This window comes from Lycorma delicatula, chromosome 8 (assembly GCF_047948215.1).
Source record: "Lycorma delicatula isolate Av1 chromosome 8, ASM4794821v1, whole genome shotgun sequence".
In the NCBI taxonomy this organism is placed as follows: Eukaryota; Metazoa; Arthropoda; class Insecta; order Hemiptera; family Fulgoridae; genus Lycorma; species Lycorma delicatula.
Window position 1 is genome coordinate 72,996,344 of NC_134462.1, and position 141,478 is coordinate 73,137,821.

General features: G+C 29.0%; 1 protein-coding gene across 5 annotated transcripts; it reads left to right on the forward strand.

Annotated features, from left to right (window-relative positions):
- The first annotated feature begins 28,525 nt into the window (after window positions 1-28,525).
- Window positions 28,526-88,627, forward strand: LOC142329348 (uncharacterized). 5 transcript variants are annotated; one of them, XR_012757475.1, is made up of 5 exons: window positions 28,526-28,682; window positions 52,737-52,892; window positions 78,947-79,313; window positions 82,447-82,602; window positions 84,960-85,115. XR_012757475.1 is itself a non-coding variant. In XM_075373845.1 (4 exons), exons 2-3 carry the CDS (start codon window positions 52,743-52,745, stop codon window positions 79,307-79,309), a joined length of 513 nt encoding a protein of 170 aa, XP_075229960.1. In that variant the 5' UTR covers window positions 28,526-28,682; window positions 52,737-52,742; the 3' UTR covers window positions 79,310-79,313; window positions 88,374-88,627. The 5 variants fall into 5 exon arrangements, 3 of the variants coding, with proteins under 3 accessions (XP_075229960.1, XP_075229959.1, XP_075229962.1); XR_012757476.1 differs by having other exon boundaries at window positions 82,452-82,602; XM_075373845.1 differs by lacking the exons at window positions 82,447-82,602; window positions 84,960-85,115 and adding an exon at window positions 88,374-88,627.
- Window positions 88,628-141,478: the final 52,851 nt, after the last annotated feature.

Sequence of the window (141,478 nt, forward strand, 5' to 3'; positions counted from 1 at the left end):
TAATTAGTGCCACAGGTGCTTTAGATGAGATACAGTCACAAGAATATTTGACTAAGACAGAAAGGATCAAATAGAAAATTAATTATCAAGGGCATCCCGCCTTTGAACATTTTTATTATTTTCCGGTTTTAAGCCTCTTTCTTTGTTATAAACAGTTAAGCGTCTTTTGCATTTCTTGGCCAGTTATCATAATTAACTTTTTCATAGTTTATTCGGACCCATTTCTTATTTTTTTTATCATGCATGTTTAATGCTCTTTTTCCAAAAATGTACCAGAATGAAAAAATAAAAAGCAAATTGTTTCGCGTAAAAATCTCTCGGTATTACTTGCTCTAGCTGAGCCTTTATTTAGTTATCTACGAGGTAAAATCTTTACCAATTTAACTAGTGAAATCAACTTTGAACTTTCTAGTAAATTTTTAGTCTTTTTTCTGGTTTTTTATTTTAGATTACTTTTTACTTTCATAAAATATTCTATTTTCTTATGGAGAGTCCGCAGAGTAAAGTGTATTTGACACTATACTGAAGGGAATTGCCGAGTTAATATCTTCTTATTTACTACGTAAAAACTTTTTTTTTCTTTTTTTTTTGGTAGAAAATGATTTTGATTTGCATGATGCAACATACAAGTAAATGCAGTTATAAAATTAATTATTCAGGAAAATGAGACAAACAGTGAAAAGTTTAAGAATACAACAAAGATTTTGATAAAAATGTCACTCGGGTAAAAAGAAATTACGTATTCCAAAACAATCTGATCTAATCTTTACGATCTCAGGAAATGGGAAGTAGAAAAAAATTTTTTTTAAATTAAAAAAAAAAATATATGTTTAAATTATTTTTAGATATCAGTAGTAAAAAGGAAATAGTTTAAACTGAAAATTAATAATAATTTTCTACGAAACTTTTATTAAATAAAACAACAATAAAAAGTAAATTGAAATAAATTTAAGAAATTATATAAAGAACTTATTATAATTAATATTTTAAATGCCCAGAACATTATTTTTATTTCATATAAATCATATTCTTTAATGTGTGATAATAATTAAACTATTTAATAAAAGGCAAGGAAAAAAGCGACATTGAAAAAAAATAATAAAAAAGAAAGACAATATGAATCCAACAGCGTTAAAGTTAATAGTTACCGAAGTTTCCAAAAGTGATTCACGAAGCCAATTTACACTCACAAATGTTGTGCCAAGATTGCGTCTAATTTAGCCACTAGACTTGAACAACTAAATTAAAACATCATCTGTAATCCACAAAAAAAATTATTATCAGAGATTACTATTGTAATGCCAACTATAGCAAAAAAATATTTAAATTAACATCGTTTAAAATTTATAATTTAGTCAAGATAAGTCATATCATATGTACTAGTACATATGATTTTACTATACATATGAAAACACTATCTAAAGTACTAACAAAACTTAAACTGAAAATTAATAAGGAGAAGACAAAGACTATGATTATAGGAAAACAAAGGAAGATACAAAGGTTAAATTAGTTAAACTCGGAATTTCAAAAAATCCTTTCTTTGTGTGCAGTAAGAAAGGAATATTTTTTAAAATTCCGAGTGAAAAGGATTAAAATTGATTTATAAATTTTTTTTTGAAACCTGGCTGTTCTTTAAATTTCTTTGTAACAAATGAAGATATCAACTTGATTTTGCTGTGTAGTAATTTTTTTTTAAATTCTCTGTAACAAATGAAGCTATCGGTTAATTGGTTTATGGTGTGTGTAATATCTAAAAGCTAGTTTTTAGATTTTTAAAACTCGACCTTGAAGGTGATAAAAAAATTTTACCTTGAAAGGTAAACAAATTTCGAACAATGACTGCAAAGATTCCCTATTTCCGACTATAAAATAAACGAGATATTCATTCGATTTGGGCTTTCAAATACTCTTCAGATAAATATTTGAAGAGTATTTGAAGGTTTTTTTACTTTAAGAGATAAATAAAAAACATAATATTTTTTTAACATAATTTTTGACGTTTTATGCTACCGCTATTGAATCAATCTTTATACTATTTGGTAACATTGTGATGATAATTTATGTTTGCAATTCTGATTATTTATTTCGCGAGCGAAGCTGCGACGGGAAATCTAAAAATCAATCAGTGGGTCCTGTACTTACTAAACCGTTGCTATGAAGAAATTACAATGCACTGATAAATTTTATAAGTTGAATTGGGTTTAAATTTTAATTATCATGATTATTCTTACAAGCATATGTTGAATGAACATTGGGGTATCCAGAGGCAGAGTCCTGATCGGCAAACATCCCCTGACCGCGATGGGAATCGCAAGTGACCATATATCGTGGGCGAAGCCGCGACGGGGATGCTAGATGTATATTTTTTAACTCATTAATTAATTCTTTAATTAAAAAATATTTAATTAATAAAATATACATCAGTTGGAATCAGACTTCATCTCCTTTTTTTTTAACTTTATTTTTTAATTTAAATATATTGATTTACTAATAATTATTAACCTCTGGCTGTAAAAATAAGTTATAAATGAAATAAAATTTAAAATACTTTTCATTTAAAAAGAAAGTGTGCATATGTAATTTAATAGGCGTACAAGGAAGTCATGTGGTATCCACATCACATTTTTTAAAAATTTTGTCCTAATCACATTTTTATAAAATTTTAATCAATTTTAAACAATTGAGATAAAAAATATTCCAATATTCTGAAGCCCAAAAAAAGTAATTTTTGTCTTACGGACGTTTCTGCGTATCTACATATGTTGCCCTCTATTTGGTCTTTTAATTGTAGATCGATTTTCTACAAACTTGATCTACAGGGGGGAGGGAAACTTGATATACCTTCGAGGGCGGAAAGGAAAGGGGGTGTTTTGGCCTAAATAAAATTTAAAATCTTTACTGGGCATTTTAGCAAAAAATGTTTCGTACATAAGTTGAATTCTTTTTTTATCAAGATTATAAGTTATCATAATTATTTAATATTCTACCCTCCTCTCAAAAAATGTGTTTATATATTTTTTTCTCTTTTTAGTTATATTTTTCTTCAGAAAAGTAATTGAGAGCATTTTCATGGATATTTTCTACATCAGTAAGCCTTCAAACCACGATAAAATTGTTCTGCCCATCCCGCCTCAATGGTCTGTGGTGACAAAAACATTTTTAAATTTATTTTAAATATAAATACATCTTACAAGTTACCCATTGCATTAAGATTTTTGTTACATTTTAAATTAAAATTAAAGATTAAAAAAATACAGATTTTTATTTTTTACATTTTTTGATTAATTTACTCACGCATACTTTATAATTGCACTTAGACCGTATCCTCTTTAGTAACTAATCAGAAAAACACAACCGGATCATTTGCTTTAATACAGATGATAAAAAATATTAATGAATAGTACATAAGGGGATTATGATATAAAACTATTATTTCCAAATTTACCTCAAAAGTCGACCACCGTATTTCACAGTACAACCCAGCACATCTATAATACAATAGAGATGTATTATAACATTAGAGATGTAAGGGCAATAACAATAGAGATAATAAATTTAGTAGTTAGAGATAATACTACATTAGTCGCTACTACTAATGTAGCGACTCGATTTGGTCGCTACAAAGTTCAATTTTTCTAATGTAAATTTTTTTTAATAAGTTCAAATCTGAGTCTTCGTTAAACGCGATTTTTTTCAGCATTTTAATAATTATTTTTCTCTCAGATTTGTCACCGCTTTTAAATCACATAATGTTTGAGATATGGAGGTCCCAAAAATCGACGTTTTAATAAACAGTAATCTCAGATTATATTTAATTTCAATCATAATCTCTTCTCTGAATAATCTATCAATTGAATTCTCTGAATAATCATAATCTTCTCTGAATCTTAAGTATCTTAAGTAATCTTAAGTAATTTTCAGTTTCAGTAAATATTATTATCTCTTAATAAATAATATATTAAATTATTTATTTGTATACTCACACACGCGCGCACAATTTTCAATTTTAATTATATACAAATACTGAAATATACTTTTCTATATAAATATAATTTTTTTCTCAGTCAAAATCTGTTATATCAAAACCTTTGCTGTATCAAATTTTACTAGATAATAAAAATATATTTTTTAAAAACTATTAATTCGAAAATTAAAATTAATTAATGCAGATTAATAAGAAAATAATAGTAAAAAAAAAAAAAAAAAAACTAACAGTATAAAAAAAAAGATGGCTTCTTTTTAAAAACAGTAGTAAAAATATTACAACTGTATAAGTTTGTACGTGTTGGTGACTGAGAGAGGGAGGAGAGTACAGAGAGAATCTGGTTCGTGTCGAAATTCATCAAACAACTGCGTATGTCAAAATGTGTGTAATGTTGATGAAAAATTTATTTGTTTATAATATTATTAGCTGTTTCCATTATATTCAGCGATGTAGAAAAAATAAACAAATCTTACATAACAATAATATTAGCTTACATTTTCTTTCTGATAATTTATTAATCTATTAAAAGTGTTATTAACGAATAACGTTGTCATACAGTAAATAATGTTTTTTTTTCTTTATATCTGTAAGCATTGTTTTAAAAATCGTATCAAATTTTGTTTATTTGATTATTTGTATTTATCGTATTCAATATATTAGATGTATTTTACGTGAATCTAGAAAACCGTTTAGAAAATAATTCTACGTGTAAACTAGGTAAGTTCTTTCAAATAATAATATTTGTAATAACATTTGGTGATTAATAAATTAGCTATCTATTTTAGAAAGATAAATTGCCTTTGTTCAGTATGAAATTTTTTTTTATTGATACTATCAAAAAGTAATGTATGAAATTTATTCTGTTTGTTCAGATTTTAAGTTATACTTCGTTCTTACATAGTAATGAGCTATTTTAACATAGTACAAAACATTTAACCGTGTTTCATTTTATAATATACTATATAAAAATACTATTTTTATTTATTTATTTTTTTTACAAAATACCAAATTGGTTTGTTAAGCAATATAAATTGTAAATTAACCCTTAGCTGACCATGATATTAAATAACTTTTTTTTAATTTTACTGATGAATATCTCTTTAGATGGACCTAATTTAAGCAGGGATATGACTTATATTAAGAATTTTAACAAATTAGCTGAAATTTAAGCCTGGTACTTACAAATAACCGTTGGGCTCTGAGATGCTATAAGGTCATATCACTCAGCCAACTTATAAGGACTAAGAAATTTTCTTTACATGTAGTGGATATTAGCTTAATAAATAGTATTATAATTTTCTTTAAACATAATATGTTGTTACACACACAATTTTGTAAATGAAATGTATAGTATTTGAACATTCCTTGCAAATTTTCCCCATTTCCGACAATGTTAAACGAGATTGAGGCTTCCAAATACTCCTTCAGATACATATCGAAAAAAGCAGTTTTCGGGATTTTTTACTAGATGTAACCACTTACAGTACAAATGAAATTTTTCTAAAATATTTGTTTTATAAAGATTATAAAAAAGATAATATTTTCTATAAAAATAATGATGTTTATTAATTAGACAATCCATTTAGCGATCGTAATGAACATTTTGAATCGGTATATCGATATTTAAAATATATATTCGTCTTTTGTGAAGACAGGAAACTAATTCATTTCTTATTCTATATTCCCTAGTTAACCTGAAAAAAGGATTTTTTATTGAAATTTTTTTTGTATTTGTTCGGTCAAGAGTTTTGTATATACATAAAATTATTGATGAACAAGTATAGAACTGTAAGATATATGTAGTCTAAAATTCTTTTTATAATTACACTCCCGCTTGTGCTAAAAAAAAAATCAGTTAAAACTGACAGTAGTTAAAACAAAGACACAAACGCTATTGTATGTAACCAATTCAAGGACAAGTATATAAAAAACTATGTAACAGAAAGGCTTGTTGTACATGACCACTGTTCCTGTCGGCAAGAGATAGAATGTAAAGAACTGGTCATAGTTAAAGATAAATCATTTATTTTAAATTTAATATTTGTTTTTGTTTTATTTGAAAAAGCGTTTATAATCGTTGAAATCAGTTTATATATTTAAAATAAAGTAACAAAAGAATCCGAATTACGTCGCTAAATTTTTTTAACTGAAGTTTTTAATTTATCGACTTTGAATATTTTTATATTTTTTTTTTACAATTAAATTTTTTAAATATTTTGGTCAAAATGGATTTTACACAGTTAAAATGAATATAACGATTTTAAAAATCGTTTATGTTTATATATGGAGTAAATTTAACGTTTAACTGCAATTTTTATTTATTTTTTCTCTTAAATTCACAGTTCAGTAAGAACGAACCCGTGTGTAATGCACTATTTTCAAAACTAAGTGTTTTATTATGGTAGAAAATAATGTAAAATAAAAAAGTTAATTAACTTTATTTTAAATAAAGGTTAGATTTAGCAATAAAAATGCATCTTGCATTCCTATTTTAATAAAAAATATTCAATTATAGATTAGGAAAAAATATACTAACATCCTATAAGAATTAATTAACAAACACTGATTTTAACTATTGTACCCATATCGTGCTAATGAAAAATTTGAGTTACAATAAATTACGAAAAAAGAAGTAATAATGTAAATTATAATACAAAAACAGATTAGAGTAAAAAAATAAAATAAAAATTCAATCGAGTTAAAGTATGTATGCTTTTTTACCATCAGATTACATTTTAAAAACAGATTTGCATTTTGTAATCTGACCGGGTAATCGACCGGGTTAGTCTAGTGGTGAACGCGTCTTCCCAAATCAGCTGATTTAGAAGTCGGGAGTACCAGCGTTTAAGTCCTACTAAAGGTATTTATTTTTATACAGATTTGAATACTAGATCGCGGATACCGGTGTTCTTTGGCGGTCGGGTTTCAATTAATCACACGTCTCAGGAGCGGTCGAACTGAGACTTTACAAGGACTACCTTCATTTACACTCACACATATCATCTTCATTCATTCTCTGAAGTAATACCCGAACGGTAATTCCCGGAGGCTAAACAGGAAAAAAAGAGTGCTGGGGGGGAGCAGAATCCAAATTGGGATTGAGGGCCCGTACCGCTTACTGAATAAATTTGGTCGATTCGTGTACTGCATTATCCGCATGGGCGGGTGATTTTAAAGGCACGTCCAAACCTTGTATTTTCCTCCAAAAAATCTCAAAAACGTCGTTTACTGGTCAATTTATTAAACAGAGTGGGAGATCGAACAGTTAGCAGTATATATATATATATATATATATATATATATATATTGTATAGCCATGAAACTTGACAATGTCAAGTTTCAGATATAAGCATTATGTCTACCTTAATAATATTTAAAACAGCTTTTGATTCTAGTTTTTTATCAGACAACCCGTTATTATTCCAAATTGCTAGTATTACGTTTGCAACATACGGTCAAGGACATTCATCGGCCCGTGAAAATTTTGGTTATCAATAGTTTGTTGATCATAGGGACAATTCATTTTAACTTTTTCACGTATATAATACCAAAAATATTCAGACTACTATTATAATTATGAAAGCCATTGTTACTAGAGTTCGTTACACGATCGGTATAATTATTATCAACCCACCGGGTTGGTCTAGCGGTGAACGTGTCTTCCCAAATCAGCTGATTTGGAAGTCGAGATTTCCAGCGTTCAAGTCCTAGTAAAGCCAGCTATTTTTACACTGAATTGAATACTAGATCGTGGATACCGGTGTTCTTTGGCGGTTGGGTTTCAATTAACCACACATCTCAGGTACGGTCGAACTGAGAATGTACAAGACTACACTTCATTCACATTCATACATATCATCCTCATTCATCCTCTGAAGTATTATCTAAACGGTAGTTACCGGAGGCTAAACAGGAAAAAAAAGAAAAAAAGTATAATTATTATCAGTAGAATTGTTATTAGTTACAATTCTGAAAGATTTGATAGAATAGACCTTAGTTTTATAGTATTGATAGATTTTACACCCTTTGTAACTCGCCGCAGCTGACGCAGGAAGCTGGAACCTGTGGTGCCTTATAACAGACTGTTATGGCACGATCTGTACCGCATTTTACAAAACGGTGCGGGTAATTGCGTAGATCTTTGGTATGGCCAAAGCGTTGGCAACGTTTGCAATAGACCGCTTATTTTTTAACATACGGAGCTTCAGAGCTTAAAATTGTATAGTTGAGAGATTTCACGTCAAAAGTTTCTTTATTATTAGATTTGGGATCCAAATCTATTAAATAAAGTGGCAGCGGTTTCTTCGTTTGACGATGTAGAACGTTAATAACGTCTCTAACCTCGTGGCCTAACTTCGTCAATTCATCAATGATTACCGATTTATCTTCCGAGTGATGCACGCCTCGCATGACCACCCTATATACTATTTCATGTTTCAAGTTTATATGTAAAATTACATAATGTTTTCAAGCATTTTTGACGTTATAATATTACATATTTCAATATCAACCGGCAGAACTTTTACCATGTGGCCAGATTTCATTGTTGTCAGTTTATATTTAATAACATTACAATTAGGAAATAATTGTGAAAGACAATTTTTCAATTCGGTTATCGCATTAACGCCTGTTACAAAAATAGGTTCAGGTTTTAATAATTCTGCACGTCTACCTATGTTGTCAGCAGTGTTTTCAAGAAGACTAAATTTATTTGATGTAGAACAGCAAAAGTAGATACGCGATATTAGCCGATTGTACGCGAATATTAGGTTCAGTATAATTTGTACGTTGGCGTTTTTTTTGCCGCTGGAATTTCATCCTTCTGCCGACTAACATTTTCGTTTTGTATGCGCAATATTAGTATTGCTTGTCGGGAAGGGTTTGCACTAAAATCCGTAATATCGCTTTCACTCTCTGCTCCTGAAAAGTCACTCGTGTTATCGATAATGTCGTTACTAATTAAATTACGCCGCGGCTATTGAGGGGTCCCTATCGGAACACTTTAGAAGCCGCGTATTCTATTACCTTGTAGGTTAGGGTTTACACGAGATAGTAGGTTATTATTTACATGCGATGATTCGCTGTTGCTAGGAATAACAGCTTGTAGATGGTCCGTATCAACGCTCAATAGATGGTTATGTCGCTTATTTAAAAACGACACCGAATAAAAATATTCCTTCTTGAGACAGTACTAAGATAATAATAAACAATATAGTATGTAGATAATATAGTCTACAATATAATTCCTAGTGATATTCGGTATAAGATAAATTTTCACTAGACTCGTCTGTCTTACACAAAAAACAGATGTTGCACTAAAACTGATAAAAGCCTTAGCCCGAAAAGTAAAAGTAATATTTTAAACTTGTATGAAACTTCGTATAGGCTTCTTTTCCAGTTTTTCGGGAACTTTTTTTAAGCTTATCTGTCTAGGATATAAATCTGTAAGCGGTTTACGTACTTTACCTTTATATTTTAAACTCCTACAGCAGGATATATCGCTATAGTCGGAAAAGTAAAAGACGAATAAACATTCATAAATTGTCATTTTGTACAATTCTTTGGTATACTTTATAAAAAGATTCCCTTGTAAAAATAAATATAAAGCAAAAAACTTGTTTGAGTTCGTCGAGATTCTTTTTCAATACGTTTTTTTGACTTTTGGGCTTATTTTTAGGTTACATATTTTTCAGTTTAATTATGCGGACTCATCTTGGTTTAATGAAAGTCTTTTTTTGGAGAGAGGGCTTTTTTAAAATTCAATGTTTTTGTTTTCGTTACTGAACGTAGTTTTACTGCCAAAATAATTTATATTCTCTATAAAATATCATTACAACTTTTCCTTTTTGGAAATCTTTTGCAAAAAAATTACGATGTTTGTGGTTATTCGCAAGTGTGTGATTATCGGATTAGTCGTGAATTACTGACGATAATAGCCCACGCAGACTGTTTTTCCTTAAATAAACAAAAATTATAAATAAATAAACCTTCCACAATCAGTTACAATGTACAGGTTCCTTTTCACTTCAATTTTCAAGTTTGTTAAATTAATTTTGTTGCAGAGGCTGGTGTATGTTTTTTTTCTGATTCGGTACAAAAATAAGTCTGATTTAACATTACCAGTAGTGTTAGTACTATACAAAAAATAACTAAATCGTTCAGAAAAATTAGTTAAACAAAATACTTGGAAAACCACATCTATATTCAAAAACGGCTTAGAATCCGTTTACTTATCCGGTAAAGCTAAACATTAAAGTAGAATTTTTTGTTATTTATATTATTAAATTTCATACGAATTAATTTACATACGTAGTGTCACTGCGTAAACGGAGTAAAGGATGAGTATCTCTAATAAATCAAGTGCGTATTTATTTTAATCAAAGTCGATGAAGTTGTATTAAGATAAATTTTACGCTTTAAAAAATTTTACTTTTGCCTAAAAAAAATATTTATTCTAGAGCTGTAGTTCATCGTAAAAAAGTAATAATTCTGAAGAAAAAAGAAACGGTGTATAATATTTATAAGAATGAAATTAATTCCTTATATCTCTTTTAATCGTATTTACTTAAACAGAAATACGTAGAATAATTCGTAAAATTATTTATTTATTCCCTGAGCTAATCGGTCGTAGAAAAGATATCATGTTTATAAAAAACCGTTCGTTTTAAAGTAATAATGTAAATCGATGTTTTGTCTTTTTTGTCTTTTTCTTTTACAGATTGATAGTTCAGTTAGCTTTTAAATAATACTAGTTAAAAAAATGTAATGATGGCCCTTAATCATGGTTTTATATGTATAAATATTATATGATACGATGTATTGTTTTTTTTTTTTGCAATGCTGCATTGAACAAGCTTTAAAGGTTTACCTTCGCTCAGCAAAATATTGAGGTAGTTTCTTTTGTTTCCGGTGAAACAGTAACCCAAGCTTTTCCTGAAGAGATATATAATAAATTAATAGGTAGTCTAAAGAGTATTGATTCTTATGTGGACGAGATAGCGTTAGCGTAGCCCGGAAAAAATCGAGGAAGGCCGGCAGTAAGCAGTCATGACCTAAACATCCATCACAAAACGTGTTATATTATTTGTAGAAAGCTGAATACAAAAAGAAGTCGAAGTTTGGATGACGCATGATCTGACTCGGAATACTTTTCTCGATCGAATTTCTTTCTGCGAATCTCTATTAAAACCTAACGAAAACTAGCCGTTTCTGAAGCGGTAGATTGGGTGTGGGGAAAAGTGGATAACCTACGATAACAATGTGCGAAAAAAATCGTGGTCGAAGCGAGGAGAAGTTCCACGGTCTGTGGCAAAACCCACTCTGACGACAGGAAAGGTTATGCTGTGCGTTTGGTAGAATTGGAAAGGCATCGTGCATTATTAGGTGCTGCCGCCAGGCAGTACGATAGACTCAGATTTGTACTGTCAACTATTAGCGCGATTGCAACTAGCAATTTAAAAGAAACGGCCTGAACTGGTCAACGGAAAGGGTGTCGTATACCGTGCTGACAACTCCAGCCCGCGTTCATCTTTAATGACCCGTCAAAGATTAAGAGAACTTGACTGGGAGGTTTTAATGCATCCACCGTGTATTTCGGACCGGCACCGACAGAAAATCATTTTTTTCGGTTTCTGAAGAACTCCTGGATGATGTTAACTTAGTTTCAAAAGAAGCCTATGAAAACCACATTTTTCAACAATTTTTTGATCGGAAACCACAGTAGTTCTAAAGCGATGTGATTATGGTGTTGCCGAAAAAATTACAGAAAGTCATCGCAAAAAAGTGTGAATGTAAGATCTGATAATGTTATTTTCCAATAACCATAAATGTTTTTTTTTCAATTTTAACCCCTAAAATCTCAATACTTTTTAGACAACTTAATATGACCAAATCAGAATAAATTATTTATTTAATTTATAACATTTATTCGACAACATCAACTTACCATAAGCAAATAAGATATTATCATCTAATTTTAGTGAAGAATTTAGAATTTGTATAGAACTAGCCGGTCAGGGCTCCACCCAATGAACTCCCACTGTGTTTCTCCATATTTACAATGTAGATAACCAAATGGTAAATATTATGGCCTATTTCTCTAGAACGGAAATGGCTTTTTACAAAATCCCACCATCAGAAATTGTATGATTTTCTTCTTTCTCTTACTTCAAAATAACAGTAATTTATTTACTCAGAACAAATTTTTCATTGCTAGAAACATTTTCATATGTGACAATATTATCATATAAGTTTACTTGCCTTGAAGTTCTCTTGGAACATACTCTTATAGTTGCTTTGAAGCTAAATTTTTGGGTTGTTGATAACTCTCGTTTTATTCTGGTTGGTCTTTATTTTTTAAATTATTTTTATCCTCTCTTCTTTGAATGTTTCACTGATCTTTCTAGTACTATTTTTATCAACCCTTCATCTCAAATATGTCCCAGATTATCGTTCATATTCTGAATTGTTCTGATTAAGCTTATGAAATACAAACCATTTAAAATACAATTTTAAATAAATTGTATTACCTTTAAAATATTTGAATAACAACTCCTGAGCTATCCCCCAAGAAGGTGTTGAAAATTGAAAAATTATTTCTCGTCAAAAGGTAAAGTAGTTGACAGATCCTTTATCCTGAAAGTTATTGTGTTATATCTGGAACGGGTTTTGAAGTTGTTGAGGTGTTGAGGTGAGTAATACTTGTTACTCACTCTGAATATATATATGTATATATATATATATAAAATGATAAATAATTGAAACTAAAAGATTTAAGAGTATGAAACGATGAACAAAAATTGGAGTTTCGTAAACATTAAAAAATTAAAATACTGTAAATTAAAAAAAAAAGAAAGTTTTTTTTCTTTTATAATAAATGAGGAAAAAGAAATTAATGATGTTATATAAATATAACGTATTAGTAGTATTTTTTCTCAGTAGAATGTTTTAAACTTTTTTTTTTTGTTTTGATTATTTTAAAGAGCCAAGGTTTATTTTATATCTAATATTTTTTAAGCAAGGTTATTCTGATACCTTTCTAATACATCACAACAAAAGACAAAACACACATATACGCGCGCGCGCATATACATACAAATACAAAGAAGTAAAAGCTATTTTAAACGGCTGTATCAATCATCATGCTGCGAGAGAACATAACACCTAAACATCTTTGTCTCTCGTAAAACTCTTTTACCCTTTATAATAACTGCAAAATTGTTTTTGTTAAGAATAACACGTAATTGTAATAATAAATGAACAAGGGTAAATATTTATTAACAAATAGATTTATTAACGATTAAAAATGTTCAGTATTATTAAAAAATAAAGGTACAAGCAAGTTTAAATTTAAAAAAAAACTGTTTTTTAATACTGTTTTTAAAACTAATAAATGACATGAATAACACAAGTTATTACAATGAATAACACATGTATATCTCATATTCAATGAGTTTGAAGATAAATGCTTTTCTTCATAACAACGATATAAAATAAGAACAAGGTCTTACATACTTTCAAATATCTTCCTGTTCATTTATAGAATTACATTTTATTGCTGAAATTTATCATAAAACCAAAGAAAATATTAATTTTGACGATTTTTTAATCCAACTTGATTATACGTAAGCGTGAAATAAATAAAAAAAAAAATAAAAATATGTCGCATTAACTCTCAAATAACTAATCATTCTTATTATTTATCCAGTTTATAAATCTGTTTAATCCAGTTTATTTTTAACTGTTTATAAATCAGTGGTATTTCAATTAATTTTTCAATCCATTATTTTTCTAACAATGGTTATTATAGTCACAAGTATTTTCCTGGGCGCAAATCGTAGTGTCGTTATCAACGTCCGTACACAATATTACTACAGTAAACAATTAAAAATTAACTTAAAAATTAAACATATGTAAAACGCCTATGCCGTATGCTAATTCCAGAATAAAACCACCATAAAAGACAATATAAAAAATCTAACATAAAACAACAAAATTGACGTGTGACATACAGCAAACGACATAAATGGGGAAATAGTATGACATTCGAAAACATTTTCATATCGTTCTCTAAAATATTTCGGATGTTAATCCAAAATTTAAATTTACGACGCACATAGCAAACACAGTCCAAAAGTATGTGGTGTATCGTCAGTTAGCAGTCGCAGCGAATATAAAAAGGAGCATCGGTCCGGGTCATGAGATGACCATTAGTGAGTCTAGTGTGCCCTATTTGCAAACGGCAAATAATAATCTTCTCTCGTCGGTTACTCCTGGATGAAGAGCCCCACGGTGACATAGCGTCCTTAACTGGACGAAGTTTATTGTCGGTAGTAGCATTTCACTCACTTTGCTTCTCATCATGAACCACCCTCTTCAGAAAACAGACAAAATCTTCAGAAACAACAAGATTAGTGAAAGGAGGCTGCAAACAGTCTCTTTTGCCACACAATCAGCAAGCTCATTGCCTGAAATTCCAACAAGGCTGGGGATCCATAAGCTTTCCAAGTTCACTCACGCTAGTGTTACGCTGAGTCATTTCAGAAATAAAAGGCTGTATATAACGGACAACAGGGTGACTGGAGTACATGTCACTAATTGGCTGCAAGACACTCATGGAACTTGAACGGACAAGTACGTGTCGATATGATGGACTAAATTTATGTAAGGCCTTAAAATAAACATATAGCTCCGCGATGAAAACACTGACAATGCTGGGAAGGCCAAAATTTATGTCCTGTTACCAAACACAAAAGCATAACCAACAGAATTATCGTGTTTAGAGCCGTCTGTATAAACTACAGTATCAGGATTCATGCTATTTAAAATAATATAAATTTTTCTTGCAAGATAATTGGATTCGTGTACTTTGTATTATTTCGACAAAACCTAAATAATAATTTACCAGATAAGGCCGCTAAGAGGGGTAATAACATTGAGTAACAGGAATAACTGAAGGTAACTGTATATTAAGAAAAAATAAAAGCGCTGAGCTCTAATGACAAGAGGGACAGTAAATCTCGGCTGTTCCTTATATCGATTAACATACTGGTTGGAGAACACCTCGACAAAGATCGGATGATTTGGTTGCGCTTTAATGTGAGTTACATAGGAGTAAATAATTTGGTTTCGTTTATACCAAAGAGAAGGCACACCACTGTCCACTAGTAGACTTATATATATGGACACACCACTGTCCATATATATCGACTAGTAGTTGATATATATGGATTATATATCGAGCATCCTAAGAGCAGTGGTCCATGCGAACGAATAGCTCACGCAGCTGTAGTCCAAGCGGGTACGGACCAGAGTTCTGCAGAAACATAACGTACATACTTGATCGCTTCCCAACTAGTATTAAATAAAATGTTCAGCATGTCTAGCATTTTTAGATATATTACCTTCAGCTGCTTTTAGTAGCGCTTTCATATGGAAGGTTCTGGGTTCTGGGTTCGAATAAATTTACTTAAATGAATAAATAAGTATAAAGAAGAAAAATGTTATTAACATTGTCATTTCTCTCATTGTTTGTTGTTTTTTTTTTTTCTATAAATTTCTATTTATTATCTACTTAACTATTATTTTTTAATAGATCGGAGAAAAATATTTCGTATGTTTTCATTACCTGAAATAATATCAATTTTTAATATGACAGTCCATGTATATCCCAACCCCGTAGGGGGAAGACACCCACCTTGTAACGTTACCGGTCGCTACATCAGCCCCTCCATTCCAAACCCTGAAGGGCTTTACCGGAGGTCATCTTTAGACCCTCTAACTGATTACATCTCACAGTCATCAGCCAGGCCTCGGTCGGGATGCCATCGATGTAAATGCCTCGACAGACATTTGCATCAGTAAAATACATATCAAATTTCGCCTTCACGTAGGCCTCACACGGACATCTTCACATCCAACCTAACATATTCCCTCAAACTAACTAACCGAAAACGCGGAAACGCGGAAACGCGAACCCCGCGCCTAGTCCAGATTTGACAACACCATTCGTGACTGTAAATGCCTCAGAAAACGAATGACTTTAAAGTTAAACACAGTGCTACACTCATACCAATTAAAATTATGTCTTACGCAACATAGAAATTCAGACCTACACCCAAAAAAGTCGACCAATTTAGGTCAACTAGCAAGGGGAACGTAACGGACATTTCGGTCCGCGCAGGAGCCGGGGACAAACCCCGCACCCCCACCCGGTCCCATCATGGTGTCTCGCGTAGCATTACCAAGTCACGATCAGGATCGCCACCGGTGGAAGGAAGCCACGTCGCCGGTCGCATGAGTACCATACCCCGGCAGCGCAGCAATTCTCACCAGCAGGAGCCCCTAATCGAATCACAAACAATACCATATAATCGTGGCACGATGCCAATACTCCTACCTCCAACCAATCCAATGCCCAAGCCGGAACCCTAGCTACCCGGGATCCTACCACGATCGAGTACCTCGATTAAACTCCCTCTGCAGACCTACACACCGCAAGGGCGCGAAGAAACCACTATGGACCATTCCTCGCGGGTCATTCAGTTGATACAGAGATCCAGAAAGGAATGCATTCTCTCAAGTTCCCTAACAGCTCGTGAACGTTCGACCTCGTATCGGGGACAGACATAGAGGACATGGTCCACTGTATCATCAGTCCCGCAATCCGGGCATTGACTCGAATCTACCAAACAATAACTAGCCAAACTTGCCCGAAAGGAACCATGCCCGGAGAGAAACTGTGTGACATACCAATTGGGGGAGAACCATCTAATCGCACCTAATTCACACCTACACCCAGATAAGTCGATATCAATTTCTATTTATTTTTGTTTTGTGGGATAATAACCAGATGTAGTCACTCAAAAAATTCAAACAGTAGCCTACAATGTTACTTTAAAATAAATGAAAAAACTAATTTTAAAGAAAAACTGAAGAAAGAATAGTCGTCATATTATTACTATGGAAAATGCATATCCCAAATCTAGGAAGTTGTACTATACATAAAAACGGAAAACCAGCATTATGGGTGGGGGGGGGGGGGGTTGTAATGGAATACTACAAACTTAGAATAAAAGGAAATAATAACTTAGAATAAAAGAATAAATAAAACCTGAATGATTGTATGAGTAAAAATCGTTATTAGAAAAAAAAAAGTTAAATATGTAAGCAATAATAAACTTACAAAAAAATGGAAACTTACGTAAACTGGAAGTAATCAGGGAGTATAAGGATTCAACAAAAAACGAAAAGGAATAACAAAGATATTAAATCCAGACAAAACGTCTAACTGACTAAGAATTTGCGAAGTACGTCAGTTTTGGCAACATCATTACTTAAAATACCGCTGTGATAGTTTGTAATTCCGTTGAAATATCGCGTGGCGTACACAATCAAGAATGTAACGAACCGTTACACAACAGTTACCCAATTAACATATTAGAATCAACATAAGACTGAAATGCCAATACGTTAACCTGGTGTACCCCAAACGCTATGACCAGATTTCTGTGAATTAACGTAATTGTTTATAATATTAAAAATATTAATGTATATTTTAATAATAAATAAGATTAAATTAATATATATATTATAAATGTAGCATATATATTCAAAATAGTTTAAATAAACTATTTAAATAAATTAAAATATTCTATTATGATGTAAACTGAACTTTTCCGGTATTTGTAAAAAAATAATAATCTTTAAAAAATGTAATGATTTGTTGTTACAGTGTAGAATCACCACGAATATAATTCTGTGTAACAGATTAAAATAATGCTATTATATCTTTTCAGATGAGATTTAAACTTAATCACTCGCTTCAAATAAAGGTAGAAAATTGGGAGTGAACTTAATTTACTTCTCAATCACTTTTAATCTATGCAATTTTACTTCTTTACTGAAAATTCTCCTTCAAAATTAATGGAAAATTAAAAATTTTGAATTAATATCTAAATGAACAAGTCTTATCATTTACGTGTCCCCTTTAGTTAAATTATATTGCAATTTTTTGATACCTCAAGATTTTCCAGTAATCTAATCAATTATTATAGTTAATTAGTAATCAGTTTTATAAGTTACAGAGACCTATTTAGATGCTAATCCGTTCTGTGGAGAGAGTTAAAGTTAAGGTTAGAATTTTGTGGACAAAGATTAGGGATAAATTACCTAGGTACGGCAATATTTAACATCATCTCGTAGGATACTTGGCTGACTTTAACGGAAATAAAAATTTTAATTAAACGGCTGATTCCCAATCCGACTCTTGACTACTATTAAGGTTAGTTTATGGTTTACTCTTCTCTCCATAAAACTGTAACTCTAACCCTAACCTCTCTTCACGAAACGGATTAGCATCTGAATAGGTCGCCGTAACTCACAAAACTGATTGCAACTGACTAGTACTGATAACTCGGTGCGGATTTTGACTTTGTACGGATCACCCGTACAAAGTTAACCTGCTTTCTGACATTTAGATCTTGTGTTCTCCTGATCCTAAGCATATCTACTATGATATAGTAAAGTATGAAAAAAATTGAAGTTGATCAAGTAATTGCTCAGAATCATCCTTTTATTCCCTTGTTTCGTTAAAGTTTATGAAAGCTTCATTAACAAGGGAAATAATAATTTAATTTTTTTTTGGGTTATACGGACATCGACTTCTAAGGTCATTCATTACTCCTCGTCACATTCATTAAAAATAGGTTTAAATCACCATCAGGTTCGTCATATGTGTAAAAGGCCCTTAAATTTTATTTTAAAACACTAAAACGCAACACAAAATATTTGGGCACATACATACATTAACGCTAAGAAAACTTACAGGGTGTAAAAGTCCCTGATATTAAAAATTAAAAAATAAATAGAACACAAAATTATAAATGAACAAGATCGGCCTCGCAATACCAATATTAATACCAATATTAATTTTCTTATAAACATGTTAATAGTCCACTGGCGTGCAGATACGCAACTATTTTTTCTTCATTTCCATTTTGGAAATCAGCTGCAATACCTTTTTTAGACCGATACACTTTCTCAAGTCCTCATATATGGCACACTCTTTCATTAGATGCTTGACTGTAAGTGCTTTATTACAAACACTGCACGTTGTTCAGGCAATTTGTCATCAAAATAGGCTGTATTTGAAAATCCTTACCTACCGATTGATCTTTTGTCCATGCGTTAGGGGTGATGAGGGAAGCTTAACCCAGATTTTTAACATCCTCCTCCCATAGTTTTTTGAAAAACACAAAAAGTTTTTGAAATGCGTTTTTCTCTGAATCTATGCATTTTAGAGAAAAGTTTTACAAACAAAAATATAGAGGACATTCTCCTCTACAATTAATGTCTTTGAAGTTATGCCGTATTATTTGAAATTAAAATACTAGGTGGCGCTGAAGTTTAAAAAACGTTTTATTCGGTTTTTTTCACCAAAAAAAATTGTTTTTCGTCTGTGTTGCATTTGGAAAAGTTGTTAATCTCAAAAAAACAGACAACTTTTATTCAAACAATTTTCTTGTACGACTTAGCATTCCAGAGTTATAGCGGTACAATGGCAACGCAGCGGTCCTATTGTTACTGTAGCCGGGGAGATCGGCATTGTTTAGCGACTAGACAGGTTTCGAACACGTACCCAATTCACAACATTTTCACAATTTCACAAGCTACAGCTCCAAAACGGTAAGTCGTACAAGAAAATTGTTTGAATAAAAGTTGTCTGTTTTTTTGAGATTAACAACTTTTCCAAATACAATGCAGACGAAAAACAATTTTTTCCGGTGAAAAAACCGAAAAAACACATTTTTTACAACTTCAGCGCCACCTAGTGTTTCAATTTCAAATTATACGGCATAATTTCAACGACATTAATTGTAGAGGAAAATGTCTTCTACATTCTTTGTTTGAAAAACTTTTCTCTAAAATGCATATATTCAGAGAAAAACGCATTTCAAAAACATTTTGAGTTTTTCAAAAATCTATGGGAGGGGGATGTTAAAAATCTGGAGTTAAGCTACCCTCATCACCCCTAACATATGGAAAAAACATCAATCGTTAGGTAAGGATTTTCAAATAAAAATACAAATTGACTGTACTATTGGTCTTTCTTCGCCGGTTAACAAATATGAAGTTGTTATTCGCGTGTGACCGATCCTAAGTCTGGTCACCGCCACTTGTTTTCGGCAAGGCAGCTTCACATTGCTCTTCCATTTATGTGGAGAAGTTTTAACTAAGTTTAGTTTGGTATTTAATCTTCTCCAATCATATAATGTAACTGTTATAACCAGTAATTTAAATTATTTTAATGCTATGTTATTTTAAATAAAGGCTAGGATTTCTATTCTTTTTAAAAACTGTTATTTCTTCAGTTCTATCAGATCGATTTTAATAGTTTTATATTCAAAAAATTGTTGTATATATTCTTCAAAAATTTTAAAACTGTTGTTAAACAATTTTTTGATTTGTTAAACAACTCTTAAACTTGATGTTTCTTGTAAAACCAACCAGACAAACAGCTTACTTTCTTAACCAATGAAGATATACAATTGGGGACCTCTTTTAGTCAATTTCCTGACGTAGAAGATTAGAAAATTTTGCATCTAAATATGTGAAATCCTAAAAGTTTATCGCACACTTTCTTCAATTTATCTTCAACTGGTAATGACCGACGATTTTTTATTCCTATTTATAAAATTAATTGTCCTTCGAAAACTGTACCCCATCTACTTCTTCCCACACTCATCAGTCCCCCACAATTTCAGACTAGGGTCCCCACATTCCAGCTAAGCCAGCACATATAGAGTAATTTCTTTATTTACTTCGGTAAAAAATATGGCGAATAAAGACCATAAAATAATTTTTCAGATAACGTATCTGATTTGCCTGTTTTGAAAACAACCTTATACATCATAATAAAAATGATTTGCTAAAAAAAAAATTGTAGAATCACATGATTAGGAATCACTTTCCCTAGGAGAATTACCATTTGCAGACGGTTCCTCATTCTCCATTTTATAAAAGTACTGCCAACACAGTTTTGCTAGAACCCAAATGTTTCTTTTCGTGCAACGGGCTTTATTGTTTATTAAATAATATTATTATTACACCATATTGTGTTTAATTAGTAGCTAATAACCATCAGTAACTTAACTAACGTTATTTTTGTTGACATTCCTTTTTATTTTCATCTGTCAAAATAACACGTTAAGCAGGGTAATTAACTAAAGAATATGGTGAGATAGGAGAGATAAAATAAAATATGACATGACTGATGAACAGCAGGTGCCATAAATGAAACATCGCACGCGCTTAACACTCTGCGGTAGATAACAAGTCTGCCAACAGTCTGCTAGACGTAATATTAAAACAAAAGGAGTTATTACAGTAAATTAAAATTCATATGATTGATGAGATATGGTTCTACAACGTTTCTATGAAAATGCACAATTTAATGCGTCACAGCATATCTCATTTATAAATAAACCAATATTAAATTGCGCTTAAAAAAATAATTATATTCTCTGGTTTTCTTCACATGTTTAAATGGAAAAAAAAATTAACAATAAAATATTTACTTATGAAATTTTGATTGGTGTAAGATATTTAATACTATCTATTATGAGGGGCGTTTCAAGAATTTCTCCATTTGAAGTCACCTAATTAAATCATTAATTTATTTATTTTTATTATAAATATTTTGTCTTACGCTGTTACACTTAAGAATTTACATAATTGATGGTAGTTTAGTTTTTTTTTAAAGACCTACATAAAACTGCTTCAATTTACTCCCTCTATGTCAAATAACTAAAACAAAGAAAACAGGAAAAAAAACTAAAAAGTGAAACATTGAAATGAACTTTTTAAATTCTTCCTTACATTATGGTCTTTTAAAACAACCTTTTAATTTCGCGACACCTCTAAAATTTCGAATTAAACAAAAGGATTGAAAAAATTGTTTTTCAATTTTTAATTCATTTATTGAAATTTTTTTTTCAATGCTTTTATTTACAGTCGCATCAGTATTTAGTCATTAGCGACTAAAGTAGCACTATCACGTAGTGCTACATAAAACAACAAAAATAAACAATAAAGAGAGAGAAACAATAAGGATTAAATATAGACAAGTAACAACAACAAATACAAACTAAAATACATAAATCAGACAAATACCATTAAATCGTATTTTTCATCCCACTGTTAGTGGAATTAGTTTTATTTTCATTAAAAGAAAAAGATTTTTTATAAATGTTAATTTAAAATACTATTAGGCCTAGAAAAATATACTGCTCTCATAAAAAAAAAAACCCGTTAGTAAGAATTATGAGAAACCAGGAGTTGATAAAAATGAAAAAAGGAATACGGATAAACGACGTTAAGTAAATTACTAAAAGGCATCTAAAATCGGGGATATATTTGTAGGTAGATTTCATAAGAAAGCTACCTATTGTAATGGATACCATGATTCGACTTCCGGAAAATTTCGACATACCTTCGCGTTTCACATCCTCCAGACCCCAAAACCAGCGTCAGTTCAAAAGTTTATATATATATATATTTCACTTTCTTGGGGAAACGATAACTGCCGTAATTTTGCGCCAGTCACTTTCAAATTGATACATAAAATATAACGACCCAAAATCTCGGTCGAGTACGTTAATGGGCAAAATCGGACCATGAGGGTGGAAATTGGGGGCTTTTTCGAAAAAACAAAATATCGCTATAACATTTTATTAACTAAAATATTGAATTTATTTAAGGTTCCTACTATTTTTTGGATAAGGGCCTAAAACTTATGTAAATAAAGTTTTTTGATATCATTGGCCCAGAGTATGGAACAAGTGCGGTTCAATGACAAAAAAAAACTTACCTCCCTTAAAGAGCACAGTATCGAATCGGTTTAAAGTGGTCGTTAGTCCTCTAAAAATTATCTAAAACATTTGTCGGAAACATTTTTTGATATGACCAACCCTCACGGCAAGGGATAACCAAAATATTTCTGGAATTGTAAGACGATGAGGCTTATGGTATGCTAAACATGTGAAACTTTTTTTCACATGCAACCACCTGTCGTATTGAGTAAATTTGAAATTTTTCTTAACTTAAGGTGGAAATCTTTTTTATTCCTTATTTAGCACCGGTGAAATCTACCTCCGCCTTCCGGCATGCCGAAAGGGATTTCTTTTTACTTCAAATTTTCAAAATAATTTTTTTGAATTTTTGCAAGAGATATATTAAACATCAAAATAAAATAACGTTACATATCGGTTATGTTACAAAATTCAACACCAACCCCTGATTACGACAAAATAATGAAAAATATATTTGTTTATGTAGGAAACGTTATTCTTTCTTTAGAAAAATGTTTTGCTTAGTTTATTTGGAAAAACCTTAATGCGATACCAGAAGAGGAATTTCTGCCACGAAATGAAGAATAACCATTGAAATCGGTTTATTTGGTGAAGCACACGGCTAAAAAATACATAAAACTTAAATATAGATGAAATTGGAAATCTTCTCTTTAATAAGAATTAATTAAAAATAAACAGAGGAACACCCTAATAATAAAAAATAAAAGTAAAGTGTCTATTAGAAGTTTCAACAGTAGAACTTTTTTTAAATATTTTTAAACATGTTTTTAAAATATTTTTTATATCGATTAAACTTTTCAACTACAATCTGATGTCCAGATAAAACCAGATACCTTTTTTGAAAAGGATCTTATAGGTTCATACAATAATATTAATACATAAACTAATCTTTATAAGTAAAATGGGAAACTTATTTAAATTATATCCTCCCATGACATAAATTTATTTACTTATTTGTTAATTGAAGAACGTTCTGCAATAATATTTTGAAACATATACAGACAACCCAAAACACTATTTTTTGTAGTTCTATTAAAACAAAAAAAAAAAAAACGTATGCCATCCAAGTATACAATTATATAAATCATTTAAGGTTCGTACACAGTCAAACAATTATTCACAATATCTGCTGTGTTGCAATTTGTTGAGGATAATAATATAGAATATTTAAATAATTTGTTGGTAAATCCAAAAAGTAAGAAAATTCTTAGCTGGAAACAAAGTCTATTTTTAGGAACTATATTAATGCTACACCACCGTAAAATCTTAGATTTGTTTTTCCCCTTCTTCCTCGGACCGGATCCTGCAGTTAAGTATTACAAAACTCAAGGGAGTGTCCTTTACTCTAACAGGCCTTCACGTCTCGGCCCGCCGGTCGGATCTCACTTTGCGCCCGCCTCAAACCCCCAAAGTAGGATCCGCCAGGCCCGGCTATGCCGTCCCTGGGTTCCCCCTCCAGGAGCCGGGACTCGGTCTTTATGCTAATGCATCTAACGGGGACACCTCGAATGGGGCATCCCCACCGGGATTTGGTCTTTTTTGCTCGGGAGTGCGAGAGTCCTCGTGCCTCATCGCTACCGCCCACTCGTGCAAGTACGTGCGAACGGCAGCTCCGCAGAGGGCTGTCCCTCATCCCCGAGTCCTCCCCGATCTTTCTCCTGAAGAACCCTCGCCGCGAATCCTGCAATGGTATCAAAACTCTTGGGGCTCCGTAACATGGTGGCGATGATGTTCTCTACGCTGAGCGGTCCGGTAATCGCCGAGCAAGCTAGGCGGTAATCGTACTACTGCGGGCACCGGAACACAACGTGCTCTGGGGTATCAGGGTCGCCGTAGTAAGGGCAGTAAGGGTCATCCGCCCCTTAGATTAGATATCCATAAGGTAACTTTCAAAATTAATCAGAAGAATTATCTCACTCCTTAATATATAAATAATTCTAAGAAATTTAATTTTAATAAACAACATTAAAAGATATGAAAATTTCTTTAAAAGGGATTTGTTATATTTATTATTATTTTTTTTAATCTTAAGACTTAATTGTGTTATTATGATCGTTATATTGCGTTGTTATTTATTTGATTTTATTATTTTGTTGTTTATGGTTAGTTTATCATTTGATTTCATATTTTCATCTCTATTTAACGTTCTATAAATCTAATATCGCCAGAAAATAGATCTACTTTGAATCCTTTTCTAAGCGCGGACTGTACCCAGTTAGAGAAGTAATCTCTTTACTCTAATTTGATTGGTTTTATTATATAGTTGCACTTATATTATTACATTCTTAATTTTTATGAATTTTCTTATAAATAAGGAATAACTTGAATTAAAAAATTCATAACAAATATATTACACAATAATTAATTGTCAATATCGAAATTTTAACATAATTCACAGAAAATTCATGTGGCAGAAGATGATCCCGTAATACGTTAGTGATTATGTCGAAAAAAGTTTTATTTATTTATTTTTATCCAAATAAAATATTTTACAAAAAACGAAAGATATAATTAGACGTATACATACATCTTATACATAAAGCCGAAAGTTTCTTTGTTTGTTTATTTATTTGTTTGTTCTCTCATCACGCGAGTATAAACCAACCGATTGCTTGCAAGAAATTTGCAGGATACAGTCGTGTTTTAGACCATAGACCGAGGCCCTAGCCCCTTTGGGGATGAAGTAATAAATTAAACATTTTCATCAAAGAAAATAACAATTAATCCTTTTAGTTCATTATAATACTTCCGTCATCATAGCAACAGAAATAAGAAATGAAATTTTAGTCGTCAAAGGATTCTGTTACCATTCTTACTATTCTTACTTACTCCATTTATTCTTACTTACATACTATTATTATTATATATAATATTATATATTATTGCATATTATTATTCTTACTTACTATTCTGTCATTTGTAATTTAATTTCCCTTTCAGGTTTCTATAATGCCTGAATACTATATAATTATTAATTATCTGAATTGTCTTCACAATCATGAGGGTAACGAACACTGCGGAGAACCAGGGGACGGAACTTTCTGGCTAGACGGGAATGGCGACCGAAGCTAGTTCTGCGGGAAGGGCAAGCGAAGCTAGCTCTGCGGGAAGGGCAAGCGAATCAAGCTCTGCAACCCTGTGGTAGGACCCAAGTCGCTGGAGACCCCGGGATTCGCCTGGGCCAACCTAAACCCGGGGTCCAGGGGCCAGAGCCCCCTGGCTAGACGGTTGAGAAGTGAGCCCTGACCGGCTAGAAAATATATATACATACGCTGGGAATCCAAAAATAACGGGAATTGTATTTTGGTGGAGGATAGTAAGATCGTAGTTCGTGCTTCTGCTCTTGGAAAAATCTACGCAGAACCCTTTCGAGTCACGAGGTGACGCCGTCCAAAGAGAAACTATGGAAGCAAGATGAATTTTTAACGTTATTTTCCGATTTCGGCGAAAACGTGATCGCTGAAAATCGTGAGTAATACGCAACCGTCAATTTTTCTTTTCTTTTAATAAAAACAAGATAGAGACTCTTGAAATAACTCAGAAACCCTAATAAAAATCTGCAATGAGCATAAAAAGTATTTACAAGTGGTTTTTACGCTTAAACCAAGGAGAATTGTAACTGAAGATCACCAGCGATCTGGGTGTCCGACAAAGTTCAAATCATCGAAAATTAAAAAAAAAAATCATCGTGACAATGTCAATGAAGATCGTCGACAAACCAAAAATTCTACTTGGAAACCCTAAAAATATTGCTAGTTTATAAAAGGAAAAATGGCCGAATTTGTGGCGAATAGGTAACTGGTTTTTCCATCACATCGCTCTCGCTCAAACCACGCTCACTGTGCAGTAAATTTTGAAAAGAAACGGAATGACCTCTTTGCCTCATCCTCTGAATTTGTTCGATCTCACTCCCTAGGTCTTCGCGTTATTTTCAATAATCAAAAGGGACTTCAAGGGAAAGCGATTTGGCATGGTGGTGAAACAAAAAACAGCTAATGCCTTTCAAGGCATAACAAGTGAATAGTTCATAAACCGTTTTGAGTATTAAGAAAAAAAATTTGAGCAATTTTTGGGTGTAATAGAAAGTAAGTAAGTAAGTAAGTAAGTAAGTAAGTAAGTAAGTAAGTATAATAGAAAGTAATAGATTAAATTTTTAAATGTAAAAATAAATCCACGATTTAAAAAAAAAAAACTTCAGTAGACCTGCTTATAAGACCTAATAAGGGTTTAAAGGAATTTTAAATATTATTGGATAATTTAAAAAAAAATAATAATAACTTTGTTGATAGTTAACAGATTGCAATTTTAATAATAAAATTTATTATTAAATGTCGATAATAAATTTTGAAATATTTAGCTAAAAAACTCTAAAATCTTATTTTTATGTACGAAAGTTAAATATAATTGGATAATTTAAAAAAAATAATAATTTTGTTGATAGTTAACAGATTGCAATTTTAATAATAAAATTTATTATTAAATGTCGATAATAAATTTTTTTTTAACTAAAATCATTTTTTTTAGCTAAACTAAAATCATATTTTTATGTACGAAAGTTTTACAAGAAAAGTTATAATAGCTTTCGTTGAAAGACATCCTTTCCTAATTTTTTTTAAAGGAAAACAATGTTAATTTTTACAATGAATTATACCCTGAGAAATTTTTTCTGCGATTAATCTTTTAATGAAAAAACGTTTTTCTGCTTCTATACCCCATTTTATAGCCCATTTAAGGGATATGCATAAGACTGAACGAACTTCATCACAGCACACAATACTTTCTACAGTTGAAAAATCTACCATTGTTTCTTCGTAACTTTTCTAGAATAATAGCAACAAAACTTATCCTAAATAAATATTATATCTTTTTTGTTTTATCCTGCGAGTCATGACTGTATTTTTTTAAAACTAAACACTGAGTTTGTTGGGTCTTATTGATCCTGTGAAAATTTTGATAGAATTTCAAGAATTTGGCTCTGGAAAATCATTTTACCCTGGTAAAAATCTTGTATAACATATTTTATTCAACCTGTTTATATAATAATCTCCATTTTTAGGAAAACTGTGGGTGTAATGGCCACATCAATTTCCATTATTTAATGCGTTTACTTAAACAAGTACCCGTTTTCAAGATACAGAAATAAATGAATGATTGTGCAAACGTGGGGTATGCTCTAATATGTCAGAGCTAAGGTGAGAATATAGAAAAAGATCGTATTACTAAATATGACAGATTGAATGTCCGATCTACAGATATTGCTCTGTATTTCTGCAAAAAAATTATTGGCCACTGCCTAAAAAAACATCAATAAATAGTATTCTAAAAAAAAAAAAATTAAAATTTCATAAACCGTTTTTAAGAGATTTGAAATTTTGTTTAATATTATTTTTATCTAGACTTAAAACTAGTTAACATATAAGAATTAATTGACATAAAATAATTTGGCATAATAAGAACAGATACGAAGAAATGTATTCATAATCTATATATATATATAAACTAGACATATCTGTTCCAGAAAATTAGTAGACGATGAATGATATAATATTAAAAAAAAATTCTGATCAATAATTTTTAATCGATAACGAATGTAGACTTCACATAAAAATTCTTTGTTGGCCAGTTACGGTTACCATGTTTGTATGCCAGCAAATAGCACCTGAAAGGGTAAAAAATAAAGCGGTGTGTTTAAATTAAAACAATGGAGGAGATCCCCTCCACCGGTACCTTTAGGTAAAGAGTAGACGGAAAGGTTGTTCGGTAGTGCGATAACTTAGTTGGGATTACAGCGTTTGTGCCAGGAACTACAAGCAACAACTTGAATTGTAAGTAACCCAATAATATTGATATCGTATCAATTTATCATAATCATGCAATAAATTTTTTATTTTTAATAATATTTTAATTAATATCTTCATAATTAAAACAATAATAAGCATTAAGTAATTTTCAAGTAAAATACAAACAAGTAATTATAAAATTTGAAGATTAAAAAGTGTCGTAACCATTTTAAATAAAAGTTATAAATTAGGACCTATAAATATTATAATCTTCTGAAGCTAAAAAAACAACTAAAATAGATTTCTGATAATTTATTTTCATTCTACACAGTTTGCCAATGTATATTATTTACGTACAATTCCGTATTTTTCAATTTCATTTAAAACATTTTTCAGAATAACTTTAAAACTATTACTCATCGATAATATAAAGAAAAATAAAATTAATGAACATTACATAATTAAAAGACAATAAATAATATTATAATTAATATTTTTAGTTTTACACAAAAATTAAAAATGAAATATTAAAATTTTATATTATTTAAATATCCCCAAAATTTAAAACATAAATTTAAAAAAAATGTTAAAATAAACAAAATAGAAATCTTTGTAGCATTTTAGAAACTTTTTTACGTGATTTATTACTTCCCAATTCCACCAACTTGGTTTAGTGGTAAACTCGTCGTTGTAAATCAGTTAATTTCTAAGTTAAGAAGAATTCTCAGATTAAAATCCTAGTAAAATTTAGTTGCTTTTATACAGATTTGAACACTAGATCGTGGATACCGGTTTTCTTTGGTGATTTGGTTTCAGTTTCAGGAATGATTGGCCTGAATTTGTTCAAGACTACACGTTTAACAAAAGATTACAGTTACATTACACTGATAAATTCACTAATAACTTTATCTGTTGATGCGTTTATAAATAAAAATATTTTTAACAGAAATGTATAACAATTAAAAAAAAAAAAAAAATGAAATCAATTCCATCAAATAATTTTTGTGTTACCTGAAGAAATAGTAAAATTAAAAGCAAAAAATGGCATACAACTTGATATACTTTTTCAAAAAAAAAAAAAACAATGTAAAAATATATTTTTTATAAATAGATTAAACAACAGTATATTTTTAAAATTATAACTTAATTTTTTTCATGTCCTCAATTTTTTTATGCATACTTTAAAAAAAAATTAAAAATACATTAATATTTATTTGAATTTAGATGGAAAAAGAATTTACAATTTAAATTTTTGAAAATAATAAATTTTCCTTATTAAAAAAAATTGAATTTTATAAAATTCACCCTAAAATTTATGATGTAATTCATTAGTAAAGCACAAATCTGGATAATGTACAACAATATGAATGAATAATGTCCAATAATTTATATTATACCTCTATGAACATTTTAGAGGTGAGAAAGAGGACATATTAATGATGTGTGCATGATTTGTTTTTTTTATTTTTATTTTATTGTAACTTCGTGGTGTTATAGGAAAAAGAATGCTTGCCTCTTTACATCAAAAGTCTCTAATGATGATCTTTGTAGTATGAGACTTAAAAATAAGTAACTAAAAAATAAATTTTATCGTACTTATCAGAATATTTATTTTAAATAATACAAAATTTTAATGCAAAAAAAATTAAAATGGATTAATTGCTAAAAAGTTTAAATAATTTACCTCTAATTATTAATAATTTATTATTAGTAATTAGACTGTATTGTGAATAAATGACAACAGCCTTAAGTCGGCTCCTATATAAACGGTACCTATAATATTGTAAAAATTCGGCTGGCTACCTAGGGATTTAGTATTTGATATGGGTTTATTGTTTTTATTTTGGCTTTATTTGGTTTTACTTTTATTAAATGATTTTATATTCTTTCATTTTGTAGTGTACTACTCTCCCCTAAATCATTTATGATGCTACAGAATGATTAAATTGTATATTAGAAATTATTAATTACACAGGACGAAAAACTCATAATTAAAAAAATTAATATCTATATGACACATTTGAATATCATATTAGCACCTACATAAATCAATTTTTAATACATTTAGTCATTTAAGATATTCACTTAATTACTTGCATAAAAATTAGAAAAATAATTAGTTAACTTCACCGCATTAATTTTAACAGTAACCCACCGGGTTGGTCTAGTGGTTAAACTCGTCATCGTAAATTAGCTGAAATCGAAAGTTCTAAAGTTTAAATCCTAATAAACGTAGTTGCTTTTATTCACATTTGAATACTAAATCGTGGATACCGGTGTTCTATGGTGGTTGGGGTTTTATTAACCACAAGTCTCAGGAATGGTCGGCCTGAGTCTGTTCAAGACTACACGTTTATCGGTACATTTACATTATACTCCAGTTGCTAATGACTTTATGTTTTGATGCGACTATAAATTTAAAAAAAAAATAAAAAAATAAAACCATTTTTAAAAAAATATATATTAAACAATAAATCTTTAATTTAATTATATATTTTTTACAGTTACTAACTTGATAAAAATTTGTTATAATATTAAGTAAGATTCAACTAGTACAGAAATAAAACCATAACTGATACATAACATTTAATGATAATAGCATATATTTTAATAATAAGGTATTTTACTGATGCAATTTAGTGGAATACAATGGATTGACAATATCCTTCTCTTATAATAATAAATCGTCTGAATTATTTGTTTTCCCTAAGCGAATTCGTTTTATCATTGCCAAACAAGATAAAGAAAAACACGCAGTAAAATACTTTTTGAAAAACTTTTTCTTGAAAATTAAATATCTATAATCTGTTACCACAGAACAATGAATTGATTTGAAGGAAATAAAGCTCAATTTTATTAACTTCTCTATTCCGTTTCATCCGAGTTGAAATCTATAACAGCTGCCGATGGATGATAATTAAATGGATTGTTTTTTGTAGCGTGTGAAAAAATGCTATACCTGACGGGGACTCAAACCCAGAACCTCCATATGAAAGACAGAGACACTACTTCTTTGCCATAGAGATCAGCTTGAAATAACTAAAATCAAATTATTATTTTTGTACTAAAGATATAACTCGCAAAACATTTTTCGATACAAAAAAAACGACTGTTCAATAAAATTTACATTATATAATGATTGAAATTGTAAAAATATATCGCCCAGAGAATAATTTATTATAAAATTTACCCCAAAAAAAAAATAAAAGCGTTTTTGCTTTATTTTTGTTTTTAAATATATGTTCATAGTTTTCTATTAAACTTGGATGAAAATTCATACTCACAAATTTCCTTTAAGAAGGGCTTTAAGGATTAGATAAATCCTTAGATCTACAAATCAATCTTAGGAGCATCTCTATTCAGATTGTCTTAAATCATTGATAATAATAATTATTATTTAAAATGTAAAACACGATTTTATTCTAATAAGGAAAATCCACCAATATTTTTCGGTATATTCCATCAAAATTAATTCCTAAAGACTGTTAGGAATAAAACTTCTACACAAAAAAAAAAAATAGAATCACATAAAAATCATAAAATATAAATAGGTGTTACCCCGCTATAACGCGGTTATTGCGTGACTTACGTGACACCCGCGTTAATAGGTTAACCGCGTTATTTCGAGAAGTAAATTTTAAATCACAAAGAGATCAGTTAAAAAATAGGTAAAAAATCAAGCAATAATAGTTTAATAGAAAATGCCAATGCAGTATAATGTGTCTTACATATAAACTAAAGTACGGAAGATACGATATTTTTTCTTTGAATATATATTATTTTTTAAAATAAGAAGTTATTATTTTTTTGTTTCGCGGTTGTATGTTTCTTCTTTATAATAGTTGACTTTACATTTTGTAAATGCAATAAATGACGATCATCACCATCACTTTGTTGCTCCATCCATGTTATTACACTATTTATATTTTCCAGAACGTCTTTTATTGAAGGTATAGACCTCTCCATAACAGCGACCTCTGCAAAACTTTCCTCTTCCTCCTCCGACAAATTATCGTTAGATTGTAGGTGGAAGTTTACAATTTCTTCGTAGGTCATATAATGGCCAATGGATGTTTGATTATCTTCTTGAACCTACTCATTGAGATCTCTTACAGACAATTCTTGCTCGGTTGAATTCCAGTGCGCGTTCGTCAGTAAAAATATGAACAATTCCTGTTTCAATGTCTTATGTATTACTCTGTGACAATACCGACCAATAATTTTTAATTGTAATAGAATTTACATTGTTTCATGCTGTTCCAGCGCTGTATACAACATTTTTTAATGACACAGTTTTAAGAAATTCTGTTACTTGTAATTCTGAGTTAACGATAGCGGTTAGTAGCTCTCGTCAGTAATAAGCTTTAAATGCTCGAATCACTCATCGATCTAATGGTTGGATCAAAGATGTGGTGCTCTTGGGTAAAAACATTCCGATTACTTTCCCATCTTTAGATTTCAGAAAGTCAGTAGGCGGCGGATGAGCAGGGAAATTGACAAGAAGCTTTTTCTTCCGATTTTCGAACTCGTAAAATAATTTTTAACACAAGGCACAAATTCGTCGTTAAACCACATTATAAAAAAATCCAAGCATTTTTACTATTTTTAAAAATAACCGCTAATGGATTCATATTAACGTGTTTGAAGCTACGTGGGCTGGCATTCTTGCCAGTGAGCATAGGTTTCAATTTATGATTTCCTGAATTATTGGCACACAAAATAAAAGTTACCCTTTCTTTGTTCATTTTCATACTAGAGTTATTTGGTTCACGCTTTGTAGCTAATGTTTTTGTTGGCAATAGTTTATAATATAATGCAGTTTCATCACAATTATAAAACTGTTTTCGTCACTGAAGTTATTTTCTTCTATAACTGATTGTAACATTGTTTCTGAAAAATGTTCGGCTGACGTCGCACCTACTGAACAAGATACTCCTTCGATATTTATCATGACGGACCTATACCATGACGGACTTTCCATCGCAATAACCAACCAGTAGAAGCACCGAATATTTCTCCATTGTTAATTTGTTCATAAAATTTAGTGTCTGAGCTTGAGTATTGGTCCTCCTTCACTCCGTTTTTGCAAAAACCAAAGGTACATACACTCATCTACATTAACATCACGGAGTCTAACATTTTTGCAATCAAGTTCGACTGTTTCATCAACCGAATCACAGTTGATCACAGAATAACCGAATCACAGAAGATAAACACAGTTTATCTTTTTCTTTTACCCAACCACGTATAGTACTTTCAGGCACACCGAATTCCCAGGATAAACTGGCTTTCGAACGACCTGCCTTAACCTTTTCAATAATTTCTAATTTTCCTTTACAAAATACGTTTTTCGTTTAGACGACATGATAGGCAAATACGAACGAAAATAAATACTACAAAATCGAATAAATTAACCGATGTAATAAAACTTAACGATACTGATAAACACAATAAAAGCAGCTCGGAATAAATCACAATACGTAATAATATTCAGATACCGTATACTGTGCCTTGTACAGGCAGCACGTTGATGGTCTTATCGCTGTTACAAGAAATGAGTCATATGCAGTATATCATAAAAATTTCTCCTATTACTATATTAAAATCATTGTTTAGTTTTATTGAATCATGTTTTTGGGAATTCCAAGGCTTTAAAATTGGTCGTGACTAATTGACTGATGTTTTTATTAGAAGCGTATTGTTGACAATTTTAAAGGATTTATGGTGGGTTTTACATCAATATCGAATACACTGGTAGGGTGACTAGCATTTCTTTATCCTATTTTATTTTTTCAGATATTCAGATATTTTTTGGGGGACAGGTTATAATCCGCGTTGTATCTGTATCTGCGGTATACCGAGCCATGTTATAGCGGGGCTGTACTGTAATATATAACAAAAAACAATATAAACAGTATGTAACAAAATAAACTGAATAACAAACACATGAAAAAAAAGATTAGTCGATTTCAAATAATAATTTTAAAAAATGCAATAGAAAAACGAAGAAAATAAATATATGAAAAATAATGTAATATTATACAACAAAACATTACGAGTGATTATTTTACGTTTTTATTTTTTTAATTTTTTTACCTGATTTCATCACATATATTTGAAGCTTGTGCATGGGATATGGAGATGTAATTTCGTAAAAAAAATGAAAAAATACCATGCCTGATTGGGATTCGAACGGGAAACTTCCAATGAAAGGCGAAGCGCTACCACCTCGTCCTTATTCAGGCGTTAATATCATTTTATGAAATAATTTATTGTATTTAAATATATGTTGCAGTTTAATTTTAGAACCATTAATTTTATTTTACTGAAAATTTACAATGGAAATATTTTATCATTAGAAGAGAGACTAAAAAATACTTTAAACATATGGTGACAGTGGAACCCTCTATTAACTTAAAAATTATACATTGCCATTCTTACTTATCTCTAAATTAATCAGACAATGGTAACAGAACAAAGTGTTAATCTTGTAAAAATTTGGAATAAATTTTAAATAAATATTTTCTTTTTAAACCTAAAGTTGGGGTTTTGACCTTTACGTGAAAGCTTGAATTTTAATTTTTTTGACGTCAACTTTCGTCGGAAATCGCAATAATACCATTTTTCAACCCCCTAAATTAATCCTTCATCACCATCGCTCACGAATTTATTTTTTTACGTTTCATGAATGAGGAAAACTAAAGATTATAAATTTTTTCGAACTTTTAGTCTAAATTTTTTTTTTTAATCTAATTTTGACCGCCAGAAGTTTTCATACGTATGAAAACGTAGAAAAGGTTTCCATTTACATGAAACATATAGTTATATTAAAATTTCGTAACGAAGAAACGTATCCTTATGTAAAAAAAAACCTCAAAACAAAATCCAGTAAAATATCATTATTATGTAAAACTTTAAGCAGCATCGATGCTTTATCTGTTTAAATATTAAAAGATCGAGTACATCATTTTTATAAGTTATAAAGATGAAATATTTTACATCGAATAAATTTTAATTTATTTGTACATAAGAACTAGTAAAAATAAAAAAATGGGATAGTAGTTTACTGTTGAACTAAAATAACAATAACCGTAATACTTGAGAATTACATAATTATTTATATCTAAATAGGAAATTATATGATTTTACCGTTTTGTTCGTTTAAAACTTTAGTTCTGAATCGATTTTAAAATTGTTTTATTTACTACCATACTTACCTATATTAAACTGTATAGAAAATATCATTGGCCAAGTGGTAAGGGTGCCCTATTTTACAACGTAAGTTTTCTAGTGATAATATCTTTACTGCTGATAAAATCACGTTCTATACAATGTAACTATATAATTCCCAAGAATGAAATTTAACGTAAGAAATTTTATTTTAGAATATCATTCATAGTCCAACCAAATTCCACTTACAGAAAAAAAAATTATTACCTGGACTTTTATAAGTGGAAATGGTTAAGGGGCTTATAATAAACGTAAAAAAATAAATGCGTGAACGGAGATGGTGGAGCGGTGATTTGAGTGGTTGGGGGTTTAAAAAAAAAATTTCAAATACAAAAGTTGTAGATAATGCAAAAATCTACAACTTTTGTAGAGGTCACTTTTTAAAATAACCTCAAAATTTCCGAGAAAAATACGAAAAATATTTTATTTTTTTATTTTTAAATTCCGCAAAAATAATTTAATTTTAACGAAACTTGGTGAAAGTATACCTTCTGTCATCTTAAATAACCACAAATTTGTTTGACGTCAACCTTCGCCGGAAATCGCAATAATACCATTTTTCATCCCTTTTCAACCCCCCAAATCAAAACTCTACCACCCCCCGCCCACGCATTTATTTTGTTTATTATAAGTTTATAAAAAGCGTTTTACGTTTATTATAAACCTATTTACCATTTCCACTAATAAAAGTCCAGGTAAAAACTTTTTTTCCCTCTAAATGAGTTATTTCGATCGGTCTATAAAAAGCGTGATATTTCTATAAACGAGATATCGGTTGTTATTTATTGAAAATTTAATTTCTCTTTAATATATAAGTAAATAAACGAACAATGTTTTCCGTAAAAAAATTCAAAGTAATGTGAAATATAATTGATAATAGATATACCTGGTTAGAAAACGTATTTTTAACAAAGAAGCTATTTCAAGATATCATTATGTAAACTTTGTTTTATAAATTATTTTGGAAAAAATATATAGATAAATTTGTCAATAACACTCCATCATTAGTATAAAAGCTAAGCTATTTATTAGTTGTATAATTCCCCGCTCCGCCGGTCGTGTCTTGATTATCAAAATAAGATTTAAGCATTAAAATTCCCAAATTCTGAAAAAAAAATTTTTTATTAATTTTAGGAGCTTCCTTATTCTGTGGGGAAAACTTAGTGATCTCTTAAAAGAGCATTGTTTAAAAATAATGAAAAAATAAATTATAATTTTTATGAAAGTAGTGAAAAAATTGCTCTTTTTTGGGTCCGGAATATAATATAGGTGCCAATGTTACTTAAATTTTTATAACCCTTTAAGTAATGAAGAAAAATATAGAAAAAAGCTCGCACAATTTTGCGCAAGACCAATTTTTCGTTATTTTATTTTGTCTCCTTTTGCCCCGTTCAAACACATACCCAGTCATCATTGATCCAAAAAAGAGGTTACACTACCTGATTATACCGAACATAATTACTAACACTAGATACCGCAGAAAAAAAAAGTTCAACTCAGCGAATCTTCATCAAATTTTCACATCCATAAGTTCAGATAGAATACTACTGCATAACAATATTTCAACAAAATTGATCAAGTAGTTTTGAAGAGTTTTAGCTCACAAAATTTTATACATAGATCTTTAAATAAATAAATATATAAGGAAACCAAAATTTAAATGAATAGTATTTTCTTATTCCTCATAGTTCAAATTGTAAAGAAAATTCGTTTTCACTTCCCCCATGCGACAGAAAGTAATACCAAACTTTTCTTTGAAAAGTCGATAAAAAAAATATCTTTAATAATAAAAAAATCTTGTATAGTTCTCCGCGATAAGAAATCATCAAATTAACCCCTTATATAACGCCTTAAAAATTCCAGTAAGACCTCATTTCACCGTAGGAACTGAAATCCGGATGAAATTCATAGATTATGAGAAGGGATAAAAATTAAAAACCATTAAATTCGTCCATATTTTTTAACTTCCGAAATTAATATAACATGAGTAAATCTCTTACTAAATTTCATAAGCGAATTGATAATATAAATAGATAAGATCTCTCATTAAGATAATATCCTGAGAATTTGGCACTTGCTCTGTAGAATGCGGTAAATCCCTTTGTAAAAAAGATAAGTTTTTTAAAATGTATTATAGAAATATTTTTTTTCTTTTATTAATTCGGAAACCTACCAAGTAAGTAGTAATTAAGCTAATTATACTTTCTTTTTTTTTTTAATCAACCACATCAAATTTTCATGAACAATTAATATTATTTAGAATAATTTATTGTAACGGTTAATTCGTCACTGATTAATGCAATTTTATCGGATTGATGCGATTTGAAACGAAGCCAAAATTTCAACATAAGAGCTTTTAAAAGATGTATTACTATTACACAAAGTTCCAAATACATTCCTGCTAACGTTAATTAATTATCAGCGTAGCCAAGCAATTAATTTCTTTTTTACCTTTTAATTTTATTCCTAATTAAGGTATATATTTTGCTAATGATATACATATTTTTAGAATATCTGAATAGTAGATTAATCTACGTCAAGTTTCAAATAATAATTTATTTGGCGTTTCAAAGTAGTTCAGATAATAAATACAAAGTAATTTATATGTGTTTAATGATTATTCAGGCAAAAGAACTGATAGAATATTCATTTTATGTTATTTAATACAAAAAGAAAACAATACATTTCTAATGTTAAACAACCATCATCAGTAATTATAAAGAAATTAGAAAATGGAAAATTTGACAACAAAGTTGTTATACTTTCCTAGCATTATTTATTTATTCTTATATAGTAGAAAAATAATGATACATGATGAGTCGAAGTCTTTCATCGGCTCCCCCACCCCCAACATAGCTTCTAAAGTGTATTTTTGGGTCACTTGTACTTTGCTTAGGAAGACAACTGAAAAATTTGAATAAAAGATATGCCATAAAAAAAGACAATTTTTTCGGTTTTTGGGGAACGGGAGAATTTGGAGACAATTTTTTTTAGATGATGAGATGTACTCATGAACTGAGTGTAATATAAATTGCGGCTATATTTACAAAATCTTGAGAAAATTGACTCCAAAAAAATATCTACTTCACCATGTGAAGATACTTACCCCAAAACTTTACCAACAAATTGGCCTGTGTATTACTCTGCGCGAAATTTTATCAAAATTTGCTGATCCAATCAAATGCTATTAAGTTTCAAATACATAAAAAAAGTTTATACGTACGAACGAATATCAGCCACCTATTTTTACTTCAAATAAAGAGAATACTATGTAACAAACTAGATCTGCGACTAAGGAAAAAACTTTCAAAATGTTTTGTTTGGAGTGTGGCTCTTTAAGGGGTAGAGACATGGACTATTAAGAAGGGAGAGGAGAGAAGATTGGAGGCCTTTGAAAGGTGAGTTTGGAGGAGGATGGAAAAGATCAGCTGGAAGGAGAGAGTTCGGAATGAGGAGGAGGTGCTTCGTAGAGTAGGAGAAGAGAGGGCGATTATTGAATTAATAAAAAAAAGAAAATCCAGTTGGTTGGGACACTGGCTGATACGTGAATGCCTGTTGGTGACGACATTGGAAGGACTTGTAACGGGAAGGCAGGCAAGAGGTCGGAGACGAATGAAAATCATAGACAATATAAAAAAGAGGAAGTTACTGTAAAATGAAACGGATGGCACAGAATCGAGCAGAATGGAGGGCGGCCATGTGAAAACCTGCCTTTGGGCAGAACATTTATTATTATTATTTTTACTTCCTTGTACGAACTAAAGGAAGTATTGTAATCGCAAAAAATGAAGGTTTTCAGATTTCAACGGAAATATTTATTTTAACCATCCCTGAATCCATTTTGACTAGTTTCGGCATGACGTCTGTACGTACGTACATATCTCGAATAACTCAAAAACGATTAGCTGTAGAATGTTGAAATTTTGGATTTAGAATATCAGTAATATGTACTTGTGCACCTCTCATTTTGATTGCAATTGACTGAACCAAAAGTGTCCAAAAAGTCCAAAATCCAAATTCTTTTTGGATTTTTGACTTTTTCTTAACTGCAGTAATAAGCCCCCATTAAGAGCTTTTCAACGATATATCATAAGTGGTACTTATTTCATTGGTTCCAGAGTTATAGACCAATAGAATTTTAATTAATGAAATATTTGGATTTTACAAGAAGGCACATCGATTTGAATCCGACTTCGTTTCCTTTTTTTTAACTTTTTTTAAATTTAAATATATTGATTTATCAATAATTATTAACCTCTGATTGTAAAAAATTTAATTATATAATAACAATAAAAAAAAATATATGAAAAAATATCAGAAGTAATTAGTGAAATAAATTTTTAAGAAATTTTAAAATATGTACTTTTAAAAATATGTATATGTAATTTAATAGGCGGCGCACAAGGTGTCCATATCAGATTTTTTTGGGGGGTGCCTGCATCATGAAACGTCGAGAAATGAAAAAACCCATACCCGATTTTTTGACTAATTATCTTACTTTCCTTCTTTTACCATACCTCTAGAATTAAGAAACCAGGAAAGTAAAAAAATTATAATTAAAAAAATTCATTTGTCAAACAATACCGAAAAAATTTATATAAAATTCTTTTAGATTTAAAAGAAAAACGTTTTTCTTCAGTTCAACTAGAAAGCAGCAATATAAATTCCAATGTAGTCAATATCACTCGTAATGTACCCCGAAACTGTTCCGCCCCCCAATCTAAATAAAATAAGATAAAATTTTATGTACGCAGAATAATAGAAGAATCTTTCAACCATCTAAGAAATTTCTCTTAATTTTAAATTTACTTTATCATATATAAACATCTAATATTTATATAGAATGTTTCTAAGATGATGGGCTGGCTATACTTTTTCGGATTCTAGTTGTAAAACCAAACAAAAAATATCCTTAGAAAAAATTGCAATTTCTCCTTCGTTCTCCTGTCCGCCATTTTATATAATAATTTATATCTCAAGTTTGGAGAGACGAATCCCATTAATATTTGGTAAGCCTCTTGGTAATGAAGTTTTAAAATTAGCAAAAAAATAAGGACTTAAAAAATATCTTCGCAAATTACAAAATGGCGGCCATGTTTATTTTTCAATCCGTCATATCTCCATAAATATTAGTTTTATCAAAATTTATGTTTTGGTAAAATACAATAGCTTTTATTTTGAACAAAATAATATTTTATTTTTGAAATTCTGTTAAAAAATAGCCGAGTTATGGCAGAAAATTGATGTACTTATGCGTCTGTTTTCATGTCCTCCACTTTACGTTCAACTCGATGAAATATTAATCGTTTTTATTTATTGTTAATTCTAGTATTGTAAATTAGTATCAAATTATGTTATAATTTTCTCTCAATAATAAACCGTAACGTATTCTCGGAAAAACTAATGTTTCGCTTTTTAAGTATAACAGTTACTTCGCATAACATCTATTTAGTAACAATTAAAAACTTGTTATGTTGGATTCTAAGCTGTATTTTTTCGATTTCATAAAATATATTAACAGAGAAATCCTTGGAGATCTAGGTTTAATTATGAGGATTACAATACATTTTCGTAACATCGATGCATAGATGTTATTTTTTAAGTCTCTTGTAAGGAATTATCTGAAATATAATATTATTATCGGTAACAGCGAGTGTGCCTAAGAAACTGCGTTTGTTAAGGTTTAATAGGATTCTCAATTGCATACCTTATAAATTTAACACTTTTATTATAATGGTAAAAAAATTACCCGTGGACAATTTTTTCTTCTTAAAAAAACAGAAGAACCTGTTTGATCTTAATTACAGATTTACATAAATATGTAATTAAGAGTAGTGTTCGTCACAGCTTCTATGGCACTGCGAAATCATAGATTGTTACGTGACTCTATCGATTGAAAAATTGTACCGGTACAAAACTTTACCTCTGTGATCGTTGTGTCAAGATAGATTTGACCAAATCGAATAAGGAAAATGTAAAAAAAAAAAAAAATACATCTTATTGAAATATTTAAGGATTGATTTCTGTTTCTTGTATTAGTAAAACCCATTTCATTCATTTAATTATCGAACACTCATTCTGTATGGTTAAAGTTTTTATTTTAGATTTTGTGTCCCATTCCTCACAATAAGCGTATTATATAGCAAGGTTAACTGGCTGTTCTTTGCCTAAAAAAAAAAAAAATTATTCCATTGTTAATAAAATAATTTTCTTAATTACCTAATTTGTTCTTATTAGAACCACTTTTAAATAATTATTTCAATTCCTTCTCTTTTTGAGGTTATAGCTAGATATAATATTAGCATTTAATTAAAGCAATCTAATTAAATGAAATAAAATAAACTCACCTTGAAATTTTTTATAAATATTATTCAAATAAAAATAATTAAATTCATTTTGCAAGGTTGGCAATTAATAAATAAGCTTTATAAAAGATCTATATAAAAGTTCTGCCAAAATAATCTAATCTATATTGATTATTTTAGGCCTATATTTAGTTTATCAAGGGTAAATAATAAAGATGTACTTTGGCAGGTACATACGAGTATATTGTTTATTGAAATCCCTTAGTTTTTTTTTTTTAATCAGAAATTCATTTTGATAACTGCAGGCTTTCTTGGATATGAAAGACATTAAATTTCAACAGAAATTTTTAAATTTTACGGTAGTCATCTTAAAACATAAACTTTCAATCTAATAAAGTTACTTAAAATATCACTTTATTTATCATATAATTTATATATATATTTTTATTTATAATAAAAACGAAAAATAAATGATGCATATATCTATCAATCCAGATACTATCAACAAACTTTAACAAAACTATCTAAAAATTGAAGCTTAATTAGAAGAAATTGTTTTTTAAACGAAGTAAAAAAGAAGGTTCTCAATTTGACCTTTTTTATGTGCTTATTTAACCCTTAATTTTTACTAAACGCACACATTACGATTTTATTTTGATTTTGTAAAAGGGATTCCTCTGAAAGGCTTGTATTTTTTTTTCAAAATAACTTAAATAGAAAATTTTTTTTACGAAAAATTACAAGATCTATCTGTAGACAAAGGAAATATTTTTTTTTCGTTCTCGATACTTATTACTGGATTTTTGAAGCGTAATGATATCCATTGATATTCAATGTATTTTCATCCGAAATTATAAGAAAATTCATTGGAAAATTTAAAACAAAATACTTTAAATCTAGTAGTATCGTCATTTCTCTACATTTTTTCTTATTTTTTCAAGATGCTAAATTTATAATTTTTTGTAGTATTCGAACGAGTTTTTTTTCTGCATTTTTTTTTTAACCTCCGGGACCATCGTTAGGTATTGCTTCAGAGGATGAAACGATTGATTTGTAGCGTGTATGAAAATGCCATGCCTGACCGGTACATAATACATTTAATGTTATTTAAGCTTACCCCACATTTTAAATTAAAATTAAATTTTAAAAAATCCAGTACAAAGTAAAATAATAATTAATTTTTTACTTCTTTTTTAAATTTTGATTTTGTACTCTGAACGAAGGGAAAGTTAATGTTTGTTATTATTTAATTTGGTACAAGATATCAATAAGTTTAAATTTAAAGAAGTATTATAGAAAAAAAATGATTTCATTCCCAGTTTATTTTTTAAAGTCGTTTTAATCTTTTAAAGTTTAAAAAACGTTTTTAAAACAATATTTTAGTACTAATATTTGGGAAGTAAACATTAAAAAATAATAATAAAGCAATATTACCCAAAAAAAAATTCACAAGAAAATAAAACTTTATGAAATGTAAAAAAACTTGATTTGAACACCACATAACTTCCTTGTATGCCTATTAAATTATATATATTTTCAATATATTTACGTTTTTTATTACATTTTTTCATTTTTTTTTTTTTTTTTTTGTTACTGAATTATTATTTATTATAATATTTTTTTTTTTTACAATCACAGGTTAATAATTATTAATAAATCAATAATATATTTAAATTAAAAAAAGAAGTTAAAAAAAGGAAATGAAGTCGGGTTCTGGCCGATGTGCCTTCCCCTTATAAAATTCAAATATTTCATTAATTAAAATTCTATTGGGTTATAACTCTGGAACCAATGAAATAAGTATCACTTACATGTAGTTGAAAAGCTGTCAATGAGGGCTTATTAGTGCAGTTAACAAAAAGTCCAAAAGCCATTTTGTTTTTATTTTGGGCTTTTTTTGGACCCTTTTGGTTCAGTTGATTGCGATCAAAAGGGAAGGGGACAATTAGATAACAGCCCTAAATCCTACGGCTGATCGTTTTTGAGTTATGTGAGATACATATGTACATACATACGTACAGACGTCACGCCGAAAGTAGTAAAAATGGATTCAGGGAAGGTCAAAACGGATATTTCCGTTGAAATCTGAAAACCAAAATTTTTCGCGATTGCAATACTTCCTTGTACTACAAGGAAGTAAAAATCTTTACAAAAATCTAAACAAAGAAGTAGAAAGGCTGCTGGCATTTACAATGTGAGCATGGAAGAGGTTAGAGAAGATTAAACAGATGTGTGAAAAATAATATTATGAAATAATGAACAAGAATAAAAGCTTAATCAGAATAATTCAGAATATGAAAGATATTAAATTGGGACACATGAAAGAAGGCTTGATGAAAACAGAACTGGAAAGATCAGTGAAATATACAGAGAATACAGGGTAAAAATTATAAAAAAGACGATCTAAAAGGAAATGCGAGTTATTAAGAAGCCAAAGATTTAGCTTAAAAGGAGTATGTTCCAAGAAAACTTAAAGACAGGCAAACTTATATGAACATATCGTCCAAACTTTTGGATAAATTACTTGAATAATGAAAAAACCTATTGAGAGTAAATAAATTATAATTATGAAATAAGAATAAAACCATGCAATTTCTGATGGCAGAATTCTGTAAAATCTCATATCCACTCTAGAGAAATGGGCCATAATAGTTACAATGCACTGAATATAATTTTAAAGATATTACTTTTTTACATACGCCATGTTTTATTGTGGAGGAATTGAGCGCTGCCACAAACGGTTAATCTTAAATGGTAAATTAGAAGTATGATTTTTATACTTGCATTATTTGGTAAAATATAAATCCAGCATATAAATCTGACAATTTTGTAGTAATTGTTATGTTGGCACCACTGTCAATGAGAAGGCGGGAGTGTTGTACATCGACGGGTCTATTCATGCTATTTCAGTAGCCAGTATGTCGTGGTCGGTTGAACAACGAGCGTTTGTGATTGAAGTCTATTTTAAAAATAATGACTCGGTTATTGTAACACAGCGTTTATTTCGCAGACATTTCAATTTAAATCGACACGCATCTGTTCCTAGTAGGAATATGATATTGATGTGGATGAAGAATTTTAGGAACACATCGTCTGCTTTAAAAATGAAACTAACAGGACGAAAACGGATTGTGAGAACGCCTGAAAACATTAACGCTGTAAGGTTAGCTGTTACGCCGTCTCCACGACGTTCAGCAGCGAGACATGCTGCTGCGCTAGCTATTTCTGATCGAAGTGTACGACGAATTCTTCACGCCGACCTGAAATTCCATCCGTGTAAGATGATATTAGTGTAGCAACTTAATGGAAATGATTGGGCGTCTCAAAGCAGCTTGCGAGGTCATCCTTGAAAATGTCCACCAGGATGCCATTATTCTTTTAAGTGACGAGGTATATTTTCATCTGTCAGGATTTGTGAATAAACAAAATTATCGTTATTGGGCTTCGCATAATCTACGGAAAATTCTTGAAAAATCACTTCACAGTCAATATGTTACAGTGTGGTGTGCGGTTTCAAAGTTTGGCATAATTGGCCCATATTTTTTTGAGGAGTTAAATCGCAGAGTAACAGTAACATCTCATCGATACGTAAATATGTTGAATGAATTTCTGCAACCGAAACTGAATGACTTTCAAGGACATGAAATTTCGTTTCAACAGGATGGTGCCACCGCCCATACGGCGAGAATCGCAATGGATGTTCTGCGAGAAACCTTTCCTAGTAGTTTGATTTCCCGATTTGGCGACATTCCTTGGCCAGCGCGTTCACCTGATCTGGCTGTTTGTGATTTTTTTCTGTGGGGGTATCTCAAATATAAAGTATTCAGTAGTCGACCACAGTCAATTGCAGAATTCAAGGAGGTCATTCAACGAGAAATTGAAGCGGTTCCACAAGTGATGACTGAGCGAGCAATGTCAAATTTTAGAATGAGGTTAAGTGAGTGTGTGAGGAGTAATGGAAAACATTTGGACGACATAATATTCAAATAAAAAAAATCTATGTAAGTAATTCACTATAAATTGCAAAAACTGATTTTTAATTTGATATATTAAATGTTTTAATAGTAAGAAACACAGTTTAATTATTATCCCTCAAAAATTTTGAGGTTTATATGCCGGACCCTTCTTTCATACGCCCATGCATTCAAACTTTGTTAGTAATCATAATATTTCCTGAAATTCACTCGTATTACAATATTAGGTATTAGGCAATTCCAAACTATTGATAATGATTATTAGGTAAAACACAAAATATCTCTTGAAAATATAAAGAAAGTGTGGTAATTTTTGAAAATTGTAAATTTTATAAGGAAAATATGAAGCCAAAATTAGATAAATGACTGGATCTTTTCAGTTAATATGTAACATTTCTTATAAAACTAAGTATAAATAAAATGAATTTAAATATTTTAATGAAATTAAGCTACAAGTCTTCAGAATAAAATGTTTTTATTTAAAAATAAAACAGCACATGACCTCCTTAGACGCCTATTAAATTGCATATACCCATTTTCTGCTGCACTTCATTTAAATTTATTTCATTTGAAAGTGAGATGCGATCCTCCAATTCTTTAATAAAGTGAACAATACACAATTTCATTGTGGTAGACACCACATTGCATCAAATTTTTTTGTGGTGTCCGTATCAGCAGTTTATATTACTTTATATATTAATTTTGTTTCACGTCGCTCAACTAGTTATGTGGTGTAAGTGAGAACGTGTGGATCCGGAACCATGCACACATCGCTTCGAATCCGACTTCATATACATATATTATTTTTTTATTTATTTAAATATATTGATTTATTAATAATTATTAACCTCTGTCAAATTTTTAGAATTAAAATGAAAAATACAAAAAAAAAAATATTTCACTTTTTAGTGAAATAATTAATTATTTTTTTTTTTGTTATTGAATTATTATTTATTGTAAAAATCTTTTTACAATCAGAGGTTAATAATTATTAATAAATTAATATATTTAAATTAAAAAAATATTTAAGAAAAATATAAGTATATGAATTCGGATTCGACCAATGTGCCTTCCCTTTGTAAGATCCAAATATTTCATTAATTAAACTTTCATTTGGCTATAAATCTGGAACCAATGAAGATAAGTACCACTTATAATATATCGTTGAAAAGCTCTCAATGAGGGCTTATTACTTCAGTTAAGAAAAAGTCCAAAATTCAAGGTTTTTTGGATTTTGGGCTTTTTTGGTTTCAATCCAAAAAAGCCCAAATGGGAAAAAGCCCATTTTGGGCTTTGCCGAACCCCAAAATTGGGGTTTGGTTTCAATCAAAAGGGGAGGTGCACAGCTAGATGTTACAAAGTCCTAAATCCAAAATTTCACCATCATACGGCTAATCGATTTTGAGTTATGCGAGATACATATGTACATACGTTCAGACGTCACGTCGAAACTAGTCAAAATGGATTCTGAGTTCGAGTCCCGGAATTCAGTCATTGCGTTTTTTCATATGCTGCAAAAATTAATTTATCATTATTATCAATCGGCAGCTGTTACACGGCGACAGCTAGAATAAACGGATTACAGAGGAATTATTGCTGTTGGGCTTTCTCTTCTTTTAGTCAATTGTACATATTTAACACACACTAGATTGTAAATATTAAAAATTGTTTTAATAAAAAAATTAGTACAATAACATTTATTAAAAAAAATGTTTATCAGTGATTTTGTTAAAAATTTTCTGAGTGTTGAAAATTATGGACTTGCCAAACTCAGAATGTAAAACGAATAGCACAACGTGTATAAGTGAATTATTTGTTTTTTAAACTTGCAGATTTAGGGAAAAAACAGATTTACGCAGTCTCAAAATTAAATGAACTATATACATAAGTCTGAACGCAGATCAAATCATGTAGTATCGCGCAAAATAATAGTGGTTGCATCACATTTAAGTTATTGAAACTCAAGAACGAATAATTTTGTTATGGCAAAGTAGTTGTTTTTCTGTAATATTTTTGGTTTACGGTTCAATAAATAGATTCTAAGCACATAAGACATCTTAAATGAGAGAAGATCTCTTATTTTTTTCTTTAATAATGAAAGCGTTTCTAATTAACACAATAATTAGTTCTAGCTTTATTACTGTTTTATTTTTTCATTTTTCAAAATCTATAATTTTTAATTTAAATAATGTATCGTACTTCACAAAATATTACAAAGAAAATGATAAAAAACAAAATGTCTTATTAAAAAAATTGTAATATCCTATTAATGAATAGTTGAGCTCGCTTTAACAGGAAACTGATAAAGTTTCCCTCGGCAAATAGGTCGCGCTGTGATTGCATTTGTAACCGCTTACGTCATCGCCATGAATCTACAGATGAAAGCACAATGCGTAGAGTGATTTATTGAAACAAAATCATACACACAAGTTCGACGCAATTTTAGAACTCTGTATAACTTAGAGCTATCCTGTAGAACAAATATTCGTTCATTGTAAGATAAATTTAAAGAAACTGGTGTTTTTGAACATAAGAAGTGGGTGCAGGCAGGCTTTGAACATCAGATGAAAAAATGGAGATCATTCGTCAGTCTTTTACTCGTAGCCCTGGGAAGTCAACTCGGAGTGCAGAGCGCGAGTTAAATCTTCCGTGATCTACCATTCATGTTGTTTTAAAAAAGCTATAAAAATTGCGTTCTTATAAACTACAAATATTGCGGCATATTTCATCACAAGATCACATTCCTAGAAAGAGGAAAGAATTGAAAACGATGATTGTTACCTTAAAAAAATTATGTTCTCAGACGAGGCTATATTTCATGTGACTAGAAAAGTGAACGTTCGAAAAGAAGGGGATCAGAGAACCAGCATGTTACACTTGACCGTATTAGAGATAGCCCAAAAATTAATGTTTGGTGCGGACTGCTTTACGACCGTGTGATTGGACCTTTTTTCTTTACGGAAACGGTAGTTAACGCAAATATCTATGTGAACTTGTTAGAAGGGTTTGTTTACCCTCACCTTGAAGAATTGAATAATGAAATCATATCCCAACAAGATGGAGGACATTGGGGTTTATTAGTGCGTGAAACTTTCAACAACACATTCAAAAATAGCTAGATTGGACCTGATGGACCGATCGCTTGCCCACCTCGATCACCTGATATAACTCCATATGATATTTTCCATGGGGTTTCATCAAGGATAATGAATACAAAACTTGTGTCATCTTATTGACGACCTTAAGGAGAGGATTGTGAAGTTTTTTGATTCCATTTTGGAGGCTCCAATACGCAAGGGGAAGCATTCGGGTAAAATTAATTTTTAAAGAAATAATCCCTAAGTGGTGATAATAAATTTAAAAAAAACTTTTTTAAAATTGATTACAAATGCAAAGATAATTATAAAAAAACAAGTTTTTAATTTTCTAGAACACTAAAGAGTAAGAGCTATCAAAAAATTAAGATTTTTACATTTTGAAATATACAATGGGTAACTTTCGAGATGGATTTAAATCAAAAGAATTTTTTAAAAATAAAAATATTTTTTTCTTTTACTAAAGACCATTAGTGTAAGAAGGGCAGAAACTTTCTATAGTCGTTTGAAGGCCTATTGATCTAGAGAATATAGATCCAAAAAAAGTCCCATTAACTAATTTTTTTAAAGAAAGATATGGCTAAAAAAATAAAAATAAATAGTCATTTTTTGGGAGGGGGATAAATATTAAATAAAAAATCTGGTGATATATTAGAACATTTTTCTTACTACTCCAGTAAAGATTTGAAGTTTTCTTCGGCCAAAACACCCCCAGTCCTTCTTCCAATATTTGTAAAAAATTGGTAGATTCTTCCCAGCGAAGGTAGTACTCGTCAACCAATTAGTTAACGTTAAAAGTTAGTTGACGGGGTTCAGAGTTGTAGGACCAAATTCAGATCAACATACATAGGCACAAAAGTCCGTCTGAAAAAAAAATAGATTTTTTCGACTTCAGAGCATTAAGAAAAAAACCTTTTCGTAGATTATTTACATTCTATTTAAATTTACTTTTTTTGTTAAATTTTTTTGTCACCTAAAGACACAAAAATTAAAAAGACAAATTTTTTAACATTTTTTTTGACCTATTTAAATACTTTCCCGTTATAGCTATTACTAGTATACCAGCATATTTTGCTATAACCGGGAAAGCAAAATTATTAACTTATTGTTGTTTATAAAATTAATTTTTCACAGTTGTGTTTTCCTTCACGTACTGTACTGTTTGTAGAAATCTTTGTTCATCAAAACATCTTTGTATAAAATCTAATTAAAATTATTCGAGATATATTTACCATCACCGGTCACTGACAGAGCGTTTTATTAGTGACTGACAAAATATATCTAATAATATGTATATAATTATAAATAATCTAAATTGATGTAAAATTTTATATCATAACTGAGGTAGTAAACACAGATATGGTTAATTTTAATATTTTAAATTGATCTTTATTTAAATTTCATTAAAAAAAATATAATGAACCTAGATTGAATTTATCTTCCAACAGTAATAATTATGGAGAAAAATAACAGAAGGAATGTAAAAAAAATATTTTTATATACGAGGTCTGTTCACATTTTTTTTTTGTCTTCAGTCAATTGACTGGTTTGATGCAGCTCTCCAAGATTCCCTATCTAGTGCTAGGCGTTTCATTTCAGTATACCCTCTACATCCTACATCCCTAACAATTTGTTTTACATATTCCAAACGTGGCCTGCCTACACAATTATTTCCTTCTACCTGTCCTTCCAATATTAAAGCGACTATTCCAGGATGCCTTAGTATGTGGCCTATAAGTCTGTCTCTTCTTTTAACTATATTTTTCCAAATGCTTCTTTCTTCATCTATTTGCCGCAATACCTCTTCATTTGTCACTTTATCCACCCATCTGATTTTTAACATTCTCCAATAGCACCACATTTCAAAAGCTTCTAATCTTTTCTTCTCACTCCGATTGTCCAAGTTTCACTTCCATATAAAGCGACTCTCCAAACATATACTTTCAAAAATCTTTTCCTGACATTTAAATTAATTTATGATGTAAACAAATTATATTTCTTACTGAAGGCTCGTTTCGCTTGTGCTATTCGGCATTTTATATCGCTCCTGCTTCGTCCATCTTTAGTAATTCTACTTCCCAAATAACAAAATTCTTCTACCTCCATAATCTTTTCTCCTCCTATTTTCACATTCAGTAGTCCATCTTTGTTATTTCTACTACATTTCATTACTTTTGTTTTGTTCTTGTTTATTTTCATGCGATAGTTCTTGCGTAGGACTTCATCTATGCCGTTCATTATTTCTTCTGAATCCTTTTTACTCTCGGCTAGAATTACTATATCATCAGCAAATCGTAGCATCTTTATCTTTTCACCTTGTACTGTTACTCCGAATCTAAATTGTTCTTTAACATCATTAACTGCTAGTTCCATGTAAAGATTAAAAAGTAATGGGGGTAGGGAACATCCTTGTTGGACTCCCTTTCTTATTACGGCACCTTTCTTATGTTCTTCAATTATTACTGTTGCAGTTTGGTTCCTGTACATGTTACCAATTGTTCTTCTACTTCTGCATTTGAACCCTAATTTTTTTAAAATGGTGAAAATTTTATTCCAGTCTACGTTATCGAATGCCTTTTCTAGGTCTATAAACGCCAAGTATGTTGGTTTGTTTTTCTTTAATCTTCCTTCTACTATTAATCTGAGACCTAAAATTGCTTCCCTTGTCCCTATATTTTTCCTGAAACCAAATTTGTCTTCTCCTAACACTTCTTCCACTCTCCTCTCAATTCTTCTGTATAGAATTCTAGTTAAGATTTTTGATGCATGACTAGTTAAACTGATTGTTCTGTTCACATAATAACCGAAAATCTTTCCTTACGCGCCAACGGAGATATTTAGTGACGTGCGGTAGGAGGCATTATGTTTCGCATAATCTCCTGTGTAACCACATGTTCTTGGATTGTTAATATCTCATTTAGATTTCGTGTTATTGTTATTTGAGTGCAACGTGTTTAAGTGTTAGTAGCGATTTTTGGGATCAACGATACAACGCAAACTTTTACGTGTAACTGAGTAAAACTTTCATAGAAACGTTTCTACATTTGAAACAGGCATACGGAGATGATGCTCTACGTCACACGCAATTACGAATGGTTTTCACGATTTAAAAGTAGTTGTCAGTGAGTTGAAGATGACCCTCGACCAGGAAGGCCTTCGACTTCCAACTGATGAAAATCAACCGCATTCCGAAAATCAACGATCTGGGGTGTGCAAATCGCCGATTGACTGTCAGAGAACTTGCAGAAGACGTTAGAATCTCGATTGGATCGTTCCATGACATTTTGACTGAAAAATTGAACATGCATCAAGTTGTATAATTTACATAACTATTATACCGTATTCAACTTAACTATTACATACCATATCCAAAAATGTAACCAAAATTAACTTTAATTTATACAAGATTTATAGTAATTCAAATAATTAAAAATATAAAAATAAAATCTTAATAAAAAAATACTGAATTTTAAAAATATTGATTTTGTTTTCCAGTAAACTATGGCAGATCCTGACGCTTCATGGGAATTTGAAGAAACCCCTGAAGAACCTCCTGCAGAAGCTACTGCTGCTAAACCAGCAGGAGCAGAAGAAAAAGCACCCGCCAAAGCTGATGCATCAACCGAAGAAGAATTTCCACCTCCCCCTCAGGTAAACATGGTGCTCTTTGAATTCCAATAATTTTACATTATTATCAATTACAAATAAAGTTTAGCTTGTTAATAAAAATAAAAGTATTTTTTTTTTTTTTTAAGGAAAGAAGGTACTTCTGGGAATCCTTTTTAAGAAATATTCATCTTGTAGAAAACATTAAAATCGTATTTTTAATCAGTAAATTTTAACGTAAATCTAACTATTAACAATCACTTTTATGTAAGATAATTTCGTTGTATAATATCAGAACTAATTCTGAAGATGCATAATGGTGAAATAAAAATTAACAAATAGTTAGTGCTTCTTCTTCTTCTTCACTTCATGGGTTAGATAGATCTGCCTGTACGGGAAACCATCTTCTCTTCTATGCGGCCTCCTCTGTTTTGTAACCACATATATGCCTAATTTAATATCGGAGGCCGAACACGGTATAGCAACTTAGATGCAAACCAGCGCACAGTATACGGACGCGCTGTACAGCATCACTAACGCCGCCCAAATGACCGCGCAGTTCTCCCACCATAGCGGCGCTGCAGCCCCACCACTCTCAGGATCCAATAAAAGAACGTGCATCACGAGAGTGAATTCAATTCATCGTCGACCACCACCTGGAAAAGACCAAGAAGAAGACGGAAGAAGACAGAAGAAGTTCCCTGGCCGGCCCGCCGAGGGAGCCGCTGGACGCGGATGTTACCTTCCCGCTCCAGCTACATCTCGCCGGGCTTCAACGCCCTGGCCGGCAGAATCAGCAGCAGGAGCCGGCCCAGCGTGGGATCGCTGAGGGAGAGCCGCCTCGGCACCGCCGGCGAAGGACGACCGAAGCAGACCCGACACTGTGGGGCTCTGGGGGCCACCACTGCCACGCTGTAGTGGTGACCCAACTGCCGATGAGGGAAACCCCGGTCGGACTTCAATTAACGAGCCGCAACTCCCCGACTTCGCCGGAGACCAGCTTGCGGACCCAACAGCTCTTCTCAGAGTTAACGCAAAAAACGGTCCTTTTCAGGGCCACCACAAGGTTATCAAATAGGAACCGTCGGAACCATTCGACGACAACAGCGCTTCTCAGGGTCACCATAATAATTAGCAATTATAACGAACTGTCGAAGCCAATAGACGACAGAAACGGCCCTTTTCAGGGCCACCGTAAGTTTAGTAAGTGCCACGTGCCGTCGAAGCCATTTGGCGACAGTTTGTAATCACGGGCTAAGCGGGGCAAACGTTTATCTTCCATCCGTTCTAGATGACTGTACCAGTTCCTCATGTATGCCTTCATTTTGTCTTCGAGACTAAATATAACAAGCTCGTTTCTTTTATTTTCACTTCTTATTCTGTCATTCAATGTGCATCCCTTGACTTTTCTTAGAAACTTCATTTTAGCTACTGTTACTTGGTCTCTTTGAAAGGGACTATGTCTCACACCCGAACAGCATCACTGGTATCGCTATCATTTTATAAAACTTTAACCTAGTATCTCTGATTGTTCTATGTTTCAACACTCTGTGAATTGTCCCACAGATATTCCTAAACCTTTTTTTTTATTTTTATTTTTAACCCTCGGAACCATCGTAAGGTATTATTTCAGAGGGTGAGTAAGAATTGATTTAGATTTATTGAGGATTAATATACTTGAACCCTACCAGACAAAAACAATGCGAAAAATGATAAACATACCCTAGTACATAAGCAACAGCCTCATATATAATGATATAAGTTGCGAACCATTCGGCAGGAAATCTCTCTGGTCAGCCTACGGTATCAAAATCGTTTACATCACACCCGAATTATTTGGCGGTCAATTTATTGGAGAACACGCTCAGAGATTTTTCAAGATTGCTAAGGAACAATATTCTTGGTTTGCCTTATCGTTTCAATTAGGTGACTCTATGGTCTGGTTGTACGGAGTGCTCTTCTATTTTTCTTTTCTTTCGTTACGTTGTTATCGTTAAGTCACCAGTCGCTGGATCTGTAACTACTTAATTTTACTTCAAATATAGACCTTATTTACTTATTATTCAATTATCTTGCTGTACAGATTGTAAAATTGCTGCGTCGTTATAATAATAAAAAAAAGTAGATACTAATTATAGTAAAAAAATAAATATGATAATAACAATAAAATGTAAGAAATATATATATAATAAAGAAATAGCAAATAATTAGCAAATAATACTTTATAACAAAAATACGAAAAATCCTGTAGGACTAAGTAATAAAAACTACTAGTATACAGGTATACTAGTTTTTGTTTAATATTTCGTAAATATTAATTGTATGAAATTATTATTATTACTTTCCCGCCGAATATAGCTAGAATAGATATATTAAAGGAGAATATATGGTGGTGATTATGTCAAAAATTGGGTATAGGGTTTCTTGCAAATCTTTACGTTTTGGGGCCCAACTAGTTCATCTAGACCAAAAAACATATGTACTGTATGTGTGTCACATTGCTTTTGGTCTTATATCTCGTGATTTAAAAAACCGATTTTCTTCAAATATAGCTCAAATATTTCCATATATGGGGCATTGATCATATTAGTTTTTTTTCTTCATAATTCATTCAGGAGGTGGGAGATATGGCAAAACATTAATTTCGACTTTTTTAAGAAGCACTTTAGAAAAAAGTTCAGCATATTTGTTATCTACATTGCATACATAAATATAATTTAAAAAAAAAAAAATCAACTCCCACATCTTAAAATTGAAATATATGTCTTATGTTTTTTCTCGATTTGCTTTCGGTTTAAATATTTTAAAGAAAAAAAAAATTGGTATTTTATACATCATATATAAACCTATCAAAACGTCCGAAATTTTCCAAAATTATAAACCTCGCACCATAAAAACAAAAAAGTTTATTGAAAAATTTTACTTTCTTGTTTTAGCCTTTATTGGAGTATGCGTAAGATTTAGAGAAAGTTTTTATTTGAGCTTAACCTCTTTTTATATATACATTATTTTTTTTAATTTATACCTCACCTGTAAGAAATAAAATATTCCGCCTTTTTTGACTCTAACTCTTTCAATTTTTATTATTAAAAAAAAAATGTATTATTTTTAGTCACTTTAAGGGGGATTAAAGTAGTTTTTGTGCCTATAATATATCCTGGACCCAAAATAAGAAGTATTTTAAAAACTATTTTACACATCAATAATTTTAAACATTTTTTTTTATAAGTCTCATTTCCCTACAAAAACGTTTTAATGAATTGTTAACACAGAGTAAGAAATCCCCCAAAATCAAACAATTTTTATTTAAAATTTGGAAAATTTATGCATAAATTTTACTTTGGTAATCATTATAATCAATAAATAAAATAGCCACATTGATACGGAGGCCGCAAAATTTTTAAAAATTCGAAACATTTTTTGTTACTTATATTTAAACTTTATTAGAAAAATAAAAATAAACTTTTAATGATTTTCTGACAAAGACAAGGAAAGGTTTTGCAATGAAAAAATCCCTTTCGGTACGCCGGAAGGCGGAGTTAGATTTCATCGGTGCTAAGCAAGGGATAAAAAAGATATCCACATTAAAGTTAAGAAAAACTTTAAATTAACTCAATACGACAATGGTTGCATGCGAAAAAAGTTTCACATGTTTAGCATACGATAAGTCCCATCTTAAAATTCCAGCAACATTTTGGTCATTCCTTGCTAAAACTTCTTTCAGAAAAATGTTTTAGGTAATGTTTAGAGGACTAACGACCACTTTAAACCGATTCGATACTGTGCCTATTAAGGGAGAAATGATTTCTTTTTTGTCTTCGAAACTCCATTTTTTCCATCGCCTGGGCCAACGGTTAGCGATATCAAAAAACTTTACGTATATAAGTCCTTGTCCAAAGAATAGTAGGAACTTTAAACGAATTTGATAATTTACTTAATAAGAAAGTTGTAACGATATTTTGTTTTTTTTTTTCGAAAAAGCCTCCCTATTTCTATCCCCATGGTCCGATTTTTCCCATTAATGAACTCGACCGAGATTTTGCGAAGTTATATTTTATGTATGAATTTGAAAGTGATTGGCGCAAAATTACGACAGTTATCGTATCCACAAGAAAGTGAAATATATGTATAAACTTTTGAACTGATGGTGGTTTTGAAGTCTGGGGGATGTGAAACGCGAAGATATGTCAAAACTTTTCGGATGTTGAATCATGGTACCTATTACAATAGGTAGTTTTCTTATGTAATCTACCTTAAACTGTGCAAGGTATTGTATGACTTAACCAGCTTAGCCGGGAAAGTCATGCAATAATTTGTCAGTTTTTTATTTTATTATTATTATTATTATTATTATTATTATTTATACTTTAATACAAATTCATCAGCATTAATTACTGATTTTTGTGTAATAATTGAATTAGCCATCTTGCTTCGACTTTATATTGTATTATTATAATTCTTTTGTAATCCATTTTGAGCTCTAAAGTTAAAGAACAGTTGAGAAAAGATTAAGAGTACCGACAAATTAATCAAACTGGTTACACGACCAAAAAAAAAAAAAACTTGGATTAATATTTATTTAAATTCTTCTTTTTTTAATACATCTGTAATTTTCCCGCCCCCCGGAGCTGGACACACAATTAAGCATAAACTCAACCCACGGGGGTACCTTCGCCTCAAACTACCTCGGAAGGAGGCAAGGCCCCGCCTAGGCAGCCGGGACTCGGTCGTTTTGTATGCCATGCCTCAAATGAGTAGTTCCCAAAAGGGAAATCCCCACCGGGACTCTGTTCTTGACGCCTCGCCACTAGTAGGGAACTCCCAAAGGGATCCTCCACCGGGACTACGGTTTTACATTCCCCCCAATGGCATCTCAAAGGAGTCCCCACCCGATATTGAAGGTGGAAGACCGAAGCCTCCCACCCTTCCCGGGAGGAGCTGTGCCTCAGACACTATGACGTTACTGTGAAACCCCGCCTTGCATCCTCGACCTCCGGGCGCATGACCGTACAACTTGCAGGATACACATCGAGGCTCCTGCTTACAATCTTTACGTATATGGCCGGCCTTACCACATATTTATACTACATTTGTTATAAAAGGATGATAGATAAATTTTTTTTGTCTATTATATTTAATAATAGTAAAATAATACTCTCATTCTTAAAATTAACCTTTATACACTACTGATACACTTTAAAAAGAAATTGATCTAAAGTTATTTGTTAAACGCTACAGCTAATGATTTTTTATAACGAATATTATACACATAAAGTTACAACAGACTAAATGGTGTAGTCATTCTCACATATAATAAAAAGCATTTCATGCCAGACTTATTAAGGAAAGAAATGAGTGAAATTTCCCGTTTATAATATTCTATGAACTGAATACACTGTTCTAAGTCATTATGCCATGCTCACTGAGATACAGTTACTATTTATTTATGATATATGTTATTGACAAAAAGAAAAATGGGATAGATAGTGTAAAGTAAAAATTAATCTAATAATTTCTGTTGAAAAACAATCTAATATTACAATTGCACAGTAAGGGTTAATAATAATTTGTAAACTCAAAAAGTTAAAAAAAAATTAACCTAAATCTTAAAAAAAAAATGTCAGTAATAAATCCTTTTAAATTCTTAAATAAAAAAGTCTATTTTAAATTGTAGAAAACTGCTCAGTTTATTTAATAAAAACAGTAATAAATAAAAAAAAAAACTAGAAATATTTATTTTGGCAAATAAGAAATAAACTAAAGGTTATCTTCATTAAACCAAGGTCCTTCTATTGTATTATAAAGCCAATAATAATAAATTATTACAAATGTAATTACGAAATCTATCCTGTTTGCACATGAAACTTTTGAATTTAACACATGAAAATTTAATTTTGAACTGTTATAATATTACCAAGTCATGTGTTAGTGGTTTATAATAATAAAAATGTACAAGTCATATTTTTATTTATTTTATTTTACACAAATTATAATATTATTTATACTTAATGTCTTCATTAGCTTAATCTTACGTGTCGCAAGAATATTTATGAATAAAACTGTAATAAATAAAAAAAAAACAAATAATAAAAAAACTGTCAAAATATTACATGACTTTACCGGCTATTAGTAATAAAAATTAAAAGAGTTAAAGACAAAAAAACGAAAATAACCCTCTTCAATGAAGGCTAAGTAAGAAAAAGTTCAACAAAAATCTTTTCTGCGTTTTAGGTCCGCGGCCTATAATTAAAAAAAAAATTGTAGACATTTCTTGAAAACCCACCGGGTTGGTCTAGTGGTGATCGCGTCTTCTCAAATCAGCTGATTTGGAAGTCGAGACTTCCAACGTTCAAGTCCTAGTAAAGGCTAGTTACTAGTTACTTTTATATGGATTTGAATACTAGATCGTGGATACCGGTGTTTTTTAGTGGTTGGGTTATAGGAATCATTAGAGGCTCAGGAATGGTTAAACTACACTTCATTTGGTACAAGATTAAACTTCATTTACACTCATACATATCATCCTCTGAAGTAATACCTGAACGGTAATTCCCGGAGGATAAAAAGGAAAAAGAAAGAAGACATTTCATGACACTATACTATATACGAATTCAAACTTTCAGAAACTTTTATAAATATATATAAATAGGGAGATAGGGAAATAGGACAAAAAATTAAGTTGAAATTTTAAGAGGTGGAGTTGGAGTTTTTGAAAAAAATATTTAAATTATTTGTATATGCATTATAGATAATAAATTTGTTTTATTAAATTTTTCACTAAAACACCTCTGAGGGAAATCAAAATTTGTTTTTTCACAACATCCCCCACCCCTTCACAAATTTTGAAAAAAATTAAAATATCATTGTTCCATATATAGAAATATTTGAATCAAATTTGAAGAAAATCTGTTCAGTCAATTCTGAGATATAAGGCCAAAAGTAGTGAGACACACATACGTACACATGTACATTCATAAACAATACATAAACTTTTTTGGATCAAGATGAACTAGTTGGACCCTAAAACGTAAAGATTTGCAATAAAACTAGATTCTCCATTTCTGACATGATCACCATTCTTTCCTCTTTAATATAACTATTCTAGTTATATTCGCCGGGAAAGTAAAAATAAAACTAACTTTAAGAAAGAGCTGCAACAAATAAACAAAATAATACTTTTCGATCCTACTATAAATTTCGACTTTTAGAAGTCAGCGCCAAATTTAAAAACACATAAAAATTAAAAATAATTACTACCAATTTACTAACCATTAATTTGGCACAGCTTCAAGAGTTGATAATTAAATGATTAAAAAAGTATTATTTAATTTTTTTTAATGCAATCTTTTTCTTAAAATCGTCGTTAGTACTTTTTTTATTTAAAATTTATTCTATGTTATTTAGTTTTATAATTATTATTATTATTATTATTATTATTTTTGTTGTAATAATAACTATAACATTTATTACTATTATTTTATTTAAAAATTGAATAGTTGAAAAGAACTGATACACGTAAGAAAAAAATTTATTCGTAAAAAAATTTATTAGAAACACAAGAAAAAAATTTGCCTTTTAATAAAACTCGAAAAAAAAGGAAAAAAGAAAAACTTAGAAGAGACTGCTACCATGTGGAGAACTAAGGCTAACTGGAATGCCAGGCTATTTATTATATCTTAAGTTTTCCAATTAATTTTCTGGAATATTCGCGGGAATTTATTTTGAATATCAGAATTACATTTATCATTGCGCTACAGTAAATCAATAAATTTTTATTTTGTGTACATAAAAAATAATTTAATTCATTTATGTACTCGGTAAGATTTTTCGTTTAAATAATTTTCTAGTTAAACTATCTGAATAAAACTTACAATGAAACTACAACAAGAATTCTTTTTCAAATCTCATCAATATAGGTTCATCTTGTGTAAGGCTTGAAGGAGGTAATTAAAAATAATTACTATTTTATTAAGTCAATATTAATTTATTTGTATGTAAATATACCGGGTGATTCAAAAAGGATGTCACAAATTTAAAAGCATATAAAAATCCAGTCAGATTAACTGGATATTACAGATTCGGTTGAGGTCTCATTTCATAGCATAACACATCCGTTATCACCAGAATTTTAAAAAATGTATAAATTTAGTGGTGCGGAACGTGCTCGCTGTGCGTTTGTTTCACGGTTTTCAGTAGTCAGCAACTGAATTTCAACGTAATTTTCGTAGAGTACGGAGGGAACCTCCTAGTAGGCGTACAGTTTACTCTTGGCACCAAACCTTTGTTGAGACAGGTTGTTCTGTTAAATGTATAAAATCACTATGACGCCCATTTGTCCCTGAACCAGCTGTGGAATAACTAAGAGAAACCTTTCCACGTAGGAAGAAGAAATCAACTCATCGTGCGTTATGTGAGACCGGCATTACACCAACGACTATTTGGCGCGTAGTACGTAAACGAATGCACTTTTTTTCTTGTTTACCTAACGGAAAACAATACCTAACGGTACCACCGTTAGGTATTGTTTTAAAAATGCGATGAGAACGTTTTTTAGCTTGTGTAAAAATGCCATGCCTGACCGGGATTCAAACCCGCAACCTCCAGATGAACGACCGAGACGCTACCACTCGCGCCACGGAGTCCGGTAAACGATTTCACTTGAAGCCATACAAACTAACCGTGGTTCAACACATTACAGATGACAACAAAGTTGCTCGGCTGCAATTTTATGCGGAAATGAAGGATAGAATTGCAGACAACGATACACTTATAGACAAGATAATTTATAGTGATGAGTCAACGTTTCACATCAATGTCAAGGTGATCACCCATAACTGCCGAATGTGGGGTAAAGAAAGCTCTCGTGAAACTTTACAATACATTCCTCATAGCCATAAGGTCAATGTTTTTTGTGCCCTAAGCGAACAAAATTGTATGGACCGTTCTTCTTCCAGGAGGTAACCGTAAATGGTAGTGTTTATTTGCACATGCTTCAAAATTGTCTAATTTCTCAGTTAGACGATGGTAACCAAGATCGACACCATTAATACCAATAATACGCGGAGAGATTCCAGCAAGACCTAGAATTTCGAGATTTTCTTGATATTCGATTCCTAGGACAAGTTTATAAGTACACATGTAAAGAAAATAAACCGATTAGATGGTTGCGTTTGATTTTCATTTAAAAGTTTTTTCTTACGTAGATCTGTTGAAAACAAATAAAAGCAAATTGTTTTCAAATGATAAAAGACGATTCCTATATTTAATTTTTAACGTAACCATAGGTGAAAACCCTTTTTACAGAGGTAAAACATGCTAAAGGAATTAAATTTCAATGCTTCTGCGATTAAATTTTCATATTCACTTGGACAAGCAAGCCAAAACATAACTAATCTTCAAAAGTGAATTGTATTTGTAACGTTTATCGGTAGACATTTTGATGAACTGGTCGTGAATTTTAACCGGTAACTTAGCAACGTTTCCACTAAATGGATTTGGTATCCTTCTCTTTGAGAAATCATTTTTATCTTCCGGAAAATACTCTGCCAACTGGATTTTTAGCCCACACAAATGCATCTTAATGCTATCCAGAATGTGGTGAATAATAGTGTCTTCTTAGTCCAAATTTTTCTCAATATAATCGGAAGCGAGTGGAAACATATCAGATTATTTGCTTTGAAGGTGACTAATCCAGATATCAAGTATTTTAATGAAAACATGAATTTTGTCTGTCATTAATAAAGTTTTTTATCACGTCCTTGTAAACTCACATTCAAATCGTTTAAATGCAAAAATACATCAGCTAAGTAAGCCAACAGCAATATCTACTCATAATCTGTAAAAATATTGAGAATGACATTTATTTATCCTAAAAAAATATTAATTCATCTCACAATTCAAATAACCGGGTTAAAACTTTCCCCCGCGATAACTATCTGACTTCTGTGTGGAAAAGAAGAATTTTTTCCTTTTCGCCCATTTTGTCGCATAATTTGGCAAATAGTCTATTCTGTAATTTCGAATTTTAATAAAATTAACCATTTTTACAGCTTTACAAACAATTTGTTAGAAATTTTCCGGCATATTTTTGGTGGCAAGAGAATGCCTGTAAAGAAAGCAATCCGTCCATTCCACCCTTGGTTTAAAAGATCGTTTAATTTTGTTTAGAAATCCGCTGTTATTTCCTGTTATCTCCTTTGTACCATCACTACATACTAGAATATATTTTGTCCGATCTATGTTATAGGTTTTAGTAGTTTCATAAAAATCATCAAAAAGTCATTGTCCTGTGGCATAACCAGTATTTTTCTGTAATTTATCTATCCCTATCAAACTCATATCTCACAAAGCATAAGAAATGAGAAATGTTTGCCACATCTGTTGATTCGTCAGACTGAAAAGTAAAAACTTGAACTCACCTGCTGAATTATCTGATCGCGAACATCGGCAGCCATGTCATTGTTTTGCCTTCATACTGTGTCGTTAGAAAGCGGAATTTCTTTCAATTTTTTGCTTCTTCCATGCCTATTAAACACTAACCATGTCAACTGCAGCAAACAATATGAGGTTTTCTACGACTGTATGGAATTTTGGCATCTTAGCTACCCTTAATGCTACAAGATAATATGCTTCAAGTGTACTTTTAGCAGTACGATTTGATTTATAAACAGAAGTTTGTTGATTTCTCGAAGTATGTAATTTTCTTCCTAAAAATTCCAAAGGTTTACTTTTATAATCCAGATATTTAGTTTCAAAGTGTCGAATTAATTGTGATGGCTTCATGTTTTCATCAAAGAGGCCTTGAAAGCAAACAGCACACTATAGCTTTCCATCCAATGATGTAAAACCATAATTTAAATAACTTTCATTGTACAATCTTGGTATTTTACCAATCGATTCACTGAATGTAAATTTCTCACTTCGTTTTTTCACAAATTTATCCATTTTTCATAAGAATTAATTGAAAATAAAAACATTTACTGTTTGACCACATACTAAAAAACCGAAACCTCAATTATTATTTTCAACGAAACTATGCTTTTAAAAACTTAAATAAAGACACCAGACGCACGCCTTGTATTCGAAAATAAACTGAGGTTCTGCTATCCCTTACGCCTCTTTTATACTGCTGAGAGCAGGTCGTGTTCAAACGTATCATATGCACGTTCGAACATGACGCTCTCACGCTTGCGAATATTGTGCAAGCAGACCAAATCACCTCGAGTATGTACATATCAAGTTGAAATCTGAAAATTGTTCATGTTTGTACACTTCATACATGCATGTTCATACCCGCCGATATCAGCGCAGCTAAATAATTTTAACTAGGTTTCATTGGGTTAACCCACCGGGTTGGTCTAGTGGTGAACGCCTCTCCCCAAATCAACTGATTTAGAAGTCGACAGTTGCAGAGTTCAAGTCCTAGTAAAGACAGTTACTTTTATACGGATTTGAATACTAGATAGTGGATACCGGTGTTCCGTGATGGTTGGGTTTCAATTCAGGTATGGTCGAACTGAGACTGTTTAAGACTATACTTCATTTATATTCATACATATCATTCTCATTCATCCTCTGAAGTAATACTTGAACGGTAATTCCCGGAGGTTAAATAAGAAAAAGAAAGAAAGGTTTCATTGTGTTGTGATTGGCGGGTCGATAAGTATTTATTTATTTATTTTTTTAAGTTTTAGAAGTCGTGGAGCTAAAAAGGTTGAGAATTACTGCTATAGAGAGATAACAATGCCCTACACATAGATTATAACGGAAGAAGTCATTACAGTTTAAAAATTAAAAACAAAGAAGTAGACGTGAAATTAAAATATATATATATATATATATATCTTTAATGAAGTAGTCTTATCTTTAATTTAACCGGTTTCTGGAGCTCAAAAATTATATAAAGGAATTAAATATTAAAGAAGAAGAGATATTAGACCGAAATACTTTCAAGTATAAAACTTTAAAAAATTCAAGAGTTTCCGGAAAACCAAAAAGAAAAAGTTTAAGAAACTTCTCTCAAAAAGGAAGAATGACGAAGTTAGTCAAAGAATAAAAGAGTTCTGGCAGAAAAGGAAACAAAATGTTAAGTAAAAGTTGTTTTTTAATACGATCTATAAACTATCAAAACGAAATAAAAAAATAATACGTGAAATAATTGAATTGTTCAATCCAGCGTGATAATACCTCCAATAGTTCTATGAAATTAAAATTTCTAGGCGGATTAGACCTGGTTGCATCAAGAAATTCTTTTAAAAGTAATTCAAACCTCCCGAAAGATGAAAATAAGGATTAAAATGTCTGACTGAATTCTAATTTCCTCTATTCCTTGGCAGTCAGTAAATTGAGCAATAAGATTTATTTAAATAATTATCCCTCAGACAAAATTTTAAATAATAAGTATAGAAGATTAATGGGAGTTAAAATATAAAAATAAAAATTTACACGCAGAGAAAAATCAGCTGAGATATAACAAGTATTTAATATTAATTTTGTAAATAATTTATAAATATAAATCTACAAAATCCTAACTAGTTTGGTTACCAATATTATAAAGTTAAAACTAAATCTACAAGAAAAGCGTCTACTTGGTTTTTAAATATTCTTAATGCCAAAATTTCACGGTAAATTGTAAACTATGTTCTATTTTCGTTTCACATATCTGTCATCCGCTATTTTTCAGTAAGAATACAACTTAAATAAATAAGTAAATATTTACCAGCAAAAAAACAAAACTTATGCACTAAGTCTTGGACAGCGTACGGCCCACACGCAAATCAATTTATCGTTAAAAAAAAAAAATATATATATATATATACGTTCATATGTTTTTTAAACAAAATTTTATACAACAATTTCAAAGGATGTTGGTCTATTATTAATACTATTATTCTTTTAAAATGTTACGCTTATTAGAACATAATAGAGTTCGCAGTTGTTTGTTATTCATTTGACTGCCGTTAATAACTTCAGAACACTTGAACTGATTTAGTTGCGGTTTTTACCAAACAGTCGGTTATCTAAAAGAACAAATCCTTTGATATTTTATCTACTAAATTTTGTCTACCACACTACTTTATTAATTTTTTTATGATATTAATAGGAGCATATCCCGAAATTCCCGTTTAGTAAGTGAAAAGAGACAGAAAAAGAAAGAGGCAGAAAGAGAAAAGGAGAAATTGAGTGAGAAATGGAGTGAGAAATTTATTTTTATTTTCTTTTTCTTAAAATTGTGATTGTTACCTAGGTGATAAATAAATTAATTCTGCTTACAGTAGAACTTTATAGCAGTGCAGTATTATATGTATGCACATGATTAACACACATATTGCTTTTTATTTCCATTATAGTTAATGAAATAAATTTCTGAAAAAGCTCTCTTTTAGGGTGTTTTAGACGAACGTGCCCCCGTAGACATTCTTAGTAGACCCATCTTATTAAAAATATCATTAACCGTGAAACAAATCAATTTGCATCTTTTCATTCAGTGTATTCCTCTTAAATATTAATTTATAGATAACTAGCCGGTCACAGCTCGCTTCGCTCGCCCGTCCGTCTAGCCAGTCTAGACCCTCGACGCGTTCCTATCCTTATGTTTGTGAGAATATTAAGTATTTTACAGATATTCATTAAAGAAAAAAAATTGTCAATTTTACTTATATTTCTTTTGTCATGGTGACAAATATAATGAAGTAAAAGGATTAATACATTTACATACTACATACGAGTATACATCGTTCTTATCAAGAACATGGTGCTTCTATACTTATTTGTTTTTATAAGAAATTAAAAAAAAACTTGTCTACAATAGTTTTTTTTTAACAAAATGTAAAAAAAATAAGTATAAAAAATAAATGTTAATGTAAACAACGTACTGTTTATAATACACAATACAATTTCTTATACAGTTGTTAGTTCAATTTTTCCCGCTAGATGGTAACGCTCAAAAACGGCTGCGCGTAAATATGAGCACATACAACAAAAAACCAACCATGTGTTTGTATTGGAGAGATTATGTTTAAGAAAAAATTAAAGCATAATAACCTGCCTTTACTAAGATTTCATTATTTAGTTACTTTAACAATGCAGCAAACATTCAACGGAGAAATGTAAGGTATAAAATTCCCGGGTTAGACAAGAGAATTTCTTTGGGAAGTTTAGATTTGTTCTCAGGTGACTTTTTAATTTCTTGAGGAAATTTTAAGTTTTTCTGCATATATTCCATCGGATCAATGCTAAATAATTAATCTTCATGTAGTTGTTACCATTCTGGATAAAAATGCATCAATATCTTAAGGGGATATAAGATAATCTGTTGCCCTGAACCTAGTATTATTCATTATCCTCCAAGGACAATGACTGAATTCTTTCTCATTAATGCTACTTGCCTAAGAAAATAAGGAGTTTAGTTATTACTTGACATAAGGAAAGCTTAGAAAGAAGTTACTTATTAAATAACCAAGCCCATAGTAATATCTTAACATATTCATTACTATAGATAAAAATTCTTCTTTTGGCTTTTAGCCACTAAATTTTTATTTCAATTATCATTTAAAAGATTACTTTTAAAAAATAAGAAAAATCACTTTCCACTAATATTCAATTTTTTTTAAAACAAAAAAAACTTTATAGTTATGGAACAATATTAGCATTCAGGATGAAAAATAAGAAAAAATTGTTTCTTTTCCTATGAAAAGGCAATTTATTAATTTTAATACTTATTAAGCCTAGAATTTTTTTTTCAGGAAGTTAGCTTTTTTTGCTAATTTATAATGAAAGATTTTTCTCTTTTTTAAAAAAAAAAACATGACTAATTCTGGATTCATAACTAATATTTTGTCATGAAATCAATTTAGTTTAATGAAATGTTATTTCTGTATTCCCTGAAATTTTTATATTAAGTATTATTCAGATAATCAAGAAAATTGGATAACAGTAACAAGCAAATAATCCTATACTCATATGGAATATTTAATTAATCTGAAATATTTAATAAAATAATTGTTAAATTTTTATTGCCTAATTAACAATGAATATTTACACATTTTGGAGAAAATGGAGAGATTAACAATAGACATATATTCCTGATTGGCTTGATTCCATTATATTATTATAATATTTCTATAAAAATATTAAGGTTTCTGTAACTTCTTATTAACTGATTGTAGTTCATTTATACAAGCTTGCAGTATTTAAGCAGTTTATTACTTATACACAAAGGACTTTGATTGGTTTTTTGTCAACTGGGACCTCCTACGTTAAAGAATGGTGTTTCAAATTACAAAACCTGACAAAAATAATCTATGCAAATTTTCTTGATTTTTATTTGAGTCAATAATAAACTTTTTGTTATTTTTTCAAAAAAAACGTTTTTTTTCTATTTCTATTAAATGAAATCATAAAAAAAGATAGAAAAAACTAAAAGGCACACAGTTCAACATAAATCCAGGTTGGCTTCATGAGGACACTTCAAAAAAGCTACAAAGATAGGAAGATGTGTTCTTAATATATAAAATTTTTGTTTAAAAAAATTCATCTTATCTGTTTTTGTAAAAAGATTATTTGATCTTAACTGAAAAAATTATGTACACCGAATAGGTAAGATGCCCATGCATTGGTGAACCCATGGAATCATATTTTTTTAAATAAAATATAAATGATAGACGTAATTTATAAGTACTGTAATATCTTATTACACATCAATTTTTATAGAAAAATAATGATTTACTTTGAATTTGACTATTTGTAAAACTGACCCAAAAATACAGAAACAGAAAAAATGGTTAAATCAATTTGAAATGACTGGATTTGTACGGAAGCCAAAATAAACAGTGGTTCACACAGATGAAAAAAGATCTCATGATTGCAGGGATAAATTCAGATATAAAGAAAGAGATACATTTAGGAAGAAGATCCAAGTTTGTGAAGGTTTTCAAAAAGGAACCAGAGAGTGTAACAGTTAAACATAGTCCTAGAGGAGATGGTGATGAGAGAAAAAAATGACTAGATTTGATTAACTGGATTTGGATTAATTTTTGTGAAAAGATCAGCAATCTAACCATTAATTATAATTGGTCTCTATTGACTGCAGACATTTTGAAATACACTTGCTTGTGTACATCTTTTACGGATAAACATGTAGGACTGTATACAAATAACCGTGAAGATAATAGCAACCAATAATTTCCTAAAACAAGAAAAGATGAAAATAATTTTTAAAAATTATTTACTTATTAACATATCTCCATCAATAGATTCTAACAAAATAATGCTATAAAAAATCCACCTTGAAATAAAAATATGAAGTAATTTATAAGAGGACATGTTATCACTTTCACTTAATAAGAGTAAATATTTGTAAATATTAAATTTGCAAATTTAATTTATTTATTCATTTTATTAAACATTTATTTAATTTAATTAATTTGAAAATTTGTTAAATATTTGTAAATATTTCTGTCAATTGGAACCTCTTATATTAGAGAAATAATTATCTCAAATAATATTACCTGATATAAATATCTTTCAAAAATATTTTCAAGTATAGCAATTTTTCTTGTGTTTTATATATACTCATATAAACTTTTATTTATTAAGAAAGATTAGTATTATCTAATAAATCTTTAGGAAATAAACATCTTAGACAGAAGTTGGATTTCTTGTACAGCTTGTGAATAAGAAACACTTTTGAACAGATATGTAGGTAGTCCTATCAAGCTACATTAATACCAGGCACATAGTAACTCAAAAAAGAACACAAATGGGTATCTAGCACAAAAAACACACAAAATCTTCAGGATGAAAGGATAAAAATTGAGGGAAAAGTAGCTGTAGTAGTTTATGGATGATGGGGGTATAAATTGGTAAACAGATGATCAAACCATAAAATGAGATGAACAACCTACTCCTCAGGCCTCTATCGGATAATTTATATGTATCTCCCCTACAATTACTTAGTAGGGGTTGTATAAATGTCATAATAACATTACTACACAGGATGAAAACAACACATTAGTATAATTTTCAGTTGACACAGTTCAAATATATGCTAGTAAGTATGTAGTGTTACAGATACAATATAGCTTCTAAAGGTAAGGCTCATACATGTTTAAGGTAAACTGGTTTACTGTGGTATAAATGTATATAGATATGATTAGAAAATACATTGTAAAAAAAAAATACCATTTTCAATTAACTCTCTATACTGATCATAATTTAGAAGATCAAATACTGTTATTTCATAAGTCTTTTAATTCAGTGGTTCATAATATGTACCATGAATAGTTTTTAGTGGTTTTTTTCAACAATTTTTAAATTGTAAAAGAATAACAAAAATATAAAAGAGCAACTCTGGATCAAATTTATTTAAAAAAACTAACAAAAAAGTATACAAATTTAAATAATTTCAATAGAAGTAAAAATATAAAATTATAGTGAATTTCTATGTATAAACTTTAATTTAAAAATAAATAAAAATATTTTATGTTGTCATTGTGATATTTTTTAATAAAAGAAAGACTGTAAACATATCACATCTATAGTAGTATTACTACTATGTTCTAACAGTATATATAAAAAAATAATTCTATTTATAGATAAAGGTAGATTGTTGTTTACTGATATCACAGGCAACTGTTTAAAGTGATTAAGACAGATAAGAAGTGTGACTAGAAAAAGAAATGACTTAAATGTCGCCAGCTAGAGTATTGTGCCAGGTTTATTTATGTTCGGAATGAAACATCCGTAGGTGAGAACATAGTTGTAGAATAAAGTGAGTAGGGGAGATGCTATATGAAATGTAGGGGGATAATATGAAATGTTTGAATATCTTCTCAGTGCATCTGCAGTACTGTAAAGATATTCGACAAAACAATACTGCATAAACATTTTAATTTTGAAATATGATTCCATTGAATTATGTGTTCACTATCAGGTATGAATATAGAAGAATACCAATATCTCGACTTTTAAGTTCATACGAAATTGTAAGTAGTGTTATGATAATGTAAAATAATTTTTAATAACATTTACCTAATTCTTTAAGAGAACTTTATTTTCTTATAATGTAAATTAAATTACTTCAACATTTAGTAATTATTAAATAAATGTATAATAATGTTTACTACATATAAAATTATTTTAAGAAAAAAACTTATTTTAATAAAAGTTTTCTGTTATTTGTACTATACACATTACATATATAATAAAATGATTTTATTTATGCCCAGTTTTAGGTTTTAATAAAATATTTTAACTGACAGTTTTGGCCCTGACATTATTAAAAAAATACTTTCATGAAAGGAGATTGTTCATTTTTCTTTTTTTAATAGCCATTGAATTTAAATACCCAAGGTATTTTCTGTTATTAGTTTACTTGTTAATGGTTTGTTTATAAAAGGTTCAGTTCAATTTCTGGTTAAATTGTCTATTCATCTGACACATCGTCATTATTATTCTATTCTAAATTTTTAACCAATTCTACGGAAATTTGAGAATTTCTTTTAATGTAATAAATTATAATAAACTAAAGAAATTAATTTTATAATCATAAACATTTAAGAAAAAAAATGATTTTCAAAATTTATTCTGCATTATAAGTTCAAAAGATCATTAATTTAATGGATTTTAATTAAGATTAAATGTAAATAAAACGCTGCAATTCATTTTTCAGGTAAAAATACCATAGTTAATTATGTGGATAGTGGTATTCCCATTAATAATAATAATAGCAGTATTTCTGATACACTAACCAAGGATTTTCCATAATTTCTTAGATCCTTCCAGGCAAGTGCAAAAACAATACCGTTTTGTTTTCTGTGAAATAGCATTAATAAAATTAAAAAAAAAACTAACTGATACGGTCTGTGTAATTTATAATTACTTTCAGATCTGAATAATCAGTCTTTTTAATAATTAAAAACAAAATACAAATTTTTTTAAAGTTAAATTAACGTTACTTATTTACATAAAGTAAAGATAAGGTTTGTAGTTTCTAAAGAATTTCATCAAGGATTTTTAGTAATCCCAAGTAAGCAAGTAAGTAACATGAAAAATTAGATATATGAACTAAGAATTAAACGTGATAAGTGTAATACATCAATTTTTTGACCAATTAGTTGCAGAGGCTGGTAATATGCTTTTTTAACAATTGCAATGATTAACCAACTATTTATTTTAGAGTAAAAAACTATTTTATTTTATAAACTAATTGTTTTGCTACACCTATCACAGTATATCATTTTAGGTACACAAGATGGATCTGGTTGTTTGTAATAAAATCATATTTTCTTCAGGGGATATTAATTGCTAAATGAAACAAGAATATGGTTAAGGAAGATACACACCTAAAATAAATTAAAAATTATCTAAACAACATATATATTATTAAAATAATATAATATTTAAATCTATTTAAATAAGAATAATTTTGTTGACTTTTCAATTTATTTCATTTTTATATAATATAAAATACTCCTAAAAAATATATATTTATAAAATTTAAAAAATTATTTTAAAATAAAAAAATTATTTTTGAAAATTTAATTTAATTCTTTTTAATGGGGTAAAAAATGTAATGATTTTTAATAAATAATAAATAAATTAAAAAATGTATTAAATATTATTTTTATTATTATAATAGAAATAATAATATATTATTTTTAATGTATTGAAACAATGTCAAAAATATTATAATTACTTCATCACAATATTTATTCATAATTATTGTATTGGCATCTCATAGTAATTTTTTGTACATTTGGCTTCTAACCAATAATCATAAGCCAGCTACAGATGTAATTTCAAAGAAAATAGGTATTGGCAAGATGTATTGCATATTTATGTATTATTATTATTATTTGTGTGTGTGTGTGTGTGCGTATACGAGTGTATAAGTAGTATACATTTGAACCACCCACCCTTACCAAACATAACTTGCCAATTATTAGGCAAAATCTCCTAGTGTAGTTTAATATAAACCAGTTTTGTCTTTAGCTGTTATTATAATCTCTTTGGATGGTAGAAAAAACTGGTAACTTCCCATCTCATGTGTCTTCTTTTATAACAATTAATTCATCTGCACTGCATTTCTTTTATCATTAATGTAGATCACTGAATTCACTTTACAATAAACCATATTCTCAATTAATATATCCAACATGTCATACAGACTTAAGATCTTAAGTTGCATTAACTGCAGTGAAAAGAGCAACAAATCATTAATAAATTGAGGATTCTCAATAAAAAATCATCCTTCATAGTATTAGGCCTATATCTCTCACATCTAACTAATAATATTGTATAGGATTTATGAAAGTTGGAGGTGTATGAACAAATATCATATTAACTTACCAAGTAGTATGTACACTTGTATGTTCTATAACATACAAATTTTTACATGGATTTGAATACTAGATATACCAGATCATGGATACCAGTCTTCTTTGGTGGTTGGGTTTCAATTAACCACACATCTCAGGAATGTGTCGACCTGAAGCTGTACAAGACATTCATTCATATCATCCTCTGAAGTAATACCTTACAGTGGTTTCAGAAGCTAAACAGAAAAAAAACACGTACAAGTTTGATTAATGTTTAACTTTTTACTGAGTCCACAAACTGTTAAAGATCATTTTGATTACAGTTTGTGATTTACCATATTTCTATCTCATAAAAAGTAAAAATATTCTTGTTATATTAATCATAGCAATCTACTATTAGAAGTTTTCTCTGCAAATTTTATTTAAAATTTCTAAACTATGGTCAAATTTTATACTAAAAAAAAAAAAACCTTGACAATGTAAGTAGAATGTATGCTGATTAACAGTATGATTATATTTGATGCAGGGAAAAATCTGTCTTTACCACGTAATAAAAAATTCATTCTCTTATATACCATGAATTAAAAAGCATGAATATGCTGAAACAGAAACCATACCTAATCAAAGCACACAATATTTAATTATTAATTACATAAAGGAAACTCTGTAATAATGATGTACTATTACTAAAAGAAATTAAACAATAAAAATTATCTAAAACTAGAAACTTATATTCATATGAAATTAAGAAAAAAAATAGTTAATAATATAAACACTAGCTAAAATATGCTCTATACCGTCCTCAGTATAAATATAATAATATTTTAAATCTATAATTATACCATTCTAATTATATTGCAGTCTCAGTATACTAACTAGTCATATATATAGACAGAATCTCCTCTTTATTGAAAACACTTGGCAGCAGATGCTACATGAAAAACACTAAAGAACTTTAATAACAAAATTAAGTGAACACATTCTACATAATTGAACTATTGCATCCTGAAAAAAATGTTCAATATTAACTTTATAAGAAACTATCATTAAACTGCTTACATAAAATAGACAGAAAGCATGTAACACTAAAATACATAAACAAAGATGCATAAGTAATTGCTAATATTTTCTGCCATAGAAATACTTTGTTATATTTAAAAAGTTGAACAAAATCATAAACTTGTTAAAAAAAATTATTATTTACGAATCCTGCATTTTTTTTATTTTGAATCCAATTTTACTTTAACAAAATTGTGACCTTGTAAATTATTTTTGGTAATATATGATAAAGTGCTTCCAAAATTGTATTGGATTTGGAATTTTTAAGAAAAAAAAAACGCTAGAGCCACTAAATCTAATAAACGTGTTTTTCATTGGTAGAACTAATACAATACACCATAGAAAAAAATGAAGATATATAGATTTTTTTTAAATGTTTTCACCAAGATTATATCATGCTGTACTTCCAATGTTTCTATCATCTGAAAATTATGTTTTATTGAGTAGGAGGTATGACATAAAAAGTAACTTAGCAAAATGTGCTAATAACATTAAAAAACAATTAAAAAATCAATACTGTTAGTAACACTGATATCAATAGAACAAACACAGAAACATAAATTATTAAGAGACAAATATAGCTTTAAAGAATAATTTGATTTATTCCTAGACTTTTAGAGTAATTCAGCTCAATTTTGCTTGATTATACCTCAGATCTAGTTTAGTTTTTATAAAACCCCTAGGTGGAAAATTTGAGGGCTGTAACATGTTGCTAGAGTACCAGTTACATTTGTCATGTATGAGCATTAACAGTGAGAAGTCCTACTCTCCCCTTCATTTTCATGCTGCGCAGCAGGTGTATCTTTTGTTCATCTTCTTCATTTAATTTTAATATCATAGTGAGTAATTCTAATGATTAATTTTTAGTGTTAGAAGGATTAAATTCATATCAGATCTGCCAATACCACACTGTTTGAATATAAAATATACAAATAATTTTATCAGTGACTGACAAATAATGTAAGAAAACATGAAAGTTTACAAGATACGGATGTCTTGTAATGTACCAGGAGAGATGCAGACATCAGACTTATAATGCACAAAAATTACATGCATTAAAAAAATACAGCAGCCAATGAGATTACTAATTTACTAAGTTACTAATCACAAGTACTAGAAATTCAATGATGAAGCAGCTACCCTATCAACTAGTTGAAAGTGCCAGCAGCATATTATATACAGAACCAAGAGATTGACTGACATAATTTTCATTGAACTAATCCAAGAAAAAAAATCTGATGTGGACACTTCCTTGTACGACTACTAAATTACATATGCATATTTTTTAAAAATGGAAAGAACATAAAATTTTATTTCATTAATAACTTAATGGATTCTAATTTATCGTAAATTTTTTTTTACAATCAGAGGTAAATGATTATTAACAAACCAAACATGAACTTTATTTATACAATTAACATTATTATAATTGGTATACATTAACTGTAAATAATTAACTTTTAACATCATTTTGTGTATATGTTAATGATGAATTAAATAGGACGATGAAGTGCATCGAACGAGTACTGCAATAGAACATTACTCGACAAGAATCTATTCAGAACTGAATAATTATTCTGTACATTTGGTATAGAATGCAGCTGCAATTCATTCCATTATATGGTAGATTTCTAAATTTTAAGTGATGCAAACGTGGCTTCTGGAATGCAATGTGTCAGGATTTTACTGTAACATAATTCTCCCATCCCCAAATAAAACACCATGGGGTTGATTATCAGGCACAGATGTGTTTTCCTATAAATATTTCAATATACAATACAATAGTAACAATTATAATTAATGTACTATATAATATTATTACCCAAATCATTATATTACCTGTAACCACATTATACTTCCTGCCCAACAATAAATTGTTTAAGTTTATTTTTTTTTAATTCTAACATTTTAAGGTCTATTGATAATTCAGAGTGTTGCACTTCATCCATATTCAATTCAATTACATCAATAAATTTAGGATACCCATGACTATTAATCATATACTGTAGTGGGCTATCCTTATATTGATTATTATTTGAATTTATTAAATATATCCCTTGTACCACTTTAGTTACACTTTCTTTTTCATTTGCAATCATTACTCTTTCTTTACAAAAATAATACAATTCTAAATTATAATTTTGAATTAATATTAAATAATCAGACGTTTCAACAAATCTATTACATACACAAATCAGACATTTCAACAAATCTATTACATATACGCATATGTAATAATGCCTATTAAATTATATATACACATTTTTAAAAGTACATAAAAATTTATTTCACTAATGACTTCTGATTGTTTTTTTATTATTTTTTTTATTGTTATTATTGAATAATTATTTATTACAAATGTATTTTATAATCAAGGGTTAATAATTAATAATAAATCAATATATTTAATAAAAAAAAAAATTTTTTTTAAATAAAAAAATAAAAAAGGAGATGAAGTCTGATTTGAACCAATGTGCCTTCCCCTTATAGATCCAAAAATTTCATTAATTAAAATTTCATTTGGCTATAACTCTGGAATCAAGGAAAATAGTACCATTTATAATACATCGTTGAAAAGCTCTCAATGAGGGCTTGTTACTGAAGTTAAGAAAAAGTCCAAAATCCAACTTATTTTTGGATTTTGGGCTTTTTTGGACATTTTTGGTTCAGTTGATTGCAATCAAAAGGGGAGGTGCACAACTAGGTAATACAGCAGTCCTGAATCCAAAATTTGAACATACTACGGCTAATAGTTTTTGAGTTATATGAGAAACATTCATATAAACATACATGTATATATGTATAGACGTCACGCCGAAATTAGTCAAAATGGATTCAGGGATGGTCAAAATGGGTATTTCCATTGAAATCTGAAAACCAAAATTTTTCGCGATCACAATACTTCCTTTACTTCGTACAAGGATGTAAAAGGATGAAGTATAAGAAAGAGAGTTGAGTATTATAGGAAGGGATCAGAAGGACAGTGGGGGAAATCCATAAAGAGGCTATCTCTGATCAGACTTGTTTAAATTCTTGTCCAGGATTAAAAAGAGAACATGATTTACAAAATAAAAAAATAAACAGGGTGATATTCAAAGAAAATTCAAATTTATTTAGATCCTGATCAGGACCAAACAACCTGTACTTTTATAAAGATCGTGTTCAGTAATTTGGTGATCTTGAAAGAGGACACTATAATTTTTATATAACTGCTAATAAAAATTAAGCCTGCCCACGTTGATATTTATTAATGCCATTAACAATTTTTCAGAGGTTTTATTTTACTCTTTTTATGTGCTTGTAAATTTGAAAATTCCTGTTTTTGGAGTTCTTATTTTAAAAGTCTTAATTTGCTTGAATATAACTCACAAAATTCATAATCAGACAACTTAAAATTTAAAAATATTATTCATTATGGTGCTTTAAACAAATCTGACTAATATAAAAATTAACTTTATATTTTTAAAACTTTTCATTAAGATTTGATCACTGTAACTACAACTTTAGAAATACAGTACACATTCTCTTGGATTTGTTGTTGTTGTTCTTCTTCTTTTTAATTTTTCTTTGTCCAATATTCTCTCATTCTTTGAGCTTGATGTTTTCTTCTTTCTTTTGACCATGTTGACCACATCTTTTTCCTTTCTTTTTCTTGAAAACCCTGTATTGATTCAATTTTCTCTTTATAAACTTTTCTGTCTGATATTTCATTTTCTAAGTTGTTTTTATTTTTTAGATTGATATTAACTTCTTTCATCCAATTAATTACAGTTTTCCTATTATAAATATAATTAAACATTTGTTTTGTAAAACCATTCTAGAAAAGTGGTTCAAAGAAAATAATCTTTGTTTTATGATTGTTATTATTACTCGACATTTTCTGTGAGTTGGTAAATTTCTTTGTTATGTCTCCATCTATAATTGCAGTTTTCATAAACTGAGCCTAGAATTTTCTAAATTATTCTTCTTTCTATTTTTTAACTCTTCCATTTTTAAATCTAAGTTTAGGAATTCAAAGACATAAAGACATTCTGGTTTTATAACTGTACTGTAGTGTCAACTTATTAATTCTTTGTTATTATTTTCTTGGCTTTGTTATTAATTATTAGAAAAGATATAAGAAAAAGCGGAATTTTTTATTATAACCTTTTAAACTTTTTTTTTTAAATTATTTATAAAAAAACACCTATAATGGTGGTACTGTAATGACAGGGTTGTCATGGCATAAAAAGAGAGCAATTTTTCAGATTCCTATTGAACAGGAAACATTTTATATCTTGAAAACTCTATTTTATATCTGTTTTTTTTCTGTTTTCAGGAAGACAAGTCAATCATAACCACAATGGTTTGTCCTCACGATCTATATTCCTGTCAATAATTATTTATCCTATTTTTTAACATTTTATTCTGAGTATTAAACATCTGCGGAACTTTTCTGGTGTTACTTTCACCAGCAGTTTTAGTATCCATTTGTACACTTTAATGTTTTGGGTTACAATTCCTGTTAGACTCATAATTATCTTAAAGTTTTCTGTTTCCACTTGAAAAAATCCTATTCTCTAACCATTCAGTGACCTCTTATTTGTGTGTGTTACCTGAAGTGCTTCCTTTAAAAAAAAAATGTAAAGAAATTTTTTTGTGAAAATAATGCATTTTATTATTTTAAATCTTTAATGTTATTTTTTAAGATGTTAATGTAAGTATTTATCATTTCTTTTTCAGGAATTAAGCGAAGCAGAACAAAGAAAGAAGCATTTATACAGGCACTGGATAAGACCTAGATTCCTCCAATATAATTATATTTATAATTATAGGAAGAACTACTATGACGATGTAATTGATTACTTAGATAAACGAAACAAAGGCTATTTTATTGATACACCACGTGCTCAGACATGGGCTGAACGAGCACTTCGTACATACACTCATGAAATAGACAGACTTCGTCCAATTTTTATACCTTCTTATCATGTCAATATTCACCGAGCAGATGAATCAGCATTACGAAAAACATATGTTAATACTTTTCATGCAGAACACTCTCATAACTTCTACCATAGGAAATACAAATCTGTCCTCTACTAAACAGGTAATTATGAATGCATAGGATAAATTATAACAATTTTCAAAATCATGGTGCATTTTAATAAAAATTTTAATTACTGATTGAGTAGTAAATAGTTTCTCTAAGTTATGTTAAAAATAAAAATAACAAAAAATTAATTTGTAATAATAAAATATATAAACTAAAAAACAAATTAAACGTAAATAATTGTGTAGTGATAAAATGTGATAAAACAATAACTCCCGTTATTATTTCAATTGATGAATACATTGATTTAATACACAAATATGTAAATGAAAATGGTTTTAAAAATTAACAACCCAACCAATAAATTTTTAAGAATTATGAAAGACTTCATAGTTAAATACAAAGAAATATTTAATTACAAAAATAAATTAAAATATCACAGCAGATTATATCCATACAAACCTTACGCCCCAAAACTCACACACAGTTCTCTCAAAATTACATGAAGAAGTTATCCATATGAGACCATTAATCAATTTCAAAACAGCCCCAAGTTAAATAATTATCAAAATTATTGATAAAGTAATTATATCAAAGATAAATTTCGAATAAATATTATATAAAAAATGGGTACGAATTGATTAATAAATTAAAAGTTAATAATAAAATTAAAATGATTAGCTTCGATATAACTAATATGAACCCAAATATACTCATTGATTATAGAATCTCAATAATAGAAAAAAATTTAATAAAAATAGGTGAAGATCAAATATTTATAAATAATATTATAACAATAATTAGAAATATACGTAAGCACAATTATGTTGAATTTAATGGAACTTGTTTTCTTGTTATAAGAAAATTTATTACCCATGAGATTTCTTTTATCTGCTGTAATGTCGGAAATTTATCTGCAGGAGGTTGAGAGTAGAGTAGTCTATGGCATAAATCACATACATAAAATTTTATTATGGGTCAGATAAGTAGATAATGTTTCAGTTATATATGAACCAGTTATAAATAATGAATATTAAGTAATTTAAATAAACTAAATACATATCATAAAACATTAAAATTTACATATGAATGGAGCATAATAGAAAAATAAATTATTTAGACGTAAATATTAAAGTAAACAAAAACAATCAATTAATAATTGAAGTATATAAAAAACTACCTCAAATGAAATCATTATAAACTAGAATTCTAATCATCCTTGGTCACAAAAAATTAATAATATTTTTAAAAACATGATAAATAGAGCAATAAAATACATAAACAATAAACAGGAATTGTATAATGAAATAAATAACATAAAAAATGGATATCATATGTCATTGATTGATAATATATATAAGAAATATAATCCAGAATTTTTCAATAACACAAACATTATTGCATTCATACCCTCAAATAAAAATAAAAATAGTGAAAATATCTATATAAAATACTACTATACAAATAAAATTAAAGAAAACTTGATTGACACTTATAATGATAAAAAATATATACCTGCTTATAAACCTGATATAATAAAACATTTAAAATATTATAATGAAAAAGTAAAAAATAATTATAATTCTTTCGGTATTTATAAAATAAAATGCAGCAATTGTGAAAAAACATATATTTGTAAAATGAATAGGTCCTTTAAAGATAGATTTAATGAACATTTTAGTTCATTTAAAAATAAAAATAAAAATTTGTCAAATGTAGCTGATCATTCAATAAATAATAATCATAATATAAATTCAGCCTTATAAATCTGCAAACAGAATTTGATGGGGACATTCTTATTAAAATTATTTAAGTTGGCATACAAAGATAATATATTGATAAATTAAGAGTTATTGCAATAACTTTTCATTCTCTTGGCTGAACAAATATTTGTTCTGAATTTTTTAAAGGTTTTTAAACTTTTTTTATTAATAAACAATTTTTACAAAACAAGTAAAAGGCTATAATTTAATGTGTAAATGTAAAATAAATAAGAATTATTAAAAAAAAATACATCACTGAAGATGGACTTAGGCCTGAAGACATTTTGAACATAAAAAAGTAAAGGTAAGAATGTTCCCTAATTCTATATATATATATATTAATCTAAATAAATTAATATATATATATGTAGAGAGAGAGAGAGAGAGAGAGAGAGAGAGAGAGAGAGAGAGAGAGAAATACACAAAATTTAATTGGTTATCAGTATTAATTAATGACTCTCCAAGTACAGCAGTAATAGAACAGAACACATACTGAGAAGTGCATTTTGATCCTTAGATTATATTCTATATTGACTTTTCAAACTGTTATTATTTCATGTTGAAAGTTAAAATTGAGCTTTACAAAGTTTTTATTAATTATTAATGCAGTAATTTAAAAAAATTAAAAAAAAACATTAGTATCAGATTATGGACTTAGAATGTAAAAAAAAAATTATGTTAATGGTTGTAAACATAGAAAATAAGGGATGACTAGGTAAACAATGAAGTATGTGTCCAGCATAATGCCAGAGTTACAACATTCATCGGTTATTTGGAGAGGGAGGAATTTGGTAGTGTGGTTTTTAAAAATGAACATTACAGCTGGTAGGCTTATTGGGCAGTCATTATACAAGAAACAGAGTCGCTGATTCAATGCACAAGTGTGCCTTCTATCAGTTAGCAAATATCTATTGGCTCTTCATGTACTTAGTGTATGCTACAGTTAACTAGCACTAGGGAAGAAGGAATCAAGTATAAAGAAAATAAGTAATTAGAGGAAAAGGTTGGTCTACAATCAGGATAGATCAGGGAAGTTTACCTCTTGCTCAGAACCAAATTTAGGGCATAAGTAAATTATTATAAAAGCCTTTTTTTAGGAATAACAGTGTAAAATAATGTAAGGGTATTAGGAAGAAATTTATACTGGATGTTATTATTAAAAAAACAAAAAAAAGAACAGCTGTAGACCTAAAAAGTTAAAAAACTTTAACATTGGTAGCTGGAATGTCCTAAAAATTGAAAAGGAATCATTTTACAATCACAAATATTGAACAAAATAATTCAAAAGATTAGAATAGGGAAACATTTTGTAACTTGCTTGAAATTAATTACTATATAAGTATTGTTGAATAGCATAAAAAAAATTAAAATTACTGAATAATAATTCACTCACTTTCAAAATAATGGAATGTTTTTTTTTTTCAAAGGACAGACTTAAACACATGACACAGGTTAATGGCACACTTGACACACATGACACACTTTAGACAACATAAAATATTAAACAAAATCAAAACTAATGAAGTAATAAAAATACTTAACACTAATATACATCAATGATTATTCATTAAAAATATTCTCAGGTAAGAAGGTTACTGTAATCACATTAAATAAGAAATAAAATACACGAGATCATTCAGAATAGACAGACTAGAAATAGTGTCAGAACAATACAAGCAACACACAAAACAGAAAGAAATTTTATAAATTATCTTAAAGAAATAGGAATTCATATAATGACATTAATCATGCATATTATAGATTTAGTACTATAAAAACAAAACAGATAATCAATATTAAATTTATAAATATCAAAATTTTATAAAAACAACGTATTAAAACTTAACACAACAAAGACTGATTGCATTTTTCTATTAAATATGAAACATTTCTTACTCTTTCTAAAACGGTTCCATAAACAACAGCACAACCAGTGACTACATAAAAGAGTTGCTGCTAATTTTTTCTAAAGTTTTTTCAGAAGAAAAGACCTCATTATTTTAAAAATCAGTTGTTTAATATTTAATAATTTTAAAAACATAAATATATTGGTTCTTGCAAAAATTTAAGTATTTCAACTTCTTAAAGGTGTGATGCTATGAATTTTTATGATCTCAGAGACAAAAATTAGACTTAAAGATAGAGTGAATGTAAAAAAGAAGCTTAGCGACTGAAAACAGGTTAGAAATGGTGGTTGACATCAGAAGTGGAGAGATACCACAAATTCAGTTTGCAGCAGTAATTGCTTTATGATGGAAACATTTCCTTCACTATTCTTTTCATCTTCATCTTCCTAGAAGATAACAGTTTTAATTTTAAATCTGATAGATAATAATTGTGTTGTTCTTACTAATAGCATTATGTGATGTTCTGGTTAATAGCAAAATTTTTCAATTTCATAAACATAAAAAAAACCCAGTAAGCTGTAACTGTGTCATGAAGACACAAAGACACAGATACAAATGCCAGAAGATTAAAATAAAGCATGTCCTTACTTTGCTTAATCAACAATTTAGTTACTTTGCAAAAGACCATATCATACATGGCACAAATAGAGTAAAGGATTATAAAAGTTAAATAATATTTAAAAGTTTCTAATGCCATATCAATTAAAAGAGTAATTGAATAAATAATACATAATATTGCATTACGTAGATCACATCAGGAATGGGTAGATATGCTGCTCCATGAACAAAAAAAAGACTGCTTCAAAATTTGCTTGTTTGGATCAAGAGAAATAATGGTAAAACTTGAATCAAAGCAGTATTACAAAATACACAATTATAAAATAACAAAATAGGTGAGATTAAAGTCCACATTAATTATTTAAAATATCAACATCTGAAATAACATTAATAATTGAAGGAATATACTAATACATAACTATAAAATAAATCACATTTCAGAAGATGTTAATGGAAATTACTTCAGCAGATGTTGAATGGAGGTATAGAAAACTCAGTCTTTAAAAAATCGAATTAGTATTATTTAAAAATTTGTTAAATGAATAAAACTGTTTCTATAAAAAGAAACCTTGTAATTGTATTTTAAATTAATTAGTGAGAAACTTTTTTTAAAGTTTGTTCCTGTAAGCCAAAGTAAAGTGATGAGTTATGTGAAAATAGTTTTGTTTTCAGGTTTATTAGATGTAGTAATTGATTTTTTTCTTTTTTTTAAGAATAAGTGACTATTTTTTTTGGCAAAATTTCTCTTACAATATTATGTTAGTTAACTAATTCTGTATCTGGTAGTTGCAGTAGCAGTGAAAGTAAATTATATATTGGTTGTATGAATTATTTTTGAGTTTTACTTTCTTCTCATATGCTTCTCTCAAGTCTCTAGGAGTTGCAAACACAATAAAAAAGACATTTCTATAATTTTATAATGTTTGTAACCAATAATTTAAAAATTTTAAGAATTATGTTAAACAAATTTCTTGTGTTTTACACTATTTTATGTAAAAAAGAAAAATAATTAAAAAACTGGATATTTCATGTAATTTATGCAAGTGTCACTGACACATTTCCAAAATTGGTTTATGTTTTTATTTTTATTTTTTTTAAATAATAATATATCACAGTTATTTTAGGTTCTTATAACCCCAAAATTAAAAATATTTAAATAATTATTAATAATACTCCTTACAATTTAAAAAAAAATGTAAACATTCTTTAAGCGCTCAAGTTTTAAATAAATTTTTAAGGAAAATAATTTAATAAATAAATATATTTGATGATTACCATATTTTGAACACTTTATTATAGTGTTTCCCTACGCCTAATATTTGTCAAGAATATAAAAATTATCAGCAGATTAATTAAATAAATTTTCAGTAAAATTGTTAAAAAAGTGTAAAATTTGTTTTGAATGCTTAATTAGATTTTAAATTAATCATATTTTTCCTCTTAAATAGATTTTTATCTAGATTTTTTTTTTACAGGATCTGGCAGAGTTTGGGTTAAAATCAGGGAAATCATCATTAAATTAACAAATACTGGTTGTTTTCTATAATAAATAAATTCAAGTAAAATTAATAATCAAATTTAATTTAATTAGACAAAAATTTAATGAGTATTTTTCATTTAGTTCATTTTTTTTTTAAATTATCTAAAGAAAATTTCTTGGGTAAGTTATAAAAATAAAGAAAAAAAATAAAAATGGTAACAAGTTTAAATTTTACAATGTACTGCCACCAATGTTACTCATGTGATATTTATTTGATCTAATGTTACACAATAAAAGATTCTTTCCTTCATAACATTGTTTATATTTTTTTGTTTATACCTTACTCCATTCTGATTCAGTGAAGAGAGCATAAAAAATTGAAATGCTCTGCTTTGTAGTTGAAATTATAATAAAACAAGTTGAACTATCTGATATTTCGGGTTACTAGATTTATTAATTTAATTGATGCAATGCACCCCTAATGTTTAAATTAAAAATGTTTTACCAATTGGGAGCTAGAATAATTTTTTCTTCTGTTTCTCAAGGTATTTGCAAATTGCTTATGTATAGAGTGAGTAAATGCCCCTAATTTATTTTTAATGAAGAGAAAGCAATTTCTACTAAAACATTTCAGTTGTGTAAATTTCTATGTGTTTAAAATAAGTTCACTTTACAGATTTTGTTAAAACAAGATAACTCATTATCTATAATCACATACAAACAGTGGAATTGACACAATTCAAACCCAGTTGGTCTAATGATTAGGCTCGTCATTGTAAATCACCTGATTTCAAAGTTGAGAGTTCTAAGATTCAAATCCTAGTAAAGATTTTTGTATTGATTTGGATAAGCTCATGATACCAATGTTTTTGGTGGTTAGGGTTAATTAACCACACATCTCAGGAGTGGTCAACCTGAGTCTGTACAAGACTACACATTTATTGATACATTTACATGCCAGACTGCATGCAGAGCCTTGGCATTTCTATAGAGTACTGTTGACATCATGTCACCGTGCTTTGTTACTCTGTAACATGTTATAAATAAAATTCAAGATAATAAATATAAATTGAAATAAACAGAGCCACTGAAGTAAAAGTAATTCTTGTTCAGGTTAGGAAGGAAAACAAAAATAAGATAAAAGCAAAGTGGATATTACGATTAATAACTTTTTTAATTGTTGTTATAAATTGATGCAATTCATAGTTAGTGATTACTACAAAAAATTACACTAATAAAGATTTAGCTACAAATATTATGAAAAAATAGAATTTTCAATTAAGTAGCTTTTATTTCAAGGACAGTTCACCTAATTTTGAACATGTAAAAATAAAATTCAACTTTATTTTATATTTCACTAGCATCATTTATCTATCACTTACAGAACAGAATGTAGACAGTGATTAAAAACACTAAACAAGGTGCATAAAGTAATTATTTGTTTAATGCTAATTTATATTATATTTGCTAGTAATACTTTAAACACCTTTATTTTATTGATTACAATCATCAATAATAATAAATAAACCAACAAATAAAATTGTAAAGCAGAGCTCACCATTCGAAAAAATATCTAGAGTTTTATACAATATTTTATCTTGATTTTGATTTAATAAATTATTAATGCACTAATAATAATAAAAAAATGTTAAATGTAAAAAAAAACAAAAAACATCTGATTATATTTACTGATGATAATCAATTTTATAATCTCAGGCCCAGGGCTCAGAATGCAAAATAAGTATAATCAATACATCTCACTTAATATTGTACAAACTAAGATGTTTCCATAAACTATTTTCTGGAATTTATTTTATTTTGAGTTAAATGTTTTCTAAACATTTTTCTAAATGTTATAATAAATCACAATTTTTGTTTCATTACATTTAGAAAATAAAATTATGTTTAAAAACTATTTACAAAAATTTTCTTAAACATTTAAAATTAGATGGCATTTTGATTGTAAAACAATCATCATCATCAGCATGCACTGACGAAGTATCTAAAAGATCTAAAAAGTATTAAAGTATATTCATTTATTAAAAATGATAACTAAAAAAACGAAGGAATTAAATAGTTGGGAAACTTAATTTATCAGTAGTGATGCAGGAACTCCATCGTTGAAAAACTATGAGGTCCAATTTTAAATTGATTAAAATAATTTTGTGTGCGTTTTCAATCATAGAAAACATTAAGACATTATCCCCTTTCTTAAACTTTGTAATGGAGTGGAATATCCTTTGACTCGTTTAAGGTTCATTCTATTTTTTTATCTTTATTAAAATAAAATTTTATCTACTCAACCTATAAAAGAGGTGTGCATTAGGTCATGATGGCCTATCTAAAGTTGGAAGTTCCAGCAATTTTGATGTTCTTAATCTAAATCTACACTTACTATTGAGATTCCCTTGAAAACCAAAGTTATTTGTATTTTTTAACCTAATTGTATAAAATACTTTCATAGTGTTTCAAAAGCTATGAAACACTATGAAGCACTATTTGTTCACCAATTAGCAGTTTTTATTATTATTTATTTATTTATTAATTAATTATTTCATGTACATACTATTTCTTCAATATCTAATGATTGTTTAACAATAAATCCCCATCTAATTTTAAATTTTAAGTAACATTTCTATAAATGGTTTTTGAGTGTAATCTTGTTTTCAATTTCTCTTCTAACAATAATGATAACAGAACTTAGGCAAATGTACAAAAAATTAAAAATATAAAATGAAAACCAGAAAATGGTTTATGGTAATTTACAATAGTTGGAAAAATGTTAGAGAAATTTAAAACTATTATGTTGGCTTTCTTTATTTTAAATTTTGAATCTTGAACATGAGATTATAGTATTACGAGTCATTAGTCATAATCATAATGTGTTAATCAGTATTCAAAATATTATTAAAGCGATAACTCAAGCGTTATGTTGATATCATCTGACAACAGTATGATTCAAGGCAAAAATTCACTGACGTGTGAACCACATATAAGAACTGTATATCTTAATCAGTGAAAATGCTTAAAAAGCTTTTTCAAATGACTTAATGGCCATACTTACTATCATAGATAGATGATTTTGATTTTTAATCAGTGGAAATGAAAAAGAGAGTAAGTAAATTAAAAATTCATACTCCACATAGAAAAAGGATATAAAATTCATATATTTATGTTACATTGGTATTCAATATTCTGTAATCAGAATAGTAAGTAGCAGTAAATAGAAAATAATATACTAGACATGATATACAAAATTCAGTATCTAAAAGTACTTTTGTGCAAGCCCCTTATCCCTTCACCTCACAGAACTTGGATTCCTGCAATTTAATCCATCTTTTACTCCCTTTTTTACTTCTCTGTACGAAGTAAAGGAAGTATTGTAATTGCAAAAATTTTCGGTTTTCAGATTTCAATGGAAATACTCATTTTGACCTGAATCCACTTCGACTAGTTTCGGTGTGAATCTGTATGTATGTACATACGTATGCATATATGTATCTCACGTAACTCAAAAACAGTTAGCCGTAAGATGTTAAAATTTTGTATTTAGGAATGTTGTAATATCTAGGTGTACATCTCCCCTTTTGATTGCAATCAACTGAGCCAAAAATGTGTATACAGTTAGACCTCTAAATAAAGCAGAGTTTCAATTTTGAAACATTTGGATTTTTGACTTTTTCTTAACTGTAGTAATAAGCCCTCATTGAGATATTTTCAATGATTTTGATAAGTGGTACTTATTTTCATTGGTTCCAGAGTTATAGCCAAATGAAATTTTAATTAATGAAATATTTGAATCTAGAAGCACATCGGTTCGAATGAGACTTCATCTCCTTTTTTTTTTTTAGGTTTTTTTTTATTTAAATATATTGAGTTATTAATAATTATCAACCTCTGATTCTAAAAAAGTTTTACAATAAATAATAATTCAATTATAAAAATACAAAAAAAAAATATGAAGAAAATCAAAAGTTATTAGTGAAATAAAATTTTATGTACTTTAATTTTTACAATCAAAAGTTAAAAATTATTAATAAATCAATAAATTTAAAGAAAAAAAAAGTTAAAAAAATATACGTATATGATGTCGGATTCAAACCAATGTGTGCGTGGAGATCTGACACATTCTTACACCATAACATAAAATGCTAAGGTAATTTTTAGCAGCAAAAAATGTGTATATGTAATTTAATAGATATGCAAGGAAGTCATGTGGTATCGACATCAAATTTTTTCAGGATGTTATCATCATACTGCTTAACAGTACTTGCAGGATATTTCTTAAAATCAAAAAAGGCCGATAATTACTTGTTTGGTAGTTCAACAGAAAAATTAATTATTTCTTGTGGCTAGCAAAATTGAAATCGGTGACTGATATGAAGGGAATTTTGTTGCATTTTTAATGAAGATCTCCACATTGAAACAAATTATTTGTTGAGACAAGCATTTGAAAGAAATAATAAGTCTACTGGATAAGAAATATTCAGGCAGGTCATCTCTTGGTAATTAAAATATTGAAAAATTTGAAATTATCTTCAAAGTCCAAGAAAATCTGTGCATAAAAAAGTGCTAGTAAACTTCTTCTATAAAAAGCACCTATTTAAAATGTATTCAAATAATTTTTTTGTTTCGTTGGGTATAAATTCTATTTATTGTATAAGTTATTGTATTAATTCTATTTATTGTATAAGTTATTGTATTAATTCTATTTATTGTTCAGGATATAATCTAAAGAAGTATGAATTTATTGTTGATATCTTTAATGAAACTGACAACAAGAAATATTTTTTAGATAGAGTAATTTATAGCAATAAAGCCACTTATCATTAGGGTACATTTCTGGGCATGTTTACACACCCAGCAGCAATACTTAAACCATAAAATAATCCAGATGAATTTACTGAACATGAATGTGATTTCACATAACTAAACATTTGGTATGCTGTTAGATGAGACCAAGTAATTGGGTTCAATTTTTTTTTTATTCTAACACAACTTCAAACAGTTAGTTAAATTTTTACATTTCTCTCAACAGTAGAAGATAATATTGTCTTTTAATTCAAAGGAGTATGCTCATCTGGACTATGCAAACTGCATTTATTATTTCCTTATAGAAACATTTTTTCACAAAATAATTAGAAAAAATAGTTGGAACATGGATGGTTCTCTTCTGAAGTTTTAAGTAAAATTTTCATCTCTTCATTGGTGACTTCCATTCAGACAGCATATCATGAAAGTATTTGCAACTGTCATTCCCGATATTCTCAGCAGAAAGGCAGAAATTAGAATACAGAATTGATGTGTACAGAACAACTCATGAAAACAAACTGAACTTCATTTACTATAAAGTTAAATTGAAAACTTTTTCTCTTAAATTTTGTGTTTTTTCCATGTTGTCATCATTACTTATTTTTAAGTTATTTTTTTTTGATTTATCTTTCAAAATTGTATGCATAATAATAAATCATTTAAGAAAATAACAAGCATTTCATACAAAAACTGAAAGAAAATGTAATCACACAACTCTACTGCAATTGGTTTGAGAATGATCTAATGGCATTATTTTATAAGTTTTTACCAGAATTAATTTTATTTTCCAAGTTCAAGTCTGGTATGGCTTTTTCACATACTACAATATACATTATTATTCTTCATATTAACTATAATTGGGTATCAGCCTTTTACTGTTTGAATAAATAAATAGTAATCTGGGAAAAATTTTTATGTGAATTACTTATTATTTTTAAAGTGATTTTAAATTGTCTTATTAAATAAGTTTAATGGTGATTTTAGGGGCTGGTTGTAAATTCAAGGAGATGTACACATAATGTTTTCAATATCTAAATAGATATTGAAAACATTATGTGTTCCAAGTAAGGAATTCATGGATTCATTCTATTTCACCAAGTATATTGAATTAATTATTTTTATTTTTATTTTATAATAAATAAGAAACAACACATCCAGTATATATAATTTCAAAGAATGAACAAATATATTATTTAGAATTCTTTAAATCTTGTGCTACATTCATAAGAAAAGTAAAAACTTTTTTTTTAATAACTATCTCATTTTTTGTTTCATTCATTGTCAAAACATTATCATAAATATTATTAAAAACAGACAAAAATTAATTAATTGAAGTAGAATTATTTTTTACAACCATATTTTTAATAGCAAAGTTTAATTTTTAGTAAAAATTAAAAAAAAATAATTTTTATGGTGTCTAATCTAATTCGTTGATCTTATCAAAAGAATCAAATAAATTTGAATCACAGATATTTCTAAAATCTTATCTATGGAGAATATATTTCAGTCTTTCTTAATACGGGGCACATATTTTAAAAATTAGCAAAGCAAATCAACTTCAAGCATGCATATGATTTGCATTCTGATAAGATTTTTATATTATCCTGCTGTGTACCCATATAAAAGGATTACCACTCCCAGCACCAACTTTCTGTATCTTCAGTAATAAGAAAAAAAAAAAATCTGTGACAAACCAGGTTACCTGACCAGAAAAAAAAGAAAAACAGTGATTTTCCTCTGTACACCTATACATATACTTATTATATACTTACATATACTTATTATATCAGTTTTCATTCATGCTTTAATTCTTAAAGACTGGAAAGACAATAAATCTCAAAAGTAAGAAATAAGTCAAGAATAATATCCTTATTTTTAAAACACTTAAAAGAAAGTTAAAATATTTTCTAAATATAAGGAATGTACTTCTAGAACATTTTTTAATAATAATAATAATAATAATTATTATTATTATTATTATTTTATAAATATTTATTATATTTCATTGAGAAATATATATAATCTCAATATAGTGATACTGAGAGTGTTGTGATATTAATCATATATGCAAGTCATGCACACACTACTTAAAAACAATCATTACAACTTGCATGAACTACACAAATTGCAGGCACATTATTCAAACTGCAAAAGTTCAACTTGCAAATTAAAAACAGTTCAGATTTTACTATATACTAATAGCTAAAAATTTTTAAGACTAGCATTATTAACAGCAGCACGACCTGTAACACCATTGATGACAAAGCTGTACAATAGATCAGAAAAAATGTTCTAGAAATACAATTTTTACATTTAGAAAATATTTCTTCTTTCTGTTTTAAAAATAAGTTGACAAATCAAATATCACCTAAAATAGTTTTTAAATAATACAATTGCTTACACGTCTCTAAAAATAACCTACAAGTGCAAAATAGATTTTTAAAACAATTTAAAAACCAAAAGGATTTATGATTTCATGAATAAAAAAGTAGTAATTCAAATTTCCCCTTTCCTAATTAAAATTGTGTCCTATTTGAAAATTGAGAATTTTATGTGTACACATGCAGTAGGTTGAAGCACAATACATTATTCAATTCAATAAGTGAGTGTAACAAAAATTGACAGCTGCAATAAAACTGCTGACTCATCTATTAACAGATCAATTTCTAGGTTGTTAATAATTTATTTGATATCTGTTCTTTTAAAATATTTTAAGTCAATTCTAGAAAGAATTAAACTAATAACTTGAAAAATGTAAAATGCTTTAATGTTAAGCAGAGTAATTAAGATGTGAAATGTAGAAGCTGTCAAATTGAAGTAACTGATGTTACTTCAATATATGATGCAGTGGATATAATTTTATAGATGACTGATTAATGGCAAGGTGACACTGTAACGTGTGCCACACATATCATACATTCCATTATACTGTTGAAAATGATCAAAATGTGTTATTGTTTTTTTACTATGTTTATTGCTGTTTATAATTCACAAAAACCTGTGTTTATAGTGCCTCATGTATCTTAGATTTAGATATTTGCTAATGTATGTGTTCAAATATTAATGTCAAATAATTAGGTTGATAAATTAAAAAAAACTTTATTCTAAGCTAAGTAGTCAACTCTAGGACTTACTGTTTATCAGCCAATATCTTAAATGATTAAGCTGTTGAGGCATCTTTATGTTTCATTCCAACACAGTGAATCTAAAATCTGGCATGTTTGATTGACAAGGTGCCAGGAAAAACGCATTAAAAGCCATTACATTATAATGGATGATTATGTCAAGTAAAGGTGAAATATTGCCTACATAAAGGTAATGTTTTATCAAAGTACTTTATGTCTCATGACATTCTATATGAATCTTGTGAAACAGATGTAATTGAAAACATGCTTGTAAAGATTCCTTACATATTAGATTTACAATTTTAAATGTTCCTTCTTTTACAAACACATGTGCATGCACACACACGTGTGTGTAAATGTGGTTGTTTAATTTGTCATAATAATTAATAATTTTATAACATTTTCACAACTTCTGATAATCTACAACAAATGTATCAATTAATAAAACTAATTTATGATAATTAGAGAATATTTAACAGTACTAAATAAAAATTAAATATGAATATAATTACAATTGATTACTCATGCATAAATCTAAATGAGATCATGAGAAAAAATTAAATAAGAGATTTGTATTTTTAAAGTGTTCATTAAATTTAAATGAGATATGCTTGTTCACAGTTAAACTTTTAAAACATTTAATGAAGCAGAAAATTAAATAATTATAGAGTTCTTAGAAAACAATACTTGCCACAGATTTTTTGGTAACTGTTGCCAACTTTTTTTGTTAAATATTTTATTCATTACATCAATATTCACTTGATTAGCAATTTCTAGTGATATTTTCAACATTAGTCACATCAGTGAAAATGCATTATGAGATACAGCAAGCCTGTAATGAGATTATTTTTGGTAAAATTTATTTCCTTTTTTATTTATTTTTTTTTAAAAAGTCCTAATTATTAATATTCCATGAAAATTGGAACAGATATATATGTTTGATATAAGTTTAATATAGTTTGATGTAGTTTAATGAAATCATTTCTTCTTTTGGTAGAAATAAAAAATGTGTTTTAAGAAATTCTAATTGGTATGGATCCATTGCTAATAATGAAACTCTATTTAAGAATAAATAAAATAGAGTTCTAAATGTAACAGGAAGGATGATGACAAATCAAATATTAAGATAAGTATTACAATATATCAGAATTAGGAGAACTCTGTTATTTAGGTGTAAAATCACAAAGGATGTTTGTTGTAATGAATAGATCAACACCAGACCTGTATAAGAGAATAATTTTCATATCAAAAATTATGCTAATACCAAATTTGAATCTAAGAATTAGAAATATACTCAGGAAATATTCATGTAGAGTGTTGGACTTTATTCTAGTGGAACATGGAAAATAAGACAAAAAAAAAAATTATGGGGTTTGTTACAGGAAAATGTTGAAAATTAGATGAGTTGATTGAATGTTATAAAGTGAACAATTTTCAAGATTAATATATAAGGAACAAAGTTTGTAGCACAACCAATTAAATAGAAAAAATAGATTGGCAAGACTTGTATCAAGACACCCACTAGTTAATTTTGTCATACAGAGATATGAAGCAAGTAAAAATTGCACAGGAAAACAAATGCTGAAATATATAAAACAGTTAAATTAGAATAGAATACAATGTGCCATGTTTAATACATTACCACAGAATAGAAACAAATTCTGTAAAACCCCACATCAAAACTTTTTTTTGACGACTCAAAAAAGAAAGAAGAGAAAAGGCACTTTTACACACTTGCTCGTAGGTGTGTCCATGCAAGAGAGAGAGAGAGTGAGAGAGAGAGTGTGAGAGAGAGTGTGTATGATACAAAAGTTAATATATAAGATTTTATTATTTTTATAAAAAAAAGTTACTTTTTCAGTAATTTGAGAAAACAATGGTTGCATAGTACCCATTGTAATCTCATATGTAATTACAAGAAGTATTAATAGGTACTTATTGTAGCTCAGTTGCACCCCAAAATGAAGAAGGTGCTAGCAGTTAATAAAAATAAGTATATCAAAAGAATTTAATAAATATGTTTATATTTGTAATTTTTAAGAGGTTTGGAGAAAGTTAAGGTGAAGAGGAGATAACATATCATAGACAACATTCTCAAAAAAAATTTACACAATTAAAAATCAAACTTTTAAATGAAGTATCTGTCAAGGCCTAGTACCCAAACACAATAAGGCAACATGTTTTAAAGTAATTTAAAATTATGAAAAAGCAGTAGATTTAAGCAGTACAAATTTAAAAATTTAATTTAATGACAAAAGATAAATAAACTAATTAAAACTACAAGTAGCAGAAAAATTTCCACAGGTTTTGGATTTTGTATATCAAACATTTTGGATTTTGTATTCCAAACATTTTGGACAATTTTATTGATTCCTAACTATCTCATTCAGCTCTATAACAAGTTTATAAACGTAGAATCTTAATTACACATTATCAGATACCTGAATTAAGGATAAAATGCTGATCCACTGTGATCAATTCTCATTTAAATTAATCAGGCTACTCAATTACATTTTTTACCTATATGAATGACAGAACAAAGAAAAAACTTTTTTTATTTTTAAATAAAAACTAATACAAAAGCTATAAAACTGACTATAGGAGTAATCATCCATTTTCAACCATGAGACAGTCTATATAAAAAAAATACCTGGAGATACAGAAATCCCAGACTTATTCTAACATAAGGTAGTACACACAGTAAGTACATCATTACACTTTGTTAAGTCAATGGACTGTATAACCAATTAATATAAGCATAAACATTTCTTGGTGTCTGGGAAATAAATAAATCTACTGTTAAAAGGTGAGAAATTTGTTTCTGCTAAAAGTAATACTAGGAAAGCATCTCTGGACAGTGGTAAATGAATTAGAAAAAAAATTATATTACATAATGACAAATTGTTGCAATCATTTGTTAATTATAGAATGATTGTTACAGATTCTACTTATTCATTCATTCATTCATAGTCAGTTAACAAGCCAATTACAAGACACACTCTTAGGCACATTTTCACAATATTATAAATGTGAAAATAAATAAATAAATATGTAATCTAGATAATAATAAATTTAATTGGTCAATTGTTATTGCTAAACAGAAAAAAATATATACTATGAAATAAAATGGCACTGTTTTTGACTTATAGGAATTTTTTATTTTTTTTTAAATTGCAATATCTTATTCACACAATATTAAAATGTAATCAATCTTCAAAAATAAAAAAGAAAAGGCTTCTATGGCAGCCTTTTATCTTTGGCTACACACAACATTGTTAATAAAAATTACTGTTTACAAAAAAATTAATTATTTAATTTTATATTACTTGTAGAAAATCATGTTCAAATATACATAATTTTTTTTAGTAGCCCGTTAAAACCTGCTAATATTTCTGTATTTAATATGTGCTAGAGGTTCAGATTTTTAAGGCAATTCAACTTTACTCTTGTTATATGCCCACCAAGTAGGAAATACACTCTTTGAGTTGGATCACCGGCAGCTTATCTACTAATATATCAAGGATGCTCTCACTGGTTCTTTATGTCCTGGAATCCTTAACATATAGAACCTATAGAATATAACCTAGTAGTATCACAGGTGTAACAATCAGAAAGAATAGATCAAGGAAAAGAAAAAGTTTATGGCATCAGAGTAGATCACAATAATTTCTACATATAAATATATGTATTCTATCATCTTCATTGTTATCTCAGTTTAATGAGTTGTTTAAGCACAGGTCTATCTATTTTAGGCATGTTGGCATGGAATCCAATATTGGTGTTCATGACAATGAAAAAGGCACGAATGCAGTTATGAATCTGTACTAAAGAAATTTTGTAGTTCAAGTGATTTACCACATGATGAAAAAAAATTATTAAAAATAGGAGCATCTGGTCACATTGAAACTATTTAAAAATATTACGAACATAAATATCTTTTAAAATAATAATAATAGATGAGTGAAAAAAAGAAATAGCTACACATTAAGAATACTAATCACAAAGGGCTTAACAGAAATAACGTTTATGAATGTGTAGATAAAAAAATACAACTTTTCCTCTATGAATTAGAATTGTTTATTATTTTTCAATCAAAATCAGATAATACAATACTTTATTGTTTTATGAATTATTGTATCACTGAAAATATAGAAAAGTCACTTAAAATTGTTGTCAATGATACACACTGTAGCATGTAATGATAATGAAAAGATATTTGTAAACAGGAGAAGAAAAAAGAAAAATGTAACTTTATAAAAACTGAGAAATAGGTTGGTGGGGAATAATGTGTTAGAATTTAAAAAATAATAATTTTTTGGAGAAGAAGAAAAGAGAAAAAATGGAATTATTCTAAATCAGAGAAATAGGCTGGTTTGTAATAGTGTGAGTAGGAATTAATAAAATAATATTTTTTCGGAAGAAGGAGTGAAAAGACAGCCATAGGAAAGGTTGTATTTTAAGTTTGTTAGTGAAGTGACTGAAACATTTACAATACTAATTAAAGAGTGAAAAGTAGCAAAAGTCTTAAATCTACCTTCCAAGCAGCATTAAAACAAGAAAATCTACCATTAAATCTGTGATGTAAAGATGCCTATGATGTAGTCACACCAAGGAAGCTCCAGAAATAAAAATTCTCAAAATTGATAGCTATTTTTTTTGTTTTTTTTTTTTTTTAAGAATGTGAAAGTAGTTTGGTAAAAGAAAATCTTGATAGAAATATTCATGGAAGTATATTCAGAGTGACACACCTCAATGAATTTCAGCAGTTCGATTATGTCTGCAGGATGGATGAAAAAAGATTTCTTACAAAGATTTTAACTGCTATATAGTAAGAGAGGGTGTCAAAAATCCAGTGGTGGGATGATAAAGATGACATGCTAGAGGCATGGGTAATTAAACTTCAAAATTAAAATGATGGTAGATGACTAATGGCTGGAGTTGTAGTAGCAAATGATGCTTGAAATCTGCTAAAGTATCAAGTAAATTAGTTTAAAGGCTTAAATTGTCTAAAATAAATACTCAGGCTACTTATAAAAAATATATATTTACTAGTCAAAAAACATTTAATTTCATATTTATACAATCTTTCCAAAAGCATTAAATTATCTAGTTATATATTTCATTTTTAATGAAAAAAAAGATTGTCATTTAAAGCCTATTAATAAATTAAATACCAACAAAGAAACTTACATATGAAGAACCAAAGAATGGTAAAGTTAGTTTTCTTGATTACGCTTGTATAATAAAAGGAACTAACAATTTATAACTCAATATTTTTGGAAAAGAAACAAATATAAGTACAATTATTCTTGTTGAATCAACCAATCAGAGGATTTGTTGATGGTTATTGGAGGAAATTTTCCAATTAAATATTTTTACAATAAACTATTAGATATAAAAATAACTTTTCTAATGGTATAATAAGTAATGAGTGGCGTGAACATAATCTCATAACTAGGCCTAATAAACATAAAAAACTGATGAATAAGTACTTACTTATTTGCTAGTACTTTTCTTAAGTAAGTGAAGTTACTTGTTTAACAACTCATAATTAACTTATAATTATAAATAACTCTTACTTAAATAAGAACATCCTCAAAAGGAGAAAATCTGGTGTTTTTTAGTTACACAAACTGTTTAGAATTTATACAACAGTTAAAACCAAAAGTATTATATATATACAAGATAGATGTATATTGTATTATTGTATACTATTATATAATTTTATTTTATTGTATTTTTATGTGTACTGTATTACATGCATAAAGTAATGTTTATTTATTTTATTTAAAAATTTAATAATCATTTATTTATAATTAAATGGACTGATAATAAATTTCATTATGATCCTTGTATGATCATAATGATAATCATACAATGATTCCTTGTATGAGAAACTATCAAGGAGTATTTCCTTGATTTAAAAGTTGAAAAGTTATCTAGAGTGATAGCAGTTTGATTCAGCAAGATATTCTTTGAAAATATATAATAAAATAAAACCCCTCACCAGGTAGAATGTTGTATTTTATCACTTTTTACTAAAATAAATTACTATTGTGAAAAACAAAATTTAATGATCCATTTTGTTTACTAAATATAGATTAATACCACCAAACATGCTCATATATAGGAAGTGATATATATATTAATACTTTTCAACAATTACAATTTAAAAAATTTTACCGTTATTTATGGTAATTATAAATGAAATAAGTATAATGATATTAAAGTAATTTACATGTTGGCACAGTTTTGTTAAGAGTCCATATACTACTATTGTTAATTCAATTTTTATTAGTCACTTCAGATAAACAATTTACTCTTACTTTGCCTTATTAAATTAACAGGGTGCTAATCCAAGTCCTATTTCAGGTGTTTGTAACAAACATGTTACACACAGTTTACTTTCTTGACTAATAACTAACAATATTTCACTTTATTACAGTGGAATTAGATTATATTTTAATTTGTATACTTGCCCAAAAATTATGAATGTGTTCATAATTCTTTTTTTATGAATGTATTCTGTTGTCCTAATTTCTCTATATTATATAATTTCCTCAGTCAAGATGGAATGGAATGCAAGTGTATCGGGGGATGTTTTATTCCCCTACTTATTAAGAGCATGGACAACTGTCCCTTTCTATTGGATCTTTCTGTTTAGCTGACAAGTATTTACTTTTACTGGTGGTTATATATTTTATTTAAATTGTTTTTAAGGTGAACAGAGTTACAGATTACACTCCTTAGTCAGGTGATCATGGACAAATAATTGCTAGGTGACCAGCAATGACTGTCACCAATTGAATGACTTATGATTTATGATTTTGTTTCACATATATTACAAAAGAATTATAATTAAATAAATTACTTTAATTTTTGAAAAAAAAAATTAAGTGGAATATGAAGTAATTATAGTCAAAATAAATTTTTATATTAATAATAACAAATACTCAACCACCAAGCCTCTGCTACTAGGTGGGTAACAGATGATGGATGAAACACCAGCTTCAGTCATGAGATTAGCAAGCAATAAATGTAACTTTGCAAAAAACTAGTCTCGGATCACTCTACATGGGCAGACTAATGTTAATGAGAGAAAATAATTTTAAAGGATGTCAGTAGTATATAAAAGGGATACATAGCAGAATATTATGTGATAAAAAGTGCTAGAGGAAGAAAAAATTGTTAATAATGGCTGAAAGGAAAGCTTTTTACAATAATATGAATTTAACCAATCTCTGACACACCAAGAAAAGAGTAAAGGACTGGGAATTAATGATATAACATTGCATTATAATTATCTTGGCAAAGGACTAATAGGCCTGAGTCATTAGTAATCATGGTAAAAAGTGTGTTAATTGAAGACCAATACAGTTAGAAACAGTATAGAAACTTTACAAAAAATGTTAAACTTCAAATTAATTTTAAAAGGAAATTGAATAAAAATGTAGCTATGTTGCTATATACATTTTTAAATCTTGAAAAACTTTTGATAATATTGAACAGAAAATAATAGTTATGATTTCACCAAAAAAAGAACTGTATGTGGACAAAGATTATTCATTTATAATTTATACATGGATCGATCTATATATAAATACAGATTCCACTACTGGTAAGCAAAATTACATGTACACTTATAATATCATTTAAAATTTCGCAATAGAAAACATTATAATTTTGGAAAAAAATGATTATCATTAAAGTATACATTCTAATGTAATAAATGTAAAATTTAATATCAACTGAAGATGCGATTATTGGAAATTAATATTGTAAGTTTAAGATCATGTGGTACTATAAAAATAATTTTTTTAGATTTTTTCTGTTTTTACTGCCAGATAAAAGAGCAAGATTTTCTGGAGAGATTGGTGTATTATATTTGATAGTCCATTTATTAAATCTCATTATTCGGTATAATTTTTTAAAAAGCCTAAACACATTTTCTTTCTTAAGCAACATCCCTTTCTTCACGAAAAGTGGCATAACTTTGAAATTTCTGCATACATTTTCATGGTTTTTAAAATTGTATGGTATATTTTGTTGTACGAGTTGGCAGCCTTGTCAAGCCGATTTTTGAAGTATTATTTAATAAAACAGCTGCAAGTTATGCATATTCAGAAAAGGATAGCCTCCTGGCTTAGAAAATTACACATAGATAATAGAAATATTTTACTGTCTTATGGAAAAAAATGTCTGGCAAAGATAGACTGACAGACAAGGAAATAAGTAAGTTACAGTCTTACTATTATACTGCCATAAGACAAAATTGTTCCAATGCAGACCAAATGAAGCAAGCTGTTTGGGCCATTTACTTTCATAGGATTTTGACGAATGAAAAGCCAACACATGACCTCTGTCCCAGCAAAGATACAACTTGGTGCAAGTATAATAAATGTCAAATTAATAATGAAAACTATGTCCATAAAAACCCTTTACCAAAGGCAGTAGGTGAAGTATTAAGCCAACATTCAAAAGTTTAGCTGATCCAAATTTATTACTGAAATGTTTGCGCAGACTCACATAAAATTCAAATGAAACCTTCAATCATATTGCATGGTAATGCAAACCCAAGACAGTATTTGTTGGCTTGATAGCATTGTCATGTGGAGTATATGATGCTGTTATAAGTTTTAATGATGGGAATGCTGGTCGTGTTAAAATTATAAAAGCATTTGGATTACATCCAAGAGTAAACATGGTAAGAGCTTGTAACAGATTTGATGACCGATGTTTAAAAGACACTTACAACGAAGCAGAAGATTTTTATAAGAAGAAAAGGCTGAAAAGAAAAGCTGCTGATGAAGAAGAAAATCCTTATGACCCTTTCTATGGTGCAGGAATATTCTAGTATTGTGGTAAGTGAAAAAGTATCAAGTTATAATATTTACCGTATATGCATTTTTCTAAAAATTTAGAAATTCTCTACTTATGTTCCTTTTTTTAAAAAATGGTTGAAGGTAGGTAAATGAAATTTTTACAGTAGTTTTTATAGGGGTAGATGTACCTACTGAGTTTTTTGTAGCAAGAAATTTCACTTAGAAAATAAATTAAAATTATATTTCAACAAAATATGGCAATTAAAAACAAATGTTAGGAAAAACATTTTTAAAAAAAATAAGTCTCCAAGAAATTTGTTTCAAAAACCTCAGTAGCTTTATAAAGGGCTCAGAAAGGTCTGTGCAAAAGCTCATTTTTGTAGGCGCTCAGGAATGTAGGGAGGGTGCTCTAACAGTTTTATTCCAGTGCTGACCAAATACTCGGAGCAAACTTTGGAGCGGGGTGCTGGAGTATTAATGTGGTGAAGAAATCATGTGTCCGTCCTTGTGTTTGGGCACAGCTTCTTAAGAGCTTCGACAACTTATGGCAGACATTCCTTGGTAACAACTATCCTGCAACTATCGTCTGAGTTTCCAATAAAACTCGCATTAAAACTCCTCTCACATAAAAAATATGGCCATCATTCTCGTCTTACTGATCTGGATTTTTAAATATCCATAGGGGTCTCATCTTTGAACATCCACACTCTTTGTTTTGAGTCTTGGTTGGGGGAGATATCATAATAGTGTAGCCAAATTTCATTATTTATCACAGTACTGTTCACAAAGGGAGATTTCTCATTTTCAGACTTATTCAGCATTTCACAGTACTATGAAACACGACCTGATCATCAGCCATGAAATGCAGCACCAAACGGGTACAAAGCTTTACTTGAAGATGATCTCGAAGAATAGCACAACTGCTGGTGAATTAATACCCAAGGACACCTCTGTTTGGTGGCAGGTCACACCTCTTTCTCAATCATTTTTCATACTGCAGCAATGTTTTTCTCAGTTACAAAGACAGTCAACTTGACCTTGGAGCATTCTCAAGGCCAAAATTTTCTTTTCAAAACTCTTGGTACCATTTAAATATTGTTGTACAATGATGAAAATCCCGTCCTAGCACAAGAATCATTTTCTCTAAACACTGATCAACACTTAACCCATGTGCAAATTTACCCATTATTCAATGTTCGACCAATACATCTCTACCTTTTTTTACTAACAAAAAAATGTATGCATCAATGTTTTTTTCAGTTACAGTTGAAAACTGAGCTAGGAGCATTTTCAAGGCCAAAATTTACTTTTTTAAACTCATGGTATGAGTTAAATATTCTTGTACAATGATGAAAATCCCCTCCAAGCACAACAGTCATTTCCTCTAAACACAGATCAATACTTAACCCATGTGAAAAACAACAACAACAACATCACTACCTCTTTTCATTAACATAGCTAAAAAGCAAATGATACTGAGATAGTGACTAGAGTGGCTAAAGTGCAAGTTGGGACCTGTCTAATTACGTGCTAACTTGAAATCACCTGTGATGATCTGTTCTGTCATATTGTAAATTTCCTAGTGTCCTTTGTTTTACAACAGGGCAGAAGTGCTACATTACAATATAGTGATGAGACCCATTAACATTATATCATAATTTAATTAATTTGTACCTTACTTTTGGAATTAACAGATAAATATTATAATACATTGTAATAATAGAACATATATTACTAAATCTATTCGCATTCACCATTTTCATATCTTTTTCTATTTATTATAATTACATGAATATTTTATTACTATGCTAATAGCTGCAGAGGGCGTGTTGTAGGCATGGCTCTGCAGCTAGGCCCTCCGGCCAGGCTGTCCTGGTGGGCAGCATTTTGGAATGGGATTATTAGGTGTCCAAAATTGATTACCTCTTGTGTAAAAATATATATATTTTTTTTGAATGATGAAAATTGATACAATGAAAGTTAAATTATAAATTTACCTCAAGAAATTGATACTAATAAATTGGGATTTTCCACTAGTGATTGGTAATTGTGGTGCCTACTTTTTGATTATAGTTCATTATTTTATGAAGAAAAACAATCACATAAATAAAAAAATATATATTATTAATATACATTTCGCTTGTATTATCGCAATATATATGTGACATATATTGATATATAATAATATAACAAGCATATACCTGACCACCACGAGATATGTACTATACAATTCAGATTTTCTGCTAGTGATCGGTACATTCCAGTGCTAAGCTAACGGAGATGGATACATACACACCCACAAAAATGTTCTTTAGTAGGGTAGGATTACTTTCTCAAATAGCTTATTGGCATTGTTAAATATTTATATTTGCTAAAAATATTTATGTACAAGTTAAGCTTAACAAATTTGATTAAATAAGGTTTTTGAACACCTCTGATACCTCCTTCAGAAGAGGCTAATATAAGAAAAAGAAGATTTTCAAAAAGCATTTTCTAAATTTTAGGTGCAGGGTTTATAATATAAATAAAGTAGACATTTCTTGATAGCTCTATATATGAAGTATAAACTACTAAAAACTATTTGAAAATTATTTGAATTGAAGGAAGGTAGAGCAAAAGAAACTAAAACTTATATTTAAATTTTTAGAAGTGGGAATTGAGCTTTTAAAAAATTTTTTTTTGATTATTTATTTATACATTTTTGGTAACAAATTTGCTTTAATAAAGTTCTCTCTAAAATATCTCTGAAGAAAATTTAAATCAGTTTTTCATGATAAGTTTACTGCCTTAACAAATTTTTTTTTAAGTTAATGAATCAATGTTGCCTGTATAGAAAAATACTTTGGCAAAATTTAAAGAAAATTGGTTTGGTCAATCCTGAGATTTAAGGCCGAAAATAGTGTGACACAGATACATAAGTTCTTTTGGTCTAGATGAACTAGTTGGACCCTAAAACACAAATATGCAAAAAAACAGATTTTTCAATAACCCTATTTTTAACATAATCACCACACTTTCCCATTTAATATAGCTATTATAGCTATCATCAGGAATATATATATATATATATATATATATATATATAAATATATAAATATATATATATATATATATATATATATATATAAATATATAAATATATATATATATATATATATATATATATATATTAAATATTAAATTAAATCCAGCATAAGATAATTAGAAATTTCATAAAATTACTCATAATAATTACATAACTAATGAGACCATGATATCCTGATTAGTATGGTTAAATGGGATATCCTTATAACTTGATAGTACCTCAACATCTGAAACTTCTCAGAATAGCATTCTGGAATTAAAGAATTTTAAATGAGGATTATCATCATCATGATCATTCACTAAAGGCTTAAAGGACTTCTTGTCGATTTAGCCACATCACTCTCATCTCCGCCTCTCTCTTCAAGTCATTATATGGGCCCTTAATCATTATAAGGCCCTTCTCTTCTTTAACATTATTGATGATGGTTGCTCTCGATCTACCTCAAAGTTTTTTACCCAAAACCTTGCCCTCAAATATGTTCGTTAAGAACTAGTCATGTCCTATCAATTTCGCTCTTCTTCTTCGTATAACATTTAGCAAGGACCTCCTTCATTTAGCAAGGTTATTCTCCATATTTCCATTGCTTCCAGTCTTCTTTCTGCTTTCCCAAGCATCCATGTCTCATACCCATAAATTAGAACTCTCCAGATATAAGTTTTAGCAAACTGTTACCTAATTTGCATACTCATATGATTATCAGTCGGTACATTCTTCAGTACATTCTTTTTATCCAGGAAAGCTCGTTTTGACAACGCTATTCTTCTTTTTACTTCTGTGGCACATTATTATCGCTAGTGACGGTGCTTCCCAAATAACAAAAACTGTCAACCTTCTCTACAACAGTACCATCTAATTTAATATCAATCTTTGTACCTTCCTTTGTTTTTCCTACAATCATAATCTTTGTCTTCTTTTTATTAATTTTCAGTTTCAGTTTTGTTAATACTTTAAATAGTGTTTCTAACATAATCTCCATTCCTCTTGCTGATTCCGCCAGTAACACAGTATCGTCTGTAAAGCAGATACAATGTATGGATTTTTCATTTATTCTGATTACTTTTGTTTTTTCTTTCATTTCTACAATAGCTAAGGATTAAACAGTAATAAATAATGCCATGCATAATAAACAAGTTTCTTTAGATCTCTGAAACTAAACAATAATCCACTGAATGCTGTATTAGGATTAGAATAGTCAGTAAATCTAAAAAAAAGAAGGCAGTAATAGCTAAGTGAAGATATTACATATAAATAAAAAATGTTAATAATATATTAATAGAAATAATTTACACTTATTAAACAAAAATGCAGAAAATTCAGGGTTTATTTTAATTAGTGATTATTAAAAAAATTTTTAAAAAAAACATACGCAAGTAATGAAGTAGAGAAAAATATAATTACTTTAAAAATACATTAATTGCACATAAAATCAGGAAAAAACTTTTGGTAAATGAAAACAAATTATATTAGAATCAGAGAGGTGAATGGATAACCATCCTTCGAGAGAGAAGAAAGAGCTCAGTCAGAGAAATGTATAGAGAGAAAAAGTATCAAATATAGTTTTGGAGGAAGAAAATGTTTATGATGGTATCTATGAGAATGGATTTAGATAGATGTTAAATCAAAAGTATTATTATTATCTTTTCAACAGAAGGACTGAACAGACTATACAAATTAGTAAATAAAGTTTATGGGACTAGAAAAGTATCTAACTTTTAAAAAGTGAATTTTTTAGAATATCAAAGAGAGCAGAGCAAAATGCAAGAACTTCTGCATAATAGTGTGGTAGTTCTCATACTAATATTTAACTGATGTGTGTAAAATCTCATGCATTGGAAAACATATTAGGATTGTTTATAAGTAAACAAAACATGCAGTGGGAGATGTACTGGTTAATATCCAGCTTGTTTCAAAAATAGGACGAGTAAAAGGAAGGCCATTCTAGTTCTGAGATTCATCTTAGAAGGCTTGCTTTAGAAGAATAAAAGACATCTACATGGCATTTGTAGATCTGTACAAGGCATTTCTAGTGGCGGCTCACATATAGGCACAGTGGAATGCAGCACCCCTTATTTCCACTTGATATTATCAATAACATTTAATATAAGGAGTCCTTTTTTCTTTAATTCTTTCTTTATACTTGTATAATATATAATCCTTAAGTACAAGGTTAGATTAGATTATTATCCTGCTTCAACCTATTCTACTGGTTCATTTTTTTTTGGTTCTTTTATTTTACAGAAAACTTTAACCATGGCCTTGAAAAGGTCCAAAAAAAATTTTCTGGAGCAGCACCTTCATTAATTTTAGCTATGAGCCGCCACTGGGCATTTGTTTATATAGAATGGAATAAAATGTTTAAAATTGTTCTGAAATAACTGGAAAGGAAACTTACATAAAACCTGTTCAGTAGAAGATGAAGAATGGTGAACTCATACATTGATAAAAAGAAGATAAAGCAAGACGTTGATTCATTCCTTGGAAGGAAATTGAGTTTATAAATAAACAATATTTAAAATAAAGATACAGAAAAACAAAGACAAGGGTAGAGGATGAAGTATACCAGAAGTTAATGTTCTTATTTAGAGAATAAAATTATGAAGAATGTATGAAGTAAGACATGTCAAAACTGACTCAAGCAAGGAGAACTTTTATTCAAAAAGAAGTCTATTAATACAAGTTATTAATAGAAGAATTATAAAAACTTCTTGAAAATATTTTGTAGAATATCACTTAATGGTAATGAAATATAGAAAGGAAAAGAATAAAGTGTTATTGTAGAGAACTTTAAAAAAAGGTTAATAAATGTGAAGGGAGAGAAATTTGTAGGAGAATCTTGCAAACAAATGAACTGGGTAGGTGTCATTTATTGAGACAACCAGGCGTGGTAAATTTGGCAATAAAGGGTAGAAAGTAAGTGTTTATGTTTGTTTTCTATTAGTGGCAACAACCATTGAAAAATATATAAAAAATAATTCGAGACATAAAATGTATTTATTATACTGGGGTTAAAGATTAGCACTGAACACAAAATAATGGTGAATAGCATCAAACCAGTCAAAAAACTGATGACTTAATGAAAATCTGGTTTGAGAGAGGTGGATGCTATAAGACAATATTACACTTAATAATATACACACGCTGTATAGTGCGGCATAGCCTTTACAATATAGGAATGAGTCACACTGCAACCATTGTAATGAGAAAATTACATTGTCATGAGGGATAGTTCCATAACGCAAGAAATTAAAAATATATGAAAAACGTTTTTCAGATGTTACACCATATATCAGTCAACATCAATATGACTTATTTAATTAAATGTTAAAAATAGTAAAGATACAATAAAGAAATCAAAATACAATAGAAATACAAACATGAAAATTAAAATTACGCAACAATATTTATTAAAATTTTAATCAATATTTTGTTTAAATAATATTACATTATTTACACAGTATAATTATCGTTCATTTAATTAAACTGACTGCTGCTGCCGCCATTAAACACATACTGCAACTTGCAGCAAAACTGCATTCAACATTGTTGTCTATGGAGACCACAATATTAAATGCGGCTTAACCATTGGCGTTTAATCTTATTCATTTTCAGGATGGTTTTCCGTGATGCATTAGAAATGTGCAACCATAAGATTACAAAGAATGCAGTTTATTGTCTTTGCAGGACTGTCTTACATAATTAATTTTTCTTAAAATAAATCCAATATTTCTTAGAGACTAAAAGAATTTTTAAGTTCATATTTGTGTTTATTATATTAAATATTTTAGGATAATTTTGAAATCTTTATCATATTAATGGCATTAATATCCTTTTTGAATTTTGATATCAAAGAGATGTTAATGGTACTCATTTTATATTTATATTGTAACTATTACTCGCTTTCATATTGGGCTTTTAAAAATTAAAACTTATTCTAATTTTAAGTTTTAAATGTTTATTATGAAAGCAAGGAATAGCAATTCTTTTTCATAGTTTACAATATAAATTAAAATAATTTCCAATTTCAGTTATTCATTCAAATAATTTTATAAAGCAGATTGAATAGTAAATTAAGATTATTTAATAAAATAATAATAAATCCACTGACTATCATAGAAAAGTAGATGATGTATTTATTTATTTATTGGTAATAAGAATTGAAAGAAGTTTATTGAAATCAGTAACTCAACAAAGAAATGAATTAGTGAAATTATTTCTTTTTTGTAATAATTCTTATGGACTTAAAAAAAATTACAAACCAAATATATATATATATATATATATGCCATCATTAAGTGGAATAAAGTACATTGGTTGAAAGAAATGAATTATTAGATAAAAAGTCTATTGTTTTTTAATGGTTTTTATTTGTAGAATCTATTGCTTAATTTGAAAATATAAATTTATATTCTTACATCAAGGGGTTCTGACATGAATTCCAACCATTTTACTTCTATTATGTTTAAAGACATGATAAAACTGGCAAGCTGGTAAACAACACAAGTGAAATATCTAGGAATTGGTATTTTTTGAAAGTAAAATAACGATAAAATCCACATTGTCAAAACAATGTTTAACAAACTATCTACAAAGTTCACCAAAGTTACACATTGCTGAACAAAGTAGCCCTTTGAAAAGGATTAAATGCATGATTTTGTCATTTTGTGACCACTAGTGATAACAGTTAATGCTACATAAATTGAAAAGAAAATAATAGATGTGAATATTAACTAGACATAAGATATTTATTTACTTGTTGAAACTTATTTTATTTGTTTCAATATAATATATTAATTAATAAGCTATTTTTTATCAGATGTAATGTTAAAATACAGTAAAGAGATGTAGGCACACTTGTCAAAAGTAGACTTTTTTGTGCACTGAAGTGCACAAAAAACTAAGTGCACACTGTCCAACTAATGCAACTTAGGAATGGTTTCTAGAGCAATTACTATCAAGACATGTAAACTTTTTATTTGTTAGTTTCACTTTAATAATCAAGAAATCAAAGCAGAATAGATTTTATTACCAAAACGGAAATGAAGTTAAAGAAAAATTATACAAAGAATTGTTTTGGGGGTGAACATAGAAAAAGTGAGACTAAGGAGAAAGCTTTTCTTCAGATTTTAGTAAATTTGGAAAAGAATTTGGGAGATGGGGTATAATAGCTTTTATACCTCTTTCCAGCTTTATTTTAGTAGTTTTTTTTCATGTCTTTTATTCAGTTTTGATGTTTCCAATTTCAGATTCAGAGCTAGACTGAAAATTCAAATCTAGAAAGTAACTGTGTTGTTAGCTACTAGCACACAGGAAGGGGAAGTCTGCTGGTTGCTTACCAGCAGACTGACCAGCAAGGGAGAAGTCTGCTTGACTTCTCCCTCTGGCAGGGTAATTGCATACCCTGCTGATAAGCAATTTCCAGGATAAACTTAATACAATAAAAAAATAGGCTAGTTATCCATATAATTAAAAGAAATGTGTAATAAGTGATCCCTAGTTGATGAGTGCAAGCCTATTAATATGAGACAGTTTTAAATGATAAACAAGAGAATTCACACTTTAAAATTCTAATGCATATCATGATGATACATGACACAAAAGAGAAAAATGATTAATAAAAATGAGTATAAAACCTTCTCAAAGCATAATCATAATTTATAAAACAGTAATCTGTAAATATGATGGAAATGTCCAATATTAATAAGGTAATTAATATTCCTGAAAAACAGTCATTATTGTGTTCTTTATTTATAAGATAAGTTCAGTTATTCTGAACTTATACTAGAGAGTATAATACTCATATACAAATTAAAAATAATATAAGATATTTTTATTAATTCTACATGGAACTCAATGGACAATTCCATCTTCAACTCTATGCAAAAAATGAAATCAAAACACATTCTGTCAAGCCTTAACTTTCTATCATTTTCCTATTTTCCTACTACAAGAAGTCTCTTTTATATTTCAGTACAAGACATTTTTTTCTGTATACAACGTTATGCCTAAACATATTTATGTTGAGCTAATGTTTTTTGCAAACCATTTATGTACTAGATCTCAAGGAACAAAATTTATAACAACTATTTTTAAATAGTATTCTTAATAGTGTTTCGTATAATTTTACAAAACACATATAGCCTACGACGCTTCTGGTAAAGTATGAGTTCCAATGCGAGGTCATACATTTAAGTCAGTTCAGCTGCTGAGCTGTGAAACAAACATGCATATACATGCATACACCCTAAATACCATTACACTTCTTTTTGGGCAAAAAATATTTCAAGAACACATGCGGTTTTATTAATGAAATTAACATAAATGAAAATATACAGATCATATTAACAAATGTCACCTTTTCATAAGTAAAAGATGCTTTGCATGAGGTGCTTATATCATCTCACCACTCTAGACTCACACACAGCCCAGTGGGAAGCCCATTATTATTAAACAGAATTTTTCTAAAACTTATTTAATATTATTTTATTTTATTTAACATAAATTTAATTCTATTATTTTTGTTATATTATTCATTCAGTTGATGTGAATCATTCAGTTTAAACCCAGCTCACACAATGATAGAGGCTCAGAATTCACCATCTACTAATTCAGTTCATTAAAGTTTGTGTCCTTCAGCTGGCAAATTTTCACTACTACATATATGTATATACATATTTAAATAGTCTATGACACTCCCAGTAATTTAAGGATTCCATCGCAGTGTCATACATCTAAATTGGTTCAGCCGTTTAGCTGCTATGGTGAAACAAACATACATACATACACCCTAAATACTTTACACAATTTTTGTGCAGACATGTAAAAAATGGAAATAATCTAACTGTCATAAGCAGCTTCAAAGAATTAATATGTACACATAAACGATAAAGAATCAATAGTATACATCAAAAATCTTTTTTTTTGAAGAATAAATAAAAGAGCATAAAATTATGCTACAAAGTAAATCCATAAAAATTAATACAGAAACTTGAGGTAAATATATATTTTCCCATATTCCTTAAAGTCTCAATCACACTTGTAGTAGCAGTATCTATCTATATACTGTTTTTCTGCACACCTCTTCTTCCATTTATTAAAATGTTGGTTTACTCATACTCGTACTATCAAAATTGAATGTAAAAATATTTAAAAATTAAAAATAAAACTGACTTTAAAAAATGTATTTTTTTTTACAAATCTGCACTAAAGTACGGGTTTTGAAAATTCTTTTTAATTTGGTGTAAACTTAAAAAAAAATATTAAGACGTTTAGATTCAACTTTTGATGAGTCTATTTTGAAATGGGCTTTAATAAAAAAGAAGTTCACTTTATCCTAGTGTGTTCTTGTATAAGATTTTTTTTCCAATTTAAAAACCATTACATCTATAATTACATATGTTAACAGATTTGTAAATGTCTTACTAAAATAGTAGGTAAACATTAGCTTAACAACTACACATAGTTGGAAAAACTTTATTTACTTTCAAAAAAACATACAAGTACTACAAAATTTCTCTTGCAAAAACATAACCAGAGTTGAAAAAAAATCCTCAGAAAACTATATCGTCTGAAATATAACAATGAATAATAACAGACTGATAAAGATAATTTTTAATCTAATTAATGAAAAAAAAGACAAAACAAATTGATACAAACAGATTGAAAAAGACCTCAAGGAACTAAAAATAAACAATAATTTTATTCATGAAAGAGTCACATTTAGGAAATTAGTTGGATATAAGTATCAAGAAAAAATAAAACCTAAAAGAAATCTCAGATGTAATGAAAAAAGAAAGAAAAAACAAGCAGAGACAATGAGGAAATTTTGGGAAAAGAAAAAAATCCAAATTACAAGTATGTAAAGGTGGAAAGATAGTATCAACAAACAAAAAAAAAATACTAAAAAAAATACCTACTACATGTGCCAAAGCAAAATCACCTCAGATTTTTATTTGGAATGTCCTGGGTTCAATTAAGTATGGAAAATTTTCTATTCAACGAAATGGGGATTTTACACCATTTTAAATTTTTTTAAGAAATAAGAATATTTCGTGACCTGTAACAGTGATACAGTACTGGCAACTAATGTTTTTATGTATTTTTATAAGCCTTTCCCTACCCTCCATTTTCTATACTCTCTACACTAAGTGAGTTGAAGGTTTGCCCTTGTCTTTGTCAACTGGCTGGTTTAGGCAGGACGGGCGAGCAGGGTTGTTGTACTAACTAACCAGACGACATCATCCGATTATCACTGGTCAACAATGATTTTGTTAAATGAGAGTAAATAACTAATTCTTGTATTATTTTTCAAGCTGATTTCAAATATGAAATCAGAATTCATCTATTAGGCTTAGTGTTTTGTAACTACCATTCTTATTTTCAGCTAGTATCATGCATGAACATAAACATAGCATTTTGTAAATGTATTTATTATATTATTTATCGACTAAATAACTTTTGTTTATTTATTATACATACATACATACATACATACATATATATATATAGTCCCTTAATTGTTGTCACATTGATTTGTTACACATTAGTCATAATGTTTATTATTTACACACTAATTAAAATGAACAAGAATGCAACTCATTCTTCCTGTTCCCATTTTACTATAAACATATCATCCACTCATCAGTTATTTCTGAAGTTATTATATTTACTTACAAACTGTCATGCAGACTAGAGAAATATTTTTAATTCTCATTCAAGTGCAAGTTCTTATGTGTGTAACATTCAGTTTTTTGTTTGTAGCTGGCTTTTGTATTTGCGGGTACATATTGTTCAGTAAAGTAAGTGTATGTTTATTAATTTAGTGTGTTATAAAGTGTTTCTTTTTAGATAATATTAGTTATTGTAATGTATTAATAATACCTCGCAGCTGCATTAATCATCCAGACAATTTCTGCTACATCTGTGATGAGGTAATGTTGAAGTTTCAGAAAAGAAATATAACTCCATTAACAAAAAACGTCGTATGAACTGCATTTTGGATGTAAATTAGGTTAGCAGGACAAATTTTGAGCTCCTCATATTTGCTGTGCTTCTTGTGCAACATTGTAGACTGACTGGCCAGATGGATCTCATCACACGCCATTTGCAATTTCAATGGTTTGGAGAGAACCAAAGGATCACATTACTGACTGTTATTTTTGTGTAATAAAGATATCTGGAATAACAGCTAAAACTAGACATACTGTTAAACACCCTGATATTCCCTCTGCCGCATGGCCAGCGCCACTTAGCAAAGAGCTTCCAATTCTAGTACCAACAGAAAAAAAAAAGATGGTACTTAGATGAAGTTGAAAATATCGAATCTTGTGCTGACTTATCAGGCGATGAAGAAAGGGATCCAAACTTTTTAGAAAATAAATGTACTGAACCCTATTTAATTAATCAGCGAATTATATGATCTGGTTCGTGATATAGATTTATCAAAGTATCAAGCAGAAATACTGGCATGAAGACTGAAACGAGGCATCTTTTACAACCAAACACTAAAATAAGTGCTTTCCATGACAGACAAGTCAGAATTTGAACATTTTTTCTCTCAGTACATAAACTTAGTATACTATAATGATGTGGACTCTTTACCGGAAGCTTTGGGACATTTGCACCATCCTGACAAATGGCGATTTTTTATTGACTCACCAAAGCTTAATTTGAAAGCTGTTCTACTTCACATTGGAAATAAATAACCGTTAATACCATTAGCATACACTATTCACATGAAGGAGTCTTATGAATATATGAAACTTGTATTAAGCAGGATTCAGAATGAAAAATATTTATGGCATATTTGTGGAGATCTGAAAGTAATAGTGCTTTTACTTGGACTGCAACTTGGATACACTAAGTTCTGTTGCTTTTTCCATGAGTGGAACATCAGGGACAGGTAAAACCATTTCATAAAAGAGCAGTGGCTAAGAGCTAGGTACTGACTGTAGGAGAGAAGAATGTTAGTCAGGCATTAGTAAAACCAGAAAAAGTTTTATCTTCTGCACTACAGATTAAGTTAGGTTTATTCAAAAATTTTGTTAACACAATGGATCGTAATAGTGCAGGGTTTCAGTTTCTAAAAAACAAATTCCCAAATATAAGTGATGCTAAAATAAAGGAAGGTGTATTTGTAGGACCACAAATTTGAAAACTTATGAATGATTCGGCGTTTGAGGAATGTTTGCATTACTTGGAGGTTGCTGCATGGAAATAATTTCAAAATGTGATAAAAAACTTCCTTGGAAACCATAAGTCCAGTAATTAGAGAGAACTTGTGAGTGAACTCCTTCAAAACAACAAAGAACTTGGGTGTAGCATATCATTCAAATCCATTTCTTACATTCACATTTGCATTTTTTCCTACTAATCTCGGTGCTATCAGTGATGGACATGGAGACCGCTTTCATCAGGAGATATCTACAATGAAAAATACCAGGAAAAATGGAACCCAAAAATGTTAGCTGACTACTGTTGGATTCTAAAGAGGTATCTACCTACAGCAAATTACAGCAAAAAATCCGAAAGAAATAGATTGTAGTTGAGTACAAAATGCATGTAATGTATTGTTATATTATGCTCATCTTAATTTTTTTTTCAAGATAAATTTCAATTACAAAAAATCTGAGCCCAATAGAAAAAAATATTAACATATATGAAATCAGCATAAAAAATACTGTAAGAATCAGCCATTCACTCTCAAGTAACAAAAAAAAATTAAATTTTGTTGACCAGTGTTATTAATAACATGACACATCTGTATACAAAATTAAAAAAACAAGGTAACTAGTACACTAGACACAATAGTTTTTTCTGTTTAGCCTCCATAACCACCATAAGGTATTGCTTCATAGAATGAATGATAATGATATGTATGAATGTAAATGAAGTGTAGTTTTGTACAGACACAGGTCGACCATTCCTGAGATGTGCAGTTAATTGAATCCCAACCACCAAAGAACACCAGTAACCACTATCTAGCATTCAAATCCATATACAATAGCTGCCTTTACTAAGATTTGAACCTGAGAACTCTCAACTTTGAAATCAGCTGATTTGTGATAACGAGTTCACCACTAGACCAACCTGGTAAGTTAGCACAGCAGTTGATGACGGGCAAACTTTCAGCTCATGTATTGTACCATTCTGCAAAGCAGCAGTTAGGGTCAATATTTTTTACTACACCATATTATCTTTTACATTCGATGACCTGAAGGAAGAGAATATTATTGTGTGTTCACAGTTCGACAAGGATATTTAGAGGTAGCACAAGAAAGAATTTCTTATAGACACAATTTATTAAATAACTTATACAAAATTAAATACAAAATTAATTTAATAACAATTAAATTATAAATACTAAAATAATGTTATGATTTACTTTACACTTTATAGTAACCAGTAAAAAATAATACTGAGTCAACAATAAGGGAACAGTTGAAAAATCTATAATTCATTTATGCAAGTATTATTCACTTTTACTGTTTGTAAAAGAACTACCCTGAACTTTATCAATGAATAGAATAATGTCACTTTTACTTCTGTTCACAAATAACTCACCGAACAACTTCTTGTTTTCAACCGGTATCCAAAATAGAATACACGTGACGCACTCTTCACTTGTTATCAATCATTTACTTTGAATGCTCCTATACATTGTGATTGCTATTATTGGAAACTGAACCGAACTCGAACTTGTAACTGTCATCTGCTGGTCTCTGGTAGTATTTTAATGAATCCCTTAAGTCATAAAACAATCCCTTTTCCGTCTGTTCTAGATTCTTCTTTCTTAATTTTTTTCTCTTTCTTCTTTCTGAAAGCTTCTCTACTCGTTACAAAATTATTCACTTTATAGTGTGCAGAACTGTTGGTGATCAGAAAAAGGTGGTTTGTGAAAGTTATCTTTAACAGAACGAAATATAAGCCAGTAATTAACTGGGTTAATTTAGTGGTTACTCTGTAAAGGAAGCTACAAAGTACAAGGATTTAATTTTTTTAAATAAATGGTTAAGAACAGTCTTTATAATTTTAAATCTAGTTTTACATTATAAATGTTTATAAGTTGTATGTTTATTCTGTCAAGCTCACAGATGACCAGGTGGTCATATCTAGGTTTACAGTTAAAATCAATTATGTTTGACATACAACACTATTTTTAAGAGAAGATAATGTTGTTTTGTTTCAAGTTATTATTTGTATTGTATTTTTTTTATAATATTTTTTTTTTTTGCTGAATTCCTTTATTTACTTACAATCAGCTTCTACAATGAAGCTATAAGCAAGTCGTATGACTGACTATCATGTGAAAGAGGACTACCCAATGATAATCCTCAAGTAATACAAAAACAATAGAATAACATTACGAACAAACAATAATATAACATTTTATAATGCTTTTGAATGTCCATTCGCATGTCCAGTCAACATTAAAATTTAAACAATAAAATAAATATTAACTTTAAATAGAACAGTAAACAAAACAGTGATTTTGAAACATCCAAGAAACAATAAACATGAGCACTAAGCCACCAAACTGGATCATCATAACAGGCCATCAACAAGATCAAGCACATGCAGCCTTTTTAATCTCCTAACGTCCACGCTGTTGTCTAGCAGATTCAAAGCAAGATGGTTAATATGATTATCCAATCTGGACACGTAACTTGAAACTAGACGTCCAGCTTCCTCTTAAATATATGGAATGCTTATGTAATCGTGGATCTCAGTATTCCTCATGAACCACGGCATGTGGGTTATGTTCCGTAGAAGTTTTTTTCTAAAACTGTTGAATGCCCTCCTTGTTGCTGTTCCCCAGAGTTTAATTCTGTATATCCATATGGGTTTCAAGAAAGCCTTGTAGAGCAGAAACTTGTTCAACAAAAAAAGTTGAGATCTCTTACCCAACATCCAGTACATCTTCTCAAGCTTAATTTCAAGCAACTTCTTCTTCTTCCTAATATGATCCCTCCATGTCAAACGGCAATCAAGATTTTTAAAAGTTTAGGTACCGTATCATACTGACTTCAGGTATTCTGACACCGTATAACCGAACCGCAGGGAATTTTTTATAATTTCTATAAACAATAAATTTATAGAAATTTATTTTATAAACTTTTACAATAAAATATTGAAGAAATCGTTTAGTGATTTATTTTCAATATAAATTAAAAAGTTGACTTTATAAGTATTTCTTTAAATAGATACAAAGAAAGTCTTGAATAAAATTTTAATTATTTAAAAAAATTATAATTATTACTCTTTCCTTTAAATATATAACTCATAGATGTAGTTTAATATTCATTATTTATTATTTAAAATAAAAATATTTACTGTTTTCATTTGATGAAAATAATAAATAACAACAGTTAAAATTATTTCATTTAAATGCCACCCGCATGTAGATTATTAAACAGAAAAAAAACTAAAGAAGGTTCACGGTAAATTATTACAACTGACCACGAAGAATTTATATGCTGTATTTAATTAATAAAAAGAAGTTAAATTGCGAGTAAATTACATTTGCAATAAAATTTGAAATCAGTGTAAAACGTTAAGAGAATTTTAATTTCATTCCTGAACCAAAACAACAACAACAACCAGTAATAAAATGAGAACATAAATAATTGCTAATAGAAATTTATAATAACACTTTAATTAGCATAAAAGAAATGAACGTTTTAATACGGCTTTGTTTTTTATTATTTTTATTGGTTTTAAACGATGCCTGAAGGGACACGATAAATCTGATGGATGTATGAACGGACAGTTCTATAGAGTAGCAATTGAAGGAGGTTATTTTTTTCTTAAAAGAGTGGTGGGTGAAACAAGAATCAGGGGTTTATTGTAAAAATAGTAATTTGGCGTACCTAAGGGTTGGCGCCACGCTGTCGTAAAGCCTTAGGCATAATAATACATTGATTTTAACATTTAACTGAGCTATATATTTAGCTGATCGACTGAAGATAAATCTCTTTATCTGGTAAACTGTGCGTATTTATACCATTATATATTTTCAATTGATATTTTATTGATGAAATAATATATATGTCTATATACAAGTTGAACTGTTATTGTTAAATTGGAATTTTATTCAGCTTAAAAGACAGTTCAGTGTTAGATCTTTTAATTATTTAATGTTAAGATGGAATTGAATTAAAAAAAAAATATATATTGCGTACCGCTAGATTTATTTGCACTTTAGAATATGAAAAATTAAAATAATTCTAACTGTAAAACCGTAGGTTAATTTCTCTATTTAAAAAAAAAAACGAAAAGAAGCATATTCTAGAATTGTATCATCCTTTGATATTAGTTTTTTGTTAAAAAAAATAAAATAATTTTAGAATAAAACAAATTTAATGAAATCTGATTTACCTTATATACAATTCCGAAAGTTTGTCTGATTGTTTGCAACAGCATCACGCGAGAACCAAACGACCTATTGGTTTCAAATTTGCAAGATAGATCGTGTTATCCCAGGGAAGGTTTTAAGGATAGATTCGGAATCCTAGCTCCTTGGGGATGAAGTAATAGATTAATTATATTCATTAAAGAAAATTACTACTGATCCTTTTACTTCATTACTGCATTTCTGTTAGCATGCCAAGAGAAATAAGTTGTACTGTTTTCCTCGTCAAAAGTGTGTGTGCTTTGGTTGCCATAGTTACTACTACTATTACGTCTTTTGTAATTTAGTTTTTTCAGGTTTCTGTAAAGACTGGATTTTTTAATTGTTATATATCATTATTATTCTCACTGTCATGAAGGTAACGGGGCTTAGTATCATGCGGGGTCAAGGGGGCGGAGTCCTCTAGTTAGATGGGAATGGTGAATGAAGCAACCGCTGATGGGGATCAAGGAACGGAACCCTCTTGCCATACGGGAATGGTGAGCAAAGCAAACTCTGCGGCCCTGGATCGGCCCCGTGATCCCGGGAGGCCGTGGGGAACCCCTGGATTGGCCCCGCGGCTCGTCTTTACCAACCTCATCCCTGGGAATCCAGGGTGCGAAGCCCTCTGTCTATACGCTCTTTCATGTAAAAATTACTCAACCGACTGAGCTAAAATCTTGCATGATCATAGATAGGTTTTATACCTGAGAAGAACATAGGACTATTGTCATTGCAAAATGTTTCACATATTCAAAATGGTGGCCGTTTTAATGGATTGTGGAAACAACTGGATTATATTCCTTGTAGATATTCAACTTTACTACGGCCAAACTATTGATTACATCGAAATCGAAAACCACTTGTATTATTTAAAATTAAATTTTCTACAAAAAGGTTTTGTTGTCTTTTTCGATATCTCTTTTGGTTATCGAGAAAAGAAGCTTTAAATGTGCGACGGTGTACGGTTTGGCTTTTCAATCATCAATCACTGCCACAGAGCAGGTAATAGTTTTTTACCTGTAACGAAAAACAAGTAACCAGCTATAACTACTATTTTTAAGATAAAGGGCGAATATTCATAAACCCGTATACTTCAGATCACTCACATTTTCAAGTGTTATGCTGACGAAACGTTTGGTCTGAAGAAATTATAAAACGCTGATAGTTTTTATAAATTGAATAGGCTTTAAAACGTTATTTATCAATACTGATAAATAATAGTGAATAATACTATTCACTATTCAAAATCTGTGTAGTTCCAAGAATTAAGAAGAAATTCTAAGGAAAAATAATGAGCTGTTTGTCAATTTATAATAATGAAAAAAAGAAAGTAAAAAAAAAGTTCTTCGAAATTTTTTGTTGTAGGAGGCTGTTAAATAGAAGCATAAGTGAAATGTACTGATGTAGCCAGCCAATGATGATGATGACGTATCATCACACTGATGTGTTGTAGTAATGGAAATGAATAAGAGTGTTATTTATATTGAACTGGTTACAAACGTAAATTTGGATCAAAAAAGAAAGCAATGAGAAAATACTTCACTTCTCTACTCTAGTAAATATGAAAAATAATGTTTGATATTCTTAGAAATATTTATGCATTTTCAGAATTTACTGGTTACTAGATTTTTATAATCGTTTAATTATTGTACATAATATGACGACTTGATCTAAGTTGAATCTCCTCTACACAATTTTAATTTCTTCAGACCGGGAGTTACGATAGGATGATTAGAGAGTCCGTGAGGGTGTTTTACTATCTACATTTATAGATAAATAAAACGTTTAAATTTGATCTTATTAAAGAATTTAGAAATGATTTTAGTGTGAAAAAGGTTATATTAAAAATACTTTATTGCATTCTTAATTTACCGGTATACACAAAAAAAATCAGGGTTTTAAAACTATTTTTTAATATCTTCCAACTTTGACTTACAGTACTGAAACATAAATAAAATGAAAGAATAACTCTTGTAATTTTCCCTACAAGTGTTCGATATATAAGTTACATTGTTTGTTGTAGATGGTTAGCTGTATTTGTAATGTATCATGTATAATTTGTATCATTTTATGTTTGTATTTTGTTTTGTTCTGATTATTTAATGATCTCATATAAGAATCTGTATCATGTTTTCAACTTAAGATCTGTACTTGTAGTATGATATAACATATGACTGTGTGTGTGTGTGTAGGCGATCTCCCCCTACCTGATGGAATGCGTTATTAGCTATGAGAAGGAGGGTGGATAGCCAGGGGTGGAGATTTAGTCGGTAGTGCGCAGGTATACATACGCTCTTCCTAAAACCTAGCGGGACCTGATAGCGACCCCGACACTGCTTCGGTGTCTGTAAAATGGATTCCCCCTCTACAAAAAAAAGTGTTCAATCTATGCGCCTTTCATCACACAGCACACATCCAACCGATGGAAGAGTGTATCCCATATTTTAAACAGCATAATGGAAATGACAGCCGCTTCAATCCTGTGCCTTAAATTGGGTAGATCGGTAGGTAGCGAGGTACCTCAATAAAGACCCTCAATAACATTCCGAAGGAAGAAAACACATACAGTCAGATCGGATGACAATGGAACCATCGCTAAAAGATCTGATCGCGTCTAATCCGACCAATCCAAAGGTCGGGGAAAATGTCATTCAACCGGTCCAGTACAGAGGTATGCCAATGAAGAGACACACCATCTTTTGGCCAAACAAAATTCCCTGGTCGCTCTTGCAATTAAGGAAAGAGCCATGTATGACCTATATAAAAAAATTTAATTTCTTTTCACATTTGCTTCAACGATAAAGATCACCCTATAAACTTACCGTCGGGATACTACATAGAAAAAATTTACTTCTGCTGAGTTACTTTCGCATAAGAAAAGTTCATGGGGGATTTTCTAACCTCTAGATAAGGACCATTATGTACGTTAACATTTCCATTAAAAAGGATTTTAGATTCATCACTAAACACAATACGATCAAGAAAGTCATTATTTGCATACTACAACATTTCGATAACGAAGCCGGCTTGCGCGTAGTCAGTAGGCTTCAAAGCTTGTAACAGTTGTTAACTGTATGGACCGTATGTAAGAGTTTCCTTAAAACATTTTACACATCACCGTTGCTAGTTCACGGCCGGATTTCCTAACCAATTTTTTAGTTTACAAGGTAAACACTACCTGACACGATCGAAAATTTCTTCAAAAACCCACGGTCGTCTCATACGTACGCTTCCCTTTACACAGATATCCAGTCGAACCCATCGAGTTGGTCTAATGGTGAACGCGTCTTCGTAAATCAGCTGATTTGGAAGTCTAGAGTTCCAGCGTTCAAGTCCTAGTAAAGTCAGTCATTTTTATACGGATTTGAATACTAGATCATGGATACCGATGTACTTTGGTGGTTGGGTTTCAATTAACCATACATCTCAGGAATGGTCGAACTGAGACTGTACAAGGCTACACTTCAGTTACACTCATACATATCATCCTCATTCATCCTCTGAAGTAATATCTGAATGGTAATTTCCGGAGGCTAAACAGGAAAAGAGAGAGACATCCGGTCGGTTTTAAACAGATTATACCGTCGACGAATGGTTTTGTCTCAGAAGATTCATTAAACGGAAGACTCGTTAAATGGAACGTATGTTCAACTGTAACTATAGATTCACAGTTAGCAAATTGCAAAACAGAAGGCGTCATCATAAAAAACGTTCAGGAGTCGTCATCTATGCTAGTGGCTCTTTCAAGCGGAAAGCTAATGAACCATGAGGAAGCGACACCTAGTCTTATTTTCATTTCAAATAATTTCACAATTGATAAATTGAAAAATGCATACGAATATCCTCTTCTGAAATTTTTTCTTTTATTTTCTCATATTAGGGATAATCTATCTCTTGCTTTTACACGCTGAATTTCTCTAACAAAAGGAATTTCATTTCCTTTAAAATATATGACCAATTCATCTCCATTTTCGATGCCTTTGTATAATCTTCAACCCTTTCCAGTTTGCCATTTAGAAAACCTCCTTATTTGATCTTCTGTCACTTAATCAAATAATCAACATTCTCTTTTAATTCTAGAAAAATGTTGATGATTGATCAGTATAGTTTCCACGCAGACAGGGGCAACGAAGATGTTATTTTTAAAGTTATGAACACTTTCTTCGAGTAAGTCTGAGTATGTACCTTTTTGGACATATCAGGAGCTTTTAATAACTTGTGGTGGCCCTCAGCCCTGTTTCATCTGAGCTGAAACAAAGCAAAATGAGCTGAATTTGTTATATAGTTATTTCATCAATCGAGACGATGTTCTTCGAGATGGCGTCTCAGAAGTACGAAAAATGCTATCTAAAGGTTATCGCAAGGTAGTGTTTTAGGACTCCTGCTCTGGGTTGTTGAATTCGATTCTTTGATGCGGTTGAGGTTACCCATTGGATACCGCGTCATAGCGTATTCGGGTGATATGCTTTTGCTGATTAAAGGAGATTCGAAGAATGAGATCGAATTCAGGGCAGTCCAAGTTTACAAGATACTCCAGTTGTAGAGTTTGCAACATAAGATGGTATTTAGCCCAGAGAAAAGAACGATGATGTTGCTCAAGGGTAGACTATCTTCTACCCTTGAGAATGAGAATGTACAAGACTACACTTCATTTACACTCATACATATCATCCTCATTCATCCTCTGAAGTAATATCTGAATGGTAATTTCCGGAGGCTAAACAGGAAAAGAGAGAGACATCCGGTCGGTTTTAAACAGATTATACCGTCGACGAATGGTTTTGTCTCAGAAGATTCATTAAACGGAAGACTCGTTAAATGGAACGTATGTTCAACTGTAACTATAGATTCACAGTTAGCAAATTGCAAAACAGAAGGCGTCATCATAAAAAACGTTCAGGAGTCGTCATCTATGCTAGTGGCTCTTTCAAGCGGAAAGCTAATGAACCATGAGGAAGCGACACCTAGTCTTATTTTCATTTCAAATAATTTCACAATTGATAAATTGAAAAATGCATACGAATATCCTCTTCTGAAATTTTTTCTTTTATTTTCTCATATTAGGGATAATCTATCTCTTGCTTTTACACGCTGAATTTCTCTAACAAAAGGAATTTCATTTCCTTTAAAATATATGACCAATTCATCTCCATTTTCGATGCCTTTGTATAATCTTCAACCCTTTCCAGTTTGCCATTTAGAAAACCTCCTTATTTGATCTTCTGTCACTTAATCAAATAATCAACATTCTCTTTTAATTCTAGAAAAATGTTGATGATTGATCAGTATAGTTTCCACGCAGACAGGGGCAACGAAGATGTTATTTTTAAAGTTATGAACACTTTCTTCGAGTAAGTCTGAGTATGTACCTTTTTGGACATATCAGGAGCTTTTAATAACTTGTGGTGGCCCTCAGCCCTGTTTCATCTGAGCTGAAACAAAGCAAAATGAGCTGAATTTGTTATATAGTTATTTCATCAATCGAGACGATGTTCTTCGAGATGGCGTCTCAGAAGTACGAAAAATGCTATCTAAAGGTTATCGCAAGGTAGTGTTTTAGGACTCCTGCTCTGGGTTGTTGAATTCGATTCTTTGATGCGGTTGAGGTTACCCATTGGATACCGCGTCATAGCGTATTCGGGTGATATGCTTTTGCTGATTAAAGGAGATTCGAAGAATGAGATCGAATTCAGGGCAGTCCAAGTTTACAAGATACTCCAGTTGTAGAGTTTGCAACATAAGATGGTATTTAGCCCAGAGAAAAGAACGATGATGTTGCTCAAGGGTAGACTATCTTCTACCCTTGAGAATGAGAATGTACAAGACTACACTTCATTTACACTCATACATGTCATTCTCATTCATCCTCTGAAGTATTATCTAAACGGTAGTTACCGGAGGCTAAACAGGAAAAGAGAGACTATCTTCTACACGACGACCTCGTGTATCAAAGGTATCGAATTAGGTATGTCCCGCTGCAGAGGTACCAAGGAGTTATCCTTGATAAGAATCTTCAATTAAAGGAGCACTTTCAATATGCTGTCAGTAAGGATTGTTCTGCTTTCTTCAGTATTCGGAGAGCAGTTCATTCCGACTGGGGGTTTAATTTCATAAACATGTGTGTAAATACATTGATAGAAATGTCTACCAGGACATTTCCATCGGTGACACCCTGACAGAGGCTAAACTGATAACTGTTTTGTATTATCAAGTTTAGAGGGTCTAAAAGACAATCTCCAGTAAAGCCTATCAAAGCCAGGAACGGAGGGGGTGGCGTGGCGACCGGGATCGTCACAAGGCCTCTCCTGTGGGAGTCAGAAAATACACCTACGAGTAAATTTACAACAAAAACGTATTCATATAAAAGTTAAATGACTTATACAGATATAAAGTTTATGAAATGAAGAAATTAAGAGATTTAAATTTCTTTTACCGTGTGATTATAGAGTTGGTTTTTTCTTTCATTCAATGTGAAATGATTGTAGATAAATTACATAAATGAAGGATAAGAATATGAAGAATTGGAGAAAGGATAAAGGGTAAAGGAAAATTTTAAATATATCGATAATAATTCAATGTAGATAATGTATTTCGCAATTAATCACTTCCAGTTGAAACTCGGGATCTATTTTTAGCGATCAGAATTAATTTAAATTTAGCTAGAATTGAAACCTGAAATTATTTTATAAAAAAACAATGCTTCATTACATCAGTAACAATAATAATTTTGTTTTAAAATAGATTCTATAATAAAATAAGAATTAAATTGCAATAAATAAAAACGCTTACAAAAAAGAGAATAGGCTGTCATAAAGAATAGATCAGTAAATTGTAAATCTATCTTAACTTCAAAGCGGCGAGATAAAAGAAACATACTCGGTGTATATATTTTCATAAAATAAACTATGTAACATATAGAAGGAATAGAATTTCACCTAAAAATTTATTTTCCTTTTCCAGAAACTTGATAAGACAGAAATTCTTTCGCTTAATCGCCAATGACCTGAAATAATCTTGGAATATAACAATAAAATATAACCTGATAAGACCCCTTATAAACGGGTTAGACCTATCTAATACGTATCTGCTTCATATATAGATTAAACATACAACATTTATGCATAAATACGTCTTTTATACTGGAGTAATATCTGGTTTATCAATTTTCAAATAAGTTTTAATTTAACTTAACTAAATTACATTATTTTAAATGCCAAATTAGTAAATAAAAAACTGGTCAGTAAATAATTTTAAAATAAAGGAAAACATTTATTTTGTTTAAATATATAACTTATGCAAAACAATGAATCCTACCTACGTAGTAAAATACAATGTAGATATTCCACATTATTGGTCCATTTTTTACTTTCCCGGCGCATATAACCATAATAGCTATATTAAAGAGGAGAGTAAGGTAATCATATCAAAAGTAGTATCGGGTTTTTTGTAGATCTTTACATTTTAGAGTACAACTATTAGTTTAGACCAAAAAACATATGCATGTACGATTACGGGAACGTATGTATCACTGTATTTGGCCTTAAAATTTGGCTCAAATATTTTTATATATGAGATATTGATCATATTAATTTCTTTTCATATTTCGTTAAGTGGTGGAGGGATATCCCGAAAAAAAATTTCGATTTTCTTCAGAGCCATTTTAGATAAAACTTTGTTTTATCTAAATAGTTAACTTCAGTGAGTTTATGAATAAACTAAAGAACAGTTTTTTTTTTTTTTTAAATCAACCCTCCTATTAAAACTGAAATATATTTTTTATGTTCTTTAGCTCTACCTCCCTTTGGTTTAGATATTTTACAAAATCTTTTGAAAGTTTATACTTCATATATAGTGGTATTAAAAAAGTCAACAATTATTATTTTTTAAATATAAACCCCGAACTTGCAAAGCAGAAAAGTTTCTTAAAATTTTCTTATGAATCTAAATATGAATATTTCTAGGAAAAAATATTCCCCATCTCTAAAATATATATATATATTATTTTTTTTTTTTTTTTTTTTTTTTTTTTTAGCTGTAACTTTTAAGTTTATTTTTTGTACTTTTCTTCATTACTAAAAGGACTATTAAAATTAAAGCAGCTTGGCATCTTTATTGTATTCCGGATCCCTAAAATGAAAAGCAATTTTTTTACGTTCAAAAGCGTAATTTTTTATGTTGGTATTAACTTAATTCCGTAATTTTTCTGTAATTTTTTAGTTCGTAATTTTTTTTTGTGTTATTATACATTCTTTTAAAATGTTTAAACGTTAAATTTAGAAAATCATTGAACGAAAATATCCCAAAGCGCAGCCTATTTCTTATATACACATATGTTATCTATTATTATTAATTGTTATAAGAAAACTCTGGCATACTTCATATAATTATAAAAAAGATATGATGAATTTATCGGTACTTTATAATTTTGATATTTTTATACAATTCTCTTATAAATTAACTTTTTTTATAAGGGATCACTTCTTTGTAAATAAATCTTTCCTAAATTTTCCACACAGAGTAAGGAACCTCCTAAAATCGAACATATTTTTAATTCAAAATTTGAGAATTTTTACGCTTAAATCTTTTTATTTTGATCGGCGTAGCCGGAAAACTTTTGTAAAATTATAGCTTTTTATTATAATTTTATGTAGAATAAAGAATGAATCATATAAAAGTGTATTATTTAATATATAATATAAATTCATCTTCCTTGTATTTTACTGCTGAGGTGACTGATTTTTATAATGATATTAAAATATTAAAAAAAAAACAAACATATACTGTATTTAGTGGAATACAAATCGACCTCCATTTTTAAATTTAATTTTCAGGAAAAATAGGTAGGTAAAATTAGTTTATATTCATCAGTAGAATTTGAACTTTCAGGACTATGAAATAAGCCCCGTTTAAAATTTTTTTAACCACGTGGGAAAATCCCAAATCTTTGGGCTTCCTCTAAAAAGAAAAAAAATCACAAATTAAACCATTTTTATAGTCATTTAAGTTAAAATATTTTTACCAAATTTCAAATTTATGTAACACCAGAAAATGTCCTTTTTGTCAGGACAGAAAACAAAATACTGGCAACTAATATTTTTAAAAACAAATCTAGATACTTTTGCAGTGTAGATGGAAGAGGTTTCTTTTTATTGTTGAAGAAATAGTATAAGAAAAAGAAGACAAAAAAGAATTATATTTAACAACGATAATTATCTACATTTAATAATCGTAAAAAAACAAACGCAACTGTAAGAGAAATAGTTTGACTAGAAAGCGAACATGTACCCACTGTGTATGTGTTTAGTGGTGCCATCGATTGAAATAAGATGGACAGACAGCGATGTTTTTCCTTTAGGCAACGACAGAATATGGAGTGGGAGTAACCAACACGTTAATTAGTACACCTTAATCATTAAAAACCTCATAATTAGGATAAGACAAGGAACAATTTGAAACAGTTTTATAGCATCAAATGATAGGACTGGACTGACATCCTTAAATTATACTTTTAGTTTTAACGTTTGGCTTTTATTCTACGTTTTGCCGAAACGGTCTGTAATCGTTTTTGGATACTTGTTTGCGGTACGATATCTTCCGGCTAAAAGCACACTCAATGTATATATATATATATATGAAAAACATTGGTTTTGAAAGCTTCTTCCTTTCTTATAATTAAAAGGTTTTTTTTTTACATTCATACAGAGTAGCCTATGAATTTTACTTTTTCTTATGTAATTACAACAGTTTTATTGCTTGATTATACAGTTAACATAACTTTTAACCTACATATTTAAGAAAAAAGAGACTAAAGCAATTTAAAAAAAAAAAAAATGTAACTTATTTTTAATTGCAGTCTGGTATTAACGCAAAATATTAAAAAAAAAAAATATGTTCCGCATTACAAAGTAAGAAGAAAAAAAATTGGCATTACTAACTGAGCTTTAAAAGGTTTTCTTAAAGAATATACAAGTTTTTTTTTCAATTCTTACCATCCCTCTAGTTCGCATTTAATTTTATTTATTTATTTTTTAAATTATATCTTTGTTTTAATTTGTCCATCTTTATCCCAAATATTTCTATGATATGATAAATATTTTATTATAAAATAGAGCTGAAGTCGAGTAATTACTTCATTTACTTAGTACAATGAATTAAATAATGGCAATATTTATTTGAATATACCAGGTGTCTCATAAGTCGCTTGACCGAAAAATCTATTCGTAAAAGATCTGCTGTGTTGGATATTCCTCACAATGGTGTGGATAATATTTTGAAAACATTGAAAGTAAAAGCTAAATATGTAATAATTTTTACTATGTATAAAATAATTATTATTGTTTTAATAGCACAAGTATTGTTTTCAGCTTTTGAAATATTGTATTTCTCAGTCAAGCGACTTTTGGGACACCAGGTATTTTATACCATGATAATACATTACATCAAATTCATTCTGATATGCAGATTATTTCTGAGCTAAATTTTGAGAAAATTAATTGGAAAACTTAGGAATAAAAGAAAATACATATTTTTAAATTCTAGAGAAAATACATTTTTTCGTATCTTATGATCAGTAACATTTTTTATTATGACGTTTCTCTACATTGTTACGTTTTAGTTTTGTAAAAGCTGATTTTTCATATTTTAAATTCTTGTGAACAACTAATTTTAAAGAAAAACGCGTTTTTTCAAGCTTATTCATATTTAAAGAAAAATAAATCTTTAAAGAATTAAATAAAATCGATTTTAATATAATATAAATTTAATATAAAGAGAATTTTTTTTTAATTTTGAATTTTTTAATTCGACGTCAAATTAATAGTGTTTAGGAAGCTCTTTTTAGGAGTTTTAAATTAAACATTGACTTAAAAATTGAAACTAAAAAGAATTGGAAAAGTTTTATTTTTTACTTTTTAGACGTTTTTTTTTTGTGTTGGTATTATACATTCTTTAAAAATGTTTAAACGTTTAATTTATAAAATCACTGTAACGAAAATATCCCAAAGCACAGCCTATTTCTTATATACATATATGTTATCTAATATTATTATTAATTGTTATGAGAAAACTCGGGCATACTTCATACGTATTATAAAGAAGATATGACGAATTTATTGGTAAAATTAACTTATAAATATATATATATATATATATATATATATATATATATATATGTACACGATAATAAGACCGAGCTTAAAAAATAAAGTACTAAAATTTATAATTTTTTCGACACAATTAAAAAAAAAAATTCGTCAAAAATGTATTAACACGAAATTTGTTACCGATTTCAAATTTGAAATAGGTAAATAAGTGGCGAATTGAATCTTTTAAAAAAGTAATTTTTACTGACATGTTTTTTTTTAAATTGGTCTGATACATATTTGAAGTTAATTTTATTAAGTTCATTTTATTAAAGTTGCGAACCGTTCGGCAGGAAATCTCTCTGGTCAGCCTACTGTATCAAAATCGTTTGGATCGGCTCCCGAATTATTTGGCGGTCAAATTATTGGATAACACGACCAGTAATTTTTCAAGATTGCTGAGGAACAATATTCTTAGTTTGGGTTATCGTTTTAATTAGGTGACTTATGGTCTGGCCGTACGGAGTGCTCTTCTATTTAATTATTAAGTGACAAGCCGCTGGGTCTGTGGCAACTTAATGTTAGTTCAAATACATCTTATTTACTTATTTTTTTACGAACAGATTGAAAAGGTGCTGTGTCATTATAATAAAAAAAAAATAATAGTAAATTATTAAACAGTTTTTGTTTAATTTAAAAAAAAAATGGCTATCAAAAGGCTGTCATATAAAAAAGCATTACAAAAAACAAGGAACATCCATTTTAATACAAATAAAAAAATAAATAGAGAGATAATAGAGAGGTAATTTTTACGTATTATTATTTGTTTGTTTTCCCCTACTAGTTTTCCAACTACTGCCGGGTCAACGTGTGTGTTTATAGGTTAGCAACTGCAGTCAACGCTACCGATTTGCCAGGCCTGACGTGCAAATGTGCCGGTAAACATGTAATCTTGAACAGACTCAGGTCGACCACTCCTGAGACTGTCTTTAATTGAAATCCAACCACCCATGGACACTGTTATCCACAGTTTAGCATTCAAATCCATATAAAAGCAACTCCCTTTACAACATACGAATCTTAGATCTCTCGATTACGAAAATCAGTTGATTTTGGGATGACGAGTTTAACCACTAGACTAACCCGGCGGGTTATGCATCATTATAGATAAAAAAAATAATAAACGAATAAATTCTTTTTTGGCTGGATTTCTCTCTTAAAAAAAAAATAAGTTTTTTTCGCTAATTTTAATAGTTTTATTTAATCTACAACTTGAAATAATTTTGTTAATCATTCAAATTTGTAACTTTTTCAATTAAATTACTATCCTATATTCTATCTTTTAATTGAAATTGTATAATGGACTACATAAAATTAACATTATTTATGTTCTTGAAAAAAATTATTTTTATTTAAATACAAATATAATAACTTTTCTATTAACATACAAATCCTTTTAAACATATCTCGGTATAACACAAAAAAGCTATTTTTGATAAGGACTCTATGATTTAAACTGTTTCTTTGTCTCTAGTTAAGGAGACATATTAAACCTTATATCATGATATTAATTCATAAGTTACACATAAAAGTTCAAGTTAATAAACTTTCCCAAGACATAAATACTTGTAACAGTTCACAGTAAAAATAGGTACTAAATAAACTAATAATTAGAAACCATTGATCTTTTTGTTCGATCAGTTAAGTTTTACTTAACATCCATTAAGATTCTCTAGGTAATAGGAAAGTTCTCTATAAATCATCACTAAAAGGAAAGTGAGGGAATATAAGAGATTTTTGTAAATATCTCCAGAACTACTGATTAAAAAATAAATAATTACGGAATATTCTTTAAAGTTTAAAACATTTCTTACAATCTGGTTCATTGCTGTACTATTTACAATAAAAAATGACAGAGTTATGATTTATTTTTAAAGCATTCTTTCTTGACTCCAGCTTTAGACTTCCCTTTCTAAAAAATAACATTTGAATTTATTTTAAATTAAGGCTATATCTTTTTATTTGTTTTAATATTTTTGAAAAAAATTATTTTTAACGTCTCTCTTGCTTTAATAAGTAATTAAATCTATATCTAATGATCTAAGGAAGAAAAACATGAAAGAAAATTTATATAGAGAAATTACTTTAATATAATTTCCGTTTTCATTTCTTTAATTTCAAAATTTATTGATTTACGAATAAAATATGCAAGAAATCAATAATTTATCATTATTTTAGGGGATAAAATGGTTGGTGAATTTAGTTAAAAAAGTATTCGTAATACGTTTTATTATTTTTACTTTCCCGGTTAATACAGCTAGTATACAGTAGTGTACTTAATGGAAAGTAATCGATTTAAAAAAAAATCCCTTTCGGAAGGCGGAGATAGATTTCACCGGTGCTAAATAAGGGACAAAAAAGATTTCCACCTTAAAGTTAAGAAAAACGTCAAATTTACTCAATACGACAATTACTACATGTGAAAAAAAGTTTCACATCTTTAGCATACGACAAGCTCTTCTTACAATTCCAGCAAAACTTTGATCATCCCTTGCCGTAAGGGTCGGTCATATAAAAAATTGTTTCAGACAAAAGTTTTAGGTAATGTTTAGTGAACTAACGACCACTTTAAACCGATTCGATACTGTGTCTATTAAGGGAGGTATAATTTTTTTGTCTTCAAACTTCCATTTTTTCAACTCCCTGAACCAATGGTTTACGATATCAGAAAACTATACTTAAATAAATTTAAGGCCCTTATCATAAAAATAGTAGCAACTATAAACGAATTCGATATTTTACTTAATAAGAAAGTTATAGCGATATTTTTATGTTTTAATAATGATTATATTAGATTTTTACAAAAATTTGGAAAAAGGGGCGAGGGTGTTTTGGCCAAAAAAAAGTTAAAAAATTTTACTGCAGCATTTTATCAAAAGCCTTTCCTTACAAAAGTTGAAGTCCTTTTAAAAATTACTTGAAATATTTTTTATTTTTAACTATTTCTTGCTTCAGAAAGTGAATTAATGGAGATTTTTACATAAATATTTTCTACATCAATGGAGGACCTTTAATTGATTACAAAAAAATTTCTGCATTCCATTCATATAGTTTGTTACAACGGAAAATCGTTTTCTGAATTTTTTTTAAAATATAAAAGTTCAACGTATAACACTCATTGCGTTTAAAAAGTGAAGCTATTGATATTTAATTTTTTCCAACGTCTACTATATTTAAAAAAGAAAAAATCTGATGTGGATACTACATGACTTCCTTGTACGCATATGTACTTTTAAAAGTACATAAACATTTATTTCACTAATAACTTCTGATTTATTAAAAATCTTTTTTTAATTTTTATTTTTATTACGGTATTATTATCTATTGTAATTTTTTTTTTATAATCTGAGGTTAATAATTATTAGTATATCAATATATTTTAAAAAAATAAAAAAAAAGGAAATGAAGTCGAATTTGATTTGATGTGCCTTCCCCTTGTAAGATAAAAATATCATTAATTAAAATTTTATTTGGCTATAACTCTGGAACCAATGAAAATAAGTACTACTTTTGATATTTCGTTGAAAACCTCTCTCAGAGCTTATTACTACAGAAAATCCAAATTTTTTTTGGATTTTGGGCTTTTTTGGATATTTTTGGTCAAATCCATTGTAATCAAATGGATTTGTGCACAACTAGATCACATGATCACATTATCAGTCCTAAATCCAAAATTACAACATACTACGGCTAATCGTTTCTGAGTTATGCGAGATACATTCGTACGTACAGGCGTCACTCCGAAACTAGTCAAAATGGGTTCAGGGATAGTCAAAATGGATATTTCCGTTGAAATTTGAAAACCGAAATTTTTTACGATCACAATACTTCCTTTACTTCGTACGTGGAGGTAAAAATGAAAAGAAATTCATCTCCTACCTAAAAACTCACATTTGAATTTATTTAAAATTTTGACTGTACTTGTTTATTTTTTCAATATCTATTAAACAATTTTATTTTAATTTAATATTGCCACTTTGAGGCTACTTTTTTTTAACATTAATTTTACCTAATTACTGTCCCTGTCGTAAGGGAGCCCACAAAATCATTTTTTTTGCAATTCCAAATTATTAATGCCCAAAATTAATTTTTGTAAGCATAAAACATGAAAATCAGTTTAATACGGGAGCCTCAATTTAAAAAAAAAAAAATTTTTAAGTTTTTGGGATCTCGATTTTAATTTATTTAATGCTAATTTTAAAGAATATTAGAGAGATTATAATAATCTTCTTATTAGGGGTTCTCAATTTTTGAAATAAGTGTTAGATGAATTGACTGGGATAGCCGGGAATCATAAAAGAGTACCCGATCAAATCATGTAATGCTTTAGCAGTTTTTTTTTAAGTAAGGAGTTGTTGCATTAATTTTTTATTTTATTTTTGTAATAAGACAAAACAAAGTTTTTTATGAAAATTCATAGTTTTTGCAAATACGTGAACATTTATAATTAAAACAAAATTATGAAGAGTAATAAACAAATTTTAAGGAAATTATGACACTGCCAGTGTGAGTTTATTTATATATAAGAAGTCATTAAGAAGGAAATTTATTTTAAAGCATTGAAAAATGGAATTTATTTATTTCGAAAGGTCAATATTTTCTTTGTGCGTAAAAAAATATATTTTATATACGTATATATATTACATATATATAAACCTAAAATCTAAATTTACTTAAAAATAAATCTAAGTTTATATATATATATATATATATATATATATATACACACTTTTTTTTTATGAGTTGTTAAGGAATGCATGCAAAATTTTACCCGGTACTATGAAAGTTTACTACTTTACTGAGGCATTTATCTGTGAAATTGCTAAAGCAATGATATTCGATATGAATTTTTCTTTTGTTTATTTTCTGATTATAAGCTGATAAATTTCATATTACTTGCAAAAAATTTATTTATCTATATTTTTATTTTTACTGAAAATTTCTGCTTGGTTTTTTCTAAATTACGAGAAACTAATTTTCTAAAATTATACAGATCGGTGTATCCACTTTCAAATTAACTTCAATTAAATTAATTTTATGTTCAAAACTAATTTCTGTTTCGACTTTTTAATATTAAATATTTTAATCATTGTCTGATGAAATTACGAAGATATTCATTCACCATGCCAAAATTAATTAAACCACAAAAATAAGGATTAAAACAAATGCATAATTATTATATTCTGATGATACAATACAGTTTAATAAATTATTTTTTAATTTAATTAAATTTTAATAAACTATTATATTTAGAGAGAGAGAGAGAGAGTGACTGAGAGAGAGTGAAAGGGAGAAGTAACAGAGAACAGAACAAAATGAAAATTACAAATAAAGATAAATTACATAACTTCATACAAAACGCTGTTATCGCTACTTTGTCCATCATGAAGATGATATACAGACCTTACCCACAATTATTTGTATAAAACAAATTAGCGTGATATTTTTACATTGCTTTATTCTAATTAAATAGGACAGTATCTCTTTTAAAAGTATCTTTTGTTAATAAATGTAATTATTTTTACTTAAATGAATATTTAATTCCTTGTACGAAGTACAAAAATTTCGGTTTTCAGATTTCAACGGAAATATCCATCTTGACCATCCCTAAATCCATTTTGACTAGTTTAGGCATGACATCTGTATGTATCTCGCATAACTCAAAAACGATTAGTCATAGTAAGTTGAAATTTTGGATTTTGGACTGATGTAACATCTACTTGTGCATCTCCCTTTTTGATTGCAATTTACTGAACTAAAAGTATCCAAAAAAGCCCAAAATACAAAAAAGTAGGATTTTGGACTTTTTCTTAACTACGTAATAAGCCCTGATTGAGAGCTTTTCAACGATATATCATAAGCGGTATATTATCACTGGTTCCAGAGTTATAGCCAAATTAAATTTGAATGAATGAATTACTTGAATCTTAGAAGGGGAAGGTACATCGGTTCGAATCAGACTTCATCTCCTTTTTTTTAATTTAAATATATTGATTTATTAATAATTATTAACCTTGATTGTAAAAAAAAAAATTACAATAAATAATAATTCAATAATAACTAAAAAAAAAATGAAAAAATATCAGAAGTTATTAGTAAAATAAAATTTTTATGTACTTTTTATTTAAAAAAAATGTGTATATGTAATTTAATAGGCGTACAAGGAAGTCATATTACCCACCGGGTTGGTCTAGTGGTGAACGCGTTTTTTCAAATCAGCTGATTTGGAAGTCGAGAATTCCAACGTTCAAGTCCTAGTAAAGTCAGTTATTTTTACACGGATTTGAATACTACATTATGGATACCGATGTTCTTTGGTGGTTGGGTTTTCAAATTTTCAATTAACCACACATCTCAGAAATGGTCGAACTGAGACTGTACAAGGCTTCATTTACACTCACTCATACATATCATCCTCATTCATCCTCTGAAGTAATATCTGAACGGTAATTACCAGAGGCTAAACAGAAAAAATAAAATAAAAAGGAAGTCATATAGTGCCCATATTAGAATTTTATTATAAGATATTAAAGAATACAGAGTTGTTGATCGAACTTAGAAGAATGATTCAGGACATCAAAAAATAAATAAAAAGTACAGGTACATGTGGAAAAATGCCGTATCCCTCTTCATTTTTCCTTTGTCTGCCATTTTATGTTATTTAATAAATATATATCTCTTAAGAACGGACAAAAATATTTTAACGAAATTTTACGTACAAATAACCAACAATATTTTCTATAAAAAAAAAAGATTGAAGATTTTATCTCAGAAATTTCATAATGGTGACTAACAAATATTTCAGTTATTAATAACTCCATAAATATTATCTTTATGTTATATTTTATCTAGTTATATTTTATTAAATAAAATGTTCAGCCTTTTATTATGAACAAACTGACACTTTACTTGTTAAAATCGGTTGATAAACATCAGTGATAATTATTACGGTCACGCCTTGTGGTGTTTGTCGGGTGACGCTAAGAACCGGGTATATGTTTTTACTCGTACGAAGGGCGGGTAAAAATTTTAAACGGACAGGTAAAACGGGCACTTTTAACTACTAGTTTTAAGATGTGAACTGACTATTTTGAAACCCGTATATTTCAGAAAGACATTATTAATTATTCTGACATTATTAATTTGATCGAAATAATGATGAGTAAAAACAGGCAAAAAATTGTCAAGACTGACAAAGTTTTGCGATCCACTTTAACAATATCAGTCGTAATTCTGCTATTTATCAATCGATTTGAAAAAAAAAAGGGGTCATGTTATTCACAAGCCGGTCAGGGCTCGTTTCGCTTTGCTCGCCCTTCCCATCTAGACATCCACAATGTTCATTATTCTAAACTTGTGAGAATATTACTAATACATAATTAAAGCCGGTTAAGTTTATAAAAACTATTATTTATTGTAATTTCTTCAGAGCAACAGTTTGGTCAACACAGGACTCGAAGCTTTCTGAAATGTACGGATTTCAAAATAGTTAGCTCCCATCTTAAAACTAGTAGTTAAAGCTGCTTGTATTACCTGTCCGTTTAAAATTTTACCCGTCCTTCATAGCAGTAAAAAAGTATACCCGGTTTTTAACGTTACCGACAAAAACCACAAGGAGGTGACCGTAAAACTTCATTTCTCTTTTTTTTGTTTTTTATGATTTTAATTTTTTTTTTGTTTTTTGTGAAAAAATTTTTAATAATATAATCTAAACAATGGATTTGTATATAAAATTTACAGCTTTTCTCTCTGGAATCTATATATACTCATTGTTCCCACAGGAGATTCTGAAACAAACAAAATAAAGTTGCTCATGCGAGAAGCATTGATTCTCCAAGTGAAAACTAACCATTAAAGCGTCTGCCCTTATGACTTATTTAGTTAGTGTCATCGAAAAAGTAACTTTAAGGGAAAACTAGAGGCGCTTGAAAGTGAAGCTTATATAAAGAAATATAAGCTCTGTACTCAATTGCACATTTAAAGTTAGTTTTCTGGATAACCGAAAAAGATATCGTAAAAAATAGAAACTTTTTTTCTAGAAATTTTGACGTATTAATCAACGGTTTGGCCATAGCAACATTGAATAACAGCCAGAAACTTAATCCGGTTTTTATCGCAAGCTATTAAAATAGCCACCATTAAAAACGATTGACACATTTCATAATGGCAATAGTAATACTATGTTCTTTCCAGGTGCAAATAATACGTTCGTGCAAAATTTCAGCTCAATCGGCTGAGAAGTTTTTGCATGGAAGAATAATAAATAAACTACTAGATCATTATGTATATAATAAATAAATAGTTTTACATGTTAGTTAATGAAACACAATTCAATTTAAATTAAACTTTTCCAGAAGTAATAATGATTTTAAACAATTAATGGCCTCCCATTGTTAAATTCTCTGAGGTATAATTCTCGCAAGTGGTAGCGTCTCGGCCTTTCATCCGGAGTTCCTTTCTTTTTTCCTGTTTATCCTCCGGGAATCGCCGTCAGATATTACTTTAGAGGATCAATGAGGATGATATGGATGAGGGTAAGTGAAGTGTAATCTTGTACAGTCTCATTTCTGAGATGTGTGGTTAATTGAAATCCAAACTACCAAAGAACCCCGGTATCCACGATCTAGTATTCAAATCCGTATAAAACTAACTGTCTTTACTAGGATTTAAACGTTAGAACTCTCGACTTCGAAATCAGCTGATTTGCAAAGACGCGTTCACCACTAGACCAACACGGTGGGTCTCATCCGGAGGTCATTTTTCACACCCTACAAAACTGCCATTTCATCTCATCCTCGAAGCACCGAAGGAGTACCTAACGGTGGTCTCGGAATCTAAAAAGTAAAGTTATAATTCTCAAACTTATGTTTTATAGAAGATATTGTTGGAGAATTTTACAGAAAAATTCATAAAAATATCTCAAATTGTTGTTAAAATATGAATCTTTATTGTAAAAACACAAAATTCTGAACAGGGAGAAAATAAAACAGAATAGAGAATTTTACAAATAAACGTTTATGTTTATTTTGGTTACCTTAATCAGCGTGGCTAACACCTCACGGAACACTCTATATAACGATTATATCACTACTTAACTGATTTTTTAAAAATATTTTTAATTATATGAAATTAATTACACAAATTTTCGATCATCAAATTAAAATATATTTCATATGAATCTTTGAGTTTTTATTATATTAAAAATGATTATAATAAACATCTCTATTTTTATTTTGTATCGTAATTATTTTGTTTGTACGGAAGTAGAAACTTGAAAAACTGTATAATAGTTATAATAAAAAATGAAATAATATTAGATTAAAACCGTTAAAAAAAAATACATTTAATTTCTGTGTGAATGGAATAAATAATAACAGAGGTATACAACAAAATGTCATCACATTGTAATTATCATTAAGTTATTCATCAATTTTTAATATCTTAAACTGTTATATGAAAATTAATAACAAAATAATATTAACATTTAATGGAAATTAAAAAGTTTTATTATAGTAATTACATTTATTAAAAAAAAAAAATCTTAAAGTAAAATCTTAATCGAAAAATAAAAAAAATAAAAATAAACAAACAACAATTTCTCGGATGATCTGCATTTTAGAGATAGTAAAAGAAGACGCTAGGAGAGATAGAATGAGGCTTAATAATGGAGAGATTATTTAACTGTCGACAAACAATCAAACAGTGAATGGAATTTTTATGTAGCTTAAGATCCAGTCCTTATGTATTCGTGTTTGTATATATACACACACCTATTTATATAATTTGTATTATACAGTTATTTCATTCTTTTTTTTTTCAATAATCAACCGTATTATTATGTAGAAGAATACTAATTTAAAAAATTAAAAAAATATTCTTTCATTAAAAATTGTTACTAGGTTATTCGCAAAAAATAAACATCTATAAATCCACAAAAACTTCTTTTATTCGTAATTTATAAATGGTTCAAGATTTTTTTTTTTTAAATCAAGAATTCTTATTTAATATTTTCTAAATTAACATACCAAAGATAGTATAAATATTTTATTAGTCTATTTATAAGAAATTGTACTTCATAAATAAGAAAGTAACTTGTAAAACAGGAATTAAAATTACAAACAACTATACGCGAGATCGACTTAAAACTCCACAGATTTTTTTTAAATTTTACTTAAAAACAATGATGATTTAAAAAAAATAACAATAAAGATAAGTGATTAAATATCTGACCATTACATTCGGAATAAATTCAAGATTTCTAAACTGTAAAATAATATATTATTATAATCACTAAATAGGACGGCTGTCATTGATAATTTTTTAAAGAAATTAAATCTTATTAATATTTTAGCATTTAATAAAAATTATTAATATAAACTCTAAAGTTTCATGAAAGAAAAAACAATACTCGATATATTATTATACTATTTGTAAAACGCCATAACCGTAACATCTGTAGGCAACCAGACAAGAGCTACAAAAAACTCCTGAAAATGTCATAATTACATTCAAAAATAATAAGTATATCATCGTATCAGGTTTAGTTAGGTAAGTGAGAAGTAAAGTGTTCCCTTTTGCCTTCTTCACTGAACCGAATATACTGTACAGTGCATTTAAAGCCCACTGAAATTCAGGAGATATTCAGTCCTACAAGTGAACATCAATCTGTTCACCACCGATACTGGATTATAGTAAACATGATTACTGTCAGAAAAAGTAACTTGGTGTATTATTTTGGTAGGATAGACAATAAAATAGAAGCAAATGAATTTACTTCTTTGTTTTGAAATAACGCGTATGGTTACCAAAAAGATAATCAATCCCTTATCAAGTAGTGATCTCCTACCAAAAAATAGATATTTTTGGATAGGAGAATTTGTTAAATTTTATTTTTCTAATGTTTAGCAGCATTTAAAATATCCTGTAGACCACTTTTGAAACTAGCGGTAAAAATATTATATGGCCACAATTTTGGTTAGGGATGTTGTAACCAGAAGGATTTTAGGTCAAAATTGTTCTTTTACAATTCCAATTCAAATGATTTTTAACCCAACCCTTTCAATTTTAATGTTTTGAGTTGCCTCATCTGAGTGCTTGAGGTGTGGCGGTCTCATACAAAAAAACAGATCGTTTCAAACAA

Bases quoted from the DNA above. Each gene is read 5' to 3' on its own strand.
- LOC142329348 (XM_075373845.1), top strand. From the start codon at position 52,743: ATGGCAGATCCTGACGCTTCATGGGAATTTGAAGAAACCCCTGAAGAA. The intron at 52,893-78,946 runs GTAAACATGGTG...TTTCTTTTTCAG, and splicing joins AATTTCCACCTCCCCCTCAG to GAATTAAGCGAAGCAGAACA.